Source organism: Spinacia oleracea, chromosome 6, assembly GCF_020520425.1.
Source record: "Spinacia oleracea cultivar Varoflay chromosome 6, BTI_SOV_V1, whole genome shotgun sequence".
NCBI lineage: Eukaryota > Viridiplantae > Streptophyta > Magnoliopsida > Caryophyllales > Amaranthaceae > Spinacia > Spinacia oleracea.
This window is the reverse complement of record NC_079492.1, coordinates 134,619,515-134,743,421: the sequence shown is the minus strand read 5'-3', so window position 1 is coordinate 134,743,421 and position 123,907 is coordinate 134,619,515. Positions and strand designations below refer to the sequence as shown.

The window sequence follows — 123,907 nt, the reverse complement described above, 5'->3', positions numbered from 1 at the left end:
TACTAACCAGCTATGTGAGCCATTCATGATAATGAATGGGTGAATGGTATATATCGTATATGTACTGTTTTGCAGGTTATGAAGTGACTAGTATGGCCCAAATAGGATAGAAAATATGGTCTGCGTACCATTAATTTGAATGTAATTGGTCTAAAGCACCAAAGTTATTTTTCAATTCAAATATGGTCTGCGAACCATTAAATAGTTGTAATTAGTTATAGCTTATCCTATTTGAAGAAAATGGTGCCTCCCACGGAGATTTTCAAGACGGACTTTGAAGTCAAAGCTTCAAGATGAAGTCGGGCCATACTAGATCACAAATATCTTATGCATGTTTTAAGTTATTTATTGCTTTAAATATGTCTTAAAATGCATGAGATCAAAAGCTTGATTATGTTGCATGATTAAGGATTTTAGTTCACTTAAAATCTAACCAACATAGTAAGAGCCTTAAGTTCCAAACTTAAAAATTGAGTTAAAAGGTGCCATGCCAAAATATACACTTGCTTGGATATCCTTTACATCAATCTAGTAATAGTTTTCGCTCAGCGAGGTGTTACTTATTGGTCCTAAAGGGGCAAGGTACACAAATAATTGTGAGTACATGTTAGTTTTGGTGAAACTCAACGATATAAGTAAGGAGTCCTTTTATGTCGTGGCAAATTCGATAGGTTTACCTAATAAGTTCTTAGACGTACCTATCAACCAAGAATAGTTTCTAGACTATTAGCAAAAGGCTTTTGCTTACCTAAGATGTTCTAGGATTAAGTCGACAAACTGTGCTTAGTTCTTCAATGATTTTAGGATCTTGGAATCATTTTATTCACACCTGCCGGAACACATAACTTGAATAAAATGCTTAATAAACACTGAATTATGCATGTATGCTAGAATTTAAGTTTATTAAGAGAAACTGTGAATGGTTATTTATTTGTTTATTCTTTTCAATTGTAGTTTTTAATATGGCAAACAACAATCAAAACATCATCATGGGTTCTGAGCTTATGGTCAAGCTGAACCTGACAAATTTTCTTGAATGGGAAGCTAAGCTAGTTGAAATAGTCAAACTCAATGGACTTGAGTATGTACTGTCACATCCCATGCCAAGCTACTATGCCAGAGACATGACCCCTGAGAGATTTTACGCCTGGGATGCGGATCTCAAAAAGGTTATGAGGCTCATGCTGAACAATATCCCTGATGATTGGGCTAGAAGGTTTGTAGCCTATGAACCTTTTACGCTCATCAAGAATCTGAGGGATATCTGTCGTGGAAGTACGGAGGACAGGGACCTGAACGTCCATGAGTTGATTGAATCAATGTCTGGTCTAAAGGTTAGTTCTCCCAACAGGTGTTATAGGATGGAGGTCCAAGAAACACATGTTCAGCTCCTTCGCACTAAACAGAGGGTAGGCGTCCCACTGAGGTTCCATGTGGATCTTATGTGTTCATATTTTGATCGCCTAAGTCTACTAGGAACACCAATAAGCGAAAGGATGGCAGTCTCTGTCTTGCTCAATTCACTACACAGTGGGTTTGGTCGCTTCAAGCAACTATACCTAAGTGAACCAAGAGAAGAAACAGTTGCAGAATTTATTCACCTTGTCAGAAAGGCTGAAATAGTACTGGACTGTGAAGCCAAAGATTTACTCAAGGCTAGAAAGAGACCATTCAAGAAAGGTGGAAAGTCCAAGGGCAATGCTAAATCAAAGCAGGACAAGTCCACATCAAGCTGTCTTTATTGTGATGGAATAGGCCATTACAAAAGAGAATGTCCAAAGCTAAAGGAAGATCAGAAGAACGGAACAGTCGTTCCATCTTCAGGTATTTTCGTTATAGACTGTATACTTGCTAATTCAACTTCTTGGGTATTAGATACAGGTTGTGGCTCACACTTATGTTCCAATCCACAGGGACTAAGAAGAAGTAGAAAGTTAAGCAAGGGTGAAGTCGACCTACGAGTGGGAAATGGAGCACGGATTGCTGCATTAGCTGTAGGAACTTACTATTTGTCGTTGCCCTCCGGGCTAGTTTTGGAACTGGAAGAATGTTTCCATGTTCCAAGTCTTACTAAAAACATCATTTCAGTTTCTTGCTTAGATGCTAAGGGATTTTCCTTTATAATAAAAGACAATAGTTGTTCGTTTTATTTTAAAGAGATGTTTTATGGATCTGCTAGATTAGTCAATGGACTTTATTTATTAGATCACGACAAACAAGTATATAACATAAATACCAAAAAGGCCAAAAAGGATGATTCAGATCTCACCTATCTGTGGCATTGTCGATTAGGCCATATAAACTTGAAACGCTTAGAAAGACTTCAAAGGGAAGGAATTCTAGAACCATTTGACTTAGAGGATTATGGTAAATGCGAATCATGTTTACTTGGCAAAATGACAAAGCAACCTTTCTCTAAAGTTGGAGAAAGAGCAAATGAACTATTGGGATTAATCCATACAGATGTATGTGGACAAATGAGTACAAATGCTAGAGGTGGTTTCAGCTACTTTATCACTTTCACTGATGACTTCAGTAGGTATGGTTATGTCTACCTAATGAAGCATAAGTCTGAATCCTTTGACAAATTCAAGGAATTTCAGAGTGAAGTAGAGAATCAATTAGGCAAGAAGATCAAGGCACTGCGGTCTGATAGAGGCGGTGAATATCTGAGCTATGAATTTGATGACCATCTGAAAGAATGTGGAATTCTATCAGAATTGACTCCTCCTGGAACACCACAATGGAACGGTGTGTCAGAACGGAGGAACAGAACCTTGCTAGACATGGTCAGGTCAATGATGGGTCAGGCCGAACTTCCATTAGAATTTTGGGGACATGCACTAAATACAGCTGCACTCACTATAAATAGAGCTCCGTCTAAAGCTGTCGAAAAGACTCCATACGAATTATGGTTTGGAAAGCCTCCAAATGTGTCTTTTCTTAAGATTTGGGGATGTGAAGTATACGTCAAACGATTAATTTCAGACAAACTTCATCCAAAATCTGACAAATGTATCCTTGTGGGCTATCCAAAGGAAACAAAGGGGTATTACTTCTACAATACATCTGAGAACAAAGTGTTTGTTGCTCGAGATGGTGTCTTTTTGGAGAAGGATCACATTTCCAAAATGACAAGTGGGAGAAAAGTAGACCTCGAAGAAATTCGAGTCGAACAACAAACTCTAGAGAATGCTCAAGATGACATTCAAGATGAAACTCAGAGATCTTTAGAAGAATCTGGTGAGAATCATGGTCAATCTAGAAATGTTACCCCGCGTAGATCGCAAAGATATAGATCTCAACCGGAAAGGTACTTGGGTATTTTGACGAACGAGAGCTATGACGTTCTATTACTTGAAAGTGATGAACCTGCGACTTACAAGCAAGCTATGACGAGCCCTAGCTCCAAGCAATGGCAAGAAGCCATGCAATCTGAATTAGACTCCATGTCTGAAAACCAAGTATGGGATTTGGTCGATTTTCCAGATGGCTACCAAGCCATTGGAAGCAAATGGGTTTTCAAACTGAAAAAGGACAAGGATGGGAAACTTGAAGTTTTCAAAGCTAGATTGGTTGCAAAAGGTTACAGGCAAGTCCACGGTGTGGATTACGATGAAACCTTTTCACCAGTTGCAATGCTAAAGTCTATTCGAATAATGTTAGCAATCGCTGCATATTACGATTACGAAATATGGCAGATGGATGTCAAAACTGCTTTCTTAAACGGCGTTTTAACAGAAACTGTGTTTATGACACAACCTGAAGGTTTTGAGGATCCAAAGAATGCTAAAAAGGTATGCAAGCTAAAGAAGTCAATCTACGGATTGAAGCAGGCATCCAGGAGCTGGAATATACGTTTTGATGAAGCAGTCAGTGACTTTGGTTTCATCAAGAACGCGGACGAATCTTGTGTATACAAGAAGGTCAGTGGGAGCAAAATTGCTTTCCTAGTATTATATGTCGACGACATATTGCTTATCGGAAATGACATTCCTATGTTGAACTCTGTCAAGATTTGGCTTGGGAAATGTTTTTCGATGAAGGATCTAGGAGAAGCACAGTACATATTGGGCATCAAGATTTACAGAGATAGATCTAAAAAGATGATTGGACTTAGTCAAAGCAATTATATCAATAAGGTGCTTGATAGGTTCAAGATGGCGGACTCCAAGCGAGGCTACCTACCCATGTCTCATGGAATGACTCTAAGCAAGACTCAGTGCCCAAAAACACTTGATGAGCGTAGACGAATGAATGGGATTCCATATGCATCATTGATTGGTTCAATAATGTATGCTATGATATGTACACGCCCGGATGTTGCGTACGCACTCAGTGCTACGAGCAGATACCAGTCAGACCCAGGAGAGGCGCATTGGACTGCTGCCAAGAACATTCTGAAGTACCTGAAAAGGCACAAAGATGACTTCCTGGTCTATGGTGGAGATGATGAATTAATTGTTAAAAGCTATACGGACGCAAGTTTCCAAACCGACAAAGATGATTTCAGATCACAGTCTGGGTTTGTCTTCTGCCTCAACGGAGGAGCAGTAAGCTGGAAAAGTGCTAAGCAAAGCACCATTGCGGATTCTACAACTGAAGCGGAGTACATTGCTGCACATGAAGCAGCAAAGGAAGCTATATGGCTAAGGAAGTTCATAGGAGAACTTGGTGTAGTCCCCTCCATTAAAGGACCAATAGCCCTGTATTGTGATAATAACGGAGCTATTGCACAGGCAAAAGAGCCTAGACACCACCAGAGAGTCAAGCATGTACTTCGTAGATTTCACCTTCTACGAGAGTTCGTTGAAAGAAAAGAAGTCGAGATAAGCAAAATTGGAACTGATGACAACATATCAGATCCATTAACTAAACCTCTGCCGCAAGCGAAGCACAACTCGCACACTGCAGCTATGGGAATCAAGCATATTGGAGAATGGCTTTGATGTCTCTGTTTAATGTTTTAAAGTTTTAGAGTTTAAATCTTTGTAAAACATTATTGGTTAATCATTCACAATAAATGAAAGGAATTCATTTTTCCATTTAATTTGTGGTTTATTAAATGATGAGTCCCTTCAATTTGACGATATATTCAAGATAGACTGTCAGGACCAGTCCTGTGACTAAGAAATGTCTATCAAGTGAACTTGAATGTCAAAGGTTGAAAATGGTCCCTAATCGAAGTTTTCTATAAAATTGGACGCATAGAAAACGTTAGACGATTAGAATGCAAGATGACTAGTAGTTCTGTTTCTTGAACTATGTGGACATGGCAATGTCATAATCATTTGCATAGATACTTACTTTGGGAAGACTAGTATCGGACAAGACCTATGAAACTTTACTGTAAGAGATGAAAGTCTGTCATAAGTAAATTTCATTAAATTATTAGACACTAAATCCTCAATACCTGAGTGATTTGAGATTACTTGTTTGAGAACTGGTTGCTTTGACGTTGACCAACCGTCGCACCGTAAAAGGAGGCTATAAAGGCAACGCTCAGGTAATCACCTATCAAACGAAGTCTAATCTCAAGATCGCAAGATTGGGATTGTCCTCCCATAAATCGGGATGAGATGCTTAAAAGTTGTACAAGGCCACTCGGAGAGCTAGAAACTGTGAAATGCATGGCCGTGCTCGGATGAATCATAGGCTATGATTATCTGTTTATTTGATCAGTTGAACTCTGAAACCGAGGAACACCTCTGGACATAATAAGGATGACAACTCTTACCTTATGTTCAAGAGCAAGCATCGAGCGACAAAGGAATTAGGAAATGCACACTTGTCCCTAAGGACAAGTGGGAGACTGAAGGAAATAATGCCCTTGGTCCAAGTATGCATTCTATGTTAAGTCTAATAAATGCGGTTCAGTATTAATTAACAAGTTAATAATTCAGTGAGATCAAGTGAGCTGAATGCCTAGCTAGAGGCCGCTTCAGTTCAAGTGGAATTAATGATATTAATCCACAGCTTACTCTTGACTGAACCCGTAGGGTCACACAAATAGTACGTAAACGGATCAAGTATTTAATGGCATTAAATACTCCATCTATGAATATTCGGAACCGACGGATCTTGGTTTCAGTGGGAGCTAAGATCGTCACAGGCAAGAAATGAATACTCCGGAAACGATGATATTGCCGGAAACGGAAATATGGATCGTATCGGAAATATGAATATTATCCAAGTCGTAGATGTTGCCGGAAACGGAAACATGGTACGTATCGGAAAATATTATTGGAAATGGAAATATTACCAGAATCGGAAATATTGCCGGAAACGGAAATATTGTCAGAATCGGAAATATTACCGGAATCGGAAAATAATTCCGGAAACGGAAATATTAAATATTTGTTCGAAACGGAAATTAATTCCGGAATCGGAAATATTAAATATTGTTCGTATCGGAAATAAATTCCGGAAATGGAAATTTAATCGGAAGCGTATCGTACGAATTAGCATCGGACGAGGCCTGCCGGACGAAGGCCCAGCACGAAGCCGGGCCATCGCCCAGCAAGCACGCGCGCCACAAGCCCAGCCAAGGCAGCGCCCAGGCCTACCGCAAGGCAGGCCCAGCGCGCGCCAAGGCCACGGATGCGTGGGCCGCGCTGCGTGGGCTGCTGCTCGCACGCGCATGGGCAGCCCTTGTGGCTGCCGTGTGTGTGTGAGTTTGTGCTCATGCGTGATTCCTAAATCTACAAGAGTTAGTGTATGATTAAATTCCTATTCCTAATTGGATAAATTAATTAAATAGAATTCATGTAGGATTCTAATTTCAATTAATTCGTATCCTACTAGGATTACGATTCCTTTTCCATAACTCTATAAATAAAGGCCTAGGGGTCATTATTTACACACAAGTTTTAAGTATTCAAAACTAAGATTTTTAAGCAGAAAAATCAGCCAATATTCTTGCCTACCTAACCGAAAATATTAGAACCTTAAGGGCGATTCTAGTTGGTCAATCTTAAGGCGGATCCGGACGTGCTGTGGACTATCTACGGAGGGACGACACTTGGAGTCCTAAAGACTTGTTCTTGTTCGGTTCGGGCGCAGCTAGGGAAGGCACGCAACAAAGAGTATGCATCTAAACTATGCTAAATGGTTATGTGTAAATAATATGTTTCCTGGCTTTATGGTTTTTCCGCATGATTTATGAACTGTCATATGAATCATAACCTTACACTCACAACCTCCTCCCGAGTCGAACCACGCTTTTTGTTGGCTTGGGTTGCGTAGGTCGACAGAGTAGAAAACACGCCTTTCGGATTGGGAGGGTTGTTGGTAGTAGGACGACCGTCTTTGCCCAAACCGAGAATAGCAAAGTTGAGAGTATGCAGACCTGGTAAGAAAAAACAAACAAAAGATTTAAAACACAGACAAACAACAAATGCGTACAAAACAAGAAAAGCATACTTAAACAATATAAGAGGGGGATATAGCTATCAGCCCCACGACCATACCAAGAGTATGGGTGTGGCACAAGCCAACTGCAGACAGCGGCCCATTTCCCAAAATATACTTAGCAGGAGGCAACCAGTACTTAGGAACGGTCACAGACTTCTGCAAACCGGTGTCAACATGCAAACAGGACACAAACTGATGGGCCCTTTTCTCCCTGAAACCCAACTCCCGAATGGGGTAATGGTTCATATGAGGACGGGGGAGATGAAAGCGAGTCCTCTAGATGGGCACCCCTGACGGCATCCTGGTTAAAAGACACAACAACATTGCCAAAATTAGTGCCATAGTCACCATATCCTTTACCGGCAGGGTCCATAAATTGCGTCCATGATCGAAGTTCGTACTCAAGGGCAATAGAGGGAGCATCCACTGCCGGGATTGTTTCGCAGTTATCTACTAAATTCAAATCATGACGAATGTCGGCTCGTACCTGTTTGCGCACATGAGCCTGTAATTCCTTTGCAGCATCCTCGTAAGACGGCTCAAAATAATCAGAGGTAGACGGTTTATCATCATCCTCAAAATTGACATCCTCAGAGGTAGACGCAGGGTCAGCATCGTCATACCCAGCCCCACTCAACACATTATCACTATCTCGCTCACTCGACATTACACCCAAATATAAACCTATACGAAGGAAGAAACAAAAACAAAAAAGACTATACCTTCTCGCACAACGGAAATTTAGCAGCCCAGAATCGAGGTACAACACTTCCGCAAGCACCACAGTCAGCAACAGAAACAGCGCCGAAAAAATAACTCGCAGGAACAAAGGAGAAGATTTGAGAAGGAGAGAGAAAAGTTTGAAGAAAAGAGCGAAAGTGTTTTGACGTTTTAAGAAAAGAAAGTTAAATAGTCAAAAATCGAGGAAAACGGGCGATTTGACAGTTAAAGGCAGTTGAAAGGACAGAGCAAATCTCAGCCATTGAAATAAAATGATAAAGCAACACGCGTCGCATAGCACGCAGATGCATCACACGTGGAATAAATTTAAGCGGTACAAATTCAAAATACTTCCTAAAAAATTCCAAAATCTCAAGGGGGCCAGTCAGCATCCAAAATCTCAAGGGGGCTAGTCAGCATCCAAAATCTCAAGGGGGCTAGTCAGCATCCAAAATCTCAAGGGGGCTAGTCAGCATCCAAAATCTCAAGGGGGCTAGTCAGCATCCAAAATCTCAAGGGGGCTAGTCAGCATCCAAAATCTCAAGGGGACTAGTCAGCGTCCAAACATCCCCAAAGGAGCATATCGGTAAGAGGGAGCAGGACACCCTATCTGCTTAGTTTCAGCGAAATTACAGGTGGTATTCACTATGAGGAAGCTAATCAGCACTTAACACATAAACACACCAGCATTTCGCGGAAAGCGCGCAGTCTTGGGGGCTAGTTGTAGGGAGAGCACTATTTTCAGAGCAAGCACATCAGTCAAGACAGATATGCTCACTCTGAGGGGGCTAGTTGTACGGGTATGCTACCAGCTGGTTGGTAGCATCGCCAAGCTGTTAAGGATAAAAGCAAATAATCCTTAACGGCAGTTATTATTCCCTACCAGCATCTCTTACAAGCCGGTAGGGAGGAGGCACGTGACCAAACCAAGAGGTCAACGGGTCGCTATCAATCGGGTAGGACCCATTTGTCCGTACGCCCGACCCGCGCCTATATATATGGGTTTCATTTATGACAAAAGGTACGCAAACACAATCATTTCCACTAAAACCAAAATACTTATCACTCATCATACCTGACTTTAGCATCGGAGGGGGGATCCTCGAATCACCCTCGAGGCTAGTTCATCTTTGTTATCTGCGCAGGATATCATCAGGATAACAGCAGCACTCGACCAGCAAGACATCTCCAACCGTTCCCAAATCCTACCGGAACAACTACTATGATAATTAAATTGACGTATACACACATTATTTTTAGATTTTGTTAATATATTTGACGAGTAAAGTTAAACATAAATCCTTAGTTTTAAACAAGTGAAACTTGATTCTTAAATGAAGTTAGACTGATGAGTGAGTGAAGCTGTTTTATTTCTAGTCAAACTATTTCCAAGTTGTGAGTTTTGATGAGTAAATTGAAGCATTAGATCTGATATAGAACCCATAGATTAAAATAAACGAGGGAATGTTGTTAGATCTTTGGTCTTAATGCATCAATATCCACATAAGTGATTGTGTTCGAATTTCTGTAATATAATGGGTGTTAGGCCCTGTTTAGTTCACCTTATTTCTCCTGATCTGATCTGGTCTAATCTGATCTGAACTTATTTTTTCTAATCTAAACTTATTTTTTCTGATCTGATCTGATCTGAACTTATTTTTTCTGATCTGATCTGATCTGAACTTATTTTTTTTGATCTGATCTGATCTGATTCTTCAGAATTAAGTTTAAACAAAAATCTACATTTAATAATATTAAACGACTTACGTGTAAAATAAATGTTACACAAATTTATAATATTGTTATTATTTATTTGACTTTGCTCATAATTTAACTATTCCTTATATTAGATAGACCTACACATGATCTAGAAAGATCGGTTATGATCTAGACATATAAGTTCTGATCTGGATATGATATGTACAGATCGGTTCTCATCTAGACATGATTTGTACAAATCAATTATGATCTGGACATGATCGGTTCTAATCTGGACATGATTTGTACATATTAATTCTGATCTGGACATGATATGTACAGTTCAGTTATGATCTAGACATGATCTGTATAGTTCAGTTCTGATCTGGACATGATATGTACAGTTCAGTTATGATTAGACATGATCTGGACATGATCTATACAGATCACTGATCTGGACATGATCTGTACAGATCAGTTATGATCTGGGCATGATCTGTACAGATCAGTTCTGATCTAGACATGATATGTAAAGTTCAGTTCTGATCTAGACATGATCTGTATAGATCAGTTCTGATCTGGACATGATCTATATAGATTAGTTCTGATCTGGTCATGATCTGTACAGACCAGTTCTGACCGGGACATGATCTTTGCAGATCAATTCTGATCTGAACATAATCTGTACAGAGTCGATATATAGACCAGTTATAATTTGGACATATTGATTCTGATATGGACATGATTTATACAAATCGGTTTTGATCTGAACATAATCTGTACAGAGTCGATATATAGACCAGTTATAATTTGGACATATTGATTCTGATTTGGACATGATTTGTACAAATCGGTTTTGATCTGAACATATTGGTTCTGTAAGAATTGGTTCTGATGTAGACAAGATCTTTGCAGATTTGAACATGATCTGTACAGATCAGTTATGATCTGGATATTATCTGATACCATCTGTTCTAGTCTGGATATATAATGGTTCTGATCTATAAAAATCAGTTCTGATATGGACAAGACCTGATCATATCGTTTCTGATGTGGATTTAATGATTTTAATTTGGACATGATCAATTTGAATGTTTTGTTAATGTTTTTTATGCCTTAAATAATAGATTTTAATTGCACCGACAACAAAATCATTTTTTATTTAAGCAATAATAGTAATAAAATATTAAATATAATAACAATGATATAAACATATACCAATAATAATAATAATAATAATAATAATAATAATAATAATAATAATAATAATAATAATAATAATAATAATAATAATAATAATAATAATAATAAAAGTCTGATCTGATCTGAACTTATTTTTTCTGATCTGATCTGGTCTGATCTGATTAGATCTGAAATAAGTAATAAGGTCCTGAAATAAGGTGAACTAAACAGGGCCTTAGTAAGGTTGCCAAAAAAGAGAACCCCGATCTTGAGTAAATATGCGTTACCTCATTTGACATTTTTAAATTTTTTTTGTTAAAATGGTAAAGCTTGCGCGGATATTTTATTAAATCAGATCAATCTCTACTAAAGTTGTTATACTTTGCGAAAACGAAAGAATATAAACATATTCCGAATGAATATTCCACCTAGCTTGCCATTAATTAAATGGGGTACCATACTACATACCCACCTAATATGTGAAATATTAAAGGAATAAAAAAGTAAGTTATCCTGTCTAACGTGTTCGTAAATCAGATAGGTTGGGGAGAGACCCATATTTACAGAGTCACATTCTACCACAATACGATGAAAACCAAGTTGTCTAGCCACTTGCAAGCTACTCCCTCCGTCCCTTAATACTCGCACCGCTTTCCTTTTCGGGTCGTCTCTTAATACTTGCACCGCTTCTATAAATGGAAATCTTTACCAATATTATATTATTTCTCACACTTACCTATTACCCCACCTACACCCCTACTCCCTACAAAAAATCATTTAAAAATCATCATCCCCCACTCACCACTTCCCACCCTTACACATTTTCCACTAACTATATTAAAAAAATACCCCACTATCAACTAACACCCATTAAATTAATAAGTCAATTCAAATTTCTTAAACTCTGCACCGGTCAAACCGGTGCGAGTATTAAGGGACGGAGGGAGTATATCTTTTTTTTTACGCATAACTAGGGATTATATTATATTAAAATAGTAGGTTTTACAACAACCGTCAGGCTAACCAAAAACTTGCATCCCGACGGACACACATTACAAACAAACCTACTAAAAGTCCAAAAGACTATACAACAAAAACACCAAAAAATTCCCATCACAGCAGACCACTCTTCATGAAATACATATATGCAGGGGGAACAAAAACCGAACACCACCCACTTCAACTGTCGCCTGCTCCTGGTGCACCCTCACCCAACTGCATCTCCTTATGCTCCACATTCACATTGCCACCTCGAACTGGAACCGTCGTGATAATCGTCGCTGGAATTGTGCCAAACATGATAGAGGTGGACACCAACTCACCCTCATCCTCCTCTGGAGAAGCTTCTAAGTCAATAGGTCTAGAGGAGCTTGTAGCATTCAACAAATGTAACTTCTCTGCATCTTCCAATTTCTGCAAGTCGCCCTCGTATGCTATAGCTGCGAAAGGTGGAGGAGTCAAAAACAACTTATGCCCTACTGCCATTTCAATCGCATAGCAGGCTAAAGCATGAGCCACTTTGTTTTTGGCTTTGGGGATGTGCTTAACCACTACTACACTGAACTTCGCCATTAATCCTGCCACATCCACCAAAACTGGTCTCAACTCATCATGATATGAATCACTAGCAGATTCAAGCATGTTTACCAAAAGCTGTGCATCCGTTTCCAACTCCAAATTTTGGATACCGTAATCAGCTGCCATAATTAGACCCTCCCTAACCGCGTAAAGTTCAGCTGCAAGGGGGGTAATTGCATTGAATTTACTGGCATAACCCATGTACCATTTGCCTGTGGCTCCTCTAAAAACCCCTCCTCCACCTGCCTCGTTCTTTGCCTTCCAACTGCCATCTGTGTTTAACTTCAAGAACTCATAAGCTAGGGGCTTCCAAATTAGATCACGCTTGCTCACCTGTGCTTTCCCTTTACCCTGCAATGCCTTATTAGTATCCACTAAATCCACATAAAACGCATTATAGACCGAGAAAGACTTAAACATTTTATGATAAAAAACAGCCCTATTACGTGCCTTCCATATATGCCAAAGGGCAACACAGAAAATGATCGACCAGGCAGACCCTTGGTTCAAATTAAACCATAACCACTCCCTCCAACTCAAACTAAAAAAAGAGTGCAATTGAATCTTGTGGTTTGGAAGGAGACGAGTAAAAATGAAATTCCACAAAATACTAGAATCCCCACAATCTCTAAATAGGTGAATGTGATTTTCAGCCACTAAATCACAACGAGAACATCTGGGAGAGATATAATCCAGTCTCAAATGCAACATCTCAGCTACCGGAAAAATCTCATGGCAAGCGTTCCACAAAAGCATTTTATACTTAAAAGGTACTTTAATTTTCCAAATCGACTTCCAATTAAACGGTTGCAAAAGCTGAGTAGGACTGTCATGATTATGAAGGAGAAGGAAATAAGCAGACTTAACTGAAAAAACACCATTCTTAGTATAAACCCATCTAATAAAATCCTCCACATTGGTACAAGTGGCCAAAGGGACCAACCTAATCATATCACAAATATCAGGGGGCATAAATTGAGACACCTTAGTGAAATCCCATTGTCCATCCCGAATAATATCACTGACTAAGAAGTGTGCTATACGCTCCGGGATGTCCCTGTCTATCAATTTGTATAAAGGTCCCGACCCCACCCAATGATGATACCAAAGAGACGTAGAACGACCATTCCCTATACCTACGATAAGCCCCTTTTGAAGCAAAGAACGACCCTTAAGGATGTCTCTCCACATCGGGGATTGATGTGACCCAGAAAAACAGTCGAGAAATTTAGCACTCCTAAGATATTTTTCAGTAAAAAGTCTAACCCAAATCTTATCCGGACACGTAAGCATTTACCATCCCAATTTGGCCATAAACGCTAAATTCCACTCTTTTAATCTTCGTACTCCCAATCCTCCCATCGAAAGTGGTTTAGTCACATTAGCCCAACTTGTACGCACCATAAATCTAGACCTATCCACCTTATTCCACAAAAATTTCCTACTTGATTTCTCTAAACTATTTATAACACGAGCTGGCAACAGGGAGGTTTGCATATTGTAAAGAGGATAAGTATTAAGCACTGATTTGAGTAGCGTACACCTCCCCGCCATGTTTAATAATTTTGCTTGCCACCCTTTAATTCTATCCATAGTTTTATCTAACAAGCCCACAAAGTTAGCAATTTTCAACTTATTTGGTCTAATATCTACCCCTAAATACTTGCCAAGGGAGGAAGTCACTGTCAGACCATGGGGATTTGCAATCGAATTCCGAACAACATGGGACATGTGGGTAGGAAATATCAAACTGGACTTTTGCATATTAATTCTTAACCCTGAGATCTCCCCAAACCCCTTAAGCACATCAAGCATACTTTCCATGTTTTGAGGCGTAGCATGGCCAAAAAGAAAAACATCATCCGCGTAAAAGACATGAGAAATTTTGACCGTCCTAGACAGAGTTATAGGCTTCCAATGACCCAAATCGACCTCCTTTTGAATAAGCATCGAGAGCCTATCTAGGCATAACACAAAAATGTAGGACGATAAGGGGTCCCCCTGACGGATACCCCTAGAAGGACAAAACTCCCTAGTTAGTGCACCATTCCAAAGAACATTAATATGAGGTGTAGTGATGCAGGACATGATTAGACTTATCAAATGGGAAGGGAATCCAAAGCTAACCAAAGTATCCCGAATGAAGCTCCATTCCAAACTATCATAAGCCTTAGTCAAATCAAGTTTGAGAGCCATTATATTATTACCCTTCCTACTTTTATGAAAAACATGAGCCATTTCCTTAACCAGAATGATATTATCCTCAATTCCGCGACCCTGAACGAAACTGGACTGAAACGGGCTAATTATTTTACCTAAAATGGGTCGGACTCGAGTGGTAATAATCTTAGTAATGAGTTTATAGATAGTGTTACATAACCCGATAGGCCTAAAATCTCGCATAGTTTTAGGAGCGTCAACCTTAGGTATAAGAGTAATAAATGAACGATTAATATCGGACGGGATAGCCGCATTCAAAAAACAGGAAGCACAAAACTTAAAAATACTATCCCCCAACTCAGCCCAATAGCGCTGAAAGAAAATGGGCTGAATGCCATCAGGGCCAGGGCTTTTAATTGGGTCCATTAACCTTAAGTTATGCCAAACCTCATCCTTAGAAATCGGATTAAGCAAGCCCAACCTGTCCTCATTAGTTAACATGTTAACATTAGGACAAAAAACCCCCAATGTACTCTTAATCAAAGACGTTTGGAAAAGATTATCAAAATAGGAAACAGCTAGATCCTTAAGAACCTCCACATCTGTAACCCAAACACCATCACTATTCTTAAGAGTTAAAATCTTCCCCCTACTTTTCCTTACCTTAGCAATAATATGAAAGTATTTGGTATTATAATCCCCGAATTTCCACCAATTTAAACCGGCCTTTTGAGCCCAAATTATACGTTCCCTCCTGAAGATAGTATTGAGCTGATTAATCAAATCCCTTTCCAAATTAACTAAAAACTGGCTATATGATTTAGATAAGGCCAATTGAATACCATTGATACGCGCCAATAACCGTTTTTTTGCAATCTTAAATTACCAAAAACATTACTATTCCAGCCCACAATGTTTTTTAAAAAACTTTCGCGCCCTCTAATAAAATCAAATTCACAATCAGACCAATTATGCAAAAAGAAATCCCTAAACTGTGGATGCTCCATCTAAACCTCTTTACAACGAAAAGGAAAAGGACCAACTACAACATCATTATTCAATGAAACAATAATAGGGCAATGATCAGAATGCGTACGAGATAGATGATGTACCTTGAAGGAAATAATGCCCTTGGTCCAAGTATGCATTCTATGTTAAGTCTAATAAAAGCGGTTCAGTATTAATTAACAAGTTAATAATTCAGTGAGATCAAGTGAGCTGAATGCCTAGCTAGAGGCCGCTTCAGTTCAAGTGGAATTAATGATATTAATCCACAGCTTACTCTTGACTGAACCCGTAGGGTCACACAAATAGTACGTAAACGGATCAAGTATTTAATGGCATTAAATACTCCATCTATGAATATTCGGAACCGACGGATCTTGGTTTCAGTGGGAGCTAAGATCGTCACAGGCAAGAAATGAATACTCCGGAAACGATGATATTGCCGGAAACGGAAATATGGATCGTATCGGAAATATGAATATTATCCAAGTCGTAGATGTTGCCGGAAACGGAAACATGGTACGTATCGGAAAATATTATTGGAAATGGAAATATTACCAGAATCGGAAATATTGCCGGAAACGGAAATATTGTCAGAATCGGAAATATTACCGGAATCGGAAAATAATTCCGGAAACGGAAATATTAAATATTTGTTCGAAACGGAAATTAATTCCGGAATCGGAAATATTAAATATTGTTCGTATCGGAAATAAATTCCGGAAATGGAAATTTAATCGGAAGCGTATCGTACGAATTAGCATCGGACGAGGCCTGCCGGACGAAGGCCCAGCACGAAGCCGGGCCATCGCCCAGCAAGCACGCGCGCCACAAGCTCAGCCAAGGCAGCGCCCAGGCCTACCGCAAGGCAGGCCCAGCGCGCGCCAAGGCCACGGATGCGTGGGCCGCGCTGCGTGGGCTGCTGCTCGCACGCGCATGGGCAGCCCTTGTGGCTGCCGTGTGTGTGTGAGTTTGTGCTCATGCGTGATTCCTAAATCTACAAGAGTTAGTGTATGATTAAATTCCTATTCCTAATTGGATAAATTAATTAAATAGAATTCATGTAGGATTCTAATTTCAATTAATTCGTATCCGACTAGGATTACGATTCCTTTTCCATAACTCTATAAATAAAGGCCTAGGGGTCATTATTTATACACAAGTTTTAAGTATTCAAAACTAAGATTTTTAAGCAGAAAAATCAGCCAATATTCTTGCCTACCTAACCGAAAATATTAGAACCTTAAGGGCGATTCTAGTTGGTCAATCTTAAGGCGGATCCGGACGTGCTGTGGACTATCTACGGAGGGACGACACTTGGAGTCCTAAAGACTTGTTCTTGTTCGGTTCGGGCGCAGCTAGGGAAGGCACGCAACAAAGAGTATGCATCTAAACTATGCTAAATGATTATGTGCAAATAATATGTTTCCTGGCTTTATGGTTTTTCCGCATGATTTATGAACTGTCATATGAATCATAACCTAACAGTGGTATCACGAGCCCCTTATTATTTTCATAATCTAAATTGCATGAACATGGTTAAATATTACAAATTTGCAAGAATTAAAAGGGGTGATTAATTTTCGTAATTGTTAATTAATTGCAAATTGCGTTTATTTAATTATACGTACGCAGTTTTTCGGCAGTTTCTTCGTTACTCATCCAAATCGAGTGATTTTTGTGTCAATTCCGCATGTAAAAGGCATTCTAAAATTTTGACAAAAATAATATTTTTCTGCCGAACCCAGAATTCTCAAATTCGAAGCCTAACTATGACTTTTCGAAGGTTTTAGTTTTTCGAATGCAAAATTTCGTAAATTTAAGATGTTAAATTAAATATTTGCGATTCTTGTTGATAAATCTTGAATTTTTGATTGACCTACTGCATATGTTTAACAAGTTTGAATGCCTAGTCTTGTTAATTATGCAATCTAATTTGTAATTATGATTAATTTGTTGAAAATTAGAATAATTTAGAATTAATTTGATTTTCATAATTAATTGTAATTTAATTAGAAACCTATGATTAAAAACCACCATAAAAATTGTAAATTTACGATAAATTTTAAATTTTATGACCTAGACTTGAATCCATAACAATCGGAAATCAATTGGATAATAAATTTTCGATTTTTCGCCCTAAAATTATGAAATTAATATTATTTATTAATTTGTCATTAATTTTAAATATAAATTTTAATTTTTTATGCGATTCGTTCATAAAACTTGCACGCACGAAGCAATGGACGCTTCGTGTTACCCTTAAGGGGTGTTGTATAATGCGGGCATGCGACGACGAGCAAGGGAGCTCGTCGCCCATGCGGCACGAATGCAATGAGCAAGGGCGTAGTGCACGAGCACAAGGCAGCAGCCCTGCCTTGTGTCGTGTGCCACGAGCAATGAACGAATGGGCATGGGCGAAGGGCGAGCCAAGGCAGTCGCGTGTGGGCAGCAAGCGAGCTGCGCCACAACGCGCGCTGCCTCGCACAAGAGCGCGCAGCCTCGCGCGCAGCGAGCGCAAGCTCGCGTGCCACGAGCGCTGCGCCCAGCATTACTCGCGCGCACAGCGCGCGATGTCGCCCGCCCAGCGAGCGATGTCGCGCCCCAGCGAGCGATGGCTCGCGCGCACAGCGAGCGATGTCGCGCGCCCAGCGAGCGATGTCACGCGCCCAGCGAGCGATGGCTCGCGCGCCCAGCGAGCGATGTCGCGCGCCCAGCGAGCGATGTCGCGCGCGCGCACTGCGAGCGATAGCTCGCGTACAATGAGCGCTGGCGCGCGCAGCGAGCACCAATGCGTGCGGAGGCTTGCGATAGGGAAGCAGCAGCTATGCGACGAGCGCATGGGCTGCGCGCACATGGCCAGCAATGGCTGTGTGCGTACGGTCCATGGGCGTGCAACGCGTAGGGTGTTTGCGTTACGATTAGATCGTTTTGAATGTTTAATTTGAAAATTTCAGTTCACGTAATTTTAATTAATTTTAAAATTAATAATTTGAATTATTTTCTTGGATTTTAATTTTGAATATTATAATTATAATAAATGTTATTTATTCTAATTATTTTACTAAAATTAAAATCATGAATTAATTTAAATACGACTGAAATTAAATTAAATTTTTTGGATTCAATTATAAATTGATATGAGCTTTAAATTTTAATTAAATTTGTATGTTTCCGGTTAGACTAGAAATACATTTTTATGTTTAAAATTGGTAAAGCATATGAATTTATTGGTTTAAGTGGGAGCGCTTTTTAGTCATAAACTCTTGATTAGGTCTACAAATCCTTAAGGTTAAAACAACTTGATTAGAATTAATAAGGACTGAATAATTGGTAGATTATTGGTGCCCTTGATTAATTGCTGCAAATGTTTACGTGATGCATAATGTGTTTTACTAACCAGCTATGTGGGCCATTCATGATAATGAATGGGTGAATGGTATATATTGTATATGTACTGTTTTGCAGGTTATGAAGTGACTAGTATGGCCCAAATAGGATAGAAAATATGGTCTGCGTACCATTAATTTGAATGTAATTGGTCTAAAGTACCAAAGTTATTTTTCAATTCAAATATGGTCTGCGAACCATCAAATAGTTGTAATTAGTTATAGCTTATCCTATTTGAAGAAAATGGTGCCTCCCACGGAGATTTTCAAGACGGACTTTGAAGTCAAAGCTTCAAGATGAAGTCGGGCCATACTAGATCACAAATATCTTATGCATGTTTTAAGTTATTTATTGTTTTAAATATGTCTTAAAATGCATGAGATCAAAAGCTTGATTATGTTGCATGATTAAGGATTTTAGTTCACTTAAAATCTAACCAACATAGTAAGAGCCTTAAGTTCCAAACTTAAAAATTGAGTTAAAAGGTGCCATGCCAAAATATACACTTGCTTGGATATCCTTTACATCAATCTAGTAATAGTTTTCGCTCAGCGAGGTGTTACTTATTGGTAATAAAGGGGCAAGGTACACAAATAATTGTGAGTACATGTTAGTTTTGGTGAAACTCAACGATATAAGTAAGGAGTCCTTTTATGTCGTGGCAAATTCGATAGGTTTACCTAATAAGTTCTTAGACGTACCTATCAACCAAGAATAGTTTCTAGACTATTAGCAAAAGGCTTTTGCTTACCTAAGATGTTCTAGGATTAAGTCGACAAACTGTGCTTAGTTCTTCAATGATTTTAGGATCTTGGAATCATTTTATTCACACCTGCCGGAACACATAACTTGAATAAAATGCTTAATAAACACTGAATTATGCATGTATGCTAGAATTTAAGTTTATTAAGAGAAACTGTGAATGGTTATTTATTTGTTTATTCTTTTCAATTGTAGTTTTTAATATGGCAAACAACAATCAAAACATCATCATGGGTTCTGAGCTTATGGTCAAGCTGAACCTGACAAATTTTCTTGAATGGGAAGCTAAGCTAGTTGAAATAGTCAAACTCAATGGACTTGAGTATGTACTGTCACATCCCATGCCAAGCTACTATGCCAGAGACATGACCCCTGAGAGATTTTACGCCTGGGATGCGGATCTCAAAAAGGTTATGAGGCTCATGCTGAACAATATCCCTGATGATTGGGCTAGAAGGTTTGTAGCCTATGAACCTTTTACGCTCATCAAGAATCTGAGGGATATCTGTCGTGGAAGTACGGAGGACAGGGACCTGAACGTCCATGAGTTGATTGAATCAATGTCTGGTCTAAAGGTTAGTTCTCCCAACAGGTGTTATAGGATGGAGGTCCAAGAAACACATGTTCAGCTCCTTCGCACTAAACAGAGGGTAGGCGTCCCACTGAGGTTCCATGTGGATCTTATGTGTTCATATTTTGATCGCCTAAGTCTACTAGGAACACCAATAAGCGAAAGGATGGCAGTCTCTGTCTTGCTCAATTCACTACACAGTGGGTTTGGTCGCTTCAAGCAACTATACCTAAGTGAACCAAGAGAAGAAACAGTTGCAGAATTTATTCACCTTGTCAGAAAGGCTGAAATAGTACTGGACTGTGAAGCCAAAGATTTACTCAAGGCTAGAAAGAGGCCATTCAAGAAAGGTGGAAAGTCCAAGGGCAATGCTAAATCAAAGCAGGACAAGTCCACATCAAGCTGTCTTTATTGTGATGGAATAGGCCATTACAAAAAAGAATGTCCAAAGCTAAAGGAAGATCAGAAGAACGGAACAGTCGTTCCATCTTCAGGTATTTTCGTTATAGACTGTATACTTGCTAATTCAACTTCTTGGGTATTAGATACAGGTTGTGGCTCACACTTATGTTCCAATCCACAGGGACTAAGAAGAAGTAGAAAGTTAAGCAAGGGTGAAATCGACCTACGAGTGGGAAATGGAGCACGGATTGCTGCATTAGCTGTAGGAACTTACTATTTGTCGTTGCCCTCCGGGCTAGTTTTGGAACTGGAAGAATGTTTCCATGTTCCAAGTCTTACTAAAAACATCATTTCAGTTTCTTGCTTAGATGCTAAGGGATTTTCCTTTATAATAAAAGACAATAGTTGTTCGTTTTATTTTAAAGAGATGTTTTATGGATCTGCTAGATTAGTCAATGGACTTTATTTATTAGATCACGACAAACAAGTATATAACATAAATACCAAAAAGGCCAAAAAGGATGATTCAGATCTCACCTATCTGTGGCATTGTCGATTAGGCAATATAAACTTGAAACGCTTAGAAAGACTTCAAAGGGAAGGAATTCTAGAACCATTTGACTTAGAGGATTATGGTAAATGCGAATCATGTTTACTTGGCAAAATGACAAAGCAACCTTTCTCTAAAGTTGGAGAAAGAGCAAATGAACTATTGGGTTTAATCCATACAGATGTATGTGGACCAATGAGTACAAATGCTAGAGGTGGTTTCAGCTACTTTATCACTTTCACTGATGACTTCAGTAGGTATGGTTATGTCTACCTAATGAAGCATAAGTCTGAATCCTTTGACAAATTCAAGGAATTTCAGAGTGAAGTAGAGAATCAATTAGGCAAGAAGATCAAGGCACTGCGGTCTGATAGAGGCGGTGAATATCTGAGCTATGAATTTGATGACCATCTGAAAGAATGTGGAATTCTATCAGAATTGACTCCTCCTGGAACACCACAATGGAACGGTGTGTCAGAACGGAGGAACAGAACCTTGCTAGACATGGTCAGGTCAATGATGGGTCAGGCCGAACTTCCATTAGAATTTTGGGGACATGCACTAAATACAGCTGCACTCACTATAAATAGAGCTCCGTCTAAAGCTGTCGAAAAGACTCCATACGAATTATGGTTTGGAAAGCCTCCAAATGTGTCTTTTCTTAAGATTTGGGGATGTGAAGTATACGTCAAACGATTAATTTCAGACAAACTTCATCCAAAATCTGACAAATGTATCCTTGTGGGCTATCCAAAGGAAACAAAGGGGTATTACTTCTACAATACATCTGAGAACAAAATGTTTGTTGCTCGAGATGGTGTCTTTTTGGAGAAGGATCACATTTCCAAAATGACAAGTGGGAGAAAAGTAGACCTCGAAGAAATTCGAGTCGAACAACAAACTCTAGAGAATGCTCAAGATGACATTCAAGATGAAACTCAGAGATCTTTAGAAGAATCTGGTGAGAATCATGGTCAATCTAGAAATGTTACCCCGCGTAGATCGCAAAGATATAGATCTCAACCGGAAAGGTACTTGGGTATTTTGACGAACGAGAGCTATGACGTTCTATTACTTGAAAGTGATGAACCTGCGACTTACAAGCAAGCTATGACGAGCCCTAGCTCCAAGCAATGGCAAGAAGCCATGCAATCTGAATTAGACTCCATGTCTGAAAACCAAGTATGGGATTTGGTCGATTTGCCAGATGGCTACCAAGCCATTGGAAGCAAATGGGTTTTCAAACTGAAAAAGGACAAGGATGGGAAACTTGAAGTTTTCAAAGCTAGATTGGTTGCAAAAGGTTACAGGCAAGTCCACGGTGTGGATTACGATGAAACCTTTTCACCAGTTGCAATGCTAAAGTCTATTCGAATAATGTTAGCAATCGCTGCATATTACGATTACGAAATATGGCAGATGGATGTCAAAACTGCTTTCTTAAACGGCGTTTTAACAGAAACTGTGTTTATGACACAACCTGAAGGTTTTGAGGATCCAAAGAATGCTAAAAAGGTATGCAAGCTAAAGAAGTCAATCTACGGATTGAAGCAGGCATCCAGGAGCTGGAATATACGTTTTGATGAAGCAGTCAGTGACTTTGGTTTCATCAAGAACGCGGACGAATCTTGTGTATACAAGAAGGTCAGTGGGAGCAAAATTGCTTTCCTAGTATTATATGTCGACGACATATTGCTTATCGGAAATGACATTCCTATGTTGAACTCTGTCAAGATTTGGCTTGGGAAATGTTTTTCGATGAAGGATCTAGGAGAAGCACAGTACATATTGGGCATCAAGATTTACAGAGATAGATCTAAAAAGATGATTGGACTTAGTCAAAGCACTTATATCAATAAGGTGCTTGATAGGTTCAAGATGGCGGACTCCAAGCGAGGCTACCTACCCATGTCTCATGGAATGACTCTAAGCAAGACTCAGTGCCCAAAAACACTTGATGAGCGTAGACGAATGAATGGGATTCCATATGCATCATTGATTGGTTCAATAATGTATGCTATGATATGTACACGCCCGGATGTTGCGTACGCACTCAGTGCTACGAGCAGATACCAGTCAGACCCAGGAGAGGCGCATTGGACTGCTGCCAAGAACATTCTGAAGTACCTGAAAAGGCACAAAGATGACTTCCTGGTCTATGGTGGAGATGATGAATTAATTGTTAAAGGCTATACGGACGCAAGTTTCCAAACCGACAAAGATGATTTCAGATCACAGTCTGGGTTTGTCTTCTGCCTCAACGGAGGAGCAGTAAGCTGGAAAAGTGCTAAGCAAAGCACCATTGCGGATTCTACAACTGAAGCGGAGTACATTGCTGCACATGAAGCAGCAAAGGAAGCTATATGGCTAAGGAAGTTCATAGGAGAACTTGGTGTAGTCCCCTCCATTAAAGGACCAATAGCCCTGTATTGTGATAATAACGGAGCTATTGCACAGGCAAAAGAGCCTAGACACCACCAGAGAGTCAAGCATGTACTTCGTAGATTTCACCTTCTACGAGAGTTCGTTGAAAGAAAAGAAGTCGAGATAAGCAAAATTGGAACTGATGACAACATATCAGATCCATTAACTAAACCTCTGCCGCAAGCGAAGCACAACTCGCACACTGCAGCTATGGGAATCAAGCATATTGGAGAATGGCTTTGATGTCTCTGTTTAATGTTTTAAAGTTTTAGAGTTTAAATCTTTGTAAAACATTATTGGTTAATCATTCACAATAAATGAAAGGAATTCATTTTTCCATTTAATTTGTGGTTTATTAAATGATGAGTCCCTTCAATTTGACGATATATTCAAGATAGACTGTCAGGACCAGTCCTGTGACTAAGAAATGTCTATCAAGTGAACTTGAATGTCAAAGGTTGAAAATGGTCCCTAATCGGAGTTTTCTATAAAATTGGACGCATAGAAAACGTTAGACGATTAGAATGCAAGATGACTAGTAGTTCTGTTTCTTGAACTATGTGGACATGGCAATGTCACAATCATTTGCATAGATACTTACTTTGGGAAGACTAGTATCGGACAAGACCTATGAAACTTTACTGTAAGAGATGAAAGTCTGTCATAAGTAAATTTCATTAAATTATTAGACACTAAATCCTCAATACCTGAGTGATTTGAGATTACTTGTTTGAGAACTGGTTGCTTTGACGTTGACCAACCGTCGCACCGTAAAAGGAGGCTATAAAGGCAACGCTCAGGTAATCACCTATCAAACGAAGTCTAATCTCAAGATCGCAAGATTGGGATTGTCCTCCCATAAATCGGGATGAGATGCTTAAAAGTTGTACAAGGCCACTCGGAGAGCTAGAAACTGTGAAATGCATGGCCGTGCTCGGATGAATCATAGGCTATGATTATCTGTTTATTTGATCAGTTGAACTCTGAAACCGAGGAACACCTCTGGACATAATAAGGATGACAACTCTTACCTTATGTTCAAGAGCAAGCATCGAGCGACAAAGGAATTAGGAAATGCACACTTGTCCCTAAGGACAAGTGGGAGACTGAAGGAAATAATGCCCTTGGTCCAAGTATGCATTCTATGTTAAGTCTAATAAAAGCGGTTCAGTATTAATTAACAAGTTAATAATTCAGTGAGATCAAGTGAGCTGAATGCCTAGCTAGAGGCCGCTTCAGTTCAAGTGGAATTAATGATATTAATCCACAGCTTACTCTTGACTGAACCCGTAGGGTCACACAAATAGTACGTAAACGGATCAAGTATTTAATGGCATTAAATACTCCATCTATGAATATTCGGAACCGACGGATCTTGGTTTCAGTGGGAGCTAAGATCGTCACAGGCAAGAAATGAATACTCCGGAAACGATGATATTGCCGGAAACGGAAATATGGATCGTATCGGAAATATGAATATTATCCAAGTCGTAGATGTTGCCGGAAACGGAAACATGGTACGTATCGGAAAATATTATTGGAAATGGAAATATTACCAGAATCGGAAATATTGCCGGAAACGGAAATATTGTCAGAATCGGAAATATTACCGGAATCGGAAAATAATTCCGGAAACGGAAATATTAAATATTTGTTCGAAACGGAAATTAATTCCGGAATCGGAAATATTAAATATTGTTCGTATCGGAAATAAATTCCGGAAATGGAAATTTAATCGGAAGCGTATCGTACGAATTAGCATCGGACGAGGCCTGCCGGACGAAGGCCCAGCACGAAGCCGGGCCATCGCCCAGCAAGCACGCGCGCCACAAGCCCAGCCAAGGCAGCGCCCAGGCCTACCGCAAGGCAGGCCCAGCGCGCGCCAAGGCCACGGATGCGTGGGCCGCGCTGCGTGGGCTGCTGCTCGCACGCGCATGGGCAGCCCTTGTGGCTGCCGTGTGTGTGTGAGTTTGTGCTCATGCGTGATTCCTAAATCTACAAGAGTTAGTGTATGATTAAATTCCTATTCCTAATTGGATAAATTAATTAAATAGAATTCATGTAGGATTCTAATTTCAATTAATTCGTATCCTACTAGGATTACGATTCCTTTTCCATAACTCTATAAATAAAGGCCTAGGGGTCATTATTTATACACAAGTTTTAAGTATTCAAAACTAAGATTTTTAAGCAGAAAAATCAGCCAATATTCTTGCCTACCTAACCGAAAATATTAGAACCTTAAGGGCGATTCTAGTTGGTCAATCTTAAGGCGGATCCGGACGTGCTGTGGACTATCTACGGAGGGACGACACTTGGAGTCCTAAAGACTTGTTCTTGTTCGGTTCGGGCGCAGCTAGGGAAGGCACGCAACAAAGAGTATGCATCTAAACTATGCTAAATGATTATGTGTAAATAATATGTTTCCTGGCTTTATGGTTTTTCCGCATGATTTATGAACTGTCATATGAATCATAACCTAACATACCTGAGTATGGGGAAAGATATCCAGCCACGGAGAATTCGCAAGAGCCCGATCCAGCCTTTCCTTAATTAAGCCCGCTCCATCCCGCGCATTGGTCCAAGTGTATGGGTTACCATGGAAGCCCAAATCCACCAAACCCGCTGCATCCATAAAATTCCTCAAATCCTTGCATTGCCCACTACGAAACGGACGCCCTCCCATTTTCTCGGACTGCGACGTAACCTCATTCATATCACCCACCATTAACCAGGGAGTGTCAGATGGTGGCAGATTATCCGCCATATTCCTCCATAAGGCGTGTCTCGGACCCGGAACACTTGGAGCATGTAAGCCAGTGATCAGAACCTCCGGCCTTACATTCTCAAAGTGGAACAGAACATGAAATTGATTCACATCCTCAGAGAATAAGATCAAATCAATTGTATTCTTCCAAAACAACCAAATTCCACCTCGCTTATCTGTCGGAGAAATGACTTTGAATTGGTTAAATTTTAACTGAATCATCACCTCCTGCGCACGATAATCATCACTCCTGGTTTCCAACAAAATAAAGATTGATGGACGTTGCGATGTTCCAAGCAGTCGGAATAAAACCATCCCTCGACGCCCCCCTGGCATTCCAAACACACACCTTCATCTTCAAATTAGGAAGAGGGCGTTGTACAGTCACTCTTGGTTCATCTCCCGGCCCCGCATTCAGGGGGAGAAAAAACTCCTCCCAATCCCTCCAATGATACGAGAGCCCCATCATCCCTAAATCCTCCAATCTTATCGGAGTCACGTACGTGAAAATTTTCAGAGGTTCCAACATTTGGCGATAATACCTCCCCTGTATTTGTACTCCGACCACCTCTTGTTGAGTTTCGTACAACGCCGTATGGCGTCCCGACAACCCCATTTCTTGCCCTTATGTTTCGAATTGTAAAGGAATGATGGGTACCTCTTTTGGCAGCTCCCGACGAAGATGAGGAGTCATGTTGATTGGATTGAAGTCCGGTTCTGTGCCTGGTAATAATGTTTTGCTGAAATTCCGTGGTAACTCCAACCTGGGCCGAGGAATTGGACCCGTATACAGTTGTTCCTGCTTCTGCAACTCCGCCAACAGTACCCTCGCCTCCGAATTCGGGCTGCGCCCCCCCTTCCTCTTGTCTCTCTCCGTCGCACATTGAGATGTCCCTGAGTCCATCGGCATCAGCTGCAGCAGCTCCGGCTGGAATATCGAACTCGACACCCTTGTGACCTCTATCACGTCCGTCGGAACACCCCTGGACTGAAACAATCTCGGTCCTCTCGGAATCCAAGTTTGACTTCCCCTCCTCCAAGACCCCTTCTGGCCTTGATTCCCTTGCATGCATGCTAATTTCGGGGATTGATTGTCCGCCATTACCACCAACTAAAATAGAGGAAGCTTGAGGAAGAAGAGAAGAAGAAATAACCGAAGAAGTTGAAAGGTTGAGAGAATGCTGGGAAAGAGTGTTAACTTGGTTAACTGCGTGGGTTAAATGCATTTCAGAAGTAGAGTTGAGTGGAGATGCCGAAGAATTAGAAGCCAAGTGTTGGGCTTGATTTGCCACGTGGACGGCGACTCTTAAACTTCCTTCTCCCCCTTTACTTGCTGAAGTAGCACAAACCTCATCATTAGAAGAATTGGGAGTAGGAATTTGAGTTTAACTTGCATGCAAATTACTTTTCCTTTGCGATCCTTCTTGAAGCGCACCAACTCCTTCATTCGTAATCAGTACACTTCGTGAACCAACCCCTTTTTTGTACTCATTAATTTTTGAATGAGGCCCAAACTTCTCATTGGATCGAGCTTTGGGCCTTGGTTTGCGATTAACCAAAGTCCACGGTCCATAATCCTTATCCTGCTCACTACCCACATCCATACCCCCACTAGATGGCTCCATGGATCCATGCATGGTGGCATCTTCTCTAACCATTCCCCCATGCTCAACCTTCTCTTTACCCTTATTCATACTAGGATCTGCTTTGTCATCTAGACAATTTTGTGCTACGTGACCAATCCTCCCACAAGCAAAACATAAAGATGAAACATTTTCATAAAGTATGGATTGCCAGGCGCCACCAACCCAAACCTTTGTGATTAATGGTTTTGATAACGTTATTTCAACGCAAACCCTTGCATAACGACCCCTAGTGACCTTGTCCGTTGCATAATCTACTCGGATTGGCTTACCAACCACTTGTGCAATCGCAAAGAGGGCCTCCTTATCATAATATTCGATAGGAAGTTCATCAATACGTATCCAAACCGACATAGTATCAAAACCATCCTTTGACGGTCGAAAATTTGGTTTCCATGTGGAGATCATAAGATAGTGATCCAGTACAAACCACGGGCCACCAAACAGTGCCCTTTCAAAATCATCCGACTGAGTAAACTTAAACAAAAACACATCACGCCCAACATCTATAACTTCCAAGGATCCTTTGATTCTCCACATAGCTCGAACTCTAGATTCCATGTATGCTGGGCGAACCTTGATCCCAAGACATTTTCCCATCAAAGTCAACTTCCATGGTGAGCGCAACCTATCTAAGGTTAACTTGTTAAACCTGACCGCCAAACCACCTTCTGGACTCAACTCATCTCCATCTTCCCAATCCCTTGACGCAGACACAATTTTCCTTGCCTCAGTAAACCATTGGGATGAAGACGCAACCACCTCCCTGAATGATTGTGAGACCCTAGACGTAGCCGCTGCTCTTTCTACAGGCGCAGAATCATGCATAACCTTATCAGGGGGCTCCGAAGGAGTGGTAGCCTCCATTACGCAACTAAAGAAGACAACTTGAAGATAAACTCTTTTCTCTCTTTTTCTCTCTCTAGAATCTATCTATGTCAGCAAACGTTGTTTGTTACTTTTCAGAAAGTACACAAACTCCATTATTACTTCAACAATTTCTGGAGTCGCATCACCATTATTACTTCAACAATTTCTGAAGTCGCATCACTTGATTCCTTTGCAGATAAGTTGGATTTTTTTAATTGAGCAAAAATGATAAACTAAACCCTTATTATCTTTTACACTACGCACTTATTAGTCCAAATATAAGTAAAAATAATACTAGTAAGATGAATAGAGCAAAACCTCTATAAACCATAATCTTGTTCTTCCAAACTTACTACGGAGTATCTTGTCTATTCGGCTAATCCCATATGTTACTGTAAATATATACTTGACAGATATTACTGTATGTATAGAAGCAATCCAAATTGTTACATGACTTGGCCTATATCCAACAAAATGCTTAACTACATAAACAAACATTCAACTATACTCCCATAATATTCTCTCAAAAAAAAAAACAATTATACCTCCATCATACGAACTAAGAATTGAAGTACTACAAACACCTCTGGCTCAGCTCCTTCCAGAAACGATACAACAATTCAAAAACTAACAATACATCTAGGACGGAAATTATGGAGTCGTTTCCATCTTCATCCTACTTAGGCTGTTGTTTGGGGGACTTGTTCATGCATGTTAGTGAACTCCTTCGGCGGCTTTACAATCAACACAGGGCAATGTGCATGGTGTGTACAGTAATCGCTAACGCTTCCTAGGAAGGCCCTGTAAATATATCATTATACAAGCATTACAAATCATATATAGTTGAAACTTGAAATTAATTAAACTATGTATGCATATAATTAGTGATATAATTAAGTATTCACCTTTTGAGCATGCCAAGACCACGGCTACCGACAACCAAAAGGTCAACATGTTTCTGCTCAGCAAGTTGACAAATTACCTCCTTCGGCTCTCCACGCATAGCTAATGCTTCTGTTTTTATCTATTTTGTTAACATAGTAAATACCAACATAAGTACTTAATTATTTTGCCATACAATAAGTTTAATTATGTTGCTATATATTTCTATCATACATAGATACATACATAGTATATACATACTCCAATGAAGTCCGATCCATAATTACTTAATTAGAACTCACCTTCATTTCTTCACAACTCTTTAAAGCCCTGGCGAAAATACCTGCTGATATTTTATCTTGTGCCTGCTTAACAGATTCTAAGACCGAAGTTGTTGTATACACAACTGCATGTACAATGAGGGCCAATTGCAAATTAAACAAACATATATGTTGTACCATGTATATATTAAACATATATTAGATGTGCTTGTTTCAATTACAGAGGAATTACAGAGGAAGTATAAATCAATATCTGATATGTATTTCACCCACAAATACATATCACCCACAAAATGACAAAATAGGGATAAGACAAACACTAAAGGACAAAATCAATTTTTTTTTGAAAATGACACCCGTGTTTGGAAAATGGCATCGGTTTTTAAATAATGGCATCCAGTTTTCCAAAATAACATATTTTCTTTGAAAAATGGCACCTGCTTTAATTTTTATCTTATATCTATTTTATCGTTTAGTGGAGTGATATGTATCTTGAAATACATATATAGATATTGGCTCACCGCCCTCGTTCATTTCATACTCTAGATTATTTCCATACTCCAAATTTGAGACAAGTTCAATTTTTAAAGTTTAAATAGGAGTAGTGGCTGTGGAGTACTCTATAGTCTATGCTACAACTCCTTGAGAAAACAGATTTGAATATCAAATATGTTAGATAACTTGTACCAACAACAGCTGGAATAGCTCAGTTGGTTAGAGCGTGTGGCTGTTAACCACAAGGTCGGAGGTTCGACCCCTCCTTCTAGCGCGAAATCAATTTTTTTTCTATTTGACATCGACAAATTTCCAACTAAACTCGCCAGGCTCTATGACTCTATCTGTTCAATTTATTTTGACTTAGTTGAAACAAAACTAATCGAACACAACATACATAGCCCTTAGGGACGGTGCATCTTATTCACTGTTTAATTATTAATCGCCTCTCTATCACTAAAAGATTATCCAAGGTATTTTTGTTCACTTTAATAAGAATTGAATGTACTCAAAAGCAAATTAGTAACTTATGTTTGACTATGGTTAATAGTTTCAAATTTTCCTCCATATGTAAGGTCTACCATGCATTTTACTACGTAAATTAAATAAAAATTTCCCACACTGATTTATTTTTGTTTCAATGTTTAACCATATTCTATTCCTACTTAAAAAAAGTTATAATATTCACTATTAATTCCGAATAAAAAAACTAATAAACAAAAAAGAAAAGAAAAAGGAAGGATGAGATACCAGGTCCAGCAGGGTAAACATAAGTTTGGAAAGGAAGGTTAACATGAACAAGGTACACCAAAACCTCCTTCTGTTCTTCGGCAGCAGTTGTAGTAGTAATAATAGGCTTCAAAATATTAGACAAAACCCAATTAAGAGCATATAAACTCCCTTTACTTTCATCTAGTGCTATCATCACCTTCATTTTTAAGTTTTATTTTTAGATTTGAGTGTTTAATTAAAATTAATTTTAGTTTGATTTTGGGCTGGGTGTATATAAGAAATAAGATGGGTTATCAACTTTATTGGAACATGGTATTCAGTGGAATTCAATGGGCAGCTCATGGAATGGACATACGCCTAACACGTGATTAGGCCCACAGCATTGAGAACTGAGCTGGTGATTATCCGACATTATCCAAATATATCGGCATTAAGGTAATCTATACACGTGTTTTTTATTTTATTTTTATTTTTATTTATTTTCTAATTTTGTAAACATAATAAAAATGATCCGTAGAAATGAGTCGAGTACTAGTTTGTTAGAGGTAGGACAGATAAGAAACTTTTGAGCTTGACTCAATCCGAGGCCAATTGAGCTTTCATTTTGTTTGTTCAATTTTTTTCTCATTTTTTCTCATTGTTCAAGATTAACTCATGAAAACTCATTTAAATTCTAGCTTGAACTTAAGATGAGCCACCATGATCCTGGTATTTTGAGGGCCCTAAGTGAAATAAGGAGTCAGGACCCCTTCCGAAATGATACGTTTTTAACTAAAATAATATCATTTTTTTTTGTTAAATCTATTGTATTGTTGAATACAAATCAACAAAAGAATATTATATCTCCTTTGCAGGATCCTAGATTTCAAAATCCGACTCTAATCGATCTCTTGAAATATTTCAATAAAATAAATACATACTTACTTACAATATAATTAATATGCATAAAGAGAATATTATTTTTAAAAATAAAGGTTCATTGTGAACATATAAAAGTATCCGTTAATTTTGTCATCATTAAAATTTGATATCTATTTTGAAACTTATAGACCATAGACCATAGTCCATCAAATAAGCATTTTTTTCGACCACATATAGTTACATCAATAGAACTGAGTACTACAAGTCAAATACTACGTACGTAAACTCAACGTAAGACTTAATTATCATGTAAGGATTAAAGGACATAGCTAATACAAATAAAGGATTTAAACAATTGAGACACTATATGTACAAAGTATTATAAATGAGAAAATTAGTTGCTAAAATATAAATTTAAATGAAAAAATTACATACAAGCTAACAAACATAAATAAAAAAAATGACAAAGTTAAAAAAAAAATTGAACAAATAAAGGAAGATTGAAGTCAACAAGAAAAACAACGAGAGAAACAATAAACAAAATAATAAAGGCAGTGAGGGGAGTCAAACACTATACATATGGTATGTATCAAAGCTTTAGCACCTACACTAGATTAGATCCCGTGCAAGCACGGATTATGATAATTTTTTTTACAAAATGTTTAATTAAATATCTCTAAACTACTGTATAGTTAAAAAAAAATTTAAACATACTCATTTATATTTATTGATCTAATATGCATATTATATATTTCTAATATGCTACTTTGACCGACATATCGAGTGAATATAATTTCCATTATTAATGTACCGATTTGACTAAAATATTATAAAAAAAAGTATTTAGCAAAATTATTATTACGTGGTATATGTTATGACATAAATTATAAACTGATATTTTTTTCATACATAGATAGTTTATAAAAGGGTAGAAAATAAAATAAAATAAAATAAAATATATATTTTAGGAAAATATTTTAGGCGGGAAAATTTTACACCAGGAATTGACACGTGTCATTCCTGGTGTCTCTTTTAGTATATAGTAATAGATTCTACCAATGAGCCAAAGAAATAACATGATCTGTACAGACTAGTTCTGATTTGGTCATGATCTATACAAATTAATTCTGATATGGACATGATCTTTGCAGATCAATTTTCATATGAACATAATTTGTACAGAGTCGATATCTAGACTAGTTATAATCTGGACATATCGATTCTGATCTAGACATGATATGTACAAATCGGTTATGATCTGAACATATTATTTCTGTAAGGATCGGTTCTAATGTATATAGACAGGATCTTTGCAGATATGAACATGATTTGGACATGATTTATACGGGTCAATTATGATCTGGATATTATCTGATCCTATCTTTTCTGGTCTAGATATATAGTGGTTCTGATCTATAAAAATCAGTTCTGATATAGACATGACATGATCATATTGTTTCTGATGTGGTCTTAATGGTTTTAATTTGAACATGATGAATTTGAATGTTTTGTTTATGTTTTTTTATGCCTTAAGTAATAGATTTAATTGCACCGACAACAACATCTTTTTTTTATTAAAGCAATAATAGTAATAAAATATTAAATATAATAACAATGATATAAATATATACCAATAATAATAATAATAATAATAATAATAATAATAATAATCATAATAATCATAATAATCTAATAATTTGGTCTGATCTGATCTGGTCTGTCTGAACTTATTTTTTATGATCTGATCTGAACTGAACTTATTTTTTCTGATTTAATCTGATCTGAGCTGATTAAATCTGAAATAAGTAATAAAGTCCTGAAATAAGGTGAACTAAACAGGGCCTAAGTAATCTTATTAATTCTGAATGCTTTATGATCTTGTTAATTCCGAACCGGCAACAAAAACTAAAAACTACTTTTTATAGTTTTTGATTTTAGTTTTGTAAAAAATAGAAAACAAAACCGATCGACTTCTTAATGTAACTTATTTCATGAATTTCTCTGCTTATAACCTTTTACGGATGGAGAAAATTTCACCTAAATATGGCTAAGAGGGAGTAAAAACAAAAAGTCTGCAACTTCCTCCAAGAAGCAGAGCTTTTTATACTAGAAAGTTAAGTACTCCGTTGTACTTTGGATTATGTAAATCGGAGCATACATAAACAATATCAGCCTTGTCTTAACTTTCTCCTTGACATTCAGTAGAAACAAACTAACAAAATACGAAAATATAACAAATACTTTAGCTACATATTATAGAGTCGATCGAGTATTTACTATGTAGTAAGTAACAATTTACATGATTCACTTGATAACATTCTTCTCTGATCGACATTATTTACTTGATGATATTCTTTGGTGGCTTGACAATTAAGACTGGGCAAGAGGCATGATGCGCGCAATAGTCACTAACACTTCCAAGAAACGCCCTGCATCGTCAACCAATTAACGGTATTAGTAGAAAATTACATATATACATATATACATACATACATACATTGCTCAACGATTATTGTAGCTGAAATCTCCAAAGATTACATACATATGCAATTCGCTTGTTTGTAGTGTAATAATCAAATTGAATTTATTGTACGCTCTGAGAAGAACATAAATTAATAAAATGTTGCAAAAGTAGTTACAATAAACGTAAACACGTACTTGATTAATGTGTAATACTTGTACATGCAAATGAGAAAAGTGGTGATTGATTAAATACCTCTTGATTCCACCAAGACCACGACTGCCAATGACAAGCATATCAACATGTATTTGTTCTATTGCTTTGCAAATCTCGTCCTTTGGGTCTCCTTCAAAAATCAATGTTTCAGCACGAACCTGCACACGTACAACATAATTAATTAAGAGATTAATGGAAACATATATATATATATATATATATATATATATATATATATATATATATATATATATATATATATATATATTGTAAGTGAATAATTTAATTAATTACCATGTTTTGCTTGCAGATTGAGATTGCACGTTCAAGGATTGTAGCTGAAATCTCTGCTTGTGCTTTCTTAACAGATTCTACTACTGATGATGCAGCAAAAGAAGCTGCATTCACACATATCCAAAAGATTCTTCAATTATATACGTACTACTTGTACAAGTATAATAATAATCCTTCTATGTATGTTGAGTTTTCTTTGTGTCCCCCTGCATTGACATTGACCTTGTAATTCTAAGACGGTGGAAATATAATATTTAAGTAATGGTATATTTTCCTGGTTTAAAATACTATCAACTACTCCCCGTTTCAAAAAGATCTTTATGTTTTCCATTTTAATTCGTTCAATAATTTTTTTACACTTTATTTTATTTTTGTACGTGAAAATTTAATGTCTTACCATTCTTGTCCCACAATATTTACCATTTTCTATTCACTTTTTCTTATTTTAATCATTTTATTCTTACTCCAACCCACCAACCCAACTTTTTACGCATTTCACTCATTTTATCCATATTTTATTATATTCAACCAACTTTTTATCTTAATATTTGTACAAATAGTAACCAGATCTTTCTGAACGGGGTAGTACTTGATTTTTGCACTATTTAGTATTCACATCCTCGATGAGAATTTCTTAGGTAGAACCGTAGAAGTCATAGCTACATAATTACATATGCAAATACGTCGTGGGATAACTTAATTAAACAGTCAATAGACCAACTCAACTAAAAATTTAAGCTGATAATTGAAATTATAAAATTAATTTTAAACTCTATCAACTCATTGTTGAAACCCCAAGATTAATTTTATACTCTATCCATAACAAATCCTTAATTAAAACTGAATGGAATTCAACAATATACAGGGATTTATATACTAATAGTAACATACCAGTGTGCAAACCGGCACCGGCGGGATAGACGTAGTTGGTGAAGGGGTGTTGTACATGAACCAAATACACCATGCAACCTTCTTCTTCATTTGGTGTACTTGTATTATTATTAGGTGCTATACTTTTAGGCTTAAGGAGGTTGGTTAGAGCCCAATTAAGGGAGTAAAAGCTACCATCGCTATCATCCAACGCCACCATCACTTTCATCTTTTGTTCCTCCGTTGTTATGCCTCTTCCCACCACCAACGGTGCCTGTTCTTCCTGCTGCACCACCCTCCCTGAATCCGCGCCGCTACCTACCACCACCTCCCTTGCCGGTGTTATTGTCTGCTCCATCTTATTATTATTTTCTCTCTCCTGATCGATCGATCGATCGATCTGCAACAGTTTATGATAGTGTGTTTAATTTGTGTTACTTGATCAAGGTTTTTGGTGTATACGTCTTTGTGTTGGTAAGCTAATGTGCCCTTAGCTAAGACACGTGGTTTTCATGCGCGCATTACTCTTGCTTAAACGGTTGTAGTGATATGCTTATCCATAATTCCATAAAAGTTTGTCGCATATATATAGGAAAATTCCACTTTTATTAAACACTACCTTAGGCCTTTGAAAAGATTTCACGTTCCAACTTTAATTTTGGGTTCAATCTTATAAGGAGCACTTTTGGTTAAGGGTTCTCATTTCCCAACTCTTAAAATATATAGCCTGGCCTACTAATCTGGGTCGTATAAGGCCTTTTATTTTACCTTAAATGATCAAATGTAATGCTCTTTAGTTCATCTGAATATGACTGAATTAATTTCACAACTTTTTTTACTCAATTTATATAAATTTATCTAAACTATATTTTCAATAAATAAGTAACCGTCAAAAAAAGAAAAGTCAAAAAAAGTAAAACAAGCAAACTCCAAATATTAAACTTATATTCCATTTAGAATGAAAAACGAAGTTTAGTTATTTACCATCATGCCTTCAACAAAACACGACAACACCTTTAGATTTCTGTCATTCCAGTTGTGTAGATGCATGTGTTCTCATATTGAATTGTTGATAATTCCTTTATTGGTCAGCCTAATTTTCGCAATGTAAGTGGATATGTATTAAAATTAGAATCATACCCCTATTTTCAGATATAATTAGGTAAAAATATTGGTGATTGAATATATATCAGGATAGTTTAGAAAAGTCAAGTGGATAAAGTTAAATATAGAAATGTTACAACAAAAAATAAACGTCTCAAACAAAAAACAAAAATTGTAACTAAAAGAAAAAGGATGAAATATCGTGCTTTATGCTCTCATAGTAGTAAGTGGATCTGTTACAAGACTTACAACAACGTATATTAGAATTTGTAAACTGTGAATTATTTGATGGATAATTGCTTTATTTGAAATTATTAATTGTTTATCATTAACTGTTGAAAACATAGAGAAACATGAAATCCACACAAAGGCCTAAAGGATTATATATACTTGTTTTAATCCAAAGCCACTTGGAGGCTCTTCCCTCCTTTGCTATGACTACCGCTCGTCTCCCAAAGACGATCACACATTCTCTAGATCAAATTAATAGGAATTTCTTTTGGAAGCAGTCCCCCGAGAAAAAAAGGTATTCCTATGTTGTCTTGGGATAAAATTTGCCAACCTAAATCTCAATGAGGGCTAGGGCTACGCAAATCTGAAGCAGTAAACACCGCCTTCCTGGCAAAACTAGGGTAGAAAATTTTAACAGATCGCACAAGCTTGTGGGTCCAAACCATCTATGCAAAATACTTGACGCGCAATAATTTTTTAGAATATAAGTTGCAACCTAAAGACTCTTGGATTTGGAAGAAAATTCTCCAAATTAGGCCCCTTCTTCGAAAAGGCATACGGTGGAAAGTTGGTAATGGTTCTGGAACTCTTTTCTGGCTCGATAATTGGTGTGCCTCTACCAATTTAGTAACTTTGCTTAACCTGGATACTGATAACATCCAAAATTTGGACATCACAGTGGATCATTTATTTCTTCAGAACGTCAATGGGATATTCAAGATCTCTCATCTTTGGTTCCTCCAGCTATAGTTCAGATAATTAGGAGTATTCCGATTCCTATTTCCGATCTTATTGATGAACCTTGTTGGGGTCTATCCACCAATGGTGAGTTCACAGTCAAGTCGGCTACTTGGTTAGCTCATAACTTCTCTTCTAAAGCTAAATGGGAGTTTGCGTGGGTTTGGAAACTTGATATTGCCCCTAAGCTCAGAGTCTTTTTCTGGCAGCTACTTCATAATGGCCTTCCAACTCGAGAAAACCTAATTTATCGAAATATTGACATACCAACAGGTTGTCCTCTCTGCAATAGCCAACGGGAAACGCAAGACCACTTGTTTTTGCTCTGCCCTAAAGTTAGAGAGTTTTGGGAATCAAGTATTGCTACGCAATGGCTGGGAACTCCCGTCCAATATCCCTCTGTCCTACACCTATTTCGTGACCTACGCCAAAACATTAGACTCCTGGTTAAAAAAATAATTACGTCACTTTGGAGTATCTGGAAGTCTCGTAATGCACTCATATTTCGACAAACTCCTTTCTTGAGTATGTCTACTTATTCCAGGGCTTTTCGACTTTTTCTGAATGGGGTGCTCGCACCAAACTTGATTCTATGTTTATGGAGCGTCAGTCCAGACAATCCTCGTTTTCTCCCAAGATTATTCAAGTAGGATGGTCTCCCCCAGCGCCCGGTGTTTTAAAAATTAATTTTGATGGCTCTGTTCGTGATAAATCTGGCGCAGCGGGGGTAGTGATTAGGGATCACCTCGAAAATAACATTGTTAGTCGCACTTATAACCTAAGAGCTACTTCTCCTCTTGTAGCTGAAGCCATGGCCCTCCGTAATGGATTTTTATTTGCCATAGAATATAATATTAGACATATATTTATTGAGGGAGATAACCTTCTGGTTATTAATATTTTGCAGGGTAAAACGCGGTGTCCCTGGAAGATCAAACTACTTCTCGATGATATCAAGCAGTTGTTGACCCGTTTCGACACCAAAGACTCACGACATGTTTACCGTGAGGCTAATCGTGCTGCTGACTATGTTGCTGCTGTAGGCCACCTAGTCCAGACGCATCAGGATATTGACCCATTTGTAGACAGTAAATTTTCTTATTTTCTTTCTTCTGATAAGTTAGGTTTTAGTCTTGAGAGAAGACTTTCCTAACTTTTGTATTTTTCCTCTTTAAAAAAAAAAAAAAAAAAAGAACTATGAACAAAGAACGAGTTGGTGAACCCAAAAACAACCTCATGAACAAAGAATTTTCACGAGATGAGTCATTTATTGAAGTTGGGATTATTTCAAATTTTATTTTTGCAATGTTTCGTGATATTTTAATGGTTTGTTCTAGAACGGAGAAAAGGGCGTGTTACAAGACTTACAACTACAACCATTTACATAATCATTTCAGTTATTAATAAAGTAGACCACAATGAGGTATTAGCCAAAGACTAAGGCTTGTGCACGATAATAAGTAGACCAACTCCATTAATGATGCCATTGTCAGCTGACATTCCTAGAGCTTAGCCATGGCTGATGCAGGCAAATTCGATTTTGTCGGCAACTTGAGGTCCATCCATCCTTGATCTTTCACTCTTGAAAAATAATGGTTCACCATATCGTCACTAATCAGATCCAACCGCGAAGGATTCCACTAAACCACAAACCCACACCATCCGGAGAAATCAACTCAAATTCAGAAAAGTTCATTAACTAGCTAAGACAGTATCATGAAGCAGAGTTGAAAATAACTTGAGTAATATTACCTTTGGATTTTTGTCTTTGTCAACCAAGATTGCCCGGCAACCCTGCAGTTGAAGCAACAACTTAATAGCCACACACATGACAGGAAAAACAGACAATTTAGACTTTTGGAACCTCAAATATATCTCTGCTGACTTCTCCTTGCAGAACATGGCAAACCATCCTAAACTCGCGGATTAGGCATTCACCAATCCCTTGCAGTCTACCTTCTCTGATCTGAAAAGATTACAAGACATAAAATATGCAATGTATCAGACTAGTATAACTTCAGCAAGTTAAATTGACCCCTCCTCCCTCCCTCCCTCTCAACAATCTACCAAAGAAAAATACAGATGAATCTCCGCAGAATTGTTTTCAACCAGCATCAAGTCATGATAACGAATTAATGAATCCTGGGGGTGTAACCTGGAATGTTGACTCACATATTGTCTAAATTTTCAGCCATTGAGGACCTCATTACAATGAAGTAAAATAACTTAACATGCACTATTCCCTTTCACCAACAGCAACAATATAGGATTTTAAATGCATTGCAACTTGTAAATGCAGCATTACAAAACAAGTCTACCAGAGAAGCTTTATAATGTTCCTCTAATATAGAAGTGCCACACAATGCATATAGCCTACTACGTAAAATTTAGAATGGTTATTCTAATATAGTACACCGTATATATATGTGTTCCAACCTTCAAACTTAAGAAACGATTTACATTGATCTAGATAAAGAGCCAATGTGGCTTATTTCTAGATATTTTCTTTCATGGCCATCTTTAAAAAAAAATTTAAATAAAATCTACATTACAAGTTCAATCAAGGCAATCCAGACTTCTATCAAGAGGAGGTCAGATTTCAGAATATATCACTTATATTTCTCCCGCCATACTACACAGAGATTGACTAGTTTATATTAACCTGAATATTAAAACCTTTTTCCTCTCCTCATTTGACTCTTCCTCATCTGAGTTATCGTCCCTTCAAAACCTCGACACACAAGCTGATATTTCCTCTATGTGAAACTTCAGGAAGCCAAAAAACAGTTATCCTATTCCTATAGTACCTATTGCAGGCCTTGAGGCTACCACTCAAGTGACTTAACTCATGCATACATCTAGTCATATAAGCGCAGAATATTTTGAAAATTTAAACTATAATGGCCTAGATATGCATTGACAAAATCTCATCTCGGAGAACTTTACATAAAGGCCACCCCATCTTGTCATACAAGCTCACAATAATCATAAATTTAGCTGGTAAAACCGGAAGAAGTCAAGCATACCGATTTAAGAGAGATTTTCAAACTTGTTGGAGATGCTCTCTTTAGTGATTCTATTGATGCAGAAATCCAATCACCGTGTCTCTCAGCATTTTCATTCTCCTACCAAAGATAAATTCCTCTTTAAAGAATGCTAAGTACTGAAAAATTGCAAATAATGTATTGGAACATTACAACAGCCTGAAAGCTTTCAATAAAAAATGTCTCCAGAGCCGTTTATTACTACATATGATTAATCTATCTTTTGAAACAACTTACAAGAGAAGATAAAATTTCTTCGACAGTTCTGTGAGAAAAGCACTTATCAATTATATGCAACCTACAACACACAAACAAATAAAAGTTAAGGCCCAAAATTTATTAACTGCCAAGTCTGATCGACATTTTTTTTCTTTTCAACGTTAACATGATGTTGCATATACTTTGTTTTCAACAAAAACCTCAAATATACAAGTATTGTGATTCATGTTTTTCACGAAGTGTTCATGGTAATATTAAGATCACAAAATAAACCTGAACAAAACAAAGAGAAAGCCAAAACAGTCTAAAAACTCCACTCTTTCTATTTCACCGTCTCTACCCATTACCAACACCTACTAGACATTATAGGCAAAGATGGTGCTTGAGAGAGAGGAGGGGGGGGGGGGGGGGGGGGGGGAGGGGAATCTTTCCTATGAAATTGATAAGTGGGATATTTCGTTATCTTTATGTCATTTCCCCTTGGGTTTCACGGAATATTTTGGCCATATATTGGCATATAGATTAAATTTGCAAAGGTTGCACCCCAAATCTTGGGTTGGCTCATTTTGGTTTCTGCCCAAAGGATTTAGTAATACGATTATTTGGAATTCAGAAAAGAAGCAAAGAATGAAATATAAGAAGAAAGAGAAAATCAGAAGTGACTATCTCCTGGCAGTGCCTTTGAGCATGACACAAAAAAACAAGCACCACATGACACGACGGTAATAACAAGCATGGCAATGAAAGCCCGTTTATCTTCCTTTCTACACTTTCCATTAGAAATTTTGTTATCTTCTTTTCCCTCTTTTGTTCCCCAATCTAGAAAGGAAGGAGGCCCCTCAGAGGAGGCTTCCAAGTTCCAACTACCATGTAGAGTAGTTGTAATATCGGTTTGGCTTAATTTTGAGGGTTCTTTTAGGTTTTGAGAAACTTTTCCAGTTAATTCAATTGGTTAGGCTTGTACTTGTAGCATGAGTTCACTTGCTAGTAGATTTTCAGGAAATTAGATTTCATTTAAAACTCACGTCTGTATTTCAAAATCCCATTTTTGTGAAAAAGGTGATGCAAGACATAAGATTTTGCTATTCCTTTTTTGTTTGATTCTTCATTTAATTGAATAATCCTCACATTCACAGGATTAGTGTTGTAACAACAAAGCATTGATGTTTTGGTGATTCTATTAAAGTTACTGATTGTTTTAGGCCTCATACTTAAAAAATTACAAACTTAAATTTACAGTGAAAGATGGACTTCGACATTGGAGCCTTGGTGTTTGAAAATGAGAGATGGAACCACAAATTAGTTTTATATCTCTCTTGGATTTATACAGTTCTAAAGACTTTAAAATCATAATAACCATGAAAGAAGAATTTAATTGATTTTTCAAACTCTTTTCTATTTTTTATTTTATGGAAGACTCAAACTACTTTACGTTAATCCACCTTCAAGGCATAACACTCATAATAAACAGAGGTTAATTGTACTTGTGACTTTATTAATTTCTACTCAGGTAGACTGGACCTAGAAGGTTCTTTTTACAATATCTGCTAGAGTTAATTTGATGTATTATTTAAGATTTTAATCAATTAGTTTTAATCAGCTTAGGCAATAATTTGTTAAATCTGGCTAATCTAAATTGTGAGAGAAAGTAATACTCCGTATTAAAATTTTGTGGCCACAGTACCTTTGTCTACTAAAACATGCATATGCGCATTTGTACTGTCATTTACAGTAGAATATAAAATTCTTTAAATCATGAAGCTGAGATGATGGCCCCCGTGTAGATTGTCTTACATACATTATAGTAGTTCCCAGGTCTAAACAACTCCCGACTCTGTTTTCCAGCTAGTGGTTTCCTTTAATTTTCTTTGTCAAAGCACTTCTTTTCCCACTAACGAAGAATATTACTTTCTCTCTTGCAAGAAAATGCTGAATGCATGAATATTCCTGAATTTCCAAATACTTTCTAACTCCAACCATATCAAGTTAGTACTTCCTTAAAAAAGACCTATGTCCTAAATACATACCAGAAATCTACAAAATTACTCACATTAAGAAGAGATCATGTATGAAATTCTGGTGTCACCTGGTTAAATACTACTATACTAGTCAAACCTAAATGAAGCATAACTGTCTAAGAAGAAAAATATCGTTCTCAATTAAAATCTAAAGTAAATTCCTTCTTACAATATTTTAAACGCTAAGATTTTATTTGAGAATATGGATTAACCAATGAGGAAATATATCAATGATAAGAAAATCTTACTTTCGATAAGCGCTCTTCTCTTTCAGAACAGGTTGCTCAGCATATTTATCAAAAATTTCACAAATATTTAATGGATCATCTAAATTCGCCTCGTAAAGTTCTTCCTCCAGCAGGGACAATTTCTGCAAATTGCAGAATTAGAAAAGCTACAGAGTGTAATTAATTAATCAAAGAAATTTATGCAAATGTTAGAGTAAGTCTTTGTCAGAAGTTTGTGTATATCTGGAGTAGCATGGTATGCTCTCAACCCCAGAACATTTTCCTTTTAAAATGGTGATCAGATGTGGTGAAATCGATGATACGGAAATGTCGAGAAAGCTTAGAAAAGTAAGCATAAATACTGATGACTATGATGCTGAAGATATAATCCCTTACTTCTCCACCTGCTTCCAAGTTTCTCTGCTTGGAGGCAGATGAGTAGGCAAGAAGAAGCAACTTCTCAATAAAGTCATCTATAATAAAGTTGGGAAATGCATCTTCAAGAATTGTCTCTAAAAGGAAGGTCACTAATTGACCAAGACCTACAATGTCTTCCTATATCCCAGATAAATGTTGATAAGTACGAACCCATCGTCTACGACTTTATTCTACAGAAAAATTAAAGAATGGAAAGACAGAACTTAAGAGACTGGCTCAAGGGATTATTTAAAGTCAACATCTTTGAGACAGTCGATGTGAAAATTCTGATAAATCCTGACAATGATCAGGAAGAGCAAACATTATCAGGTTAAAAGAGGAATCTTTCCCTCTAAATGAGTTAAACAGGTTCTTCAGAATTAGATAAATAAGAGTGTACCGTGGAGTGAACAAAATGGGTTGCAAGACCACACGCAAGCATTTCTGGACCATCCAACCTGGTTCCAGTGAGACCAACATATTCACCTACAATTAGTTTCATGAAGCAAAGGAAAATTGTTAAATTTGCTAATGAGGTAATAAACACTGATAAGTAACTTCATAGAGGAATGACTGCGCACAAATCTAGTCCAATCTAAGATGTAACTCATAGAGGAACGAGTGAACACAAATTTAACCCAATCTAGCAAGATGTATAATTGAGATCACAGCTACAAGAAATTGACAAGCAAACATCAACAAGATTGACAAAAAATGGATTAGTATAACTAAAGGCAATTTTTCATTGGCATCATAAAATAAAACAGAGGCAGTTGAAAGGTAAAACTGTGACCAACTACTACAACAAAAAAAGTGCAGACTACAGATTCCCAAAAATCTAGGACGTGTAAACAGCAGCCTTTCTGTGCAAAGATGTAGAATTCAACAATCCCTTAAGCAAACTTCTAATACAAACTAAAAGAAATGAAATACTCCGTATATTACAATCAAACTTTTCTTAATTGTAATATATGGAGTACTATATTACAATATTCACCCCCCCCCCCCCCCCCCCCCACCTAAAGGCATAAATCTTTTCCATAAATAGTACACCTATTTTTTGTTTTAGCAAAGAGAAAAATACAAAGACACAGCTCTACAACACCATAGTCTGTCATAACTTGTTTAAGGCTCTAACTAAGACAGCTTAAGAACTGAACATCATTCTAAAATGATGATAATGATTGGAAACCTAATACAAAGGTAATCATTCCCTATGTCTAGTTTTCCGAAAATAAAAGAAAGAGGAACCTCTGAAACACTTGCCTAACCTGTCCCCTTTGCTTCCCATCCTTCCTTTCCTTCTCCTGCACACCTCAAAGATGCACCCAGGGTCAAGGGATAGCAAAGAACCCTTAGAAGTATTAATTAAGGGTTAGATCCTCCAATTACCAGTTGCTCTTTCAAACCTCACCTAGATTTCTCTTCATCTACCCTCGGCAAAAATTCCCTACATATTCTGGGGATTCGGCGTAAAATTTCAGCAAAATCCAGAAAGAAGAGGATCAACAAAGCCTTCTGAGGTAAACTTCAGTGTACGAGTATCATGGGCACAAGCGAAAGGGGAAATCGGTTTCAACAAAAGGGGCAAGTAGAGTGAGCAAAAGAGCAGTGGTGAACAGACTTTAGTTTCAATGGTGGGTTCCTACCTTCTCTCACTAACAGGGAACAGTATGGCCTTATACTGTGCAGTGTTCACAGAAAAAGATTAGCTGCAAAAACAGTTGAGAAGTTTTATTCTATTCATTTATTTTGTTTTATTCTTTTCATTTATATTTTCCAAGCTGCAAAATACGCTGGGCTGGGCTTTGCGATAAAAGTTATCTGTTTAAGGCCTGGGATTCGTTCCAGACCGAATTGTAATTTCGGGCCAATAGGGGATGGAAATAATTGCGTACGAATTGCACCTAACTCAGTGTTAACATTAATGTGTGTTAGCTTAATTATATTGTTTAAGGTTAAGAAGTATTCTTTCAACATAATATAATCAAACCTATCTTAATATGAGTGGATTACATATTGGTGAATGAATAATTGCTTAGAATTAATATTTCCCTTGACAACATAATTAATTAGTAAAATATTTTTGACCAATTTTGAGAAAAGAACAGATGTAGCGGAAAAAAAGGTTGCAACACAACTAGTCACCATTACGTAGCGTGACAAAGGTCAAAAGGCTACGCCAGGCCAAAGATGATCAATTCTATTATAAGCTTTAGATATCTTATTTCCTAATGGTTGAAAGTCATTCTCATGAAGCATGATCAGTTCTCGTTTCATGCCAAACCTCTACTAAAGTTTGAAAGTGGCACTCTACTAATGTGTCTCACAAACATCTAAACACAATATCAATTAACAAAATATTTAAAAAAGTGGCAATATCCACAGTGGCAGATTGTAAAACATTAATGAAAAATAATGTTTAATTGCACATTTGGAATCCAGTGCTTGGGGAGTTGAGGTCATGAGGCATTTAAGTTACATAAGAAAGAAATCACTCCTTCTGTTTCATGTAACTCATATTAAGTGTTTTTTTCCCCACAATATGTAAGTTGTTTTAGGAAAACAATGAGTATATAAGGAACATTTCCAGTTATGCTCTTAATTCTCTCTTATTAGCCATTTATTACTTTTTATAATTTTGGGATAAGGTATTTTAGTGAGGTAGAAATTATATTTCGAGGATATTCTTAGCTGTCTCAAAACCTTATAACAACTTACACTATGAAATGGAGAATGCTTACCAAAGAACCCTGGCAACCTTGACAAGAAGTAGGAGGCACCAACATCTGGAAAGAGTCCTAAAGCCGTTTCAGGCATTGCAAAAACCTGCGTTAAGTCTACTTAGACAACCATACAATTTCTAAGAACCATTTATATGTTAAATTTTCAATCTAAAGGGAAAGGGTGGCCGGGGTGGGAGGGGAGGGGGGAAGAAGAGAAGGAAAAGAAAAGCACAGGTCATTAACTACATCAATATAAACTTGTAAAAAAAAATACAAATAAGATGCCTAACAATTGGTCAGAATGCATGGTCACAAGACATAATTAAAACTTCGCTTTCCCCTAAAGAACATGTAGTCCAATGAGTGAGGTCTACTTTTCTTCAGGAATCAGGAAGGGTCATGCTAGGAGAAGATGCAATGATTTGCTGCACACGAGAATAATTTATGTAATAGATTTCACTTGTTTGTTGACATTGAACAATTCATTTTTTTATGCGGTAAATATGATGACAGAGAGCAGGAACATTTTGCGATCTGTTCACTAGGGAGAGGAAAAGGGGAAGGATGTCCATCAGATTCTTATTTGGTAAGATAGAGTGTCTGAGAATTGAGAAGCAACCAGTGTGTATTCGAGTGAGTCAAATAGGCGAAGGGTTGTATCTTAATGCAATTCAAAGTTGGTCCAGCATGTTTTCATTTTTATTTGTCAAGATACAGCATGTTCATTAGCACTTAGCTGGTGTTGCATAAGGTCAGCAAAATGTAGTCTTTCTGTTTTTCCTTTAGTGTGTTGGAATTAGAAATTCCCCCGCAGAGGACAATAGTAACTTTAGCTGTATTGCTCAATCACCCACGAGGGCCACGCCTAAAACCATTTAGTAAGATTTGCCCAAGGCTATTTTACCAACTGTTCTGGAGAGGCAAGTATACATTTCTAAAAGGCCCCAACAAAAAAAAGATGATAGATATGTCCTATTCCCATCAGAAAAGTGGGAATGGAACCTAGTTACCAATGGGGACAGATCCAGCACAAAAGATATACACCTTGCAGTCCTGAACATATCATCCTTGAAAACTAGAGAATAAAATGCTTTCTCGTGACAAGATTGACAACCAAAGGATGACAACTTCTACAGATGGTTGGCAAACATGGGCAACTAACCAAAAGCGATGAAACCCACCTTAAATTCTAGAAAAACAAAAAATATCTCTTTGAGCATCTTTCCAGCATTAGTATAATTGTTCATTAAATAAGATAATTCAAATATCAGCTCTATTCTCTTCAAACTTATAAAAATTAGTTTCAGCGAAATTAGTTTAAATCAGTTTAAAGAAGTTCTAATAAGAAAATTCAGCTATTCTAAAAAAAAAATCACTTCCGTCCAGACTCCAAGAGCAGTTCAGGAAGAACAAATTTCGTTCCATAAATATCAGAATTCATCGGCAAAAATAAATTTTGGTTAATGAAATTCAGTTCAACAAAAATAACTCAGTATTCCCTCCATCCTGAAATTACTGTGACATTGTTTCCACCCTTGGTAATTAAGAATACGATACATTTTTTACTAAAAGGCCTTCTGTAATAGTGAGATTATTCTCTTTCTTCCCATTACTCAATCTTTGTAAGGGTCTGTTTAGGAAGTCAATCACAAACCAATCCTATCTTTTAAGAGCCAAGTAGCTTTCCAGGCATCTACTATATGTGACTATGACTTTTGGATGGATGGATACAATTGTTTTTAGTAACATTTTACTATTATCCAAAACAATGAAAATTCAAATAATATAATATAGGTATTGATATTGCAACTAAAATTATCATGGATCATTCACTTTGGAAGTAGTAGTAACTACAAAAAGTATACTACGAATTTAAAAAAAAAAAATTGTATTGAAGTTAAGTAAACTGTAGTGATGTAAAGAGAGAAAAGGTAAACAAATTAAGAACCAAGGAGTAAAAAAATACCGTATTTTCAGTTACAATGCGAAATCTACCATGAATTGATGCACCAGCTCCACCTCCCATGACAATCCCATCAAGAATTGAAACCTTCGGTGGTGTTTGTAGATAAAGTACCATCAAAATATGAGATAGTTTGACTAACTGAATCAAAGGGCATCTCAAAGGAGGCAAACTTCTATTTGAACACTTTTTAAGGGGCAGGAGAATTTTAGGGTTGGAAGACAATAATGACCTGAGGCTTTTTGTATGTCGCCATGACATAATTTAAGATAAACTCTTTCTGAAAGAAGCTTGCACCTGATCTCCAATCACCTGCTGCAAGTCATTAACAAAAGCTACTTAATTCTCAAACCTTTAAAGTACACACAAGATAAAAATGGGGCACACTTTTTCCAGATAATTTCATATTTTAGTCTAGCATGGAGATGTGTTATTAGACCTCAGAAAGGCACATGAGAGGAAAGTCACTGGGATCATAATTACTGAGACAGGAAAAAAAATCTGGCAACACCAATTAATTAGTATTTAGTTGAATTCTTATACTTCACAGCAATCAAGATCAATAGTGTCTTGGCATCAGAAATTCCCTGGAAATTGCTTGTTTGGGAGATGGAGAGCATGTGTTAGGGTTTGATCAAAGACAATTGACTGCAACTGCGTAAATAAACAACCTTCAGTAATATCACGGACCACAGCGGAAACATCACCTCCAGCACAAAATGCTCTTCCATTTCCCTGATATGAAAAATTAAGCACAAGTGTCACATACATTTAATACAAAATGCAATATCTGGTCTTCAGAGAAGAAGGCCTCGTAATTAACTAAAACACAAATCCAATTAAGTGTATGTCATTGTCATGACAATACTGACACCGGTAACTTGACTAATTCCTTGGATAACTAGGAACCAGCAGAAACATGCCAATTGCACTTCCTTGAAAATAACCAATTAGAAATTCCTTAAATTGACGTGCTAACAAAAGTAAGGAAAACAGCTTTTGAATTGCAGCTAATTCTTTATTGATATTAAGGTAGATGAGTGATTTTGGACATGGCGCTTATTTAGGTGTCATAAGAAGAAATCTCTTACGGGGGTACATAATCCCTTCCTCAAAGTCTTGGCCTTTACTGCTTTACACATGACCTCTTTCTCATTAAACCCCAATCCGTGGACTATGGACCATGGTGCACATAGAGCATGGTGCACCATGTGCACCAAAAGAACACATGTGCATAAACAAAAGAACATGACACTACGACAAAAGAACATGCAATATAATATTTTACTTTTTTGTTATAAAAAATCACAATTTTTATTAAAAATATAAAAAAAATATATGTCCATGTTCTTTTTACGTACCCAGATGTTCTTTTAATTATATACTAATGTTCTTAAGGTGCACCATGCGTCCATGCTCTATGTGCACCATGGTCCACCTTCTAAATTGCGGTGAAGCAATAGTCATGTCAAAGAACAAAATATTGCATTATTATGGTAGACTGTAGAAGCTTTGACAGGCGTAAAATGAAGTGTAAAAAATTGTTATACATCCAATCATAGAAACTTCAAAGTTTTTGTGAAAAAAGGAGTGGCAAGTTTGTAAGCATAAGCACAAGATTCGCTAGCTTAGTAAAAGAAACTAAACATTACAGTATCCCATCTCTAATTATGTAACTCAAACTAATGGTAAATGTTGCAAAATCGTAAATGTTAATGGTTGATCTCTAATTACATTAGTCAATCGGCTTAATGAGGTAAATTACTTGAAATAACTTCATCCCTCAAAAGTCAAAAAAGCCTCTAATTCAATAGCCCGAATAGTGTACTAAAGCTTGATCAAATTTCTCTCCTCCCTCCCCCAACCCCTCTCTCGTACGTTTGTGTGTACCTTCTCCAAAGGAGCTATTATTATTACAATAACTAATTCGGAAAGAGAGAGAATTATGGGAGCACCAAGGAAGTTAGAAAACAGTAAAATGTTGTTTATCCCTTACTGGGAACGAGAGAACTTTAGATAAGAATCCTCCCAAATTTTGTAACAATGAAAAAACCAAATACTACTCTCTCCGTCCCGTCCCTAAAAGATTTCCCAATTGCAATTTGACCATGAATTCTCATTACTCTATAAAAAATAATATAGTCATGTGAGGTTTTGTTGGATTCGTTTCAATATATATTTTTGGAATATCAACTTTTTACAATTTTTACGAGTGTAGAATTAGAGATATTTACGTTTTAAGTCGTGTCTTGGAGAACGTGAAAAGTCAAATGGGGCAATATTTTAGGGCCGGAGGGAATATAATTCAGCTAAAGTTACCTTATACTATTATTTCTTTGACAGTGTAGATAGAGGTTTGCTAATATTGTAGAAACAAACAATTTTCACCGGTCAGACGTCAGAACACCAAAGATATTTTATAGGATTAGTATTAGCTCATGAACAATTGTACTATTTGAAATAATACCTTCAAAAGAACCAACTTCACACTAGGATCCTCCTCATAGGCCAGAAATAGTTCCAATAGCCGAGAAACCTGTGTAGGACAAATGTAAATGTAAAACGTAAAAATAGAGATCTACCCTCTTTATCAATTGTCATGTTATTATTCATTATCTATTTTCTAAAATCAACAGAGATAAAAAGTTCAGTTATGTAATAAAAAATACTCTAAACAGCTCTATAGAGAAGCACTAAAAAAAGCTAGGTAACGACTCTGTACCATAAACCCTTACTCGCAAGTTCAAAATAATTCAACAGAAGAATACAATGTCGTTCTTTCTAACAATAGAACCTAAAGTGTAGTTAAACATATTGATCTTGTTTCTTTGCAATGTAACGTATTTGACCTGCAAATGCAAAAAATTTGAGAAGGTAACAAACCCACATAATACATATAATGCCAAACCACCCATCTCAAAGAGCTCTAGCCACCTCAGGATCTCACTATAACTGTGCCAAACAGAGGCGGTACCTTACCTTACTATCTCGTAAGCACCATGGAATATACTCATTAGCTTACCAAATCTACAAATGATCACTAGTGTTGAGTAATTGAATGTATGTTGTCTAAGCAAAGACATTTCCAGTTCTGACATGGGTAATGAGAAATCCTATGAAAGATGTGATAGCCTGCAAGCGGAAGGCTTTCTGTGTCAAATCAATTTACGAAGAGTGTATCTAGCCCAATATGATTGGCAAGAAATGCCAAATGTTTTCTTGCTCGCTTCTGAGGATACCTCGGGATTAGTTGGTAAATTCTAGAAAAAGATTCTTTTAAAATAATGGCATTGTCTCCAGGCAGAAAAGCTGTTATTGCTCAAGTGGACAGACTTTTGTGTTGCAAATTTATAATTTGGAGGATGATAGTATGTTAAGAAACTGAACTTGTTTAGACTGTGCATGGCTCCTCTCTTCTCAACAAAAGATACGTTCCCAAACCTAATAAAACTTTGAAATTTTTGTAAGGTTGAAAAAGGTATTTTTTAAAATCCCCTCTCTTTTTACGCTCTAAAGGACCTCGTTGTCATGAGGACCATACCTGAATTCAATTTACAGATGGCCAAAGGGAAGGGATACCATGAAAAGATTTTTGTAGATAATTATAGAAAGAAGAAAGGGCAGAACAGTCTTCCGACACATGGATTAGAACAGAAGGCCTATCTGTCCAGGTATGTCTCACTCATCATTTGGATTCCATACCCGATGTTGCCTAATGAATGGCCAAGAATAGCCAAGGAGTCAAGTTCAAGACAAAATCTACATAACCAGTTCCTAACAAAGCTATGTTTTAGACACTGGAGCCAGCCCTCTTTCCCCTTATGGGTGCGTATGCTATAACTCTATCTATCGGTTCGGTGGCCTGAAAATTCGTTCCGATACGGGCCGTATGTTACAACACAGCCGCATTTTTATTCCATGATCTAAACTCCAAGCAATAATCTATGGGTGGGTATGGTTGAAGCTATTACACAAAGGTCGGCGGACTGGCTTCTATTTCCAGCTTAAGTAATATGTCTTGGATTTTGAGGAAGATTTGTAGCTGTTCTGAATTGGTTGACAGAGTTGGTTGCTGGGGAAATTGCAAAACAGTGGTTCTATTTTTCTATTAAACAGATAACTCCCTCCGTCCCACATCGGTTCGAACGCTTATCAGTGCACATAGTTTAGGAGAGAAGTTGTGGTCGGATTATCTATTGTTATTTTAATAGAAAAGTAGATGTGATGGGAGATAATGGTGTAATATTGTTATGTTAATGAAAGTAGTGTTAAAGAAGATACTGGTTCAAAAGGAGTATGAGATTCAATATATAAAAAAATGGTGGGACCTTGCCAAAAAAGGAATTGTTCAAACTGATTTTGGACTTATGAAAAAGCAAAGTCTTCGAACTATTCTGGGACAGAGGGAGTATATCAGAAGGTGAGTGGTGATCATGCCTTAGTTCCTTGGAGGAGCGTGTTTTGCAATAATAAACCCACACCTAAGAGCTTATTTATGACCAGAACAGGATGCCTCCGTTTGACAGGCTCTTTCTATGGAAAGTGGTTGATAATACTGCTTGGTGTCTGTGTTCTGCATCTATTGATCTCTTGTGCTTTCTCCGTAGGTCTTTTGCTTTTTATCTGGAGAGAATACTTGCTGTTTTATACTATGCTACAGTCTTATTAAAAGTATAAGGCAGATGATATGACTCTAAGTATAAAAAAGTTACAAAATTAATTACATTACTTCATAAATCAATTGCAAATGAGTGTACTACAGATAGGACACTGTTAGCAGATACCATCAAACGAACCATAGCAATCAATGTGCGAGCTCATAAAACAAGATAGAATCACTGCATCAAGCTCAAAGAGCGAGAAGAAAATGTATAAAAGTGTGATACCAACTATGATTTCTTACCATATAGCGGGAGAGTGCATTCAATTGCTTGGGACGGTTCAGTATAAGTGATTTCACAAATTGCTTGTCCTGGACCAAAACCTGCAAAAGAAAAATGAAAATCAATCCAACAGCAAAGATATTTGGCCAAATGGTAGACAGTAGCAACTAAATACCGTCCGCTTAGAAACTATAAAACCATCAAGAAGCATGGAACAAAATGTGTACACAACCATTTGCGCTAAAATCTTCACGCAACTCCAGAACAAATATAAAGAAAACATGGCTACCCTACAAACCCTGAGTCAGCAGCTGTGAATACTTAATTCTTCTGCAACTTATATTATCTCTGTGCTTATTATTCATTTCTAGTGAACTTAGCAATGGCTCTTTGCAGAATAAAGGAGGTTCTTACTATATGGTGAGTACTGATCAGATAGGCAAAATCTTTTCAAGTGAGAAATAGATTGGGTTTTTGTTTTTATTATTATTTGTTGAACTTTATGTTTGAACAACTTCAAGGTAGAGTCTGTGTCTCAAATATAAAACGACTCTTAGGAGAAAAAAACACAAGAAGAATTCGGAAAAGAAAGCACACCTCAACCAAATGAAAAAAGAACCAATTATGCATCCAATTGTCCTAATAATACTGATAACTTAAAGGTCAAAAAATGTTATACATGATCCAATAATTTGAAATTTTCTTTGTCCCATAAAGACAAATAATGTGCACCAAAATCAACTACTACTACTACGATCACCAATACACGACGGCATTAGTCGAAACAGTTAAGCATTTCAGGCATATACAATCTGCAGGTTTCTCTAGTTAACAGTTACTTTCGCCTTGGAGCACATAATCAACCCAGATTGTCTAGATAGAAACAAAAATTCAACAATGAATTTAGACAAGCAGCAATCGTGCACCATCAAAAAATAATTAGAACTGAAAAATTAAACGATAAGTGACAACAAGAGAAATGAAATCCAATCCAACGGAATACCTGATGAGACTCAGAACTTGCAGTATTGTGCGACGCCATGATTGTGAGTTTGCAATGTTTGCTAGAAACTGAAGTTAAACAAATCAAACAAAATACTTACTTTTAATTCTCAAATATCAATATTATACCAACTAAAATCTGTAATACAAAAAATAAAAGGAAAGAATTAGGCTGAAGAATGAAGTTAATGCTACATAGAGTGCAAATGTGCAATTGCATGAGTAAGCAATTGACCAAATTCAATCCTTCATAATACCCATTTATCGTAATCATCGAATCGTGAAATATAGGATTAAACAATTCGACAAAGTGAGCAAAACAATCGACAATTTGGATTCGGATGTTAGTAAGCGAGAATAATAGAAAGATGAATGATTAAAATTTAAAACTAACCTTAAGAAATTAACAAGACGCAATGCTTTTTCCTCTTTAGGGGTCGAATTGGAAGAAGCTGAAACGACAGCGCCTTCTGCTGACCCCGAAGCTCCCGCCTTTCTCTTTCTCTTTCTTTTTTTCTGGTGGCGGAAATGGGACTGCCACCGTAGAACTTTGTTTTTGATAAGCTCTGGAATTGCAGTTAACTGCAAATTTGGTTAATCATTTAAAAACAAACTACCCCTCCGTCTCTCTTTTTTTCTTTACGTTTTTCTTTTTGGTATTTTAAAATCAAAAGGTCTTGCGCGCACAAGGTGTATGATAAATTTATTGTACACCAAGATAATTTTTACTCATTTTTCTGTAACTTTAACTTAGTTTTGATTAACTTTTATATTAGTAAAAAGAAAGTTGATAGATAAACATTTTAACGGGTTAAAGGATTAATTTTATACATTATTAGTGATTTTGAAGAAATAAGTTTTATTAAAATTAAAAAAAATTTACTAAAAAATAGATAACTTTTACATATATAAGCTTAACTTTTAAGCATTTTGGGTTAACTTTTACTCCGGTGTACAATATTTATTGTACAACCCTTGTAAATAAGAATTTGTGTTTTAAAATAGTCTTTATATTTCCTTTTATATATAAATCTTAATATTCTATCAAAATATTTATTCAATTATTATTTTAACCAATTAAATTCATTGGTTCATTTAATCTCTTACACTTTTTCATTGGTACATTAAATTTTTCTCATTTACCAATAACAGAATTTTAATAAAAAGTAAAAACATTATAAATAAACGTAATTTATCTTACTTAAATAAAAAAAAATGGAGGAATCTCGATGCAAATTAATTAATCGTTAAAACGCGCGAAAAATACTAAACGTAAAGAACAAAAAGAGACGGAGGGAGTAGTATTTTGGCCCGTGCAAGACACGGGCTACGCATAGAGGAAACCCGGTAATAAAAAAAGTGATCAGATTATCAAATACTAGATTTTAGCCCGTGCGATGCACGAATTCTATTAAATTGTTAGGTTTAAATAAAACTCCTATATAAATACCAATTTATATATTATATTAGATTAGTATTTTATTTTTCATTGAATTTCATTCTAGATTTATTTTTTAATTATGAAAGTGTTTGTTTTTGGATGAAATTGTATATACAAATTTTTTAATAAGACGGTCTGACGCGTCAGAGAAGCAATTAGTGAAATTCGATACATTAGACTAACCTATCCATGGGTCTCTCGCGGATCGTTCGCGGGTCGTGAGAATTCGCGGGTTTTATTTACGGGTCATATAAATATCTATTTTTTAGCCTATTTCGAAGCCCTAATTCTCCCTCTCTCTCCTCAAGCTCTCTGCCTCCCTCTCTCCTAAACTCCCTGCTTCTTTCTCTCTCCTCAAACTCTATCCGCCGTCTCTTCCTCCCTCCCTCTCCTCAACCTCGCCGCTCAAATTTTCTTCCGGCAAGGTTCGAGAACAAGAATTCGGCGGCATTGAAGCTGGAATGCGGTTGATTCGGCGAGGACGGCGGCGGCTAAGTTTTCCATCTCTTTCCTCCTCTCTTCAATTCTTTTAGATTTTAGAAATTTCAATTCTGTTTAGGTTTTTTATTTTTCTATTCCTCATGATAAATCGTAGGTTTCGACAACGGAAGAGGGAGAATCGGGGTCGTAGAAGAGGTGGAGGAGGATGTCGGAGGTGGAAGCATCTTTTAAGCCGCCGGCGTCGCATCTTAATTTTCTGGTGGCGGTGGTGGTTAATTGGAAGACAAATCATCTTGTAATTTGATTTCCAGTATATATCGTGATTGTAAAATTAAAAAAAAATTGTTTACTTATTATTTTGTTATGAATAAATTGGTTTTAGTTAGGGATAATTTAGTTTTAGTTAAGAATATTTCTAATATAGTTAAGATTATATTTTTGAAGTTTAGTTATGGATTTCTGAGTTATAGTTAAGATTTTCTTACTTTTAGTTTCATGTTTCTGAGTTTTCAGTTAGATGAGGGTTTAGTTAATAATTTTTAAGCTTTAGTTAAGAATTGGAGTAGCTGTTGCAATTCGCCAGTGAAGGAAAATACTTTGGCTGCTGCGTTGTTAGTTGTTACTTCAGTGTGGCCTGGTGTATCCCCTGCTGGTGGCTGGGTTGCGAAGGAACATCAGCTGCACCTCACAAATGTTGCGTAGGCTTACAGTGGGATTGATGATGTTGGTTTTACTTAGTTGCTTTGATATTGGAATCAGATTGTGATTCAACAACGACAAATAGTTCAACAAGATAATTTGTATTGTTTTATGTATATTAATGTATTTCATGTATGTAGTAATGATTAAGTTGTTATTAGTTAAGAATATTGTTATATTTAGTTATGAAGTTTGATGTTTTAGTTACACTTTTTTGCATTACAGCCATCTTTTTGATATAGTTGTCATTTTTTGAGTTTTAGTTATATGTTTTTGAGTTTTAGTTAAAAAAATTTAAGTTTTAGTTAAAATTTTACAAATTAAGCATTCATACCAATTAATTAAGAAGTTGAACCAATTAGTTAAGGATCGGAACTAATTAGTTAAATAATGTAACTGATCAGTTAAGCATTGAGACCAATTAGTTAAGCAATCGAACTAATTAGTTAAGCATTGAAACTAATTAGTTAAACAATAAAACCAATTAGTTAAACTATGAATCTAATTAGTTAAGCATTGAAACTAATTAGTTAAACAACCAAACCAATTAGTTAAGCATTGGAACTAATTAGTTAAGATTTTCTGAGTTTTTAGTTATGATTTAAGAAGTTTTAGTTAAGCTTTTCGAAGTTTTAGTTATGATTTCATAAGTTCTAGTAATAGAATCAATTAGTTAAGCATTGTAACTAATTAGTTAAACATTAGAACCTATTAGTTAATCAATGGAATCAATTAGGTAAGCACTGGATCCAAATAGTTAATTAGTGAAACCAATTAGTTAAGCATTTAACCTAATTAGTTAAGCAATGAAACCAATTAGTTAATCGATGAAATCCAATTAGTTAAACAATGCAGCCAATTAGTTAAACATAGAAACCAAATAGTTAAGCAATAGAATCAATTAGTTAAGCATTGTAACTAATTAATTAAGCATAGTAACTAATTAGTTAATCAATGGAACTAATTAGTAAAACATTAGAACCGATTAGTTAATTAACGGAATCAATTAGTTAAGCACTGGATCCAACTAGTTAAGTAATTAAACCAATTAGGTAAGCATTGAAACTAATTAGTTAATCAATGAAACCAATTAGTTAAGCAAAGAAATCCAATTAGTTAAGCAATGCAGCCAATTAGTTAAACCTAGAAACCAAATAGTTAAGCAATAAGATCAATTAGTTAAGCATTTTAACTAATTAGTTAATCAATGGAACTAAATAGTTAAACATTAGAACCGATTAGTTAATTAACGGAATCAATTAGTTAAGCACTGGATCCAAATAGTTAAGTAATTAAACCAATTAGTTAAGCATTGAAACTAATTAGTTAAGCAATAAAACCAATTAGTTAAGAGATGAAATCCAATTAGTTAAGCAATGCAACCAATTAGTTAAACATAGAAACCAAATAGTTAAGCAATAGAATCAATTAGTTAAGCATAGGAACTAATTAGTTAATCAATGGAACTAATTAGTTAAACATTAGAACCGATTAGTTAATTAATGGAATCAATTAGTTAAGCACTGGATCCAAATAGTTAAGTAATTAAACCAATTAGTTAAGCATTGAAACTAATTAGTTAATCAATGAAACCAATTAGTTAAGCAAAGAAATCCAATTAGTTAATCAATGCAGCCAATTAGTTAAACATAGAAACCAAATAGTTAAGCAATAAAATCAATTAGTTAAGCATTGTAATTAATTAGTTAAGCAATGGAACTAAATAGTTAAAGATTAGAACCAATTAGTTAAGCAATGAAATTAATAAGTTTACATATTTAAAGAAAGTATTTGTTAAACTTGAAATCCAATTTGTTAAGCGATGAAATCCAATTAGTTAAGCGATGCAGCCAATTAGTTAAACATAAAAACCAAATAGTTAAGCAATAGAATCAATTAGTTAAGCATTGTAACTAATTAGTTAAGCATATTAACTAATTAGTTAATCAATGGAACTAACTAGTTAAACATTAGAACCGATTAGTTAATTAACGGAATCAATTAGTTAAGCAATGGATCCAAATAGTTAAGTAATTAAACCAATTAGTTAAGCATTGAAACTAATTAGTTAAGCAATGAGACCAATTAGTTAAGCGATGAAATCCAATTAGTTAAGCAATGCAGCAAATTAGTTAAACATAGAAACCAAATAGTTAAGCAATAGGATTAATTAGTTAAGCATTGTAACTAATTAGTTAAGCATAGTAACTAATTAGTTAATCAATGGAACTAATTAGTTAAACATTAGAACCGATTAGTTAATTAACGGAATCAATTAGTTAAGCACTGGATCCAAATAGTTAAGTAATTAAACCAATTAGTTAAGCATTGAAACTAATTAGTTAATCAATGAAACCAATTAGTTAAGCAAAAAAATCCAATTAGTTAAGCAATGCATCCAATTAGTTAAACATAGAAACCAAATAGTTAAGCAATAAAATCAATTAGTTAAGCATTGTAACTAATTAGTTAAGCAATGGAACTAAATAGTTAAAGATTAGAACCGATTAGTTAAACAATGTAACCAATTAGTTAAGCAATGAAACTAATAAGTTTACAGATTTAAAGAAAGTATTTGTTAAACCTGAAATTCCATTAGTTAAGTCATGGAACCAATTAGCTAAGCCTGAAATTCAATTAGTTAACCAACGGAACCAATTAGTTAATCAACGAAACCAACTAGTTAAGCAATGTAACCAATTAGTTATTATTTCAGAAGTTTTAATTACGTGTTTCTAAGTTTAGTTAAGATTTTATAAGGTTTAGTTAAGAATAGTGATGTTTTAGTTAAGATTAAATCGATTAATGAAAATTCTTCACTAGTGAACCTAAAGTGACATTATATTGGGCTATGTGTAATTTTTTTAGGCTTTGATCCATCATTTCCTTGGAAAAAGGTTTTGACTCATGTTGTTCCTATTTCGTTAAAGTTGTTTTTCTTTTCTTGTCATCATAATTTTTTGAATTTTAGTTAAAACTTTTTGAGTTTTAGTTAATTTTTGTTAGTTTTAGTTAAGAGTTTTCGAGTTTAAGTTATGGTTTTGAAAGTTTTAGATAGGATTTTTTGAATTTTAGCTACATTTTTAGGGCGAGTCATGAATTTTTAAGTTTAGTTACACATTATGAGTTCTAGTTAAGATTTTTTTAGTTTTAGTTAATATTTTCTTAGATTTAGTTAAAACGACTTATTTTTAACTAAAACGAAATTATCCTTAACTAAAACTATATCATTCTTAACTAAATATAAGAAAATTATAACTAAAACAAAAAAAATTTAGAATTCAAACAAATGTAACTAAATCCTTTTATTTCATAACTAAATATAACAAAAATACAACTAAAAATAAAAATTATTAACTAAAGACATAACTAAAACCTATTTAATCATTACTAAACTAAATCAATAAATACACTTAGAAAATGGGCCTTGGTAAAGAGAAATCAGTCACTGCACCGTTTGTTTCCCTTACGACCATGACCCAAAAAATTTCATTCAAGAACTTGTTTCTCTGCTCATGCTTCAAAGCTTCTGAAACATCGCCGTCAAACCGATAAGGACCTGTCTTCTCCACACAAACACGTCTGCCTTGCCGGAGATTTAATGGTTGTAGACTAAGTTTTGACAACCTCCGATGAAGACGACGGCAAGCTTGCGCTCTATGAGATAAAACGCCGCCTTTGCTCCTTCCTTCCCCGCTCAATATCTCCCACTCAGCCGCACCTAGATCACATAAAAAATAAATCAAATCCACTTCTAACAACACAAAAACTGAAAATCAAAAACCTTAAAACCTCAAGTATACTGGCGGCGGAGACGAAAAGGCTAGGGTTAGATCGCGCATCTTGCAACGGCGACGAGGAGGAGAGATTGAGGAAGGAGGAGAGAGAATGAAGGTTGCTAGGGTTTTAGAGGGGACAATGACGAGGAGGTGATGGCCCATTCTTCGATCTATAGAAGGATGAGAAACACACATCAACGGCGGTGAGGTGACGGAGACGGCGGCAAGAAGGTGGCTTGAGTTTTGGAGGAGAAAGAGAGGGCAGAGATTTTTGGAGGAGAGAGAGAAGGCAGGGATAGAGGGAAGGGGAAAACTCGGGTAAAATGGATTGCGCGTGACAAGGTGCGCGTGGATGCGCGTGGGTTTTTTATGACGTCAGCATTTGGTCGTTCCTGTCAGGCGGCCTGACAGGAAACCTTCTGAATTGTATATACGTAATATGAATAATTAATGAATAAAAATTTCTATGTTGCACTTAATTATTTATCTATGTGGCACTCGACTTTTTTAATTCAAAATTAATTTTGAAATCTTATTTTTCATTGGCGTAAACCATTATATTTCATACGTGGCGCTCTAATATTGGATTCATGTTTGATTTTAAATTGAATTTTACTTATTTTATTTAAGATTAGTGTTTGATTGTGGATGAATTTTATTTTAGATTTATTTTTTAATTTTTAGAGTGTTTGATTTTAGATGGAGTTGTATATATTAATAATTAATTAATTAAAATATCTACGTGGCACCTAATTAATTATCTACGTGGAAATCGATTTTTTTAATTCAAAAATAAATTAGAAATCTTATTTTTCATTGGCCGAAACAATTAGTAATCCTAGGTGGCGCTCTAATATTTCAGCAAATATGTCTCCTTTGTATATATATATATATATATATTAGATTACAACATATTAATTAGGAAAACCTAACAATATTAAATAAAATTGAATTCCTTTATATGCCCTAAAGATATTTCAATGGTCATCCAATCCAGCTAAAATACACTACTACAAAAATATGTTTTAATAGCGTTAATTCAATAGCGCTTTTAACCATTTCGCTATTAAAGATATCAAATAAGACATTTAATAGCGCTTTTAGAATAAACGTTGTCGTATGTACATTATATTATAGTGGTTTCAAATAAAACACTATTAAAACCTTTTAAAAAAAATAAAAACAAATAAAATAACTGCCGAGAAAATTAAAAGATGCTCACAATGTCACTGGCTCTAATGCTCTACCGCCTCTACGCCTCCACCCTCTCCTCCTTAGATCAAACCCTCTCTCCTCCTCTACTGTCCTTAATATTTTAGCGTCTATGGCAACTGTGTGGAGACGGCGGAGAAGGTGTGGCGACGGTGGCGTTGTGGGCGGTGATGTCGGTGCTTGTGGTGCTGTAATTCCTAATCTAGGGTATCGATTTGGGGTTTTTTTGGTAATTCCTACCAGTTATCTATTCTACCATAAAATTTTGTTTAATTTAGGTGATATTATCTCCCCTCTAGTAAGAAATTCGTGAAGCACCTGATACGAAGTTCTTCATTTTCAATTTTATCAAAGGTAATTAAATTTCAATTTAATCAAATTACTTTGGCTTGGTTAACTGGGTAGCTTCAAATAATGTAATGAGTTTGATTGTATTTTGGCTTCTTTAGAATTGCATCTTGAATCGTAGCTTTTAATTCATGATATCTATTGCATATGAATTGTGATTGTCCAAGTGCTTGTATATTGGGGAAATTAACTATTTTTAGTTGTGAATCTCAAATTCATAGCGTATTAGGCGCCAATATTATTGTTGTGATTATATATACCCTTGTTATCACGTGTAACAAATTTTATCAATTCCTCAACAACACTTCTCTGTTGAAGAAAAACCTACAGCAAGAACATAAAAGTATTTCTATTGCTTATTTTTATTAAATAAATGAATGGAATATACAATATACAGAATTTAGCAGTTTCATACTTGCTCAAAAGTCTCAAAGAAAAAGTTCATATTGCTTTTTTTTTTGCTTGCATAATTCTGGTCAACTAAAATTATTAAATTGAAGGAAAAAGAGACGTTTCCCCTTTTGATGGATGAGAGAAACTTATTTGTGTGCTAGGAGATTTTGGAAGAGGTCTAATGGAACACTGTCGAGTTCCTATATGTACTCCAATTTTGAGATTTTAATCCTTTCTTTCAACTCCATATAATACACAAGATTTAATGTTAGGTAGTAGTCCCCCTACCCTGCACAACCGAGCTTTTCATGTCTTGATAACTAATATTTTTCCTGTTTCTATTTTATTTTTCAGGTTAAACAGTCACTTGTATATGTTTCAGTCTCATCCAATAGCTCAGGTTCCACTCCCAGTCTGTTTCTATCACATACCTATATCATGCTATGAACTATTTCATGTTATGAGAAGCTTACTTTTTCTTAATTTGTGTACATTTTAGTGTAGAATTGAACTGAGGTTTCACTCAAGTCGACATTATTGCATGACATAATTGTTATATTTAACTTGCTCATAAATGATTTTTATGGTGGATCTGAAACTGTTAGAAATGACATATTGATTTAATGGAACTTCTAGTAGTACACATAAATGTACAATGAGCCAAGATCTTAGGTTGCGTTGTGGGTGTGGGAGAGCTGCAAAAAGACTAGTATTTTGCACCTTTCGGGTTTTCTGTATTGGCTATCAAACCGATATGAAAAGTTGTACGAATTCATTGCTGGTGAAACAATGTAGTTAGGTGAAGTTGTTTTCCTAGTGGATCGTCGGGCAGGTTAGTATATGAGACATCAATTCAGTTCCCTTTTATGTCAACTGTTCAATGTCCTAATGTTTTTGCAATCTTCAATATTTTATCAAACTCCTTGTCGTTGTACTCAATTCGACAACCATGGTCACTCAGCTCAACGACTATTAACTATACAAAAAAGGAATAGGAAATCAATGAAAATCCTTGTATGGTTGTCTTAGACCCTACAGGAACAATTACTAATATAAATGCAGCTAATATGATATGTATCTAAGGTAAGAATACCCCTTCTCAGGTTCAAGAGAAAAGGAGCTGCAAAGAACAGAAAACGGGAGTCTAAGACACTTACTTGACAATATCGACTTCTTGTTCCCCATGTCGGTATGATCTTTGTTCTAACATTTTAATATCTGCTATTTTATAGTTGCAATAAATTTATACACTGGTCATGATCTCACAATAATGTCAGGTAAGGGAAGAACACTTTGCATTTACGAAAGTAGTAAACTACAGTGAGTAAGAGAGTTCAACGCTGAAATTAAAAACACTCAAAGCTTAGTTGCACAACTTGAGGTTGTTTATGTTGGGAAAAAGGTCAAAGTGTACTAGTAAGCAACATAGTCTCTTCCATAGAGAAAGAGAACCTAAGCCACTCTCTTACTTTGACTAATATATCTTTATTTTAGAGGCAGCTTAGAGATCGAGTATCAGACAGTCAATACTCAGGTTTTGATTTTGGTTTTTTTTAATTTTCTTTTCAACTTTCTCTAATTAATTGATTTTGTTTCATGTTTTTCGATTGATAGGCGACATGTATGGACATAGTTTTGCTTGTCTTATCGTGGTCATAAGCTACTAAATGACATCGAATATGTCAACTACAGTAAGAGATTGTGATGGAACGAGGTATGTTTACTCACATACTTTTTAAACTCTACCGTGATATTTGTGTTGCAACTGAGTTATGTTTGCGTACATAATCTTTGAACTCTAAGTGCTCTTACATTTGTAATACAACTGAGTTTAGTTTTCTTACATACTGTTTAAACTCTGAGTGCCCCAAGCAGCAAATATTATATTTTTCCTGCCTTCCTGGTATTGATTATTCACTTCTCGACTTGCATTTTACCATTCCAAGTCATGATATGATTTTTAAGTTGTCTGCATTGTGCTCTTTGTTTTCCATGTGCTTGTGTGATTGGTTTTATATGGTTTTCGGTGCTTTGTCAGCTGCAAAATGGAGATTTATGGGCATTGAATAAGCTTCTTATTATTTTAAGTCAATACGATCATCTTTCCGCAGCTTTTCTTTTAGATAGTAAAGTATGAAGATGCATTTTTAATATTTCATCTAAGCATGTGGTATGCAGCCAGCCCTTGTAATATCTCTCTACATTATTGCTGCTACCGCTCGTTAATTCATGGCACTTGTTGCTCAAGAACATTGTTCAATTCTTTGTTACAATATAAATTAAACTCTTAACAACTTCAACTGTCCAATCTCTCCATTTTGTTTATGTTTCTCCTTTTCGGTATTCTTTTATACTGATGCTTTGTATGCATTACGACCAATATGGTTGGTGGTAAAGCCTCTTTTTTCTGTTGTTGGGGGATTTTGGGGAGCTTTGGCTGATGAAGCTTTCAGGCGTCCAGATTGAATTAATCTAGCCGGAAAATTGTTAATTTATTTTTCAATAGAGTGATTCTAGTAATGCTAAGTGTTTCGTGTTTAATTTTTTTCCCCTTCTATATTTTGTATGAGTATCTTATACCATGTTGCTGTTTGACGCTTTTCAGATTGGCAAGTTTCCAATTTATGACCAAGAGTAGATGGACAAAGTAAAAACTCACCGGATGCGCTATGTTGTTCAACTAGGTTACGTTGAAGGAACCAACAAATATACACCTCTATTAATTATTATTTTTTCGAAGTTTAGTATGTCTGGTCTTAATTTAGAACATTTATGTAATTGGTTTTATTATGGTGATAATTGCTTCTTTTTATTGAAGTTTGGAAATTAATATTCAACTATTTACTCTAACTCTTCAATATATGATGTTATTATGAGTTATCTATAGATTTTTAGTAGCCAACGAAGTTATAGAAAAAAACTTTAAAAAGATTACTTTAATAGCGCTTCATATACATCTGTTATTAGAAAATAATTTAAAAGTTGGCGGCAAAATTTTTAACAGCACAAATTTAATAGCGCTTATAATGTGCTATAAAAGAAACATTTGAATTATCCTAAAATTACATATGATAGCGCTTTTGAAAAGCGCTATTAAAGGTACCTTTTACTTTTAATAGCGGAGCCATCAACAGCGCTTCTTGAAGCGCTGTTAAAAGCATTATTAAGCGCTATTAAAAGCATTTTCTATCGTAGTGATAATACAGTACAGAAATATGAATCATAAAAGAAAGAAACTTTGGATACTACTAGGTTCACCCCCAAAACTCATTGAAGAGGTACAAAGTACCAAACAATATCGAATACATATTGGCCCACGTACACAGCTTGTTTACACCATTTGCAAATAGGAAAAAGCAATTTTACATTTAATCAAACCATTAAGCAATGTTTTAAATCCTATCATCATAGTAATTCCTTAAACCTACCTGATCTATGCTTTAATTCTTTCTACCATACTAATTAAGAAACCAAATAAATGGAAACTCGGATACGAATAGTGGTACCAATAATACTTTGTACATGTGTTTTGCTCTTAAAATACAGAAGAAACTATATTTCGTACATTTGTAAGATTTTCATTGTCACTTTAGTCAAACAAACATGTAACATACACAATTCCTGTAAAAGAAACATGTATGAAGATACAACAAAAGAAGTTAAATAGAAGAGATTGATACTCTATAAATCATAATATACTTTGTCTTGATTAATTTGTGGGCACAATAAATTGTGACCATACATGATTCAAACAACAATTTAACAAATGAAAGTTATACCATAAGGTTAATAATTAGGTCAACATTCCCTTACAATTACCAACACCATCTCTACATTCTCCAGCGTAATAGATGCTTTTTTTTTACAGAGAAAGTTCCATGATTTCCATCTTAGAAACCCAAAAACTTGAATAATTAATAATTCCAATTATCCTAAGTAAAGATCCCAATTTGTGCTACTGCTTTGAAGTAATGATCATTAAAGAATGTAACAAAAAACATAACCTTTTTAATTATATGCAAAAATAAAAATAAAAATTACTTCATAAGGATAGTATCACATGCCTAGTGTTGTTGTTGAAGGTAGCAACATTACACATTGAGAAAAATAATTAAAATGTTTACTTACTGGTAGTATTAGATGGCGATAATCCGCCATGGCACCGTATTTGGCACTTGCAAACAAAAAGTCTAGTGCATCCTTATTTTTTAATCGATTACCTGAAAACAACCTTAAATTAAAGAAAATCAAGATTGTGTGGAGCAATGGTGTGCCAATTATCTCTCCCACTTATCTATATTTAATAACTACCTAATTGAATCCAAAACTCTCCACATACTCCAACGGTTTCAAATTCCCTTTTACTGCTCCATCAATATAATCCTATATATGAATAACCAATATAGATATATACGAAAGACCCTCAATAAATTCAAAACGTTTCAAATCCCTTGATTATTGATTCATCAATGAAAATACATTTGTGGGTAATTGAGTGATTGATATTAAGTGTGAAGATGAAAGGGAAGGGACTCGAAATTCAGAGTAGAAAAGAGGGGGAAATTAAATAAAAGTTGGCAATGCAATGGCACACGGCTTGTGCTACGATGAGATGCTATTTGAAGATTCAATTGAAGGTGGGGTTCAATCGAAGAGTTTTTATGATTTATTGCAAAATAAAGATAATCTCATTCCAATTGAAGAAGAATTGGAGACTTGTGATATTAAAGAACCATAAAAGAATTAAATGAGAGATTGATAGCTTGAAACTGCTCATGAAATTGAAGAATGATTAATGAAGAACCGTATGAGATGGCATAGAACGAGAATGACAATGGGGAAGATGGAAGGACTCTAGCGTTTGGCGGTGCTGCTGTTATATTTTTCTTTTTTAAAATAATGTATGAAGAGGAGAGTTTTGGGATGGGACACGTGGAATTTTAGATGTGAGTTTGGTTTTCTTTTTCAAATACTACTAGGTATAGATTTTTTTTTTACCATCCATCAAAATTTAAAAAATTAATTTTTAACATCTAAAAAACTAAAACTTATATTTTACCACCTAAATAAATTAAAACTTATTTCTTTATCATCTGGAATCAGAAAATAGACAAAACCTTTCTGTAACACCCTAATAATTCTTTGCCTTTTAAAACTATTTTTCTTTAATAAATAAAAGGAATTATCAAGGTATTAATATTACCGCTACCGTGAAAATGGTTAAGGCTATTATCATAATGTTGTAGTGGATCTTAACTACTACTAATTAATATGTTTTGCAAAGTCTTATATGGAATTAAAGTCCATACAACTTGTAACAATTGAAGGCCCACAAAACAATAACTAAAAGTCAAAAATCTTTAAGTACTTAAAAGAAATACTTAAATAAAAGCGTTCGAACCATAAATGGATCACTCACACTCAAACCCGAATGAAATGATAACTGAAATGCTTCTTCACTTGTGAACTGCCCACCATAATTACAAGTGTAAAGTATGGATCATCACAGGGTCATTAAGGCAAAGGTCATGACCAAGACAATCAAGAAAGCACGAATCAACTGAGTACATATATGAAATAGAAATGCAACAAAACATGCTTTACTTTGGTAACTGTAATGATACTAACACCTACTACTTGATATTCTAACATGCAATGCATACTCGAACTAATAACAATACTCTTGACTTTTACTCTTGACTTTACTACTTGCTAACTTCTTTTTCTTCTTCTTGGTGGAATGTAAATTCATATGATTGGATTAAGCAATGAACCGTGTTTTACTTCTACTATGTCCACAGAAAGGGACAGTATCATGGGAGCTACCCATGAGACCAAGATATGTCACAATTCCGTGACGGAATTCCAACGCATTAATAATAAACATGGAACAACATCCTGTACCACATCGGATTTCTAAAGGGTTGCGCCTAGGAATCTCCCCCATATTCTCACTCTAGGTATAAGATCCAAGAGCTTTTAGTGCTTATCCAGACAAATACTACTACTACTACTAGACAATTACCTACTACGTAGCCAATACCTAGTCCGCTACCAGTATCATGCCAGATCACAAGGGTACAAAGACACACTTGTGACATCAAACTTGCTTGCTTAGCATGGGTACATTGACACACATGCAAATAATACTACTTCTTGATTTACATGGATATTATGACTCACATGCAAATAATAACTTCTTCTGATTCTAGCATGAATGAGACTCTTGCACAATTTATACTACATGCTTGCATAATTTAATAATGACAAACATGCTCTACTAAATGAATACATAATAAAATATGCATCATAATTCTCCTCTTGAATCAAATAATCACCACATTCACATATGACATGATTTTATATGACTAAAATAAAAACCTATGCATGATACTACAAACATAAGCAAGCTCTACACGTATACGTACTTTGAGTCGTTCTCAAAGGTGCCACTTTGCTTAATCACTTAATCAATCAAAGCTTCCACCTAAAATAAATAATAAATTAATTATTATTCAACCTTAAATAAATTTTCAGCAACTGATTTATATCATAAAAGTCCTTTAATACCCCTAATAAATCGCTATTAATGCTAATTAATCAGCATGATCAAAACCCTAGGCAATCATGCAATTAAAACATTAAAAATCCATACTTTAGTGTTTAAAACATGCATAAATTAATTAAATACTTAATCTGAAAATTCATAAATGAAAACTATAGAATTTAATCAATTTAATCAATAATACTAATTTGGAAATTAATTAAATTAACAAAGCTTGGATTTTTTATTTTTTATTTTAATAAAAACAACCGAAAACAATTAAAGAGAAAAGGGAGAAGCACATGCACAACACCACGCACGGCGGGAAGGGTTACGACCTGGCTGGGCGGAGCGGCAGCTCGCGGCTGGGTTGCGGTGCTTGTTGTCGCTGCTCGGTTAGGCGGCCACGCAGCTGGGCGGTGAGAGGGAGAGAGAAAAATAGGGAGGAGGGAGAGAGAGAAAATTAGGGAAGAGGCAAATTGAAATTAGGGTTTGAATTCCCATGTATCCTTGGGTATTTATACTAATCCTTACTTGAGGCTCAAGTAAGGTTTAGAAAACCCAAGATTATTTAGGATTGGCCATACTTCCTAATTCTTGCTTCCTCCATCCTTAATTTATAACTATTTCCCGTTTATGGAATTTAATAAAATCTTTTCTTTTCAAAAATACATTTAATCCTTTAATAAATATTAAATGCATTTAAATTCCCCTTCTTATTATTTATATGATTTAATAATCATATAAATACTTTTGAAATTCTTTATTAAATTACAAATATATTAAATTTATATTTATAAAATAATAAAAATACGGGGTATTACACTTTATATGGGGTCCACTAATTCAATTTTCCCCCAATTTTTTACACTCCCTATGTGATCTTCTCTAACAACTTCACTCACCTCTGCCTTTGAATTTTGTCAATTTTGTGAATTAATGGGGTAAAAATGATGTAAATTCATGGAAGACAATGAAGCATGGGAATAGAATGGAGTGTAAATACATGAAAACGTGGTACAACAGAAAATATAAAAAATATTACTTTTTTCATGTGGAAGTTTTAAATTCTTTTTAAGTGGTAAAATAGAAGTTTTAGTTTTTAGGTGATAAAAAATAAATTTTTAATTTTTTAGGTGGTAAAAAACAATTTGTCCTATCATTTAATAGAACACACAAGTTTTTTCAAGAGATCATGCATGCACAAGGCGTACGCGAGAATAATTTGTATCCAAAATTTTGTAACTTTTACCTTTTTTTTTTGTAATTTTTAAGAATAACTTTTATATGAAGCTGATAGATAAATATTTTAAATGGCTAAATGATTAATAATATATATTATTGGTGATGTTGATAAAAATTACTTTTAATCATTTTGAGTAATTCTTAAATGGTCCTACTGCACACTAAATTTATTGTGGACCATGCCTAAAAAAAGATCAACAACTTATTCCTAATTTATTTTTCACATGTTTATTAGGAGAATTATGAAAAAAAAAATATTAAGTTGGTGTCGTTGGTACATGTTGTGCTTGAATAATGTGATTTTAAGTCACAATTCACTTTTAAAAACATAGGATTACTATTATTCAAAAAGTAGTTACCACTAAGAAATTTGGTATTTAATTTATTATAGTCACTATATGAACAATAAAGGTCCATATACATCTAAGAAAGGTGATAGAGAAAACTATTGGTTTTGGGTTCACGCTAATATTATTGTGGACCAAGTCCACACAAAAATAATCCATTAACTTTTATCTGATATACAATATTTAGTGTACACCACTTGTAAATAAGAATTTGTGAAGTTTTCCCAAGCTGAAGAACATTTCGTTTATTTTTAAAAAAATAGATAAATCGAAAACGGTTCATAATGGTTTCGACAATTAAAAATAGGATTTTTTTTTTCGAAAATCACCTTCGATTATGTGAGAATATCGTAGAAGTCATTCAAATTTACTTGTTTCAAAAATTTGATATACTTAATATTTTAATTTAACCAAAATATTTTATCTTTTTGTAGAAGGAAAAATTAATTCATTAATAAGAGTTATACAATATCTACAAGAGAAACATAGGATTAACAAATACTTGTACATGACAAATTGAATCAAACAAAGATTGCTTCATCAAAACTACAATCGTTGAATAGATCTTGCACTGTAGAACGTCTCTCGTATGTAACGCTGGAACATGCAACCTTTTAAGAGAAATGGTCTACAGATTTGTAGTAGTCGCGAGGATCATCCCCACTTGATTCATCTGAATGTACTCGAAAAATTGATATTTGTTGTAATCCCGCATAAAACATTACCAACAATTCAATTCTACATAAATTCACTACGAGGGAACGACAAACAAACATACTAAACCTAATTTCACTATAGACTAACGAACAAGGACAAACTCCGCCCATATAGTGAAAATTTTTGAATTAAAAAGAAGAGAAAGAGTCGGAAATAGTTTAATTTCTTCAGAAATTAGACGAAAAAATTAGATTATTTCCAGTCTACAACTGCCAAGAAAATAAACCCTAGTAAAGGAGAGGGAGAGATAGAGAGGGAAGAGCAGCGAAAAGGTAACATAGCTTAGCTTAGCTTAGCTTGCTCATTTGACCAAAATATTTAATAAATATATGCTTCATTATTAATATACCGATTTGACTAAATCATTTCAACAACAAAAAAAAATTTATCAAATTATATTACGTGGTATCTATTATTGCTACACTAGTGGAAAAACAATCATTTGCATCACCACATTTGCCTCGCACATTTAAACATGTGACGCAATTGACAGTTCTAAGCTTTAAAATTAGTCATTTGCGTCGCAGAATTATTAATCTGCGACGCAAATGACTCTAAAATGTTCTCAGAGTCATTTGCGTCGCATATTAGTAATAATGCGACGCAAAATATTACCTCCTTTGCGTCGCAGAATTACTAATCTGCGACGCAAATGACTCTTTAAGTCACCTGCGTCGCAGATTAGTAATTCTGCGACGCAGAGGAGGTAAAAAAAATTCGGAAGTTTTTAATTATTCCTTCTCCCCTCTTTTTCTCTCTCTTCTTCTTTCCAGAACTCCATTCATGAGATGTCAATACCTCTCAATATTTCATTCATTTGAAATCTCCTCTAACCACTATACGTATTTTGCCTTTAATTTACCCGGAAAAATCAAGATTTGCGAAAACACGGCTCGAAGAGAAAAATCCTAGATTCCGCCGCGAAGAAGGAGACATTTCAAAGCAGTGCAGCTCGATTGCTAGCGAGTCTCCGATCCAATTCTGCGAATTAGTTCGTCGGCGATTTAGGTACAGTGCAATTTATGTTAATTAGGGTTCTTGTTTATCAGCCTACGGTGTATAGAAGATTTCAAGGGTTCTTGTTTATCAGCCTATTTCTAGGGTTTTTAAGGTTGGGTGAAACGCCAAACCGTTGGAGCTGGATCTTCGGTTAACGTCGCCGCCGTCATTGATTACCTTATTTCTTAGGTATTTCCCCCCTCTTTACCATGAATCCAACTTCAATTAATTTTTACTTTTTATATTGTTTTGATGAATTGTGTTAGTTAGTTTGTAAATTCGAACATTTTTAGCAATTGTTTGAACTTTTGATTGAGGATTTTGATTTCAGATGGTGCCTGATATTGTAGAGGGTGATGGGTTTGTTGGGAGGCAGCCTCATATCAAGTATGAGCTCAGAGATAGTCCTGGTCTTGGTGAGTATTCAATTTTTAAAATCAATAGTTCTTTGGAAGTTAAACTATTTTCTTTCATATTTTTAGTTGTTTTGATATTTTTGTTGCTTACATTGTGCTCACACAAATTTAAACATCAGTTTGATGCTTGTTGTGTTGTTCTAATATGATTTAGTGAATGTAGGAGGATACAACCAATGTGTATTCTTCAACTGCAGTTATAGTAGTTCGGATACTCCACTGAGTGAGGGTCAGTGCCATTGGTTTTCTCCCAAGGTGAGGCCTCTATTCAATTAGTAAAATAAGGAAATGTTTTTTCTATTCAACGCATTACTATCGGTCTGTCGAATGACAGTTTCAGCTTAGCCAATTACTGTAACCGGTTTCTCATAGCAGGATTGAAGTTGTTTTATTATAAATATAGGGTTTGATCGTGTTGGTTAGTTTGTCAATTCGAGTATTTTGAACTTTTTAATTGAGGATTTTGATTTTTTTTTTAAGTTGTTAGTTTTTTGTTGATCTGGGTAGGTTTGGAATTCCTTATCGTGTATTTAATTGGTTTTCCTTTATGCAGGGTTCTACTTTGCTTAAAGCGGGCTCTAAAAATCGCAAATGCCGCTCAACAGATGGCTAATGCTACTCGGGGTAGTGGTGGTTTAGTTATGCTGTTCATTGAAATCATCAATAAGTAAGCTCTCTACTTGCTAGAAAAGTTTGTTTTCTGACCGTGTTGGATGTTTGAATTTCCATGATAATTCACAGCATATTTAAGTTTGGAGTTTGCCATCATATTTAGGTATCTCTATTTTTTTGAGAAGGGAAACAACCAAATCACCGTCAATACAATCCAGGATCTAATGGAATTAATTACTACAGAGATGCAAAGTGATAATGCGGCAACAGATTCTGCTGCTGAAGCTTTCTTTGCAAGCACATTGCGGTACATCCAATTCCAGAAACAAAAAGGTGGCGCAGTTAGTGAGAAATATGAACCTAATGTTAGTTTTTTTGTTGATCTGGGTAGGTTTGAATCATTTCTTGAGACTGAAAACAAGCTGTTCAGATAATTAATGAATTTCTAAATTTTTATTGTAGGAGAACTGAAAAGTTAAAACTTGAGAAAGGGAAACAAACTCGGTAACAATTGCTCTTCAATCCGCTAAACTTGTGAGAATTGTCGCCTTTGATCTTGCTCTTGGGACTCTTGAATGGTTCCCTCATTTGTCTTTGAATACGCTGACGCTGACGCTGCGTGCTACGTGTGTCATGGGAAGTTGCTTATCCAAGCATGATCTCAACTCTCAAATTGATTTGGTAATTGAAATTTTGAAGCGTCCAGGAGAAGTCCTCCCTGTTTGTCTTAGTGTCGCACGAACGCTGTAAATTCATAATTTAGTGTGCTTCAATTTTAATTTCTCGGCTTTTTTTTTCTCGGTTCAAATTTTTATTTTTATTTCATATTGTAATTTGTTTGATTTTGGTCTGACAATGGAGTTTTTTTCATCTGCTTGAATGATATCTTGGGCCTCATTCGTTTATGGTTCACTTAAACTTTTATGTTAAAAGTGTAGTTAGGTTATCAACATGTTGGCTGATCTATGGTGAATTTGCCTTTTATTGGGTTGTAACTAAAATATTAAAAAACGAATTTTTTTTTTTAAAAAAAAGTCATTTGCAACGCACATTTAGCTAATGTGCGTGGCAAATGACTTTTTTTTTTCGCCTAAAAGTCATTTGCGTCGCACATTTAGCTAATGTGCGTTGCAAATGACTTTTTAGGCATGGTGCTGAAAAGTCATTTGCGTCGCACATTTAGCTAATGTGCGTTGCAAATGACTTTTCAGGCATGGTGCTGAAAAGTCATTTGCAACGCACATTTGCTAAATGTGCGACGCAAATAAGGTTCATTTGCGTCGCACAAATGTGCGACGCAAATGACTTTTAGTCATTTGCGTCGAGAGCTTTTGCCACGCACGATGTGCGACGCAAATGTGCTTAAAAGTGCGATGCAAATGACCCTTTTTCCACTAGTGCTACAATTTAAAACAGATATTTTTCCGTGGATAAACAACTTATAAAAAATGATATAAATAAACATTACTATTAGGAAAGACTCATAAAGTTAAGATAGTCTTCGGTCATATCCACTAACCAATTTATAGAGCAAGGCCAACGTTTGGTTGTGGCGTGGCGTGACATGATTCGAGAGAAAGGGAAAAAAATAATAAAAACGAAGAGAGAGATGAAATAGGGAGAAAAGAGGAGATGAACGGGTCGTGTTCACGATCATAAGAAAACTCATGGCAACAATTTTCAGTCAGCCACGTATAAATGTTGTTGGAGCAAAAACCAAAAATGCTGACACAAGCAAGATTCCTTCATGATTTTGCAGACAAAAACGATAATAATCTCTACAACAACAAAATATCAATGGCGATAATCTCATGCAATTAATGCCTTTTGATTTTTCGGATAATTAACGTTAGATTATTTCACACGGCAATATCTCAAAAACTAGAAAGTAGAAATTACAAAACTTATACTAACGACTTTATTTTAAGTTATATGATGTAATATAAGAGAGAGAATTTATGGTGGGGTAGGCTAAAAGGAAAAGTAAGAGAGATAAAATGGTGATCAAAATAAATTGAGAAACTATTGGGGATATTTGGGCATTGTTGGTCATAGGGTTTGGTCATGGTTGAGTTGAAATACGAGAAAATAGTTACTTATTTAATGACCAAAAAAATTGGATAATTTAACAGTCACAGATCCTCTAAAGTTCTAAAATAACTCTACAAGTTAGAAGTGTAGAGGATCCGGACTCCTCTTATGTAGAAGTGTTTTGCCTGACTTCTACTCTTTACTATTTTTGTCAAGCAGCTTGCACACAATCTTACTTCCTCACCCTATTTGCATCCATTCCTTAATCCATTTTAGTCTAACCACCCTTGTTCCTTTTCCATCCCTTACTTTAGGGGAGTACTACACGCAGCCTGATTTTACTTCGCGCAACCCTTTTTACTTTCATTTTTTCATTCAAAAAAAAGCTCTACCCTCACTTTTATTAGTTTCTCTCAACCATTTTTGATATTATTTTGGTTTGAATAAATTTGTTTTTTTTTTTAAATTTAGTTTCACGTGTATCTAATCAAATTAGAATAAATATTTAGATTGCAATGGACGATATTTATGACTTGGAATTGAGGTAATTTTCGTTTTTTTTCCTGTTTTTTCGAGTCTTTTCATACAACTTGTAGGGAATTAACACTTCTATTTTGTACAGATTGAACAAAATATAGTTAACTATTTCGTACTGATTGAATATAACAGAACTAAGTATTCCATATAAATTGAACAAAACCTAATTCCGTTCAAAATTGAACAAAACCTAATTCCGTTCAAAATTGAACACAACATAAATAAGTTCTATCATCACTATTAATGTACAACAAACAACCACTACATGACCAGTCGACATCACTTTCATTATAGACAGTTGAAATAACTAGTATCATCAATTCATCATCTTGTTCAATTTGTACGAAATACTTAGTTCTGTTATGTTCAATCTATATGAAATAGTTAATTATATTTTGTTCAATCTGTAAGAACTAGTTAATTATATTATCTTTAATCTGTACAAAATATAAGTATTTATTTCATACCAATTACATGAAAAGACTCAAAAAAATAGTGAACGAAAATTACCTCAATTCCAAGGTCTTCCCAGTCAAAATTATTGTCCATTGCAACCAAAATATGTATTATAAGTTGATTAAATACACGTGACACTAATAAAAAATCAAATGTATTTGAATCAAAATAATATCAATAATGGTTGAGAGAAAATAGCAAAAAATGAGAGTTAGAGATTTTTTAGAATGAAAAAAATGAAAGTAAAAAAAGGTTGCGTCAAGTAAAACAAGACTGCGTTTAACAACCGTGTTACTTTATTCACTTTTTCTTACACTAACTCATCTTTTTCAAACTCCCACGCATTGAAGTGCCTACAGCACCAGTACAGAAGAAATATACATAAGGTGTATCCCGTGCACACTAAAAACAATTGGGTTACCAAGATTAAGAACTTCATTGCATGTGTTGTGTAATCAATTAAACTACAATATGCCGGTACCTGTTCTCTTTACATAATCCCTGAAAAATAGGCATTCTCAGCCTTTGCATTCAACCAGCCATTATACAAGACTCAATTTATGGCACTAACCCAAAAGTTGGGGTAAATAAAATAAAAAAAGGAAAAAAGAAATAACAATACTATAACCACTTTACAAGCCTTGTCCAAAAATCTTATATACTTCTAAAATTACATGGGACTCAGCCTCTCTCTCCTCTAAGAGACAGAAGCAACTTCAAACAGGAGACAGAGAATCCATCAGAAAAGCTCAAACAAGATCGTACGCACCATGAGTTCAGCCCCAAAACTGAAGCGCTTCCCAACACCCTGCTTTAGTACATTCCCTACATAAAATATCATCCACTTGAAAAAACGGCTAAAAGCATGCCTCTAATATAGCTCCAGATGTGCTATAGCCTATCCCTTTTTGCACATTCATATCGATCCATTGGCGAAAAGGCACTAGTTTTTTTTTTTGCAAGTCTGTTGGCTAGCTCATCAAATCAGTTGTAAATTTTTACTGGCTTCTCATATGAGTGACGATTCTGCAAAAAGTAAATATGCAACACACTTGACGTGTAAGGACCTTTTGGAATAGTATCTAAACAAAAATCAAGAACCAACGTGAAAAAAAATAGCAGGGAAATTCTTTTGGAAAAAATCGAAGGTTAATTTTACCTGATTTGCTGTGTATGCCCTCTTTGGAGTAGTATCAGTATGTTCCAACCCCAGGTACTGTTCCCAGGCACCATAAACGTCTCTCCTCTGGTCATTTAAAAAAAAAATATTAAAGAGAGAACATTAGATATTTTTGCAATAAAATAACTTAAATGGGGGCACTCCACAAATTTGGATATTTTGAAGCCCACCCACTTTTGCTCGTTTTGCTACTTTTCTCACAAGAACAACCAGAAGAGGAGAGTGAGAATGATAGGCTCAAATGCCTGAACCTCAAATCCCACTGGCCACTGTTGAAAGAGAGGTTGACATCGGTAAACCATTGTAGGAAATTAGGTAAACCATTTCCATTGGAAATAGCTGGTCATTAAAACCACAATCTGAATTCCAGTATCACTTATTTTCTCACTTATTTTCCTCAGCTGGTAATTGCAAAGGTGTGATTAGGCAACTTGATAAAGAAAGCAAGAGAGTGTGTTTGTGTGTAATAGAGGAAACACGAAGATGGTATCGTGGACGGAAAAGGAGGATGGTAGTGTTAACAAAAGAGGGTGTGGTACAGGCAGCCTGGTAGGAGAGAGAGAACATGGGGAAAGAATTGGTGAGAGCTGAGATAAATGTAGCTGTGGTGGCCTAATGTTGTGGGAATGCAAGGAGGGAGTGCTGAGGCGAAGTTGTAAAGATAAAGTTTGATTTTGTGATTTTAAGAATTAATGTAGTACATCGGCTAAATGTAACTATTTTGGTAAATGATTCTCCAAAATTCTGCAAATGTGGTTAATCAGGGTAGCAGAATGAAATTTGGATGACTCAAATGGCTGGATACAATGTCAATATCAGACCTCTGAAGACAATGAAATTTGGATGAAGTGTCAACCTCTGAAGACAATGAGTGAAAGTTACAGCAGAAAGTAAAATATCAGACCTGAAAACGGCTGGATACAATGTCAATATCTTGCAAATACTCTGGCCGGCCCAGTGACAAAAATGCAAATTTCCACTGCAAATGTAATTCAAGATAAAAGTTATCAAGCAAACATCAATGAGCAACAGTTGCAGAATCCAGTAGATTAATCTTTTAAGAAAACAGTTTACTTGACATATTCATTAAGAGTCATTGATAATTTCTCTTGGGAGAAACTAACTATCCAAAAATTAAGGGTTGGATATAAAACAATATGATGACCGTCTTAGAAAGGAAACCATTCTTGATTTTGTAAACAAAAGAAGTCTTGTAGCAAACTGACAAAAAAAAGGAAGCAAACTATAACGGTTTCACTCATATCTCAGGTAGTGAGGGGAACCATACCTTGGAAAACTCTTCATCAGGAACATGCAATTTCTTCTGTATTCTCACTTTAATTTCAGCTACTGTTTCACCTTCACGAATAACCAAGAAAAAGGGTTCCCCAAAGTTCTGCACTTGCTGAAACAGAAGATATAGATGATCATTATATCATAGATGATGGACCAATCAGAAGTAGCCTAACTAATACATCAAGTGCGACGGACGACTATCACTCTGGATCTTTTTCAGAGCAAAACTTTCCATACCATCTGATTTTGTGCGGTGTCCTTGGTGAAATGGTAGACATGAATCAAACGATCATTGGGGTCAAGGTTCTTTTCTTCTTCAGGGATCTGAGACCAAAAGGCAATAATGTCAAACATTTCATTAACAAAAATGTGGTAGGTGAAATAAGGCTTAGAAATCAATGACAGAAGATAAGCACTCTTAAGCATTCAACAAGAAAAGACTTGCCTCCTCTGCACGCAATGTCCAGTACTGGTCATTTATATTTTCAATCTTTTCACTACATGGAAAAATCTGCAGTGGTAAGCAGAAGATTAGTTTGCTTTCCTAGATAAAAAAATCAGCAATATCAACAGACAAGGCTCAAGTACCACAAACTTTTCCTGAATTTAACCTCCCTTGCAATACCACATGGAAGTTGAAAGTACCACAAAATTCAAAATAAAAAAATCAGCCATATCAACAGACAAGGCTCAAGTACCACAAACTTTTCCTGAATTTCACCTCCCTTGCTTTCTAAAATTGATTGTGGGCTTCAAAGCAAGTTAATACCTTGTAGATCTTGTGGTAGAAAACTTCAAGTAATCTGAGCTCTGCATCCGGATGTGACAATTCCACCTATTTTGCAATATGACAAAATATAATTAGAATTGTCTAGCATAAATTTCTACCATGGAGTGGGAAAAGAAGTCATGTCACCTTTTAATTTTGTTTTACTGCCCTGCCTCCTTAAATAACAGTTATTACATGCAAATTTATGTTATGTAATAGTTCTACCAAAAATAACTAAAGACCCTGGCGTAATTTCCACTTGAGGCTATGTTTGGCAAGGTTAAGATGAGCACAATAAATAAAATAAATCATGAGATTTTCAAAAAATCCTTATATGTAACCTTTCGAATACTATAATATAAGTAGTTGTACTGCTAGTACATTAATCATTACACGCAAATTAATATCATGTGACTCCTAGCAATATAAACCAATCGTAAGTTCATAACCATGAAGGGGGGAAAAAGATGTCTAAAGATACTCATAGATATTATTTCCAATGAGGTAAAATAACTCAAAAGTTGGAAGTAGCTAAGAGTTGTCTAGGCAGGATAGATGAATATCATACGTAGTAGTGGAAAGAAGATTGTGTTTTCCAACCCTGCTTGAAATGGGAAAGCATTTTTACCGTTTATTATAATATAATTTCACATTCTAAAGAAATTGAGGAAAACATTACTCACTCCTTATTTTATTTTACACAGTTTCTTGGCCAAGTTACTGGGTGTAAGAAAAAGGTGGATGAAGTAGGAAAGAGGTAGTAAAATAATGGTTGGGTGGAAGAAACAGGGGGTAAAGTAGGAGAGAATGAATGGAATGTGTAAATATTGTGGAGAAAAGGGGTAAAGATGGTAAAATGTGTTTGACAAAAGTAGAATAAAGTAGAAGTGTGTAGAACCAAAAACAACACCCCTTAATGGGAAGTGGTACATAAAAGAACAAAAAAAAAAAAACACAGTGGGAGTATGTGATTCAGTAGAATCATTAGGATAAATCTTTTCATCAAATTAATAAGTTGTGTGTTGACCATACCGTAAGGTACTCCTAAAAGGTAAGGAATATCGACCAAGTACCAGTGAAGCAACATAATCTACAGCCTTCCTCAACAACCAAAATTGCAGTACCCAGCAATGTTTTACATTACTTCAACTGACCAAGTACCAGTGACGTAACATACGGGTCATGATTTTTATGATCCGAAAAACCGGGTACCCGATCCGGTTTGTAAAGCCGGACCTGATATCCAGTTTTGCTCACCCCTAGTTGCATCCACAGTGCCTCTAGCTAATGAACTGGAAAGTAGATCCAAGAGACCCAATGCTTAGAATTCCTTTTGTATCTCTCCATCCAGATCATTCTTTACCTTGGCTTCTTTTGATATCCCCATTATACCTACTCTCCACTCCCTAACCAGGACCTCCTCATGTTGACCTCAAATATCCAAATAGCAGGCAGGTCTGCTTCATCCCTCTTTACTTTTATTATAATTGCATATTTTTTCTGTTCCTATATACCCCGTCCATACCTTTACTTTTACTATAACTGTCTTAAATGTATCACTGGCTATTTTTGGCCGTCCCTAATTCGATGCATCACTTCCCTATGTGGTAAGTTACAACCAAATTTTATTGTTTCTCTCTCCTCCCTTAATCCAATCAAATACTTTAAAAAATTATCAAATACAAAAGATGGTCATATAAGAATGGGAGAATAGTGCCAAAATCCAAATGGTGTAATTATTAGAAAACAGAAGTAACTTTTTTACTCTCAGTTCTTCTTGGCCATAGTAACGCTGATGAAGCAAGGGATAAAGGCAGATGCTGGACAGGTTGAATACAACATCAAACTTCATAAAGAGAATTTTCCTTTAAACCAAGTATAAGTTGAAACACTATGAACAGGAAAAAACGAGCAAAAATCTAGGCACATTGCGGCAACAGAAAAACAAACCTAACAGCAACTATGGCCAAAATGCACTCACCTTTGTCTTTAGCTCATCAATTACATCTCCTACGGTACTTTGCTTTGGTAGTCTAATATTGTGAATTACCACCTACAACATTGAACATTACATTGAAACACATTTCAATATTAGAGCGGATATGATTACAATATGAAAGATCCTACATAAAATCTTGGTCATGAAATTCAAACGTACCTCATCTTTTGTGGTATGATGAAAAGCTACTTTAAGATTTTTTAGTCCTTGCAATTCTGGCAAAGGAATGTCAAGTACTTCATAATACAGGATATCAGAAGTCTGTTAAAAAAAGGCAGAAATAAAAAATTAGAGGTCTACTTGACAAACTAAGTCCACGTAATGGAAAATAAATATAATAACTTTTACTTTCAAAATTTACAAAAGATGTGGGAGACATGACTATTGTGAGATCCAACAAGAAATCATGTAATTGCTTATCACGAAAAAGGTATTGACTATTCAATCTTCCTAAATGCACTATCTGCTTCTGACCATCTATAGTCCCCTCCCCACTAAATTACATCAACTAATATCTATCTTATACTTCCTCTGTTTCTAAATACATTTAACATATTGACTGTCGCGTGTATCAATCTATATAATTTTGCAACATTTCAAGTAATAACATTAATTTTAATATATTAATCAAACCCAAGAAATTAGAGATAATACACCCCCCCCCCCCCCCCCCCCCCCAAAAAAAAAAAAACCTGGTAATCTGCTCCCTTTATCCCAGATTTGAGCAAAACAAACTTCAATGTCAAAGCAACAAGAGAGGAATAAGATCCAGACATTCAGCAGCGCAATTGACAGAGGAAAGAGGCTTGCATAAATTGGAGTTGTGGACCACCAACAACACCTAATTAGATGCTGGAATGCTGGATAAAAAATTGTTTGAGAGGAAGAATTCATTTAACAGAGAGGTAAACTAGACCACACAGATATCTGGTATACGAGATACATTGACTTCTGATAAGCCATTGCTGTGAACGTAAGCATGATTTACTGAATGCATTAAAATCATTATAAGAAAAAGCTATAGAGAATTGTTGACCATCAACACCTGACATTTACCTGATTGTAATGAACCAGCATGTCAGACAGATGATCTACTCCTCTATACTTGATAGGCTGTGGTTTAGGCTGCTGAGAGTAGCAATTATGAGACGTCAGCCTAATCTTCGAAGGATCATCAAGACTGAGTCTCTGAGCAACTCTTTCAACAACTTCGTCATAAGTATTTATTTTTGACCTTAATCATACAGAAAAAAAAGGTCACATAATGTCAATTAAAAGTAAACCCATGCGAGTTAGCCTCAGGAAAGACAAACTCACAATTCTAGGCAGAAATCATCTTCTTTGGGCCTCTCTAGGGATCGAAAATGGACAACCTGAGAGGTTAAGTAAAATAAACAGTTGGATTAAAAGAAATGCAGACCATTTCTCCATCCTAGAGGCAAAATATATTATTTTGACGATATCATTAAATCACACCTATTATAGAAATGTGACAACAAAAACAAAGATAAGTACAATTCAACTGAGTGAAGTAAATAGTTGTGTGCAACATTCAGAAATACTTCAAACCTTTACTTAGATGGATAGGCATCATGTGCAAGGATTAATTTATTCTAGAATAAATTTATAAGAACAATCAAACAACAAACTTTATTGATTATGGCTCCATAAAACTGATCAAAAGCACCGAAAGCATACAACACAGAAAGATGCAGCATCATATTTTCATAGGCAAATGACTAGAATGAGAAATGAAAAAACCAATAATAAACCGCCACTTGGCTTCTATATAAATCCCATAAACCACCACCACTACTTTCTATAGCAATGTTAACTACGGTAGTATGATTGTCTCAATTTTCCACAGGAATCATGAAGTCCAAATAAAGGGTCGAGATTTTGTGGCTCACAAACACACATGTCAGATCATGGTATATACATGAATCCTTCTAACTTTCTCAGTTGAGCGCAATTCTAAATCTATATATACAGCTGTACTCAGTCATAGATGTGTACATAACAATTTCTTTTTATCTCTCCAACCGAGTTACAGCTTATGCTGGCATACCTGAGACCCCGTTAAACTTCCTGTTTCTTCTGTTTTTAGGAGAGAAATTGTTGTGGGGTTTTGTTGACTAAAAATAGGGTAGTGGACTAGTGGGTATAATTTAATGTTCAATAGGGAGAGGGGGGGAGGAAGTGGGGTTCCAAAGTATGGAGGTAAGAGGATCGAAAAATAATACATTATTTAGTGGACCTATCCAAATTGAGAAGTGGGAAGTTAAAGGGGGGCAAACATTTTTGTGACAAATGAGAAGTTCATGGGAATGGGGGAATATTTTTTTAAGATAGTAAAAGGAAATGAAGGGGAAGGGAGGGGAGGGAAAATAAAATAATTACATTTTCCAGTGTTTGGTTTGATAAAGGGAAGTTAAAGGAACCTAATATTTCGCTAGCGTTAAGTAAAGGAAAGAAAGGGAAAATGGGCTAAAATGGGCTAAACAGAAGTTAAAGGAACCTAATGTTTCGTTAGCGTTAAGTAAAGGAAAGAAAGGGGAAATAGGGCTAAACAAATATCACTTTTTCAATTCTCTTTCCACCCAAAGTCCATTTTTGGGAGGAAAAGAATGCGAGAATTTTATGAACTTCTTTTTCTATCATTTCCAATCCTTTACTTCTTAAACCCATATGAGTTTTACGGCCAATCAAGAAAAGTTACTAGCCTTCCTTTCTCTCCCATCCAAATAGCATCTAGCCATACAAGTCCTTATTCTTGAAAGCCCCACAAACTCGTATCCCGGTTAAAATGGCTCCTTAAAGTTGCACGAGTTCCTTTTTTACCACAAGACCATAGCATTGCCATAAAAGCAATCTTCAAAATATACTACGTACTCCCTCCGGTTTTATTTGTTATACCTGCTTATAATGTAGAATCTTGTTTCTAAAAGAAGTGAGTGGGTATAAGTAAAAGGTAGATAAAGTAAGAGAGAGTGAATGGAAAGATGTAAATATTGTGGGTAAAAGGGGTAAGATGGTAATATGTGTTTGCCAAATATAAAGTAGAAGTGGCTAGAACAAACAAAACACCCCCTAATGGAATGTGGGTACATCAAAACAAACAGCAGGAGTATTAAACTTCAATCACTCTAGTAACTTTAACGATCACACAAAAAAAGTCAAACTCCATTAGCCTCCATCCCCAACAAAGAACAATTTAATAATTAAAAAAAGTCCACGTGATTATTTGCAGTAAGCTCATCTCATCAACAAACTGAGGACCTAAAGTCAAGGAGCTGGTCAACAACCACTACAGAGAACTAAACCTTACACTTTAATACGGAACAGACTACAAAATTCAAACTGCAAAGGACAAGTTCCTTCATACCTGACGATTGTGAACATACTCTAAGAATGACGGTACATCAGGATAACGATACTGATCCTCACTATCAATTGGGGGAACTTTCTGGTAGCAGATGATGTCACCATCTTCCAACTGAAATTCGTAATAGAACCATGTCATAATGGCACATATTAATGCTAAAGGGATAACAAAAATATTGACATTACCTGGCTCAACCTAAATGACAGCCTCTTGTCAAGGGGCTCACACATGACACATGGTTCAAACTTGATTTCCTACAAATCAAAAGATAGGAAATTGAATCCCCAAATTACCAATGCTTCACTTTAAAAAAGGAAAATGCTAACAAATGCACATAATCATTAGCAAAAGCAGAAAAAAAAAATAAAAATCATGTATGACAGAACAACTGCAGAAACTAACCTCAAAGAGTTCAATCTCCTCATCCGGAGCAAAGCTAGCCATCTCATTTAATTTGTTAAAAATATCAGCTGGTTTACCAGTGCTTTTGACAAAAACCCTGCCTACATATCTGCCAAGACAAAAATGATTTATAACTAACAGAACAACAAACATAGTAGTTGGAAGACACATCATAAAAATGGAAAGGTGGCTACCGGAGTTCTTCCTTTTCAGGATCATAAAGCTTGAAAAAGAGCAAAATTTCATCTTTTGTTTTATCTGGAGGAGCGATTGGGTGAAGATCCTGCGGAAACCAACAAAAGAGTAGGATATATTCATCAAGCAACAACTACTATAGTTCCTCTGTCCTAGAATTTTGTCTCACATGGACGTCATGGTTATGAAAATTCCACGCCACAAGGAAGAAATGAGCTTGCATTAAAAATATACAGTACCAAATAGTTTCTAGATTATTAAATGCTCTCGTTATGTGTATTAAATAAAAGGCACTTTCTCAATTGTGAACTCTTTTATTCATTTAGGACAGCCTGTGAATTTTCCCACAAACGAAATCATTTATTCTAAAAGTTGAAAACATTTTAAGACCCACAAAAGAAAAAGAGACAAAAATTCTAGGATGGAAGTAGTAATACTAGAAAATATAAAAGTACTGTAGTGACTACCAAAAATATGCACGTATACATACCAACCCTATCTCTACTTCCAGAAATAACTTCAACTCTGCATTGTGCATCTTATTTGATGCCTCTCTCAGTTGCCCCACCTGCAAAATATTTACAGCTGCTAAGATTCGTAAAATCTCAAAATATCTGTACATATTGAGGATTATAACAAAAATGAACTTGGCGAAAATCTGACTGATACTATAATCACCAAATGAATATTCTAACTATAAATATAAATTTTGCAATATGAAACTCAAACAAAAAAGGTTTTGAGCGTCTGACACGTTTCTTTAATCATACTTTCCACAAAACTTGTTACAATCCGAACAAAGATGTAGCAACATGCAAAAACTAAGCTCGGTGTAATAGGAAAAAAAAAGTTTCAACGTACAGAGCAATAAGCAATGAAAGTATAAGGACATTACCAAAAACATCTTAGCAATCGAGAAATTGACCAAAACTACTTCTAACTTTCATTCCTCTCCAGTCTCCAGGACAATCCCCTTAGGGAGAAAGGATCCCAGACAACACAACAAAAAGATAAGAAAGAGGGCAATAGAGTGATGACAATCTTAAAGGCTTCGACAAAGATATTACACCTCCCAGTCAACACTTTCTAGAATTGACTAGGCGACCAAAACTAATCTCAAATGAAGTCTTGACCTCCATCCATCCCCCACCCCCCAACTCAAAACAAAACAAAAAAACAAGAAAGATAAATACCCAACAATAAAAGACTGATTGTCATCACTCTTGATGATTACAGAAGATATCCTACAACCAGACCAAATCCAATGCCCATGATAATACCTTTATCTAGAAGCGCTCAATGAAAAAAGTTAATTATTTAACAAAAAAAAAGTTTGTCATATACATAGTTTCTTTTACAATAATTGGGAGAGTATTGACTCGACCAAAAACTTACATCAAACTGATTGAGTTATTTTTGAAATAAAAAAGTTAACTCACAGCTTGGGTTTCTTCCACTGGCGTCAGAGGTCGATTAGGACGATATGTGTGGTTCTGGCGCTTCGCCCAGATCCAATATCGCTGAAATTGAACAGGTATACCTAATTCTTTGGCAACCTCCTCCTGGTAAAGTAGCACAGATAATCAGAAATTCTATTGATAAACCTTTTCTAGTAAACACTACGAACAAGTCCCAACAACTGAAAGGAAAAATAAGACACTAATCACTTTAAAGAACAAGATGCATGATAAAATTATGACCTGCTCTATCGTAGAGGTACAAGTCTAGAGTCTGTTTTTCATGGTATATTACTCTGACTAATCATTATACCAGCAGTACCGTGTCAGATGCTCAACAGTTGAACAATGCTAATCACTTGATTTCGGACTAAATCTACGCAAAATTCTCATATGATGGCTGTGTCTGACACTTGGACAGTACCCGTGTCTAACACTTCTGGTGATGTATGAGTATGGTTTATGGATTGTAGGCCCCAGGATGCACTTTGTCATCTTACTCTTCTGATAGAAATTATAATGAAGTATAGAAGGAATAGGCATTATTTTATATGTTAATTTAATTTCTGTTGTTAATTAGATTATATACATTTTTTTTTTCAAGTTAGTTATAATTTGTTATGGGACCTGAATTTACATTGTAATGTTTTTAATTTTAATTTTTGTGGGTACACTAATCTCTATCAATCATAAATACACTATATGGCACAGAACTTCACAAGAAATTGCAAGGGCTAATTATTAGGAAGTAATCACAGACAATCAGGAAGTCTAGGACTTTAGAGTCTAGCAAGGTTCTGTAAAAAACTACGGACTTTAGAAGCAAGAAATTTAAGAAATGTGATATGGCGAAAAAGGAACACTACCGAATAACAAAGTGCTAGAATTTCACAAAGCATCTTTTACCATAGTTATCGTCAGATGAATATATTAGAAGATAAGGGTTTGCAAATATAAATTCTTACACTTTTAAGTCAGAAACTCTCTGATCGTATATTCGTATGATTAGATCGTTTGCAAGTCACATCAAATTTACAATATACACTTATCAATAACAAACAGATATTAACACCTTATGGGAGCCAACGAGACCGCCTACTTGTTGGTTAGAACCTTTTTTACAGGTTTCCTAAGGTCAGGTGTACTATGGTTGGAAGAAGTCAAGGAGGGGAGATAGAGAGTGTGAAAAGAGAGTACTGCAATCTTAAAACCCTATGGGGCCCAAATCATGACCATTTAACTTATATGACAGACAAAGGTTATTACAGATGGTTTAGACCACAGCCAGAAACCCCAAATAAAATTGGTCCATAAGGATTCTGGTCAACAGCAACTTGCAATTAAACTAGCAAGTAACAACCACCAACCAGGACCTCACCGGGGGCACACTGTACAGAGTCTCATATGTATGTGCCTATGGGCCTTACCCGTAACAATGAGAAGCTATTTCTAAATAACCCATGATGATATCACTTCTGATAAGGTAGAAGCAGAAAGAGCGGCAGAAATATGGTAGTATTGGTATTGTAGTAGTATTGGTATTGTGGTAGAACAAGTAGCCTTAGCAAGACAAAATGTATTTGTTGCTTTTTTTTGGGCGGGGGCGGGGGGGTAAAGTTAAACAAATGCAATAATCATAAGTTGTGATCCAGTCATTACCTTGAATTGATTAAATATCATCTGCTTCTGTACACGGAAACTGCGAACTTTGTCATGATCCACAAGATCAAAATAAATGTCCTTTCCGATCTGTTCTGCAAGATCATCATCTCGGGCAACCTAAAAGTAGTAATCAATTGCTTTAACCATGCATGTAAAGGGAAGTACAATATAATGAACCACATATAGAAAAGTTAAAAAAGAATTATAACCTTTATGATAGTAAAAAGATGTGCCTGTGCTTTGTACCGCCTCTTGTCTTCCTTCTCTTCTTGCTCCTTCTTCAATCTTGTCTGAATAAAAAGAAACACATAGTAACGTCAGTTGGCACCACGACTGCATATCATAAACTCTGAATTATATCAAGAAATAGAGAAAAAATCATACCCTAAGATGCTCTGCAATGTCCTTCTCATCCACATTACAAACTACTTTGTCCTTGTCACTTTCACGTATATACACAAGCATGTAAGCGTTTGAATATTTTGTAAACTTGAAAGGAGCATTATTAAACCCCGGATTTGTCTGCGGCAACTGTTCCCAAAGGAAAAGAATAAATAAAAGATTAGCTTAAGAGTTCTCTTACACCATGCTACTCCACAGTTCTTCGATACAAACATCACATGCAAATGCAGCAGACAGAACATTGTGGTTTGCAACATATACCTCTTCTTCACCGCCATACTGCTCTTCTAAAGCCTTCTTCAAATCCTCTTTAGTCACCCGCTCATCATCAAATTTGAACCTGAACGGATGGTACAACTATATATCTTAACCATCTTAAGGTTTTTCTTTAATATATAAACAAGTTTACAATATAATGATACCAAGGGAGTGTAACAAAAGGACCAAGGACAAGAAAGCACACGACTCAAGGAGAAAAGTCGAGAACATTGAGAAATTTGCAACAAAAATGTTAAAATAGCAAACCTAAATCAAAATAAAGGCGAGCTGCAAGGCATACTGATAAACTAGAAAAGAAAATTATAACACAGCGTACCAGCAAAAACTAATTGTCAATATAGTCATGCAGAAGAGACCACATAACGTTATAAAATCTTGTAATGGACAATATATTGTTAGTCCAATTTGATTGACCTTCTGTTTTCCCTTGCATTGCATCAAACTACAGCAAAGTGAAAGGGAAAAAAGGAGACACGGGATAAACGTCAAGTCTTTAAGCAAATCAGTCATTCTTAAGTCTTCCCTTCCAGTTCAGACTGCTCAAAAATGTAACTTCAAAGTTCCCTCCGGCATTCTAGTCAATGCGCAGTTTTGTACCCTCCCCCTCCATTTCGTCAACCAATTGTAGGCAATGCTGGCAATCTCTAGAAACACCTCCAACCCAACACCCACAAAACAGCTTCTTTAATAAAACTCACCACTATCTCTCAGCACCTTTTTCCCACCTCCCAGTCTCCCACACATCAAGGTCACTGGAGTACTTAAAAATGAAGCAGAAAGATTCCATAAAACACCCTCCTTTGACTCCTAACCTAACTCTATGCAGTGTGCTAGGCCTTAAACAAAATCAACTGTGTGCAAGAAAAAGTTTGCAACGAATAGAGAAAGTTTCAAGAGATATTTATGGGCTGACACTCCCTTTAAAATCCATTAGGATTTAGGATCTAAGAAGTTTCCTGAAACTTAAGCCAAGGTCAAGGATGTAGAACACAAATATAAATGACGTGAATATTCTCTCCCAAGAAACAAATATTATTGAGGTACGTAACATATTGACGCCAGCCTGAAAGTGAGCATTATGGACAATGGAAAAAAGCTATAGTAGAGTATTATAAATGAAACAGACATACAAAAAGGCGGAAAGAAGGGGAGAAATCAGAACTCTCTTGACATAAATAACTTACCATTGGTCAGATAGTGTTGGCCTTATATATGCATAATAATGTCCACCATGGACTCCCCCACTATGTACCAAAACACTGTCAAAAAGAAGAATAGTGAGGATTCTCAGAAGCAATGATGACAAACAACTAAGATAGGAGTGAGGGAAAGGGAACTTATTCATAGTTAAGATTTCTATCATTATAATCAACCCTTCTGCCATAAGAAATACTTCATTGTTAGAGTCATAGTCGCACAAATCCAATTCTTTGTCATGAAAGCTAAACTAGAACAGCACGTCTGGCCATAAATTTAATTATTTTACTTGCAATTAGCTTCACTATACTGTAGATGATTCCGCAGTCTCATACTTATGAGCTATAAAGTCACAATGGCCAACATCAACCACCATACCAACAGAGTAATAAATATATCAGCAAAGTTTACAGCGGTTTTCAACATCACAAGGCACACCAGCCTCGCCAGGGCAAAAATAGTCGAGCATCAGTAGTGCACCAGGGCACTTAGCTAGTTGGGTCAATGTTATGAGAATGGAGGAAAATAAGAGTGATTTCTTATCATCCTTGCAGGCCGTAGGATGACGTTATGGCTTTGGTCGCAATCTTTACAATTATTTCAGACGAACAAAGGTAATTAAAGCTTGGAAGCAAGTCACAATTCAAGATTTCTACAAGCTCTAGGTGAAGAAATGAACACCTAAAAAACCCCACAAAAAACATTATACTCATATGATATGGGAAAAGGCATCATAGACTAGCACCTGTGAAGTGTATATAGGTTTCGAACGCTCTTATCTGCTCCAGGGGCTAAATATTTCCCATTTTCCCTGTCAAGGTCAAGCTCGAGAGGAAACTCATAACGATCATTGATCTGCATTACGAATAACAAGCATAACTTATAGTAAGGTATCTACATATTAGCAACTTAAGAAACCTGCATATTAACCATATTCAAAAGGCAAAAACAAAAATCTCCCCACTATGACACCAGAACACCCACCTAATATTGTCAATAACAGCTACAGGAGTACAATTATGAAAAGCGCAACACAGTTAAAAGTATTCACCGAGACCGCATCCTAGGAAGATAAATGCTAATGGTAACTTGTCCAAAACAAATTAGGTATTGGCTTTTGGCACTACTCTAGGGTATGGAACCACATACAAGAACTACATATCAAGGTGCTAGCAAGAGAATACAGCATACTAGTCTTAGCCCTCATAAGATATATACAGTCAGCAGAATTTCTATCACAAATTAGAACAGAACAATCCAATGGAAGAATATAAAACAAAACTAACATAAAAAACAGCTGAACTTAACTAGCTCACAGCCAGTACTAGAGCCATAACCATGGGTGCTTACGACTAGACTGGACACTTAACTGGAGCAATACAATTAAAGAATTAGATATTACATCCCATAAAAAACCACGCATATGGATGAAAGACATTACAGTGTAGTTAAAGCTCCCCATGCGTACTGACTAGATGAAGGGTATGATTCATGAACACAAATAAAACTCTGACCAATCTGAAGAGACAAAGCCTTGGCACGGAAAATAATAAATAAAAAAGTACTCTTTTTTTCCAATATGGGTCCACCTAACCATATTTTCAAATTCCATAATATCTATCATTTAAAATAACGAAGTACTCTCTTTTTTCCAATATGTGTCCACCTAACCATCTTTTCAAGTCCCATAGTATCTATTATTTGAAATTCAATGCTATTAACTATCAATATTAAATACCAAGACAACATTAATTTACACTGTTTGATAGTAATACAACATTTACCAAACTTCTTAATTCATGTGCATTACCTTAAAAGACAAGTTTCTAAAAATGGAGGGATTAACAAATACATTGTAAGGGAAAGTTGTGGAGAGTTAACAGGGCAAGAGAAAACAATATAGTGTAGCAAAATACAACAGAAGGAAAAACATAGAAAAGCCCCCTTTGACAGAAGAAAAGAGATCAAATGTGCAAGCTGGGTATCATCTCTGCTAGGAATACTAGGTCACTTATACAATAAGCTAGCCCACTTGATACTCATTTCTTCCTACCTCTAATCGCTATGAGGTAATCACTAAAATTCTTTTACTTTTGACAGTTATCAAAACCTCGAAAAGACAACTAGCAAAGCCTAGATTTCCTTCTACCAGAACGAAAGCCACGTACACGCACAAGCAGCAACTGAAGATGATACCAGTGATAAGCTAAATTGAGAATGTGGAGTTAAAGCTGCCCTAAAAGAGTAATTACCTTTACCATGGTGTCCCTTACAAAGTCATATTCAAACCTCTTGAGTTGGAGCTGAAGCACTGGAGGGAAATCAAGGAATAGAACACCTTTCTTAGCATCCTGAGACAATTTAAATCATGATTGAAAAATATCAGACAACCACGTTCATTGCAAACAGCTGACCAAAAATAAGAATAGGTGAAGAAGCTAATAGCCAAAACTAAGGGCCTGTTTGTTTCAACCTATTTTAACTTACTTCAGGGGGGAAAAAGCTTAAGTTAAATAAAAATAAGTTCGGCAAAGCTAAGTTTTTCCCGACAAAATAAAATAAGTTTCTTTTCAGACAATTTAACACAGATAATTTTTTTTGCAGACAAAATAAGTTCAGAAAAAATAGGTACAAGAAACCCCTTTCACAGTTGATCCATAAACAGCAGAGCAGCACCATTAATAATAAATCATACACGAAAGGAAGAAGAAAAACGGTGTTGAAAGAAACAAATTGCAATAGCAAACGAAAAAGAAAAAGGAAATATTCTCAACATAAAAGAAAGCAGGTTGTCATAGAAAGAGACAACAGCTATGTGAAGATACATACTTCCTCTATTCTTTCTAGTTGACACAATTTGATTTTTGACACTATTCATATAATCTACTTTGACTATCATTGAGATTTATATTTGAGAAAAAACATAGTCATGTGAGGTCTTGTTATAATCGTCTCATTGTATAGGTTTATAATATCAACTTCTATAACTTTTACCTATTGATAATTAAAGATATTAATAGTATTATTGCATTGGCGAACGTGATAAAAGAAATTTGTCAACTAAAAAAGAACCGAGGAAGTATAACGCGAAGAGAATCAGATACAAGCTCAAATCAACCAATGTAGAGAGTTGTTTGCATAACAAGCAATGTACCTGTAAACCATGTTGCTCAGCATGGTACTTGTTATCGCCTTCCAGACGTTCAACTTCCACATACTTATCAAATGAAGCATACACATCCCGACAGCCTTTGACATCCAGCTGAAGATCTGACACCAAGACTTTAAAAATAAGAATTGTTGCCATTAATGACCAGGAAGTCTCTACATAGTGAACTTAGAATTCAAGAAAATACCATAAAACGATTCCTTCCTCGTGGATTTATAGTCTACATTGACACATTCAATATAGTTCATATGATGCCCTTCAAACAATTGTTGAATAGTTCCCTCCACAACAGTTCCCTGATCCAATAGCAGAAACATAATATTTTGAGTAGAGCAAGAAAATCAGTAAGATCTAAGAGAATATTTTATTAAACCCTTGTACCTTCATCTTATCTTCAAGCTTCTCACACAAAACTCTATTGAGCTCCTGCACATCATGTTGCATGAAAGAATCATAAGTGTCCCATCCAAAAGACTTGGTTAATTCTTTGGTTGAGACACTTGTGTCATTATATTGAAGCTTGTAGAATAAACTTTGCAAAGCCAACGGGATGCTATTAGTAGGATTATCGTTCTCAGTTGTAGGCATATGGTAGACAGCCTGATACACAAAACACAATATTATTGCAATCCAAAACCCACAAAAGTCACAAGTATGACTAAAAAGAAAGGTGAAAAGGTAAACAAACAATAAACCTTTCTGAAATAGGGAATATGATACAAAGTTTGCAGAAGGGAATTCATGTAGCAAGTTGCTCCCTGATTCTTGAGTCCAACACAGCCCGTCTCTTTCTTCGAGTCATATGACCAATAATCCATTACACGACGAACGGCAACCTCAGCTTCTATCACCAGAGTATCATTGACAAGATATCCCCTCGAAGGATCATATACATCGCTGAGAGGCATAAAAGATGTAAAACCCCAATCGCTCTCTCTAGCATTAAACTGATGTTGCGTCTCTGGAAAATATAAAAGATGCATAATTACTGATTCATACTATGTTTTCTGTATAAGTATTGCATGTCTAAATAAAATAAGAAAGCAACCCTCCCTTACCCCTCCCCTTAAATCAAAAGAGAAATTGCAACGTATATCATGATCCATCAAAACCAACATGCATAAAGGAAAAAGGGAAGCCACATATTTTCGAGCATCTACAAGATTTCTTGGAATGCAGCACAAAAGTATCACAAAATGTTCCAGCAACAATATGAAAGGTCAATCTCAATCTTCAACACATTCTTGCACCAGTTGAAGGTCATCCCCTAGTTCTACACTTTCCGTATGGTCTTTAAAATCATTTGCAATCAGCAAAACTATCAGCAACTGAGTGGCTACCTCTACACATCTTAGCCTGCCTAGGGACTAATTTCAACTAGAACCATGCTGTATCACTAAAATCACAGTAGCAGCTCTTTTTATTTACTATCACATCAGCTCCCCTGCTATCATATAGAACAATGTTAGTACTTGCCTTTGTCAACTGTATTCAAAGTCACAGAAAATATGAACCCATTATGATCTGTAGTTCTCTCGTTTAAAATAATGTATCACAATTACATCTTCAACACAAAACTTTTCACCAGAATCTTTACAGCACATACTCACATAGTACATTTTGTACAATAGACACGAATGAGGGAGTGTAGACTGAAGAGTGAGGCCTTCAATTACTGACCATTTACTCATAAATGATTATAATGGGACTATTGTATATCCAACTGTATCGCAGTAGTCAGCATAAATAAAATAATAGATGAATTTCCCTAAACATAACGCAACAAATCAGAGAGATCACAAAGTCAATATGCATAGATTTCAAAACACACTTGCCTATACCAATCGGCGAGGTAGAACAAATAGATAATCTTTGGACCAGGGGATCCTTTCTGGAAATAAAGTTGGACTCTTTAATCAATGAAAATTTGGAAATAACTAAATACACTGAAGAAAGACAGGAGAGGAGCAACCAGCAAAAGGCTAAAAGAAAATCAGGATATGTCAATCACTGTACATTCATTGGCAAACAGCAATCAGATAATCCAAAAAACCATTAAGATTCCATTTCCGACATGAATTCATCATTTCAAGAACAGAAAATAAAGAAATTCCCTCTTTCCTCTTCAACCATTGTGACGCACCAGGCTGTGGAAACAAGCACATTATCCAGAAGTTACAGATGTTGACTAACAATTATATCCTAGCATATTTTACCTAGAGTAACCAACCAAACCATTTATATTTCCCAAAAGTACTTCACGAGGTCTCTCTCACGAGTCTCACCCACCACCTTACAAGGTTAATTTAGTTATTTAAAGGGAGCAGAGAACAGAAAATTTTGTTCCAGGAGAAAGCATTATCATGCCAAGGGTTTTCTCAAAGATATTGTATAGTTGGAGTCGAGCAGTTCTTAAAGGATCATTTCGAAAAGACTCGGTATATTCAAGCTTAAAGTGGAAATATAACTCAGTGACTTGAGTCGCAATTTGGCTTCGTACCATAAGAAGAATCGTATATGGTTTCCTTTTCCAAAAGAGAAAATAAAATGGAAACACAAGCTTAGTTTAAAAAAGCGCGCCTTGGGAGCAAGGCTCTCCCAGGCGCCGCACACCTATGCAGCCAGGCGAAGCGCAGTAGAGGCGCGCCTTTGAGTGCGTTTCTGCGCCTTTGCTGAGGCGCCAGGCGCAGCGCCTTTGCCGCCTTCTGGTTTAAGGCGTTGATTGATGATGTGTCATGTTTTTTAAAAATAAAAAAATGTTCACGTGACTTTCTGTTGCTCCAACGGTCATAACTAATAGGAAGTACTTTGGAATATCAGAAGAGAGAGAAAAACCTACTGCCATCTTATCCCCAGTTTGACTTTTTAAGAATCCTTAATTTTCTTACCTGCTTCTTCTTCCTTCGCTGATGCTGCCCGGCGGCTTCTCCTCCATGGTTTCCTGCCTCCTCCAACCTCCAGGTATATACTTCTCTATCTTCTTCTTCTTCTGTCTTCCTTTTTCTTCTTTTTTTTTTTCTTTTTCTTCTTCTTCATTCTTCATTCTTCATTTTTTTTCGTTTTTTCTTGTTATTCTTCTCTTCTTCTACTGTACTTTTTCTTCTTTTTATTTTCCGTCTTTCTCTTCTTCAAAGTAACGGGTTTTATTTTTATCTTTTGATTTTTTTAAAAAAAACTTATGGATTTAAAAAAAAAAAATTAATGTATATGCGCCTCATATCAAAAAGGCACGCGCCTGAGCCTTGCGCTTTGCGCATAGGCTCCAGGGCCCTTGTACGCCTTAGTGCGCTCTGCGCCTTTTTAAACTAAAAACACAAGATATCATATTAAACTTGAAGATATCTCAGATTTTTCAGCATGACAATTTCAACCAGAAGTAAATTAGAGAGTATAAATTACTTGATTAAAGAAAGTCAATTTACTAGTGACAATATTTCTATCTTTCCCTCCGTCCTACAAAGCTAATATTCAGACCTATTTCTCTTCTGTTTTGTTTTCCTCTCTTCTTACTTTTATGTTTATTACACTTCCCATCGTTGAGGAAATGAAGAACCTATCTTATTAGCTATTGGCATTGGCTACAATTGTTGGTGGCAGGAAAGGTGAAATTTGTGGCACCCCATTGGGAACATATTTCTTTTCTTTTTTACATGGTGCAAACTGTAGTTTTACTGACCTAAATCCTTCTCAAGTGACAGGTGATTATGGCCTTTCCTTTGAAATAGAGCTGCTTAGGGAGGTTTCTTATCAAAAGTCCGAACTCTACTCTCCAGGTGATGGTTGAGAATGGGTATTTGGGTTGAGAAGTAACCTCAACCATACATTTTTTGTTGCAACTGATTGCCTTACAACGAACTCCCTCCATCCCTTAATAATTTTTCACATATTCCTTGTTGGGTTGTTCCGAAAAATTACACACTTCTATTTCAAGTAAATTTTTACTTCTCTCTCTCCATCACATCAGCACTTTTTTCTCTCTATCATAACACTTAGTCTTACATTTCTTCTCTCTATCAACAACCAATTTATTCACATTTATCAACTACCCTTGGTTTTGTGCCAAACTCAAATGTGAAAATTATATAATGCAACGGAAGAAGTATAAAGAATACTAGCTATACCACCCAATAGTGGATGCCCCCCTTTAAATATTGGTAGGCCATCAGCTCCAAATTTGACTACTCTTTGTTAAAAAGGCAACTTTGAACCAATTATATTGCCCAGGCCCAACTAGTACCATATTAGCATGCTTAATTCAGTCCTCCTAAGTTTTAAGTCTAAGAACTTCAATTATTTCACTTATTTAAAAAGTTACTCATACACTAATTCTCAACTCATTAGACATATCCAACTTGATATGTCAACTTCTGTCTTTACCTAATTTCTTTCAAGGATTAAAACCAAGAATCCATAGTCATCTGACCATTCAGGGTTTCAAACACGTATCTGACATGAGTACATCCAGGAAAATCAGAGGGTCGCAGTAAGTAACAAATACAAGTATGCCATATGTCAGTTAGTTTAACATAATGGAGAACTGGAGCCATACGGAATATAATATTGTCAAATAAAAGTCACAATCAACCGAACTTAAGAGACTTTTCCACCACTTTCATGAGCCTCTAAACATCCTTTAAGTGGAATCCACAACATAACTAACTCAAGAAATAAAGATAAAAATATTGCATTGGCATAAGCATCCAACATTAGAAGTAAAAAACAATGAAAAATAAGCAAATGACTTGACAAGGACGGAGAATTTTAAAAAAGGGAAAAGCCATAACTGACAATAGTGAATACCTTTTCTTATTGAGTACTTCTGATGAGCTTGATTAACCACTAACAGACTAAAAGCAGCATATCTACTCCAACCATATGGCAAAGCAGGAGAATCCGCAACATCAAGATACATTGACAGATAGTCCACATTATTCCCTTTTGGGAAAATCAAGATCCGCCTATCAAAAAGGAGAGTCAAAAGACACACCGAAACAAACTAACTCAAAACTTTATTTTAGTTAAAGGATAGATCAAATTACCATTTATAACCACCAACAGCAAAAGCATCAGAGTAGTGCTTCTTAGTGTTTATTCTAGAGAAATTCTCAATAGTCCATGTAAATTTAGAAGTTGGGGGCTCCTCCACGGCCTGATTCTCGGCCACATTATTAGCATCTGCTGATACAGCTAAAACCAAAAAAATATGTATCAACTTACGTGATCAAAAAGATAATTCTCAAGAAGCCCAGAACTATTACAGAACAAAGTTTTATAACCACTTCATAGGTTGGTTGTTTCATTAGCATTCAATCCCACTCATCCCTCCCAAGTCCCTAGAATTGGTTTATGTCTTTTGATGGCTACTCCCATTATAAATTCACAACAAAAGCAACACTCAAGAGGAAAATTTATGAAAAAGGAAAATAAATAAATGAAGGCCAAATGAACAGTAATTCAGTTTTAAGTATGAGCTCAACTGGTTGTCGGGTTCCACCAATAGGTCAATACTATCAGTAGTGAAAGTGACAATTGATGAACAATTACAAACATGAAATTAGGAAAACACAGGTTATTAAACGAATATAAAAAGGTTGCACAGGAATTGATCTCATCAGATTGTTGCGCCAACTATTCAGTGCAATTACACTCCACAAATAACATATGACGGTGTTCTAACATAGCTACTACAAAATCCCAAAATGAAACATTATGATCAACCATTCCAAATTCCCCAATAGGAAGTAAAACCAAATTTAAAACCCCAATTGTAAATGAATTGAAGTAACCCCATTTCTCACAAAACTCCCACAATTTACAGATAACAAGCCAATTTCAAAATTTCAAAAGCACAGACCTTCCATGGGCTGAGGACCTTCGACGACGACATCAGAATGGGGCACGAGCATCTCCTCGTCCTCCTGCTGCAAAACAAAACAGAACATTCGTCAGAAACCCTTGATCCTACTAAACCCTAGACCCCAAAAAATTCAAAAAAAATGTAAAAATGACCAAGAATCGGAACCCATTTCACAGAAAAAAAAAACCAAGAAACAAAATGCAGAATAATCCAAGTCGAACTAGAACGAGATCAAACTCAAAAAATGAACAAAGAAAAATGCAGAAATCGAAATCCAAGTGGAAAAGGGGAAATTAATAAAGATGAAATTGAAAAACTGAAACATACATCCAAGGGAGGCTGGGTCATCATAGTCATGGATGGGATGAAGAGAAGGAGAGAGAAAAAAACACCACCGATCAAGGGTGAGAGATGAAGAAAGGAGAAGCAATCAAAGATTAAATTTGGGTTTTCGCTTCGTTTTAAGTGTATTTCTTTTGTGAGTTTATGGAACGAACAAACTCTCCGAGTATTGTTTTTCGTCTTTCTTCATTTTTATCTATTTATTTTTATTTATTTTTATTATACCTTTGGTATTTCCTCTGATCTCTTTCGTTTTTTCGCATGCTCTCGCGCTATGTTGAGATTGGACGTATACGCTCGTGATTATTTCTAGCTTCCGACTCGTCTCTCGTACAAGGTTGTGCACAACTCAAGTCCAAGTCATATCATAACATGTAGAATTGAGAAAAACATACCTGATCTGATCAAATATCCGATAAAAATAGAAGTGGTTCGAAAAAAATTACTCATTAAATTCACATGGACACAATGATTCCGGACAAACATTATCAAACATGACCCGAACCGAGTATACTCCCTCTAGGTTTTTTTTATGTTCTCATTTACTGTAGACTCTTGTTTCAATTAGTGATGATTGGGTGTAAAAAGTTGTACTGTAATAAATTAATGTGTAATAGTGGGGAGAGTAGGAAATATATGATGAAAATGTGTAATCATTGTGGGAAAAAGGGATAGATGGTAAAAAAATATTTGTCAAAAATAGAATAAAATAGAAGTAGATACGGAGTACATAAAAAAAAAACCTCCTTCTAGAAAGTGGATGCATTAAAAAAAGGAGTACATGTTTCGTATCCGACCCAATTATTCGGTTTGACAGCCTCGAATAACATGTCGGACATACACATTGTAATTATCATGTTTCGTGGACCCCAAAAATAGACTAATAACTCATTCCGAACCGATTTTAACTATCCGATTTTAGCAATTGCTATAAACTTATAATCATAGTATCATAGTATGTAAGTTGAGTTTACAAACTACTCCTATGCCTACAAATCCAATAAACCAAACATAATCGTTCAGCCCATTGTTTCAAAACATGGTCAATTAGAAGAACCAATAGAAGCATTCAAGATAAGAGCAAGGAAGGCTTGGGAGTTAATTTTTTTGTTAATAGGGTAAGAAAAAAATACAACTAGGAGGCCCTCCTCTCGAGGGGGATTCCCAATTTGTCTCTATGAATGATCGATAGGAGTTGTGGGCTACATACAGGATCAAAGTACATAGAATCCGAAATAAGATGTCCTACATTAGCTATCCAGTCTGCAGCTGCATTCCCTTCTCTATATATGTGCTCAATCTTCCAACTGCTGAAATTGCAAAGCAGTTTTTTGATGTCTTCCGTCACTGTTTGAAGTTTCCAGGGGGTGCTACATAGGCCTTTAATGATGTTGATGACTAGTAAGTTGTCTCCTTCAATTTGAATGTCGGTAATCCCTTGCTTTAGTGCTTCAATGATACCTTCTTGTAATGCCATCGCTTCAGCAAGAAAAACCGGGGAATCGCCGAGGTTGAACGTCTTGGAGATGATCGGGTTGCCCGAAGAATTTCTGATGATGATTCCAGCAGAGGAAGAGTTGTTTTTGCGAGAGCCGTAGAAGTTAAGCTTGAAGTAGCCGGTTGAGGGGGGAGACCAGGAGACCAAGGTGGGTTGGGGAGGAGGCTGGTTTGAGTGGGGTTGGGTGTTAGAGGTGGAGGTGGAAAAGGGTGCGCCTATGCTATGGCAGGAGTCAATATTCATTCGGGTGGCCCATTCTTTGTAGGAGAAGAAGGCTCTTTGGTAGGTGGTGATCGGGGAAAAGTTTTTGTTGTTGAAAATGTTGTTATTTCTTTCTTTCCAGATGCTCCAAAGGGTGAAGATGATTTTTTGAAAGAGAGTGGAGTTTGTATTGAGAGAAAGAAGGTTGTCGGAGAGAGAGGTGGGGTTAAGGAAGCAATCAAGTCATCTTTTGGTGAGAGGATGTGCCCAAACTTGGCTGGTTACAGGGCATTTAGCGAAAAGATGGTCGATATCTTATGGATGACAGTTGCACAGTTCACAGGTTGCGGTGGGATAAATATGGCGATCTTGGAGAATTTTACGAACTGGTAGAGCGTTATGCCCTATTTGCCAGAGGAAGATTTTGAGCTTAGGAGGGATGTTTAGTCTCCAAATCCAGTGGAAGTGTCATTTATCTTTAAGGGGAGGGAGGTTATGGCCGAGCCATGTGGCTGATTTGACTGAGAAAATTCCAGATGGGGTGAGACCCCAAATTGGGTGATCATCTAAATTTGAGAGGGGAATAGGAATGCCTTTGATTTTGCAGATGATATCTTCAGGGAGAAGGTTAGAGATCATTGCAGTGTTCCACTTTCTGTCAGGAGTGATGAAGTTAGCCACCAAGAGGGAGGAATCAATGTCGTTAATATTTTTATGCAGGGTTGTGAGAAGGTTGTCCTGGAGGACCCAATTATCTAACCAAAAATTGATAGAGAGACCGTTGCCAATTTTCCACCTGATACCTTTTCTAAGAATATCTCTTTGAGCTAAGATTTGGCGCCAGATCTTGGAGTCCGTTTGTTTTGGTTTGTATTGAAAGAAGTTGCTATTTGACAAGTATTTTTTGCGTATTAAGCGGCTCCAAATATTGTCTGGGTTGGTAATGATTTTCCAAGCAAGCTTTGCAAGGAATGCTTTGTTCACGGGGAGGGTTTTACGAAGGCCAAGACCGCCCATGTTCTTAGGTCTGCAGATTCTGTCCCAGGAGATGAGAGGAGAAGAGGATTTATTGATAGTTTGGTTCCAAAAGAAATTCCTATGGAGGGAGTCCAATTTACTGGCTGCCTTTGTCGGAATTAATAAGGATGAACAAAGATAGGATGGGAGGGATTCTAGGTTGCTCTGAATCAGGGTAGCCCTTCCTGCTTTAGAAAGGAATTGGGCATGCCAGGACGAGATTTTATTTTCTGTTTTGCTAATGGCGGTATCTATGTCCTTTTTTGTAGGGACATGGCTACTAAAGTGGATGCCTAAGTAACGACCTAAGGCGTTGGCATGTGTCATGCCAAAGGTGCTAGCCAGGCTATGCTTGCGGCTCGAAGGGATAAGTTTCGAAAAAACTATTGAGGACTTATGGAAATTAACCAACTGTCCCGAGAGTTCACAGAAAAAGTCTATTACAGTTTTCAAATTCCGGAAAGCTGAGGGTTTTCCTTTGCATAGGACAAGGCTGTCGTCCGCAAATAGGAGGCACGGGATATTGTTGGTCCCAGGGGTAAGTTTGAAGCCTAGTCCATTCTTTGGGAGTTAATTGATAAAAACAACCGCAGACGCGACAAACTTGTTAAAATGTCATTTGAACATTATTTGGGTCAAAAATTAAATTGTTGGCTCGGTAATTAGTAAAAGTTACTCTAAATTAATCAATTAGAGTGAACAAATTAACTTAGTCCATGTTAGAACCGGCATACATCAAAATCCTAAAACAACTAAAAGTCTCCTTCACTGTATGAGTAGATTATTGTGACGAAGGAGGAATGAGAATGCAAAACATATTGAGGTTTTATAAGATTGGACTACTAGCAATAAAATAATGTTTTCTACATTTGTTGCATTTTTATCTGGTACCAAAAAAAACATACTTTGGTAAAAGCAATGTGGTTGCATTTTGTCATTTAGTACCAAACAACATATTTTGGTACTCACGAGTCGACGTGGTTGCATTTTCTTTTGGTACAACTCAGCTACTCACAAGTCAAAGGTAAATGTTGTTTTTTTGGTGGCCAAGCTCATTAAATGAGATGAAGTATGTTATCATTTTAACCTTAGCATTGTCTTTGTGGAAACTACTTATTATAGTCTAAGGCTTTCTCAAATATATTACGTATATTCAAATACTTTCTCTGATAGTTAGTCAACATCAAACTCTCGACATGTTCTTCCACTTTAGAAAATCAACCTTAAACAAGGTACACGCCCGAAAAACATTATTAAAAATATCAAGTTGTCAATCCTCAAGAAATTAATCCAGTTCATGATCTGTCAAATCCGTCTGTGAGCGACATCAAATCCGCTCTTGAACAATCAAATAAATTCGTTGACCATATCAAAACATTTTGTGAATCAAGTACAAATATCTAGTAAACGAGATCAAATCAGTCTGAATCAAGTCAAATCGATTCGTGAATGAGATCCAATCAGTTTGTGAATCAAGTCAAACTCGCTAAGGACTTGCTTGCAATAAAAATAAAATGTATAGCTACAATGGCATTGGAGACAATAAAACCGAGGCCTTGGAAGCTATTGTACCATCAAACAACTACGTATTACGTAGTATAAGCTTGATTGAGAAAAAGAAAAGCAAGCTCCAAGCAAAATGTGGTATGTGTATAATAAAATTATTTTATACTTCCTCTGTCTAAAAAAAAAAACTGCAAACATCTATATTATTATCTCTATTACATAAGGGAAGCTAGGGGAGGGTTATTTGTGTAATCACGCTTTTGGTGTCCCCAATCAAAAATACTTAATATACCCTCTACACTTTCACAATTAAATTCAATTCAAAATCTGATTATCTACTGATTTAAAATGTTGGATATTAATTCATTTTAAAAACTTAATTCAACAAAGCAGGAAAATCATTTTTTTTTTAAAATGATTAACCCAAAACATTCAGCAAACCCAATCAATATGAATTTTTTGTGTTATTTTTTAATATTGATGATTTGATCTTGATTTTACAGGATGCTTGCTTAAGGAGATTAAATTTACTTTTTTATATTCGCACGCATCGCGTGCATATAAGACTAGTATTATATAAGTGAAGGGTTGGGGTTATTTTAGTAAATCCACTTTTGGTGTCTCCCTTAAATTACTAAACTACCCTCTACATACAAATAATTAAATTCAATTTTACATAAGGTTAGTATTTAATGATTTAAACAGCTGCTTAGTAATTAATTAAGAAAAACAGAATACTTATTAATTTTCAAAACTGAAAAGTTAACAAATAATGAAATTTTCAATTTAATGATGTAAAAAATCAATTTAATGCACGATATTAATTGACGGAATATTATTTGATTAAAAAATAATATTATAATATTGATAAAATGATTCTCAGTATAGTTCTGGAGATTTATAATGTGAAAACGAATATCAAGGTATGCAAGATCGAAGGCCGAAAGGGAGGGATAAAAAAGGACGATAAAGACAATTGGGCGGAGGAATGCATGTGGTGAAGCAAATATATTACAAGCAAAAGAAAAAGTGAAACACACTAGTTTATATGTTTAATTTGTACTTTGGTACTACAATTTAGATTTTTCAATGTGTAAGGGCATGGATTATTAAATTGTTTTACTATTTAGATTTTTTAAAATAGAGATGATGTCTAATTTTTCTTTAGAACATTTTTTTCTGGCCTACTATTTATAGAGATTAACTATAATAAATATAAATTTTATGTAATCTTGCACGCATCGCGTGCATATAAGACTAGTTTTAAACAACATGTTTGCCAAGATACAATTTTGACCGTAAGTATCTCTAATTATCTTTTTCAAAAAATCTTTAAAATTTAATATTATGAAAGTATATAATGAAATATATTCAACAACATTTTACTTTATAATTTTGCTAAATTAGTAAAAATATATGGTCAAATAGTGGCAAAACTAAAAGTGTTGCAATTTTTTTTGAAACGGATGAAGTATATTTAAACTTTATAAACTTTTTCTTGATAATAACCGGGGATGTATTTGATTTGTTGGTGCTACTAAGGTAGTGTTCTCTTCACCTGAATTTCACTTATCTTATCTTATCTTATCTTATCTTATCTTATCTTATTGGCTCTGAACTTATCTTATTTTAGCTTCTTATCTTATTGACCCTTATCTTATTGAACCTTATCTTATCTTATCTTATCTTATCTTATTGACCCTTATCTTATCTTATCTTATCTTATCTTATCTTATTGACCTTTATATTATCTTATCTTATTGACCCTGAACTTATTTTATCTGAACTTATTGGCCCTTATTTTATCTTATCCTATCTTATTAGATCTGAAATAAGTTAAAATAAGGTGAAGAGAACATAACCTTAAATGGATATATACATGTTGGATCAACTCAGCCTGAAAAGTAGTTTGAGTACTCGAAAGAGTCCGAGGGTGAAAAATGAGTACCCATTGGGTGAAAAAACTTAACATAAGTTCCCAAATGTATAGCGGTCCGTTTGGCCAAGCAAGCCAATGCTGCATTCCTAGCCAAATTGGGGTGGCGTTTATGCTCTATGGGCAAGGGTGCTCCGTCAAAATATTGTAAAGGTCGTTGCGACATATACATGTTCGAACCCGAGGTGGGTGGCTCAAATGTTTGGGCTGGTATTACATATATATAGTGCACGAGTGCTATGTGAGGGTGCAAGGGTTGTTGTGGGTAATGGCGCAAAAACCCTATTATGGGATCATGTTTGGGCAACAAACAAACCTCAGAGTGACCTAACTTGTTGTACTCCCAATTCTTGAAGATATCTTTGGTGCTACGGTCGAAGATATGTGGGAACATGGGAGTGGGTGGAAATGGGACATCTTTGCACCTTTTCTTAATCGGGAATTCAGGATGTTCTCCAACTGATCCAAGCTCAAGCGCTCAAGGAAGACCCTGAATTGGGGGATTTGATTTACTGGGGTAATTCACCTAAAGGAAAATTCACAATCAAATCCGTGACAAGATTGATACGCAAAGATAGTACTGAGCTAGAGGATCGATGACACTTGTATATGGACTGCACCAACACAACAAAGTATTCGAGCATTCTTGTGGCTTGCACACCATGACCGCCTTTTAGGCAATGCCAATAGGTTTACCCGCAAACTCACAGAAGATCCTAAATGCTAAATTTGTGGAGCAAGGGAGGATATTTCCCTGCATATATTATGTGAGTGTGCAGCAACAACCTGGATATTTGGCATACTTACTTCTGCATTGCAGTATGGTGGATATGGCGTTGGCGTAACTGCTATGTTTTTAACCGTAACAATGACATACCAATTGCTTTGATGAGGCACGAAAGAGTTTGCAAGGAGATTTCGAGTTAAATAACAGCAGTATAAGTGTCAGGAAGGAAATTCTAGTGGCATAGAACTATCCCCCTGCTGGTTGGTATGCAATGAACTCGGACGGGGCAGCGAAGGGCTCACCAGGCAGTGCAGGGGGAGGCGTGGTTATTCATGATCACAGGGGTGTTTGTGTTTTAGTCTCAGCTCTCGCGGCTAATTTTGGAAGGTGTCATTCCTTTAGGGCTCAAATAACGACACTGGATCAAGGACGGGAGCGTGCTCGTGACCTCCAAATAAGTAAGCTTCGTAGTACAACTTGACAATCTAGCATGTGTGCAAGCATTGAAGAGTAACATTTCAAAAAGAGGTGAATGTGCTCATCTAATCAATCACTATCGTTCAATGATAAATGAAGCAAGTTGGGAAGTCAAGGTGGTTCATGTTTATCGTCAAGGTAATCGCGTGGCAGATTGGCTTGCTAATCATGGCATGACTCAACCTCAAAGGACTTTGGTTCTTGAGGATATTCCTATAACTCTTACTAGAATTTTAGATGAGGACAATAGAGATGTAGCTTTTCCACGCTTTATTCCTCATTAGTTGTTTTTTATTTTCCTTGTAATTTTTCTTATTTTTAGATTTCTTCCTCATTAGCATCAAAAATAAAATAAAAAATTGTATGGTTTACTTTTGAATTTTTTTTCCGTATTAGCACCCTTTGGAATTGAGATAGCCAGACAGGTCAATCACTCCCAAATCTTAAGTACATATTTCATGACATAAAATTTTCTAATTTAAACTGTAATTGAAATAAGAGAAAACAGGGTTAAGCAAATAGAGTTGCTTGAAACCCTTCTGAATTGAACAGACGTTTTGTTGCGTATATTACATATTTTTTTTTAAAAAAAAAGGTAAGGAAAAAGAACTTAGGTTCCCCTTTGCACAAGGGTGAAACCTAAGCAATCACTTTGTTTGCGTATATTACATTATTACAGTATTTACAAGTCTATGAAAGCCACAAACGAAAAAAGTTCAAGTCACCAAAACTTTGTTCGCCATGACAGATGAGATGTTCTACAGCACTCTATAAGAAATCATTCCGTTATTCGTCTCAACGTTCAGCAGCTTCATGCGCACCAGCAACAGGACATAAGATCTCCCTTTAGTCCCTGCAATTTCAAGTTAACACATGAAGCAGTAATGCAAACAACTTAGTCAAGTTTGAACTGCGTCTTAAAACAATCATCATAGCTTCTTAAGATAAAACTCTGAACGTTTTATGACAGCAAGTTTAGCTATATGCAATCTAATATTACTAACCCTCATATGGAACTACCTTGAGAACACAACTTCCTCAACATGAGAGAACACAGAAGTTGAAAGGATTGGCTGCAACTGTGATCCTTCATTAGGTGATTAGCTACTTTTAGTTCAGAATTTAGGTTGTATATAAGTTAGCTGGAATGATAAATTAAAGAACTGGAGCAGCTACTTTCAAATAAGTTACAATGAATCCTCAGAGCAGCTTCACTATTGTAAAGACTATATTATTAAGTACCATATATGGGGGGCTATATTAGTGTGAAGACTTTATTATTAAGTACCAAAGTAATAAAGTGTGTAAAGATCCAAACAGATACAATAGCCGCGAGGGATGATTGACAATAACTTGTATTCTCGGGAAAAATGAAAGAAAAAACACATGTATATTACCTAATCCCATTGATTCAAGTTCCTCAGGGTGGAAGAAATTGTTCTGTTTCGTATTTCCTTTCTTGCTTAGGAATGAGTTCATCTTCTCAACTGCAGATTGTAGATCCTACAAAGATAACACTCTTTTAACAAAACTGGAGCGGTTGTGCTAGGAAAAGTTTAACAAAGTTGCACTACCCTCTTTTTTTTTTTTGGTAACGGCTACAAAACCTGATATTCTGATAACCACAATAGTTGTGAACCATACAGCTAAGTGCCTCATGAAAAAGAAATTGCTACTGATCATAAACAAAGGCAATTCAATAGAGGGTCTAGTACTTTCAACAACAACCGAAAAGTTCAATTAAGAAGTACACATTGTAGTGAAATCTACAACAAGAAATATATAGCAATATCATACCTTCCATGGAGCCACAGTTTTCATGTAAGAAGGCAGACTTTCATAGTCTTCATTTGAAACATGTATCAATTTTGAAGATTCGTGTACCTTGGGTTCATCTCCCTCTTCTTCTGTATATAGAATAAGAACGGCATTATGATTTTTTTATCAAGATTCTTTATGATCTCTTCATACAGAAGTTATAAAAACACTAAACGAGCAAGACCATAAGAATGAAGTAATCTGACAGGTTTGTCACATTACCACAAACTGTATTAAGGATGCTTGGGGTTTCTTGGTTCTGGACCTTGAAGCTAAACTGTAATCTGTTTATTGAAATCATAATGTAGGACATGAGTTTCTACAGAGCTTAAAAGAAAAAAATTCAATAATGTTGTTGTGGTGAAGTAAGTAACAGATAGCAATCTTACTTTGGTGGACTATTAAGCAGATCATGTTTGCGAGGCCCTGCACAGGAATGCAACAAAGACAGACAGCTCATTCATTATCCTATTATTCAAATCCAATCAACAAATTTTCCTACGCGATAGACATGTTGGACCACTAACCTCCAGACGCGAGTGTGGCCAGACTAATCTCAGATAACCCAAGAAAGCTAGGTGCCTCTTCGAATCTTGATACTAGTCAAGAATTAACAAAACTTCACCATAATATATTTGCAAACAATTTGTACAAACACTAGGATTACAAAACAACAAGAATTTCATGGATGGATAAAATTGTGAAGTTGCATACACTATCCAGAAAATTTATCAGAACATAATTGTAGGAAACATACACTGACAATGATTCGAAAGGATACAATGAATCAGCATCCATATTGTTGGATGTAATTCCATGACGAAAAGTAGGGAATGGCGACTCAGGTTCAGGACTGTCACAACTACTACTTTGAGCCATAAAATCCTCTTCAAGATCATCAACTCCATCACCTAAACAAATCAATCCACAAAACAAAAAAGTAATTAACACTAAAGTACTCAACTAAACACTCAATCTACAATACATATTGAATTAGCTTGCTAGGTAATCCTACTGCCTCAATGAAAACCAACAATCAAAGCGAAAATTCATAAGAAGAAACGACCCACATAAAAAATGAACAATTAACCCATGAAAACCCATGTTCCTAGGTCTAACCATTTCACCTCAAGTACCCATTTCGGAACCTCTAGCAAAATCATGATAACTATACACAAAATAACCAAGAAGAACACTTGGAATCCTTCCAAAGTAAAGGAAAACAAACAAACAACTATAAAAGTTCAAAAAAAGTTCAAATTACTTGGGGGAATGTAAGCCAAAGATTGAAGATGAGAATGAAGGTGAAGAAGGTTAGAATGATTAAGCTTATAAATCTGATTGCAGTGACCCAGAAGCTCTTCAAACGACACAGTTCCAAACGACATTGATTCCAACAAATTGAGATCCCCTGTCAAAGACGAAACACTCCGATTTAGGGATTGCATAAAAGTGGTCGACGCCGAATCTGAGCAACAAAACGCAAAAATTAAACGTTAGGAACTGAAAATTAGACTATAATTAAGCAATTTGCGTAAGAAATTAATAATTAGAATAAATTTTAGGGATAAAATTAGTAAAGAAAGGGAGAAAAATAGAAAATGGGTAGACCAAGAGGGATTGGGCGGCGATCGAGGGATTGTTTGAAAGCGTCGGAAGTTGATTGAAGATTGTTGCAGAAGTTTGCTAAGTTTTTGCTCAATTTGTTTATGCTTTCCTCCATTTTTGCACCTTCTTCTCAGTTCTGAATGCTCTCTCTTTCTCTCGCCTCTTGCAGAAGTTGCGCTCTCACTCGAACAACTTTGAATTCAATTTAGCGGGACTTTTCAAGTAACTGTGATAAGTAAACAACGAAAGGTCATCTGAACAACAAGAGCGCCTGTAGCTCAGTGGATAGAGCGTCTGTTTCCTAAGCAGAAGGTCGTAGGTTCGACCCCTACCTGGCGCGTTTTTTAATGTAACTAGTGACATGTACGTGCGTTGCACGTGGTTTTTTTCAAAAGCGTAATTGTTTTCGTTTTGCATTCTATGAACTACTTCCTCCATCCCTTAATACTCGCATCGATATTTTTTCCGGACCATCCCTTGATACTCGCACCGCTTCTATAAATATTTCTTTTACCAATATTATATTATTTCTCACACTTACCTACTAACCCACCTACACCCCTACTCCCTACAAAAAAATCATTTAAAAATTCACACCTCAACTACCCCTTACACATTTCTCACTAACTATATTAAAAAAAATCCCACTATCAACTAACATCCATTAAATTAATAAGTAATCAATTATCTTAAACTTCGCATTGGTCAAACCGATGCGAGTATTAAGGGACGAAAGAAGTAATTTATTTATACAACAAAATAAACAAGAGTCCGGGTAGTTTGTACCGCTGCTATATTGCTATCTATATTTAGCTCGATCTCTGTTATACAAATAGGTATATAGATCTTGTATACAAAAATACACCCAAAAAAAGGTATGCTTCCAGTCATACGTTCATTGAGCAATTTGAGATCCCTTATACTAAAAGGTCCTACTACTTAATACGGAGTAGATAACAAAAGTGGACGTCTTTGAACCATTCAAGAATTTTGGTTTCCAAACGAAATGATGACTACAAAACAAATTCAATTACGGCAATAAGAGAAAAGTAAATATGACAAAAGACTATTGTGCTCACTCGTCTACTCTTTAGAGAAGCTCAGCATAAATGAAATCTTTAGTTGTGGTTAGCAAAATGAAGTCATGGGCAAGTAGACAACGGGTAGGTTGTGTATACATTATGTCTTGTTTTTTTATATTAAGGGCAAAATGCTACAATTGGCCATTTACAAAGCTATACCTAAAATAATGGTCTTGTGGTATTACACCTAACATGCAAAACAATCCCAAATCAAACCTCACCTAAAAAAACAACCCAAAAAAAAATCCTAGTAAACCCGAAAATTGCTTCAATTTAATCAAAAGATTATGTTTTAAAATAGATCGAAATAGGAAGTAGATGCGATACCTCGAAGAATGGCAACTCCCCCGCCTGAAATAAATAAACATTAAAAAACACTTGGGACAACTAAAGAAATTCAAATGGATTACAAAAAAAGTCAGTGAATTAAAACTAAAGAAAACAATTTATGATAAGATTTAAATGAGAGATTCTAGATTTTATTATGTCCAATGCAATAATGAATATAAGAAATTAAAAAATTATAAAACAATGCTAAAACCCAAATAATAAGAAGCAAAGCTAAAATCCCAATGAAAGATAATTTTGAGATTCTACTCTTGAAAATTAATTCCTCTATTTGACAAGTTTGTGGAGATTTCAACGTCACTGATCGACTCACTGCTATGTTGCCTCGTGCTCACCATCCTCAACTCAGACACCGATTATCATCATGGAAAATGGTGGTGGGGAAGCAGATACAGGTGTTGTGTTGTTGGGAAAGAGCGGTTACTTGGGAGGTTATCATGGAGAAGGGGCTGAATTGAAGAGAGAAGTGCACATTCTGGCGGTGGAGGAAAGGTTGGGTTGGGTGGTGGAGTGATGGGTAAGTGGCTTCACTAACAGAAATCCAAAAATTACAATCCTTAGTTAATGCCTTAATGTCCACGTGGATGACATGCATCTTCCAAATCATAAATTAATTAGTTTAATTGTAATTAGTTTTTAAGAGGAGGGGTATATTTGGAACAAAAAATTACGCAAAATAGGATGTGTGTAGGGGCTTTTTATAAGAAGAAGATATGGCCGTTCCCTTAAAATTGTTCTTTTTTTTCATAAATTTTCATTCCTCACGTTTGAGATAAACTTTCATTTTCATAGATATTATAATGTTAATTTTCTTAACAATTAGATATATTCATATGCCCGCCATTTATTACGGCTACCAAATGGGTAGTTAAAAATTTTCCACGATTTTGCAAAAAGAAAGTAATCACATATGGATGCTGCCCATATTTTCATTCCTCACGTTTGAGGTTGACATGAGTGGTTAAGGGTCTTTTGCTCCTTAACCAAGGTCTCGGGTTCGAGCCTTGGGAATGGAAAAAATCTCAACCGGGATGGATGCTGCCCATCGAGGTACCCATGCAAACTCCCACGGGAGATTACCTCGTCGAAAGCGGTGGGAATTCCTCGTAGTAGAACCAAAAAAAAAAAAAAAAACATATGGATACTAGCTAGCTTACTAACAAAAACTATCTTTTTCTTTTTTATTCTATATCTTCAACTCTATTTCCCGATATTTTTCATTAAATAAACTTTTGTTATCCGAAGGAACAAGGGTTACCTAAGTCGTGAGTTCGTGACACACTTTGTTCCGTATAATGGAACCAAGAGCACATTCGATTATCTGGAGTAGTTTGTTTAATTTGGGAGGTGGATTTCATGTTCTTTTATACTTCGTATATGTCAAGAGTCCCATAAATACATACTTATCATTAAGTGAACCCTAATCATTCATGAGACTAATGATTTGACATATATATATTCCTTCGTGATAATCATGGATATTACTTGTTGTAAATTTGTAATTGTGCATGTTGCTCTACCGCTATATATCATGTACTATGATTTTAACTTATTAAGCAAACCAATGAATTAAATGAACACGAATACACAATACTCCAGTATTTAAAGATTCACTTTATAGTTAGAGGTGCGAAGAGTTAAAATCATTTGTGAACTACTCCCTATAAAAGGTGTGTTTTTTCACTTGATTTGTACTTATTTTTTGAACTTATCTTATTTGAAATGATTCGAACTTATTAAAAACTTATTTAGTTATAAATAGTTTGTCTTATTTGAATTTATTCGAACTTATTCGAACTTATCAAAACTTATTCAGTTATAAATAGTACTTGTTAAAAATCGTCATGTGCTTTCCTTCAAGTGCGGCTCATTTATTAAATTGGCAGCACTTGAGAGCACTAAAAAAAAAGTAAAAGATATATTTTTACAAGTGCGGGTCATTTTAAAAAATTGGCAGCACTTGTCTTTAAGTGCGGGCTTTAAACTCAAATGCGGGTCATTTAAAAATGAGCAGCACAAAATTTTTCTAAAAATAGAGCCCACAATAGATTTCCCCCAAAAAGAAAGTGGTACTTTTTTTTCATTTTCCCGCTCCTCTTCCTTCCCCTTCTCTGCTTTTACTTCTGCCATCGCCATCTTCTTCCACCGCCGTCGCCGCTTCTTCCACCGTCGTCGCTGCTTCCACCGCCGCCTTTGCTTCTTCCATCGCCGCCTCTGCTTCTAAAGAATGTAGTGTCGAGGTTAGTCCATCTTGAGTCGCCGCCATCCACCCACACAACCAGCTGCTTCGAGTTTCCCTAATTTGAAGAAATCGTTCAACGATTCTGCTTAATTCAAGTTTCCCAGGTAATTACACTTTCTCTATGTGATTCAATTTTCATTTTAGTTTAATTTCGATTTAAAATCACGTTCATTTGGTTGAATCACTCTTGAGTTGATTGGTTAGATGCAAATAACTTTCTGAACTTGATTTCATGGTTCATAGTTCATATACTGATAGTTCAGTTAATGTTCTTTCCATTTTATTTGATTCTTTTGTCCCGAATGATGGATTTTCATGTTTATCTGTATCGGCTATACTTTTTAACCTAATTTGGTCGTTTAACTTTCCAGATTTCATGCTTGATTTTAATTTTAATTACCGATTTCCGAAGTTCAGTTGCTCAACACTTGTTAAGAATCTCAATTTCTCTGATTTTGATTCTAATTTTAATTAGTGATTTTGATTTTGTGGGTTTTGAATTAAATGGGTAATTTACGGGTTGATATTGGTGAATATATAGTAAATTCAGGTGTGATTCAGGTCCCTAAAAATCGTATCCTTTCTGGTGTCTAGTCTGTGACATTACATGATGAAGGAAATTGAATAGTGTCTGCTTAATTTAAATTAGGTGTTGGATGCTCTTGAAAATCTTCATGCTGCTGATGTTGACCAAAAGCTTCATGATGCTGCTGATGGGATGGGATGCTTCATGATACAAAAATCAATTTTCTGGCAAAGAGGTAAGTACAACGACTTATAGTGGCTCTAGATGGCCTCTGCACCCTCATGGAGTCATGGTTATTAAACTATGAAAGCTGGTTATAATTTCCTTAAAGGCTTAAAGAGTCTGGACTTAAAGGTTCCAATCATGGCTTAATTAGTTAGCTTGTTAAGCTGGGAAGTGTTTCCTTGATGCAAAGATTTAAAGGTTATATTATGGGAAGTGCCTTTTCTATGGCTATCCAGTATCCACCTGAGACACTCTTTCATTTATTTTTTAAACGTTGTTTAAGTAAAAGTAACTTTTTGCTACTATCAAAAACCGGTTGCAGGTGCGTTTTCTCAGTCATGACTTGCATCAGTTTTGGAATTGGGCTAACAAAACAGATGGTAAGTGCCGAAGATTAAACCCAAGGTCATATTTGCTGCAGTTTCTTCTTGCGTATTATCTGAATTGGAAAAGTAGGAATTAAACATTCTGGAATTCCAAAATGCCACAGTGCATGTGTTTCTGTTTAGTTTGGATCAAGTTATTAAAAGGGTGAATCAACTTATGCCTGGGAAACATTCTGTTTGCAATAATTAGTGGCTTACCGTAAAGTTTAGCTCGCGTAGACAGTTTCATGTGTTGTGAGTTGATTTTCTCTCAAGTTGTTTAGGTTGTGAGTGTCTTGTCTTGTTCTGTTTCGGTGGCTTGTTGGATGTCGTTGCTGGAGAGTTTATTATATTGTACTACTAGTTACGCTTTCCTCAGAAAGGCGGCTTTGTTTTCATCCCTTGCTGCTTACTTTGTAACTAGTTAGAGACCGTCCCTCCTGTTAAGGCTCTTCCCCCATAAAGTGGTTTTTTGTCAGGCAGGCCTTTCCTCTTATAGGTTTCACTGATAAAAAAAAACATCTGTTATCCAAAACAATTTATAGTCGTTGCTAATACTTCCTTTTGCTGTTTAAAAAACCCTGCAGGCATTGAGACTAATGAGTGTCTCGAAAACAATGGTGGATGCCGGCAGGGCACACAAGCCAACATCACAACCTACAAGGTATTAAGTTTTCTCAGGTGTTGGCTCTACTTTCCATTTGTTCCGAAGCTCTCTTTTTACAAAAATGAACATGTAAAGGGTTTAAAGTACTTATTTATGTTTATTAGTTGAATGGTTGGACAGAAATATGCCATTTTAGTCGGAATATGATCACCTATAACGATCAAACAAGTCTTATATGTGCATACCTTGACCAAAATTGGTGACTATAAGTCTTAGGAGCATAAAACGAAGTATATTAAACATCTAAGGGGTTTAAAATACTTATTTAGATTCATTGGCTGAAAGTTGGAACCGAAATAAGCCATTGTAGTCAAAATGTGGCCTATAATGATTAAACGAGGTTTAAATGTGCATAACTTGACCAAAGTAGGTGAGAATAAGTATTTTAAACATAAACTAAGTATGTTAAAAATGTAAAGGGTTTAAATACTTATTTAAGTTCTTCAGTTTAAAGTTTGGGAGCGAAATAAGCCATTTTACCTATAATGATCAAACGAGCCTTATATGTGCATAACTTGACCAAAGTAGGTGAGAATGAGTCTTAGAAACATTAAAATAAATAAATTAAATATGTAAAGGGTTTAAAATACTCATTTATGTTCATTAGTTGAAAATTGGAACCGAAATAAGCCATTTTAGTCAAAATGTGACCTATAATGATCAAACAAGCCTTAAATGTGCATACCTTGACCAAAATGGGTGACAATGAGTCTTTGAAATATAAATCTAAGTGTATTAAACATGTAAAGACCTTAAAATACTCATTTAGGTTCATTAGTTGAAATTTGAGACCAAAATAAGGCATTTTAGTCAAAATGTGACCTATAATTATCAAACGAGCCTTAAATGTGTATAACTTGACCAAAGTGAGTGATAATTAGTCTTTGAAAAATAAAGTTAAGTGTATTAAACATATAAAGAATTTAAAATACTCATTTAGGTTCACTAGTTGAAAGTTGGGACCGAAATAAGCTATTTTAGTCAAAATATGACCTATAATGATCAAACGGGCCTTAAATGTGTATAACTTGACCAAAGTAGGCGATAATTATTCTTTGAAACATTAAAACAAGTCTAATGAACATGTAAAGAGTGTAAAATACTTATTTAAATATATTAGTTGAAAGTTGGGAGCGAAATAAGCCATTGTAGTCAAAATGTGACCGATAACGAACTAACGAGGCTTATATGCGCATAACTTGACCAAAATAGGTGATAATGAGTCTTTGAAACTTAAAATTAAGTGTATTAAACTTGTAAAGGGTTTAAAATATTTATTGAAGTTCATTAGTTGAAAGTTGGGGCCGAAATTAGCCATTTTAGTCAAAATATGACCGATAATGAACTAACGAGACTTAAATGTGCATAACTTCACCAAAATGGGTGAGAATGAGTATTTGAAACATAATGACTCTTTAAAAAATAAAGTTAAGTGTATTAAACTTGTAAAGGGTTAAAATAGTCATTTAAGTTCATTAGTTGAAAGTTGGGATCGAAATAACCCATTTTAGTGAAAATTTGACCTATAATGATCAAACGAGTCTTATATGTGCATAAATTGACCAAAGTAGGTGAAAATGAATCTTTTAAACATAAATCTAAGTGTATTAAACTTGTAAAGGGTTTAAAATATTTATTAAAGTTCATTAATTGAAAGTTGGGACCGAAATAACTCATTTTAGTCAAAATGTGACCGATAATGAACTAACGAGGCTTAAATGTGCATAACTTTACCAAAATGGGTGAGAATGAGTCTTTGAAACATAAAACTAAGTGTTTCAAACATGGAAAAACTTTAAAATACTCATATAAGTTCATTAGTTCAAAGTTGGGACCGAAATTAGCCATTTTAGTCAAAATGTGACCGATAATGATCTAACGAGGCTTAAATGTGCATAACTTCACCAAAATGGGTGAGAATGAGTCTTTGAAACATAAACTAAGTGTATTAAACATGGAAAGACTTTAAAATACTCATTTAAGTTCATTAGTTGAAAGTTAGGACCGAAATTAGCCATTTTAGTCAAAATGTTACCGATAATGAACTAACGAGGCTTAAATGTGCATAATTTCACCAAAATGGGTGAGAATGAGTCGTTGAAACATAAAACCAAGTTTATTATACATGGAAGGACTTTAAAATATTCATTTAAGTTCATTAGACGAAAGTTGGGACCGAAATTAACCAATTTTATTATTATACGGTTCATTATTTCTTTGTTATGAACAAATTAAGTCTTAATTTATTGTACGATTCAATATTTATTATGTAAATAAAGTGTATATATATTTTTTGATGGTCGATCTTTTTAAGGTATTCAATATTCCGAGGGAGCGGTCTTTCACCTTTGAGGAGATAGATGAAGTTCGAGAAATGTTGGCAAACTTCATTACCAGTGATTGTCTTTGATATTTTCTTGTGCTGAATCTTAAATTATGGATGCTAGCTAGTTTTTCATATGATTGTAATGTAATCGACTTTTATATTTAAAATTATATACTATTTAATTTAACGGTTTTTTCATGAAATGCCCCTGAGGTTTTAAAAAACGCACCAAATACCCTCGCCTGTTTCGATTCACATAATATACCCCTATTTATCTGTACTGTTCATGTCATGCCCCTGTTAGCTAACGCCGTTAGTCTGCCGTTAGTGGTGTTTTACTTATTTGCCCTTAATTTTGGTTTAGCGCCATTGACTTCCTTCACTTTCACAGAAAGACCAAAAAAAAAAAAAACTGTTCACATTTTTCTCTTTCTCTCTCCTCTCCCCTGTTCTTCTTCAAGCTCTAATCCTACTCAAACCCTAGAAATTCTGGGTAGATCTTCAATATTTTTGTGAATTTTGCTGCGCACCTTAAAGGCGAGTTCGTGGGTTGTGATTTTGCTTCAATCGCGACAAAAAAGGGAGAAACTTGAGGCGATTTCCAGTTGAGTTAGTGTTGAAGAGGAAACGGGAATTTAAAGTTGGTTAGTCTACTTCCAGGTAATAATCTCTTCTCCTCTGTTTAATTTTGCTGGTAAACTTGTTTTTTTTTCACGAAATCGATTAGGGTTAGGGTTTGTGAAATTGTCAGTTTTTTTTTTTAAAATTGCGCAACTTTCTTGTTGGTTATTGGTCAATTGTGGTTGTTGGAATGAAAATTGATGTTAGTTTCATTATTTTTTCCCTTTAGGATGAGTGCTATTTGGTTGTTACTACGTTATGGGTCACATAGTTTTGATATTAGAGTGGGAGACATGGAAAAATATCGTTTGTTGAAGTTGTTTCTTGATATCTTTGAGGAATCAGTTAAGCAAGAATGTTTTTTTGCCTAGTACCTTTAGCTTGTATGTTGAGGGTCCTTGTGGTAAGGTTGAATTGAATGATGATAAGACTTTAAGGCTTCTGTGGGGATGGAATTGGGGTAAAGACACTGCTGAAATTTGGGTTGAGGGAACAGATAAACCAGGATTGGTGTTTAGGAATGCTGTTGCAACAATTGAGAATCATAGAAAGGAAAAAGAGAGACAACTTAAGGAGAGACAAGAGGAACTGTTGAGGGCTCAAAGAGAGGAGGAAGAGGCAATGAGGAAACAACAGGAAAGGGAGGACATTTTGAGGGAAATACAGGAACAAATGGAGTACACTGTGGCTATGGAGGTCCCTGTTGTTGATTGTGAGGACATGAAGGTTGAGTATGTGAGAGTCATTAGCAAAGATGATGCTGATGAGGTGTTTCCAGGTTGCTCTCAACCAAAACAAACACAAGAATCCCCAAAGAAACAACCCACCCCACCCAAACACACAAATCATGTTGCTTCTAAGTCAAAAGGCAAGGATAAGCCTGCTTCTAAGAAACTAACCCCCAAAAGGAGGGCATCAGCTAAACAACCCACCCCACAGAAACAACCCACCCCACCTAAACAACCCACCAAACAACCTACACCACCACCCCCACCACCCCCACCACAGAAAGAACCCACCCAACCAAAACAACAACAACACACACCACCACCAGAACATCCCACCTCTCCACCACAACAACAACAACACACACCACCACCAGAACATCCCACCTCTCCACCACAACATCACACCCCTCCACCACCACCACAAAATCCCACTCCACCACAGAACAACCAAACTGATGAGCCTAACAATCAAGCACCACCTGATCAAGCTCAGCCAGTGAAAAAGAAGGGGGGCAGAGTTAGACCTGAGGGGTTTAGGGTTAACAAAGTCACTGCTAAGAAGGCTGGAACTTGGGTTTCCAAGGGAAAGGGAAAAGGGAGAAAGGGTACAGGAAGGTCTAAGACACCAGGGGTTTTTGCTGATGTTGGTGAGATATGTTCAGAAGAGGAGAGTGAGGATTCTGATTATGAGGAATCAGATTCTGAACAAGAGGATGTTCTGAATGATTGGATTGATTCTGATGTTGATGATGAGGTGATTCCTGATGATATTCCTGATTTGGGGTTTGAGGATTGTCTAAATGGTTCCTCAAAGATGGATAAGGCCTATAAAAATGGCAAAATATGGACTGATCAACCATATGGGTCCATTAAGTTAGAACCCTGGTTGATCTTTCATGATAAGGCCACATTTCTTGAAGTGTTGAGAAGTTACTGCATACAGGAGGGGTTTGGGCTTAGTGTTGAGAGGGCTGATAATAGGAGGTACACAGCAGTGTGTGCAGTGGAGTCATGTGACTGGAGGATACATGCCAGTAGGTTGTTTGACAATGTTAGCTGGGCCATTAAGGTGATCAGTGGGTCCCACAGAACTTGTGGGAGGCTTGAGGAGAATCCAGTAGTGACCTCTGAGTGGTTGTGTAAGCATATGTTGGGGGAAATAGAGGCAAATCCAGAGATTCCAGTGGAGACGTTGAGGAGGTATGCACAGGAGAAGTTTCAGTTGAGGGTGAAAAAGAGGCTATTGTACAAGGTCAGGAGTATGGCAAAGGGAAAGCTGCATGGTGGTTGGGCTGAAGCATATGAGCTGTTGCCTAGATATACTGAGAGTTGTGACAGTTGGAGCTACTTCATGAGATGTTTGAGGCAAATGTTTGAGCAGGAGGGTTGCAACAGAGATGATTGGACCTTCATCAGTGATAGGATGAAGGTATGTGTACTGATCTGATATTTACTCTTTTCTGATCTTTACTTTTTCTTATGTTTATGTTTCTATATTAATGAACCTGTTTTTGTTGTTTGCTGATGTGTAGGGTGTTGAGTTGGCAGTTAGAGAAACTTTTCCTAGAGCAATTAGGAGAGTTTGCTGCCAACACCTATACATGAATTGTAAGAACAATGGCTTCAGTGGATCTGCATTCCACAAGCTATTTTGGATAGCTGCTAATGCATACAATGAGTATGTGTTTGGTAAGGCCATGGAAAAGATCAGTGAGTACAATGCAAATGCCACTGCATACTTGAACAGCTGCATTGAGCAGTGGTCTAGGCATAAGTTTGACTCTACTGTTTGTTGTGATCACAACACAACAAACTTTGTGGAGTCATTCAATGCATGCACAAAGCCCTTCAGAGACATGCCTGTCTTCTCATTATTGGAAGGTATAACTCTTCTAATCATATTCATGCATAATATTACCCCTGAACTTGTTGTTTGTTGTTTAATCATATTCATGCATAATATACCCCTGAACTTGTTGTTTGTTGGTTAATGTCTGGTGTACAGCAATCAGAAGTTGGTGTATGCAGAGGGTGGGGGCTAGATTTGACAAGGCAGTTGACATGGAGGAAGGTCAGCTCACTGCATATGCATTGAAAGAGTTAGAGGAGAGGACAGCTGAGTCCAGGTTATGTTATGCCACAGCATGTGGAGGGGGTGAATTTGAGGTTAGGGATGGACATGTCAACTTCCCAATTAGGCTTGCAACAAGAAGTTGTGCCTGTGGGAAGTGGCAGATCTGTGGAATCCCCTGCAAGCATGCACTGAGGGTCATATATGACCAAAGGATGAACCCCCATGATTTCATATCCCCATGGTTCAAGGCTGCTGCATACAAGCTAACCTATGCAGAACATATTCATCCTATGGCAGATCCATCTCAGTGGCCTGACTTTGGCCTTCCTTCCATTCAGCCTCCAACCATCAAAAGACCATCTGGCAGACCTGCTAAGAAGAGAAAGAGAGGGGCAAATGAACCAAAGAAAGGGAAAAGGAACACAAATGTGAAATGTGGAAAGTGTAGAGAGTTTGGTCACAACTCAAGAACATGCAAGAGTGGAGGAACAAGTGCCACTGGACCAAGTACTTCAAAGAGTGGTGCAGCAGGAGCAAGTACATCAAATGGGGGACCAAACACAAGGAAGAGGTCAAAGGCAGCTGCATAGTCACCTCAGTTGGCTATATTTTGTGAATTGTAGTGCACAAAGCTAAACTAACTTAGTCAAATCAGTTTAGTTAGAATCAGTTTTTGGAAACAGTTGTGCAGAGATCATTTTTTGGAAACAGTGAAATGCTTAGAACACCTCTTTTTGTGCAGTTCAGTGGTGTTTGTCCACTTAAAGTTCAGTTTATGTAAAGCTTATTTGCTTGAACAAGTATTTATGGAACAAAGTCTCTTTATTTCATGAAATTTGTTACAACTTTACTTCATTGCTATCCAAATCAGAAATGCAAACATTAATACACCAATTTTTATTGCAAAATTGATTTGCTGTTTCTGTTGTTTGATCTTCTTCTTCAATAGCTTCAACTCTTCATGCATTCCCCTGCTCTGTTCTTGCATTCCCCAGCTTTGTTCTTGCATTCCCCTGTTTTCATCATCTCTGTTTCCCTTGCTCTGAACTTCATCACTTGTGTGCTCAAGAAAACCTTTGCACCATTTGAAATTATCACAAGGATCACACTTGTAGTAAAGCTTTTGCGGATTTTTTTCCGTTTCCGAGCTCCTAATTGCAAATCTTCTCCCGCAATAGCAATTTTTATTAGGAACTCTAATGTATGCTAAATTTGGGATGGAAGAAGATTCGATTTTTGAATGAGAGCTCATGGCTAATTTGGAGAGGGGAAAGTATGCAAGTGAGGTGAACACTAGTAGCATTTATA

The 123,907-nt window shown here is 35.9% G+C and overlaps 10 protein-coding genes and 2 non-coding genes across 24 annotated transcripts; 5 read left to right on the top strand and 7 right to left on the bottom strand.

Annotated features, from left to right (window-relative positions):
- Positions 1-12,192: 12,192 nt before the first annotated feature.
- LOC110798179 (uncharacterized) lies at positions 12,193-26,937 on the bottom strand. Its single transcript, XM_056832819.1, has 3 exons — positions 26,344-26,937; positions 13,889-15,627; positions 12,193-13,828 (listed from the first exon to the last, which is right to left on the bottom strand). Exons 1-3 carry the CDS (start codon positions 26,935-26,937, stop codon positions 12,193-12,195), a joined length of 3,969 nt encoding a protein of 1,322 aa, XP_056688797.1.
- Positions 26,938-29,522: 2,585 nt separating this feature from the next.
- LOC110798203 (universal stress protein A-like protein) lies at positions 29,523-31,823 on the bottom strand. The gene is made up of 4 exons (XM_022003374.2): positions 31,544-31,823; positions 30,320-30,423; positions 30,041-30,159; positions 29,523-29,936 (listed from the first exon to the last, which is right to left on the bottom strand). Exons 1-4 carry the CDS (start codon positions 31,725-31,727, stop codon positions 29,816-29,818), a joined length of 528 nt encoding a protein of 175 aa, XP_021859066.2. The 5' UTR covers positions 31,728-31,823; the 3' UTR covers positions 29,523-29,815.
- TRNAN-GUU (transfer RNA asparagine (anticodon GUU)) lies at positions 30,994-31,067 on the top strand. Its single transcript has one exon. It is a non-coding gene; the product is annotated as a tRNA-Asn (tRNA).
- A 2,534-nt stretch (positions 31,824-34,357) lies between the features above and the next one.
- Positions 34,358-36,793, bottom strand: LOC110798196 (universal stress protein A-like protein). The gene is made up of 4 exons (XM_022003365.2): positions 36,249-36,793; positions 35,358-35,461; positions 35,103-35,221; positions 34,358-34,815 (listed from the first exon to the last, which is right to left on the bottom strand). Exons 1-4 carry the CDS (start codon positions 36,583-36,585, stop codon positions 34,725-34,727), a joined length of 651 nt encoding a protein of 216 aa, XP_021859057.1. The 5' UTR covers positions 36,586-36,793; the 3' UTR covers positions 34,358-34,724.
- Positions 36,794-39,517: 2,724 nt separating this feature from the next.
- On the bottom strand, positions 39,518-55,398 carry LOC110798189 (3-hydroxyisobutyryl-CoA hydrolase 1). Of its 2 annotated transcripts, none has more exons than XM_022003355.2 (15): positions 55,194-55,398; positions 54,801-54,868; positions 53,818-53,898; positions 51,382-51,450; positions 49,586-49,649; positions 49,147-49,229; positions 48,918-49,001; positions 46,970-47,054; positions 44,626-44,711; positions 43,830-43,951; positions 41,582-41,642; positions 41,327-41,425; positions 40,165-40,266; positions 40,053-40,094; positions 39,518-39,940 (listed from the first exon to the last, which is right to left on the bottom strand). In XM_022003355.2, exons 2-15 carry the CDS (start codon positions 54,837-54,839, stop codon positions 39,803-39,805), a joined length of 1,155 nt encoding a protein of 384 aa, XP_021859047.1. In that variant the 5' UTR covers positions 54,840-54,868; positions 55,194-55,398; the 3' UTR covers positions 39,518-39,802. The 2 variants fall into 2 exon arrangements, with proteins under 2 accessions (XP_021859047.1, XP_021859048.1); XM_022003356.2 differs by having other exon boundaries at positions 49,147-49,226; positions 55,194-55,386.
- Positions 55,399-72,788: 17,390 nt separating this feature from the next.
- On the top strand, positions 72,789-74,877 carry LOC130463211 (vacuolar protein sorting-associated protein 35B-like). 6 transcript variants are annotated; one of them, XR_008923760.1, is made up of 7 exons: positions 72,789-72,973; positions 73,056-73,153; positions 73,296-73,380; positions 73,544-73,635; positions 73,934-74,047; positions 74,236-74,357; positions 74,455-74,877. XR_008923760.1 is itself a non-coding variant. In XM_056832272.1 (5 exons), the coding sequence occupies exons 3-5, from the start codon at positions 73,986-73,988 to the stop codon at positions 74,469-74,471; spliced, it is 303 nt and encodes a 100-aa protein (XP_056688250.1). In that variant the 5' UTR covers positions 73,189-73,380; positions 73,535-73,635; positions 73,934-73,985; the 3' UTR covers positions 74,472-74,877. The 6 variants fall into 6 exon arrangements, 2 of the variants coding, with proteins under 2 accessions (XP_056688250.1, XP_056688249.1); XR_008923759.1 differs by having other exon boundaries at positions 72,790-72,973; positions 73,315-73,380; positions 74,156-74,357; XR_008923758.1 differs by having other exon boundaries at positions 72,790-72,973; positions 73,535-73,635; positions 74,156-74,357.
- A 2,556-nt stretch (positions 74,878-77,433) lies between these two features.
- On the bottom strand, positions 77,434-100,790 carry LOC110798190 (ubiquitin C-terminal hydrolase 12). The gene is made up of 32 exons (XM_022003357.2): positions 100,593-100,790; positions 100,263-100,329; positions 99,448-99,595; positions 99,209-99,366; positions 95,104-95,369; positions 94,790-95,008; positions 94,596-94,704; positions 94,394-94,509; positions 93,492-93,590; positions 91,985-92,094; positions 91,227-91,301; positions 90,025-90,103; positions 89,746-89,892; positions 89,571-89,651; positions 89,359-89,478; positions 87,682-87,804; positions 86,733-86,810; positions 86,242-86,330; positions 86,048-86,156; positions 85,831-85,899; positions 85,646-85,756; positions 83,578-83,633; positions 83,317-83,494; positions 82,420-82,521; positions 82,243-82,314; positions 80,262-80,327; positions 79,938-80,003; positions 79,730-79,816; positions 79,485-79,601; positions 79,101-79,175; positions 78,176-78,262; positions 77,434-78,042 (listed from the first exon to the last, which is right to left on the bottom strand). The coding sequence occupies exons 1-32, from the start codon at positions 100,620-100,622 to the stop codon at positions 78,001-78,003; spliced, it is 3,351 nt and encodes a 1,116-aa protein (XP_021859049.1). The 5' UTR covers positions 100,623-100,790; the 3' UTR covers positions 77,434-78,000.
- Positions 100,791-101,742: 952 nt separating this feature from the next.
- LOC130463632 (uncharacterized) lies at positions 101,743-102,084 on the bottom strand. Its single transcript, XM_056832818.1, has one exon. It carries the CDS (start codon positions 102,082-102,084, stop codon positions 101,743-101,745), a length of 342 nt encoding a protein of 113 aa, XP_056688796.1.
- A 5,679-nt stretch (positions 102,085-107,763) lies between these two features.
- LOC130463631 (uncharacterized) lies at positions 107,764-108,253 on the top strand. The gene is made up of 2 exons (XM_056832817.1): positions 107,764-107,950; positions 108,069-108,253. The coding sequence occupies exons 1-2, from the start codon at positions 107,764-107,766 to the stop codon at positions 108,251-108,253; spliced, it is 372 nt and encodes a 123-aa protein (XP_056688795.1).
- Positions 108,254-108,458: 205 nt separating this feature from the next.
- Positions 108,459-113,339, bottom strand: LOC110798201 (uncharacterized). Of its 6 annotated transcripts, XM_056833387.1 has the most exons (10): positions 113,139-113,339; positions 112,805-112,828; positions 111,052-111,198; positions 110,569-110,698; positions 110,315-110,379; positions 110,177-110,213; positions 110,010-110,071; positions 109,767-109,876; positions 109,367-109,472; positions 108,459-108,822 (listed from the first exon to the last, which is right to left on the bottom strand). In XM_056833387.1, exons 1-10 carry the CDS (start codon positions 113,161-113,163, stop codon positions 108,728-108,730), a joined length of 801 nt encoding a protein of 266 aa, XP_056689365.1. In that variant the 5' UTR covers positions 113,164-113,339; the 3' UTR covers positions 108,459-108,727. The 6 variants fall into 6 exon arrangements, with proteins under 6 accessions (XP_056689365.1, XP_021859064.2, XP_021859063.2 ...); XM_022003372.2 differs by lacking the exons at positions 112,805-112,828; positions 113,139-113,339 and adding an exon at positions 111,399-111,965; XM_022003371.2 differs by lacking the exons at positions 112,805-112,828; positions 113,139-113,339 and adding an exon at positions 111,399-111,964 and having other exon boundaries at positions 109,767-109,873; positions 111,052-111,255.
- Positions 111,663-111,735, top strand: TRNAR-CCU (transfer RNA arginine (anticodon CCU)). The gene has a single exon. It is a non-coding gene; the product is annotated as a tRNA-Arg (tRNA).
- Positions 113,340-114,842: 1,503 nt separating the features above from the next.
- On the top strand, positions 114,843-123,434 carry LOC110798187 (uncharacterized). Of its 2 annotated transcripts, XM_056831729.1 has the most exons (8): positions 114,844-115,171; positions 115,717-115,828; positions 116,141-116,198; positions 116,771-116,847; positions 119,165-119,836; positions 120,027-121,954; positions 122,058-122,406; positions 122,531-123,434. In XM_056831729.1, the coding sequence occupies exons 6-8, from the start codon at positions 120,419-120,421 to the stop codon at positions 123,187-123,189; spliced, it is 2,544 nt and encodes an 847-aa protein (XP_056687707.1). In that variant the 5' UTR covers positions 114,844-115,171; positions 115,717-115,828; positions 116,141-116,198; positions 116,771-116,847; positions 119,165-119,836; positions 120,027-120,418; the 3' UTR covers positions 123,190-123,434. The 2 variants fall into 2 exon arrangements, with proteins under 2 accessions (XP_056687706.1, XP_056687707.1); XM_056831728.1 differs by having other exon boundaries at positions 114,843-115,171; positions 119,165-121,954.
- Positions 123,435-123,907: the final 473 nt, after the last annotated feature.

Excerpts from the sequence above, each read along its gene's own strand:
- LOC130463632 (XM_056832818.1), bottom strand. The coding sequence starts at position 102,084 with ATGGCATTACAAGAAGGTATCATTGAAGCACTAAAGCAAGGGATTACC.
- LOC110798203 (XM_022003374.2), bottom strand. The coding sequence starts at position 31,727 with ATGAAGGTGATGATAGCACTAGATGAAAGTAAAGGGAGTTTATATGCT. Across the intron at positions 30,160-30,319 it reads AGAGTTGTGAAGAAATGAAG|ATAAAAACAGAAGCATTAGC; the intron begins GTGAGTTCTAAT and ends TTAACAAAATAG. Across the intron at positions 29,937-30,040 it reads GGTCTTGGCATGCTCAAAAG|GGCCTTCCTAGGAAGCGTTA; the intron begins GTGAATACTTAA and ends ATATATTTACAG.
- LOC110798201 (XM_022003370.2), bottom strand. The coding sequence starts at position 111,510 with ATGGAGGAAAGCATAAACAAATTGAGCAAAAACTTAGCAAACTTCTGC. Across the intron at positions 109,877-110,009 it reads CATCCTTAATACAGTTTGTG|AAGAAGAGGGAGATGAACCC; the intron begins GTAATGTGACAA and ends TTCTATATACAG. Across the intron at positions 108,823-109,366 it reads ACTTGAATCAATGGGATTAG|GGACTAAAGGGAGATCTTAT; the intron begins GTAATATACATG and ends TTGAAATTGCAG.
- LOC110798189 (XM_022003355.2), bottom strand. The coding sequence starts at position 54,839 with ATGGCGTCGCACAATACTGCAAGTTCTGAGTCTCATCAG. Across the intron at positions 53,899-54,800 it reads CAAGTTCTGAGTCTCATCAG|GTTTTGGTCCAGGACAAGCA; the intron begins GTATTCCGTTGG and ends TTTCTTTTGCAG. Across the intron at positions 40,095-40,164 it reads TCAGCAGAGATATATTTGAG|GGTTGCCGGGCAATCTTGGT; the intron begins GTTCCAAAAGTC and ends CTTCAACTGCAG.
- LOC130463631 (XM_056832817.1), top strand. The coding sequence starts at position 107,764 with ATGAACTCGGACGGGGCAGCGAAGGGCTCACCAGGCAGTGCAGGGGGA. Across the intron at positions 107,951-108,068 it reads TGCTCGTGACCTCCAAATAA|CAAGTTGGGAAGTCAAGGTG; the intron begins GTAAGCTTCGTA and ends TGATAAATGAAG.
- LOC130463211 (XM_056832272.1), top strand. The coding sequence starts at position 73,986 with ATGGCTAATGCTACTCGGGGTAGTGGTGGTTTAGTTATGCTGTTCATT. Across the intron at positions 74,048-74,155 it reads TTCATTGAAATCATCAATAA|GTATCTCTATTTTTTTGAGA; the intron begins GTAAGCTCTCTA and ends CATCATATTTAG.
- LOC110798190 (XM_022003357.2), bottom strand. The coding sequence starts at position 100,622 with ATGACTATGATGACCCAGCCTCCCTTGGAT. Across the intron at positions 92,095-93,491 it reads TAAGGGACACCATGGTAAAG|ATCAATGATCGTTATGAGTT; the intron begins GTAATTACTCTT and ends TTCGTAATGCAG. Across the intron at positions 89,893-90,024 it reads AGTATGGCGGTGAAGAAGAG|TTGCCGCAGACAAATCCGGG; the intron begins GTATATGTTGCA and ends CTTTGGGAACAG.
- LOC110798196 (XM_022003365.2), bottom strand. The coding sequence starts at position 36,585 with ATGGAGCAGACAATAACACCGGCAAGGGAGGTGGTGGTAGGTAGCGGC. Across the intron at positions 35,222-35,357 it reads CAATCTGCAAGCAAAACATG|GTTCGTGCTGAAACATTGAT; the intron begins GTAATTAATTAA and ends GTACGTGTGCAG. Across the intron at positions 34,816-35,102 it reads GGTCTTGGTGGAATCAAGAG|GGCGTTTCTTGGAAGTGTTA; the intron begins GTATTTAATCAA and ends TTGACGATGCAG.
- LOC110798187 (XM_056831728.1), top strand. The coding sequence starts at position 120,419 with ATGAGGAAACAACAGGAAAGGGAGGACATTTTGAGGGAAATACAGGAA. Across the intron at positions 121,955-122,057 it reads TCATCAGTGATAGGATGAAG|GGTGTTGAGTTGGCAGTTAG; the intron begins GTATGTGTACTG and ends GCTGATGTGTAG. Across the intron at positions 122,407-122,530 it reads TGTCTTCTCATTATTGGAAG|CAATCAGAAGTTGGTGTATG; the intron begins GTATAACTCTTC and ends TCTGGTGTACAG.
- LOC110798179 (XM_056832819.1), bottom strand. The coding sequence starts at position 26,937 with ATGGTTTTATTCCGACTGCTTGGAACATCGCAACGTCCATCAATCTTT. Across the intron at positions 15,628-26,343 it reads ATATCTTTCCCCATACTCAG|ATTGCAAAAAAACGGTTATT; the intron begins GTATGTTAGGTT and ends TGGTAATTTAAG. Across the intron at positions 13,829-13,888 it reads TTTATGGCCAAATTGGGATG|GAGTGCTAAATTTCTCGACT; the intron begins GTAAATGCTTAC and ends AAAATATCTTAG.